Below are 144179 nucleotides of genomic sequence, written 5' to 3'. Positions count from 1 at the left end.
ACAACTAATATCACTGGGATCCAGAGCTAACAAGAATTATTTAATTTCTGATTGTATGTCACAGTTTTGGACCAATATTTCAATGCCAGTCCCCAGTTCAACCTCTGTGTGACAAATGGGACTGATAGCCCATCTGTATCATTTGGGTTCTGGCTAGAATTCTGAATGTTAAGTATATTGATGAACTACAACAAAAATTTGATGACATCAGTTAATTATCCTCATACCAGAAGATCATTTGAAGTTGAACATGAAGGAATTCCTCTTAACTGTGCCGCAGGGGAGGGGAAGAAGTCTTAGTTTTTTTGCTTGAATATACAGCTTTTTTGTAAAATTTCATTAGACACTTGCTTCCCATATGCACGTACTATTTGCCCTGCTCCCATCTCCACAGCTGACCTCAGTTCTGGTGTCCCATAACCAAATCAACCGCAGTGCAAAAGATTATATGGAATGGCACCTCACTTTAGTAATAACATTAGTAAACTAGAACATTTGGAGGAGGGTAACCAGGAAAGTGAGGCTATTGCCTTTAATCAATGTCATATGAAAAGCAATTGAAGGAATTTTGTATGTGACCAAGAAAAGAGATGCCTAAGGAAGGGTCATAGTAGCTGTCTTCAAGTGTAAATGACTGTCCCATGAATTAGAATTGTTCAACTTGGTGCCAGAGTATAGAACCAGGAGAAGTGGAAAGGAGACAAATTCAGGCTTGACATTAGGAATAAAAACCTCTATAATGTGATGAGCTACATATTGTTTATAATAAACCATGTAAGAGGAAGTAATCATCTTTCTAAAAGTATCTTCATTAAGCTGTTGCTCACTTGTTTTAGTCATATACAACTCATTGTTACGTCATTTGGGTTTTTCTTGGTACAGAAACTAAAGTGGTTTGCCATTTCTTTCTCTGACTCATTTTTACAAATGAGGAAACTGAGGTGCACAAGGTGAAGTTATTTTCCCAGGATCCCACAGTTAGTAAACCAGATTTAAACTTAGAAATATGAGTCTTCCTGATTTCAGACCTAGCATTCTATCCACAGAGCTACCTGACTGCCCTCATTATGGTAGAATACAATAATGTTTTCTTCAGCTATTATAGATTCCAGTTATCTCACCAGTTGAATCAGAGTTTCTCAGCTAAAGAATGTCACTTATATGTTAAAGTAATTAATTAACCAAATAAAGCTGGGAGAAAAAAAGACAAATTTATTGCTTCTTGGACTATTCAGAATCTGCCTTTAAGTAGAAGGTCTTAGTCTTTGAAAAATGATTTGATTTTATGATTCTAAAGTCATAATTTCTTCAAAGTTAGCACTACCTAGTCTTCATCCATCTTTCAAAAGAACTATCCTTTATGTCAGGAAATTTCTGACTGAAAAATGTTCCTCAAGAATTATGATCTATAAAACAACAAATACAAAAAGAAGGACTATATTAGAAGAAGGTTGGGTTTTAGAGGATAAATAACACCAGCTGAAGAGGGACAAAGAGCTATTATAGTAGAGGGAAAGAAGGGAGATTGTGAATACCTAGTAAGTCCTACTCAATAGATTCAGCCTAGAGAGATGACATAAGATACTTTCCAAATTGGGTTTAAAAATCTATTCTACCTTAAAGGGAAAAAAGGTGGTGAGGGGAGGAGGGGGAAGGGAAAGAAAAGGGAAGAAGGGACTGGTAAAAAGGTATATGCAAAGGTATATGTAAAAGTAAACAAAGTTAAAATTTAAAAGAAAAGTTAAAGGAGAAAAGGAGCAAAGGAGCAAAACATTGGTGAGGGAGAATGAGAGAAAAGTACAAACAGGGAAAGATAACAAGGAGGGAAATAAAGATTTAGTAATCTTATCTGTAAATGTGAATGGGATGAACTCTGCCATAAAATAGAAGCAAATGGATTAAAAACCATAAGCCTACAATATGTTATTTACAAGACACACATTTGAGGAAGAGCAATGCACAGAGGTTAAAGGAAGAGACCACTACTGTTCTATAAGAAACCATAAATGGTTGGCCCTTGAAAAGCATGAAGTCCTGCTGAGCGAAGGGAGCAGAACCAGAATAGAACCAGAAGCAGAACATTAAAAACAATATTGTGAGTTGATCAGTCTTGATGGATGCAGTTCTTCTCAGCACTTCAGGGAATTAAGACAACCCTAGGAGTCCTGTTATGGACAGTGCCATCCACATCCAGTTGAAGAAGAAAAAAAAAACAGCAACAACTAAAAAACCCTCCAGAATCTGAATGATACCGTGTTCTCTTTTTAAAAATTTCTCTAATGTTTTTCCTTCCTATGCCATGGTTTTCTTTCTTTTTCTCTAGTCCTACTTACTCATACAGAAAATGACTAATATATAAACATGCTAAACACAAATGTACATATACAATGTTCACCAGACCTATTGAGGGGAGGAGGGTGGGAAGGGAGAGTAGAAGGAAATTATGTAACTTACAAATATGCATGTGGATGAATGTTGAGAAACTTTCATAACATATAATTAGAAAAATAAAATAAAATATCCATTAGTTTAAACTCATAAAAAATTATGCTCTATCAGAATGGACTAACCTCCCCTCCTCCACTTAACCCCAAGATAACACCAAGACAGATGGTATAGAAAGTGAATATATAAGCATTGAATCAGAAGTCTAGGATGAGATGCTAACAATTAATAGTGGATTGTAAACTCCAGGAGATACAGGACCTTATCTTATTTAATCTTTTTTTTTTTTAGGTTTTTGTAAGGCAAATGGGGTTAAGTGGCTTGCCCAAGGCCACACAGCTAGGTAATTATCAAGTATCTGAGAGGTACTCCTGACTCCAAGGCCAGTGCTTTATCCACTACGCCACCTAGCCGCCCCTTATTTAATCTTCCAATCTATTCCAGCACCAAAGTCTGGGCTCTGAAGATAGTAGGCACTTAAAAATGTTTCATAAAGTATCTTTAATATACTTGCTGCTGTTCCAGCATGTCCAACTATTCATGACCACATTTAGAGTCTTCTTGGCAAAGATACTGGAGTGGTTTTCTATTTCTTTCTCCTGCTCATTTTACAAATGAGGAAGCTGAGACAAACAAGGTCAAGTGACTTGCCCAGGTCACAAAATTAAGTGTCTCAAGCAAGATTTGAACTCATGGAAATGAGTCTTCCTGACACCAGTCAAGGCACTCTATTCATTGTGCTACGTAATAATATTAAAATCTCAAATTTCATGACTGGCAAACTGGCTCCTGTTATTATGCTGAAGTGCACTGTGATACAGAATAAGGAAGAGGCAGCAGACTAGCCTAGAGGTCTCAGCCTCAAATAGAAGCTATCCCTGTGGGCTACATATTAACTTAGAAAACCATAAATTAATATTATCTATGTTGTATTGCATTTTTATTTTGTTAACTATTTCTCATCTGTATTTTAATCTGGCTCTAATAGTTTTACAGAATTCAAGTTTGTAGCAAGTTAACACCTTTGGAATAATACCTACAGTGTTGACTTTGAATTGAAGTCCTGGGTGCAAATCCTGATTCATGTTTTTATTAATTACCTGACTGTAGACAAAACATTTAATCCTCCTCAACCTTAGTTTCTCCGTATATAAATAGTGATGATAATAGCACTCTCACCCATATTTTTATAAGCCTTAAAGTGTTGAATAAATATTAACTTTTCTTATCATAATAGTTCAGAAATGATAAACTGAACCTTAAGTCATTGACTTGGGAAAATTTCCTTTGCCAGACTGGTAAGAGGAAATTAAATATTTTTTCCTGTTTCTTATCCAAACAGGGAGTCTTCCTTTGAGCTCTACCTGGTGTATAAAAGCAAAGATCTGCAGATTATCTTATTCCACATTTGTTTGCCTGATGGGGAAGTTGAGGCAAAGAGAAATGAAATAATTTCTCCAAACCCCAAAGCTAACAAGTGGCACTGAAATTGATCTTAAGCTTTCTGATTCTAACTCTAATGCTTGTTGAATTAATTATACTTTCTTCTGAGAACAGTTAGTTTGGTCCTGGATCCCTATAGTACTCCATTTTGTTCAAGAATATGGGCTTCAAGAATATATAGTTTCAGAATATATGCTGGTAGGGCAACAACCCATTTTATATTTTAAAAGAGACATACATAGCAGTAAAGTCCACCATCCTGATGAGAGTCAGGTTTTTTTATCAGACAAATTACATGCCCTAGATAGAGATTCTATTCTTTTATTGCTGTTTTCAAGCTTTTATCAAGACTTCAAAATGCCACTGCTAAAATCAAAGAAAGGAGGAAAGATCTCTAGAGAATTGTGATTGTTTACTCTGCCCTCTGAGATTGATATGACCCTTTTCGTTTTAAAGAGTGATCCTTCTTTTTGTGACTCTGGCTTCCCATTTCCTTCAAGAATTTGATCCCTCAATCATTTACTTTTTCTATCTCATCCTCATTCCTTCCTTATCTATTGACTCCTTCTCTATTGCTTACAAGCATGCTGATAACTTTCTACACCCCCCAAAAAAAATCCATTTAACTCTCTCATCTCTTCAGACTATTCTCTTATGTTTTCCCATGCACTGTTAAAATCCTTGAGCAAAAACTGCCTTAATTTCCTCAAAAACTCTCATGTTCTCAAATCATGCCAATCTGACCCCCTCCCCCAATCCCCCAGGCTTCAAATGTATGACCTCTTTCTAGGTTTTCCATGCTCTTTAACTTCTCTTCTTACTGGATTTTTATGGGAAGTACATAAAATTATAGTTATACTTTATAAATAAAATGTAATTATCATTATAATATATCTCAGTGTCATTCATTTTCATAAAAAGTATATTTTGGTAGTTTCCTATAAAATAAAACCTTTTAAAAATTAAAAAACTAAAAAATAGTATTCATCATTTGAAATTTTCAACAACTAAATTTAAATTTTTCTTGATGTGGCATTATCATCACTAGACTTGCAGACTACCAATTCATCCCTGACATCAATTTAAATTTAAATTTAACTATCTTACTTTTCTCTAATTGTTTAAATCATAGGCAACACACAGCAATTGGTAAGTATGGTTTGGGCTCACTGAGACCCTTTTGGGGGTGTCTATAAAATTAAAATTGCTTTCATTAAAATGTCAAAACATATTAACTTTAATATGAAAAATATGATAGATATAGCCCACAAAACAGCAAGAGTTTAAGGTCTTCAATATTTTCAAATGTGTAAAGGAGCCCTGAGACTATAAAGATATTGATGATGGTGATGATGATGACTAGGACATAGTGCTTTGTGTTTTACAATTATTATCTCAGTTGAGGTAGGTTCTATAATTCTCCTTATTTTAGCACTTGGGACAGAATAGACTTTTTATAAATACATTTTCTTACATTCTCCTCCCTCTGTATTTCTGACTCTAAGTCCAGTACAATTTGTTGAACTAACTGGCTACTGCTGCTGTAGTTGAATGATGAAGTTGGCAACCAGATTTTAAAGAACTAAAGTGAGTGAGTGAAAGGTAAAGGTAGTGGAATCACTTGGTATAAATGATTTTCTCCTGGAGCTTAACCAAGAAGAGAGGAGAATCATAGGACATCAGCCAACCTTGGATCAAAGGAGGATTCTTTTAAGGATGAGGTAGACATGGGTGTGTTTATAGGCAATAGGAAAGGAGCTGAAGGTAGGAGAAATAATGGGGATAGTAGAGGGAGGTAATATGATAGATAAAACAAGCAACATTAAGAGTTCATGTAGAGAGATTGATCATGCCAAGGAAATTGTCCATTTCTTCATAAAAGTTAGAGTCATATGAGATGAAAAGGAGGGGAGAAAGAGAGCACTGTTCAATGCCTTCAGTTTTTTTGGTATACCCTCTATAGACAGGATAGGGAGATCAATGCTATTGAAGACTGATGAAAATATTTGGAAGCAAACTCTATGGAGTGAGGAATAGTACATTGATTAAGTTGAAGTAAAATGACTACTTGGGGCTCACTTTCCTAGTCTGTTAAAAAAAATGGATTGGATTCAATAGCTCCTGAGGTCTCTTCCATCTCAGTAGCCATGATCTTAGAATCCTCCATGCACTCCCACATATGATGCTTAAAGCAGGTGAATTAGCAACCCCATTGCTTCTAGGGTATTTAAAATGAGCATCTGCAGCCACTCAGTCAGTAGAGTGACAGCTTGAACATATCCCAAGTTCCTTCTTAAAAATAAAGTCTTGTTTCTATATTTGGGTACTTCTGCTGGTCACACCCATGCTGAAGTGAGACAATCTTCTGTCTGAAGACCAAAAAAAAGTTCCTTTTTTAAATTTCCTTAAATGAATGTCAACTTCTCCTTTCTAGAACCAAATCCTATACTTAATTCTGTTAGGTATGCCAAGTACTAGAGTCTGGAAAACAACCCCTATTCCTATCCCTCCAGGGAGGGACCTGGTCCACCATTCAGTAACCTAAATGTATAGGAGGTAGGAAGGCAAAGACAAGGGTCCCCCACCAGATGTATTACACAGAGTATCAATTTGTGACATTATTTTATGGAAGTTGTTTATACACCATACTCCCTCCAACCTGAATTACCTTCTTAATACTGTCATCCTACAAACAATAATAAAACCTTTACTTAAGGAATAGAGAAAAGATCACAAGATCATAGAATCATTTACTTGTATCTGAAAGAGATCATTGAGTTCAGTCCCATTCATTATTTATTTTAAAGATAAAGAAAATGAAGTCCAGGGAGGATTAAATGATTTTCCTAGGTTCACAAGTTTGTTCAGTGGTCTTCCTAACTCAAAATCTGCTACCCTATGCGTCTTAGCAAACTGTATCTCAAGAAAAGGTCTATTCTTTGAAGGGCAGATTGAATGTCAAAAGGGACAAATACAGAAATAGAAAATCACTGAGGTTACTAATGAGATAAGTTTTGGGTTTGTGACTGTCCTTTTCACTCAAAGATTTGTACCTCCAAAGGACATCAAAATGTCAGAGTCAATGTACAGTGTAACCAGCTGTGGTGATCAAACTAGCTCCTATCACAGGTTGAGCCCAAGTATACCAAGTTCTCTAAACCAGAGTTTACTGGTAGAGGTGAATAAGGATGGGGGAAAGTGAACTTCTGGACCCATATATCATAGTCTCCATAAAGGAGGCTCTTGTGGCTCTTGTTTTAATAAAAACTTTTAAATAGAAACAGAAAAAAATTGGCACTTCAAATATTTGTGAATTGAGCATCCTCCAGAAACTGTGAAAAGTTGAAGACATATGATATTTGAAAGAGATTAGCTAATGGATGTATTAGTTATCCATTCATCTAGTTCCTCTCATGTCCATCCCTGTATTAAATTGGAGACTCAAAAGCCTAAAGATCTAGACAACATTACCATAGGCCCTCACAAAAATATCTTTGCTGAGTTAAGATTTAATGTCACATAATCAGCTTTTATAAGAAGTTTGGAAGGTTGATACAACTCTCTCATTGAGCTGTGAATCTGTCCTTCAGAAAAATGGTTGAGCACATTATCTGTTGTGTTATTCAAGATCCTCTAACAAGGACTTATGTGCTAAATTCCTGCTTGAGCAAAATTCTAAGAAATAATGTGATTGTGTAGATGAATTCCTTTGCCTTTTGTGGCCAGAAAATTCAGAAATACAAAAAGCTACATAATCTAGAACGCTGTCCATATCTGAGGCAATTTTTCCTCCAAGTTTATTGCTGGAGCACTACAGTCTAATCAGCTCTGCTTCCTAGAAGCCAAGTCTTCCTCCTCTTTTGGAGAGACACTAATGTTTTTTTAGCCCCAAGTAGGGATAAAATCTTCTTTTGTACCAGATTTGACCCTGCTACTAATCTCAAGTCCTTTTTGAGAGAAGCAAAGTATAAATCTTTTTAAAATGTTATTTCCTTCAACTACTCTGTACTAAGGCATGGAGAGAATGCTAAGCCTATAGTCAGGAAGACATGGTTCAAATTTGACAAATTACTGATAATATTCCAGATACTTACTAGTTAGACAATTCAGTTAACCCTCTTTGCCTCAGTTTCCTTATCTGTAAAAATGATTTAGAGAAGGAAATGGTAAACCACTCTATTATCTTTACTAAAGAAAACAGTCCAATTCAATCACAAAAGAATCAGGTAGGACTAAGCAACAACTCTACTATTGTCTTTTGAAAGGACATTATCCCTACTGTGATAATTTATGGGAGAGGATATAAGACACCAACTTTATATTCATGGAGTTGCCATAAATTCCTTCCCCTACCCCTAAAAAAGGAGAATATTCTCCATTTCAAAAAATAGCATCAATAGATTACCTAGTATTTGTTTGACCTGTGGCACAGGGAAACTTCAGTTTCCTCATTTGTAAAATGGGATCACAAAGAGTTGAATACAACTGAAATGAGTGAACAACATAAAATATAAATATTTCTATATATGCATATATATATATATGTACCATACATATATTATTTCATTTAAGCCTGTGACATAAGTGCTATCATCACCATTTTACACATAAGAAAACTAGGGCCTAGAGAGATCAAATAAATTGCCCAGTAAGTGTTTGAGTTAGGATTTGAATTCAGGTTTTCTTGAATTCAAGTCTAGTGCTCTATCCTCTCTGATATGGAGCTGCCTCTCTATGAATGTAGCTCTTTGTCATAGAGAGAAGAGGGATTATATTAAGGCATGAAGATGATATAAAAACAAAATACATCAATGATTTTTAAAAAGAACTCTTTAGGGGAATTTGTTAGTTTTTTCAACAAGGAAGATTAAAATTTCAACCATGGTGATTATTAATTAAAATAATTTAAATTAAAAATAATTTAAATTGAAATTTTAAAAAATTAAAATTATTAAAATAAAACTTTTTAATGGAAAGAAGGGAAAATTAAAAATCTTTATACCCTATTATATCTTATCCAATCTAGTATCCCAAGTACCTGGATGGAGTGGAGAAACATGCTACTGACTTCTGGTAAGTAAGTGGAGATTAGGCACTAGAGGAGCCTGTTTTTGGAGTACAAAAATAAACTCTTGAGAATGCCATTGTGGAAAACCTCTGAGGCAGCCAAATGTCCCGATGTTTTTGGCCTCTGTGGATTTCTGCCTACAGAGTGAGAATAGGCCATGATTTCTCCCTGCTCTCTCAGTGATCTCAAACCTCAATAAAAGCAGCGGGTTAAGTCACTGTCTGTTGTGAATCAGATTCATTGCTTCTTCAAACTCCAATGGTCTTTTTTCAGACCCTTCTACCTTCCCATAAAAATAAATTCTAAAAAACCTCTGGCATCCCAAGGGGACATGTGTTAAACGAGAAAAATTGTCAACTTCTCTTCAGAGATGTCCTTTTATTTTTACTTCCATGTCAATAATGGAAGAAAAATTCATACAGAAAAGTAGTGGCACCTGAAGAAGGAAAAGGAGTTCAAGAGCCAGGAATTTCTCTTTGTTCTAGTGTGTATTTAAATGCCCTAGATTTGTCTAAACATGACAAGAGAAAACTTAGTGAATTAAAGAGTTTTATTAAATTTGGGAATCACAGAGTGCTATGGATTTGGCTTTATGTAAGCCCACTTTGTTGATGAAATGAAAGATCAGGATATGATTCTTGAATCCCACTTCTTAAAAAATAATATAAACTGAGAAAATGAAATTAGATGTGGTTTGGCCAGGTACGAGGATGCAATCAAGAAAAAAACACACATCAAACCTTAAATTGCAAGCTTCTTATAAAAACAAATGAGTTTCCTTCATTTGAGTCATACATCCTGAAGTGAACTGAGTGAGATCTGTACTTAGAGCAAAGTTGTCTATTATATTTAGTTGACAGATTCTAAAAAAAAATGTACTTTCTGTTGCCTTGACCTCTCAGTTATTATGACTGATAGATTTATGCTACCAGAGCACTGAGGGATGTCAGGGATCTAAACAGACGCTTGTGCTATAATTTTATTTCATATAAATATATACATATACATATATATATATACATATGAAAACAAAATAGCTATAATGGTAGCTAACTTTAATCACTGGGTTAAATGTTCTATAAATATTTCTGAATAACAGCCATGCATGGTAATTGGGTACTAACCCCCATTTTATAAATGAGGATACTGGGGCAAACAAAAGGTAAATGATTTGCCCACGGTCACATAGCTAGTAAATGACTCAAATTTGGACTAAGCCCAATAAGCTATCCATTGCTCCACCTAGTGGCTGGGGTGGAAAGAGGGAGGGTAGCAAAAAACTTTGGGAGGGTGGAGAAAGACGTGGGGGAAGGGAGGCAAAAGGAAAGTGGAGGAGAGAGAGATATGTGTATTTGTGTGTATAAGAATATAGGCAAATATGATGTATATATACACACACATATATTCATATATATCTCTCATCTCCTATGAATACCATAATTCTCTCTCTTAGTGAAAGTTTAGAGAGGAATTAATCCATTCTTAAGGGGTGCATAACCAGAGAAAATATAGTTGGCAACAGAAGCAACCAGGGGGAGGGGTGGCTAGGTGACACAGTAGATAGAGTACCGGCCCTAGAGTCAGGAGTAACTGAGTTCAAATCCAGTCTCAGACACCTAATAATTACCTAGCTGTGTGGCCTTGGACAAGCCACTTGAACCCATTGCCTTGCAAAATACCTAGGAAAAAAAAGAAGCAACCAGGGCAAAACCCTAGAAATAGCAGTTCTGATCTTTCAAAGATGTATCCTTCATCCCTTATCTGAAGGAATTATGTCAATCTTCTACCCTTTTCTTTGATGATATTTACTCAAAATGTTCAGAATAATTTATTTTTTCCTCCCTTGTCCCAGTGGTGTGATCTGGGATTTTCCATTCTTGAAAAATCAGTAGTAGTCCCAGGTATCATTGGAGAAAATAGGAGTGGGGCATTCTCCCTGTTTCATCTCTCATCAGCTAAGGATGATTGCCTTCCTGGGCTCCAGCGAATAAAACATAATTTTCTTATATAGCATAATGGAAGACTGACCAATGAAAACTCATTATTGAGCATCGATAGATATGAAATTCCTGACTAGAGTCAAAAAAACCTGAACTTGAATCCTGCTTCAGACACTTATTAGCAGAGGGACTCTGTCTAGATCATTTCCCTCATCTTCAAATTCAAGAAAATACAGAAGACCTGTTAAAACTTTGTGTGATTCAGAGCATTCTCTGGTTTTTTTTGTTTGTTTGGTTGGTTTTTTTGGTTGGGTTGTTTTTGTTTTTTTTTTTGGTGAGGCAATGGGATTAAGTGACTAGCTCAAAGTCACATAGCTAATAAGTATCAAGTATCTGAGACCAGATTTGGATTCAGGTCCTCTTCACTCCAGGGCTACCCAATACAGAGCATTCTCTAAGGGTTAAGCCCTTATTGGCCAATTTCCTAATTACAATAAAAATATTTATTAAAAAGCCAATCATATTACCCAAAGTAGGTGACATTTTTAAATATATATATACAGCACAGCAATGGGCTTAAGTGCCTTGCCTGAGGTCACACAGCTAGGCAATTATCAAATGTCTGAGGTCAAATTTGAACTCAGGTCCTCCTGACTCCAGGGCCATTGCACCACCTATCCACTGCACCACCTAGTTCTCCCTAGGTGACATTTTTTAAAGTGAAGCAATATATATAAACAGTACACTCTTTTCTAGAAACATTCACCTGTGCCTGTAATAGCAAGGATTTCCCACCTCTGATATTACCTGCACTACTGTGAGCAAGTCAATTAACCTGTTTTGACTCATAGTTTGAGCTATAAAATGAGAATAATATCCAGAATTCCAAGTTCATTGAACTATTGTTAGATTGAAATTGTAATGTTATAATAAATCCATTTGCACACTATATAATTTCATCCAAACATTCATTGTTGTCATCATCATCATTATTAATTAATTTTTGTTAATTGTGTGTTAAATTTTAAAGTACACCAGAGACAATAGCTATAATGGTAGCTAACTATAGCTATTAATTATTATTAATTAATTATTATTTATTAATTATTAATTAATCCCTAAAATGTGAGTACTAAGATTGCTTCCAGTTCAGGCATCATAACAGAATTCTCACATGAGGAGGTTCCAAATGTAATAAAATGGGATGAAAAATGACAAGAGTTTTATCTTCAAAATCTGTTCCTCAAAATGATTTTTATTGACATTGCTTTATCTTTTCCATTAAAGAAGTTGTGAGTCACAAACCAAGGACTATGTATAGAATAATTACCTATCTTGCTAGCAAAATCTATTTCTATATTATCCTTGCAGCTCCATCAAATATATAAGCATAGAACAGGTCCCCTGAAAAAAAAACATGCATATTAAGTGGGGAATTAGTCAAGTTTGGAGAAACACCTTCCTAAAGGAGTGAACATTGGTTTTGTTGTTGAGTCATTCTTCAGGTGTGCTTGACTCTTTGAGACCCCATTTGAGGTTTTCTTAGCAAAGATACTGAAGTCATTTTCTTCTCCAGCTGATGTTTTTTTATATCTGAGGAAATTGAGGCAAACAGTATTAAGTGCCTTGTCCAAGGTCAATACAACTAATAAGTATCTGAGACCATATTTGAACTCAGGAAGATGAGTCTTCCTGACTTTAGGCAGTGCCCGACCTTTGGTAAGTGTACCTAGGAGTGTAAAATCAAAGAAGTTCCATTTTAGGCAGCCTTTCCATTGGTTTTCTTGAGATTTTTTTCCTGTTTTACTTTTTAATATCCTTAATTTTAAAAGAAACTATAACAATTAGGAACTTAAATAATAGATCCAGCAATTTGGGATCTCATGGATGTGAAAATTCCCTCTGATAACATAGATCACAACCCTCCTGTTATATCTCTTAATGTGGACCCAACTGCAATCCTTCCAGTTTCTCAGGCTTATAACCTAGGTGTCACCCTCAATTCCTCACTTTTTTTCACTTCTCAATTCCTATCTGTTACTAGTGTTGGACAATTTTACCTCATAACATCTCTCATATATGCTCCTTTCTCTTCTGTGATATCGGCACCCTTGGTTCTGGCTCTCATTATTTCATACTTGGGCAATTACAAAAACCTAATGGTGAGTCTCCTTATTTTAAGTGTCCTCCCACACCAGTTAAACTGTCACTCAGCCATTAAAGTGATTTTCCTAAAGCAGAGGTCTGAACATGTTACCTACCAACACATAAACTCCCACTCACATTCAGGATCAAATATTAAATCCTCACTTTGACTCAAAGCCCTTCCTAACCTATTCCCACCTTTACAATCTTCTTATACACTTTTCTCTGTATCTTCAGCACTTAGCACAATGCTTCACACCTAGCAGGTGCTTAATAGATTTTTTTATTGATTTACTACTTATATAATGTCACTATTAAAGCCCCCCACTATTGAGTGGTGGTAGTCTTTTTAATGTTCTTTTAACCCAGAAAAGATAGCAATGGAATAGTCAGACTGTCCATAACTACTACCACCACCACCACCACCACCACCACCACTACTACTATTACTACTAATAATAATATTATTGCTACTACTAAACTATTACTATAATTACTCAAAGTAACCACTATTACTACTACTACTATTAAATTAACTACTACTACTACTACTACTACTACTACTACTACTACTACTACTACTACTGCCACCACCACCACTAAACCATGGCACAGTGAGTACATTGACAACCTAAAGTCAGGAGAATCTGAGTTTGAATTTGGCCTCAAACATTTGACACTTACTAGCTGTGTGACTTTGAGTAAGACACTTAACCATAATTGCCTCATATTCAGGGTCATTTCCAGTCATCTTGATTCATATCTGGCCGTTGGATCTAGATGGCTCTAGAGAAAAAAATGAAGCTGGTGACTTAAGCACAGCACTCCCTCACTGAAATCCTTTTCATGTGCATCACCTCCCTGATGTCATGGTCTTCTTTGGAATTGAAGGACAAACAACATTATTACTATTACTTCTATTACCTCTCTTTCTACTGCTGCTAATGATAGTATTAATAATAGTAATAATAGTAATAATAGCAGTAATAATTAGCATTTGTAAACTTCTTTAAGATTGGAAAAATGCGGGGCGGCTAGGTGGCGTAGCGGATAAAGCACCGGCCCTGGAGTCAGGAGTACATGGGTTCAAATCTGGTCTCAGACACTTAATAATTACCTAGCTGTGTGGCCTTGGGCAAGTCACTTAACCTAGTTTGTGTTAGGGAAAAAAAAAACCTAAAAAAAAGATTGGAAAAATGCTTTAAAAATATTTTCTCATTTTAGGTAAGCAGACATATCTTTTTCTGTCATATATCTCTTTGATGACCTCCTTTATAAAATGTCTCTGACATAAGTAGTGACAGATTGTCATAGACAAACAATTATGTATTGTTCCATTATGTGTTGGCTCTTTGTATTATCCTCAGTTTCAAAGTTTTAGGTTTGCTCTCTGACTCTCTGTGACTTTATGACTTACATTCAAGATCAAGGATAATCAGTACTTAAAATATACTACTGAGGCACAGCAACATGTTGGAAGGCATATAATGTCCTTCATTTAGCATCTGTGCATTTCATTTCCTGTGTAATAGGTTTTTATTGTGTTTTTCAGACTGTATATTGATAAAATTATGGAAAATCTTAATTTAAAATCACAGTATCAAAATAGAAATGAACTCAAGTGAATTAAATTAATAATTACTTCTGTGTGTAGACAATGTTTAACTCATGAAAATAAGGTACAATAGCAAAAACATTCCACTTAAGACAAAGTCCTATTATTTTCCAAATCTGAATATGAAGGAAAAGTAAATTAAGAAATATCTCTAGTGTACTTTAACATTTAACATGCAAGGAACATTTTTTCAGTATGGTGTGATGTGAGATATGACTAGATTGGCACCATAATGGTATATTTTAATTCACTACTATAGTATGCAAATGTCACTTTTAATTGTATGTCATCCTTGATCACATTGCCATCCAGAGTTGGTTGGAAGTGAGAAAGATTCCAGGTGATTGATAAGGAAGGCAAAGAAACTCCTCTCTATACTTAGTAGTGCCATTATCTTCCTCCCCCTCATCCTCCTCATCATTCTCTTCTTCATCCTCATCCTCAAAATCATCCTCTCTAACATTTAGTTAGTTTTTAAGTTTTACAAAATGCTCTACACCAGATTATTTGCATTTGATCTTTGAAACAACTTTGTGAAGTCGGTAAGGTATTTATTATTATTATTATTATTATTATTATTATTATTATTATTATTATTATTATTATATCTCCAGTTCACAGATGAGGAAAATGAGCCTGGAATTCTAAGTGCTTTGTCTTGAACTTCACAGTTGTGATGTGTCTGAAGCAAGATTTTAACTCAGATTCTCCTGACATGAGTCCAATTATTCACTCATATCTAGTATCCTAAGTACAGAAAAATACTATTATTTGTTGTCATGTTACAGAATAAGGTCATACTTAAAAGTAATGAATTGGAGTTATTAATCTACATGAAGAGGGAAGAACTTAGAATTGTTTTGGAGCCAATTATAGGCATAGTGGACAATGGTGTCGTTGTTGGGGAAACAATACAACTGGGCAATGGCTCCTGCCAAAAATTAGATCTAGTCCTATAATGTGTCATTCTATTGTTATATTTTTATACCTTTATGTGTCCAGGGAAGGTTTTTGGTTTTCAAGAATCTCCTTTCAGTCAAGTCCAATTCTTCATAACATTTTTTGAAGTTTTCTTGGCAGAGATATAGAGTGGTTTGCCATTTCATTCTCCAGCTATTTTTTTACAGATGAGGAAACTGAGACAAACAGGGTTAAGTGACTTACCCAGGATCTTACAGATAGTAAGTGTCTGAGGTCAGATTTGAATTCAGGATGATGAGTCTTTCTGACTCCAGGACCTTCATTCTATCCACTGTGCCACCTAGATGCCCTTCAGGATTCTCCTACCAAAATACAAATATCCCTAATAGGTTATATAAGATATTAATGTCAGATCAAGTAGAAGATGATACTTCTAGAAGGTTGGAAAGGTCAAGGGGAGGATAAAGAAAGGGACAGTCACAGAGAGAATGGCAAGTTTGACTGCCAGACATACCCTTTTTTATTTTCATAATCCTTCCTAGCTTGAATTCTTTCACATTGAATTTATTTTATGAGTGTATGGAGTCCCCCCACCCACCCAATGGGAATATTGACTAAGCCTCTGCATAGTACATTCAACTCTGCAGCATTTATTTTGGAAAGATCTGTAGAACTTGGCCTGAACAAGTGTTCTTAGATCAGCCAGATGTGAAGTAGATGCCAGTAAAGCTTTTTCCAACTGTTCTCAAAATGGCACATAGACTGTCAACCTGCCATATTCTTGGTTGGTTCTGTCTGGCATGTGTTGAATGTCAAACTAAATGATGGTTCAGGCTGCCAAATTCTCCTTTACTCATGCTCTAGGTCAGCTTCAGGTAGTGAAAAATTAGAGTATTATTTTGATTGCTCACCTCTAACCCCAATGCCTATTCATTTAATAGTTAGAGTCCCTTCCAACTTTCCTTGTACCTATTCCCTCCACTGAATAGAAACCACAGAAATCAAGGTAACATACCTCCATTGCCCAAACAAAAAAATATTTCTCTGTCATTTCTTATCAACCTCTTCTCAGCTTTTGATAATATCAATCACCACTCATTAATTTTATTATTCTGGGTTTTGTGTCCCCCTGGGTGTTTCAACTAGTTCTGGGTATCCCTCTAATTCTTTCTGGGTTTTTTTTTGTTTGCTTCTTTTCGTGGGGGTAAGGAAGTGTGTGTATTGGGAGGGGCTTCTCTCATCTTTTTCCTCTGCTTCAGAATCTTAGGAAAATTTATTTGTTTCCATATGTTCAACTATCATTTGTTTGTAACTAATGCAAAAATTTCCCTATCCCTCAACATTCACCTCCCAGTCAATTAATTACTCAGAGAACTCTCATTTACAAAGGCATCTCAAACTATATATCTCATCATCCAAAAAATTAAAGGAGACAATATCAGGATTCACCTTTTATCAACTTCAGTTTAGTGAATCATAAGATCACAGGTTTAAGGTTAAAAGGAACTTTAGAGTTCCAGTTACTCCAATCCCCCTCCTTTCTTTCCTCATTATATGGAAGAACTGAACTCAGGCAAGAGAGATGAAGGGGGCTGAGCAAAAATCACATAGGAGGTACAACCAGGATTTGAACCCTTGGACCTCAAATCCAGTGCTTTTCAATATACCACAGATTACTTCAATGCATCATGAAACATACAATTGTCTCCCTATTAATATTAATATTTCTTAACCATATTTTGAAGTGCTCTGGCCAAACTGGGTGCCTCCCCCCAGAGGAGAAGGACATACAAAGAAAAAATCACAATGACTAATTAATCACAAGTGAAACTGAAGGATATCAAAATAACTGGGTTAACGGGCGTGTGTGTGTGTGTGTGTGTGTGTGTGTGTGTGTGTGTGTGCAAATCTTTATCTGCCTTGCTTCTTTCTGGTATATCAAAAATGTTTAGTGCTCTCCTCATCCACATAGGTGCTACTAAGGATGAAACAGCATATAGTCCACTGTTCAAAAGCCTCCAGGTCTTTCTTCAGTCCTGGCAGAACTGACAGACTCCTAATTGGATTGAATAAATGTGGTAAATTGTTCCAGATTAGTAAAATAAATTCTACTTAGGTGATCACATCTCAGTCTAGAACATCCTAGCTTCATCCTTTATTTTGTTAACAATCAATTACAACTAAGCTCTCTCCAAGTCTAATTATCATTCTTTTACTTTAGAATTAACCTAGTAGCTATTCCTTGGGATAAATTTTAACTTTATATTCACAAATTGTTTAAAAAAAAGTCAACCAATCAGATTTTAGTGGCATGTCAAATAATAGGTAGAGTTCATATCTCTTTATCAGAAATGTGGCTTATTGGATGAAGGGCTGATCTGGGAGTCAAGTCCTGACTCTAATACAAATTATGTGATGATGAACAAGTTCCATAATGTCTTACGGTCTCAGGAAACTCCATGAAACTATAAGATACAGAGATGTTGTTGATCTACATTGGTAGATCAGAGTTCTCTATATTGGTAAAATCATAGATATAAAGCATGTGTCTGTGTGTGTGTGTGTACATATATATATATACACAAAACAAACATATGTATTATGCATATATATGCATAAATGCATGTATAAATATATTTATACATGTTTCTATATATACATGATTGTAGGTGCACATGTATGCATTGTATATATACATATATATGTATCCATGTGCCTTTATATATACATATATAAATACATATATACAAATATCCATGTTCTTTCATTTGATTCTTGCTTCCTTCCTTTTAATGATCTAAAGTAAACTGTTTTATATACATCTATCCTTTCTCTGCTAAAAGGAAGAATAAATCATATATAATTTAACCATACATATGTAAACAGAATTTTCTGTTTTAAGGCAAAATATTCTTCAATTTGACAAATACATGATGTACCAAATACCTTTAATGCCATTTTAAGCTTTATTAGTTCAAAAATGCCCTAAGAACTAAACTTGTTCCTTAAAATACTTGTTTGAAATTATACTCAGATTTTTGGGACACCTAATATATTTAATTTCCACAAAAATTCTTAGGTGAGTATAAATATTATCTTCATTTTACAGAGAAGACTACCAAAACTATAGGCAATACATTGTTAGACTTGGAGTCTGGAAAAACTGAGTTTGAATCTTGATTCAGATATTTATTAGCATTGTGACCTAGGTAAGTCACTTAACATTTGTCTGATTCTTTGCCCTCATCTGCAAAATGAAGATAGCACCTACTTTCTAGGGCTGTTGTGAGGATCAAATGAGATATATGTAATGAACTTTGAAAATCTTAAAGAACTACATAATTCAAGATATTATATATGTATATGTATACTTCATATATATTTAAATATGTGGTTCAGATATAATTCTGGAAATATTTATATTTATTATACTTTTGTTATGGTAAAATTGGGAAATTGTTTTAGAGCAATAACAATAAAGAAAACTAGTTAAAACAACTCATGATTGTTTCTGAGTCAGACCACATCAATAAAAACTGACTGTTCCATCTGTTTGCTTGATCAATCCTCTTTTGTTTTCCCTTGCCTCAGAGATTTTCAAGATTAAATACTAAATAAATGAACTCACTCCTGATGAATAGTCCCTGCTGAATAGTCTCCCACCTGGTGAACAGAACATAGTTCCTGATGGTGAACAAGAAATTTGGCACTGGAACCTGCAACCAACATCAATAATGATCAACACAATAATAAAGATTGGTTGTTTATCTACAAACCCTTTCCTTGGGGTTAAAAGTATTTCAGAAAATATAGAACAGTGGAAATGAATCTTACTTTGATTTTATGGGATTGGTACCCAGAAAAAATAAGTCATTTTCTAAATTTTATAAGGAAACATAATAGAAAAATCAAATTAATTGTTGTGTCTAAAAACAGAGCAAATTATCCTTGCATATAAATAAGATGTTTCTGATCTATTCCTCTCTTTAGCAGAGAAAGGATAGATGCATATGAAAAACTATCATCAAAAATAATAAACATGAAACTAAAGATTTAAACAATTTTGAAAGCAGGATTATTATATCATGTTTACATGTACCAGGTCAGATTTTCCTATTGCAGGAGTATACATTAGAATTACATTAAAGGGAAAGAATGTGGCTTAATATAGGAGAAAACACCATGTGTACTCTCTCTCAACCACAACCATCATTTTTGCTATTTGTTTATTAAGCAAAGCATTTTAGTGGAACAAAATGTCAGTCATTTATTTACAAGGTCTCTAAAAGTTGTACACTAAAAATAATCAGAATTCCTTGAAATAAATAACAGAAATAACCCTATTGAACAACTCTGATAATAAAAAATGGATGGTTGAGGCTTAAGTTTGTACTGTTCATTATGTCCTTCATTCATTCATACACACTGTAACAGAGCAAATCCAGTACAAAATCTGATTTGAAAATGTATTCCTCAAGGATAGGAAGATCATACAGATAGTCCTATTTGTGGATTACATTGTGATGATTCCATCAATTCCCAGAACATTTCAAAACTTCAGATAGAGCTATGTAATAACTAAAAGATATTTGTCCTGTCTATCAACATAGAAGATACTAAGTGGACAAAGAATTTGGCTTGTGTCTGAATGGATACAAGATTGTCTAATAAACTGATTAATAAACATTTATTAAGCATCTACTATGAACCAGACATTATGCTAAGCACTGGGGAATTCAAAAGGAAGCAAAAGTCCTCAAGAAGCTAACAATCTAATTGAAGATGCAATGAACAAATATATACAAACAAGCAATGCACAGAATAAATATGAAATAGTTAACAGATGTAAGGGGTTGGTTGGAAAAGGCTTCCTCTAGAAGCAATACCAATACTGCCTTCTGGTAACTGCAAAATTACAAAGAAGAGTAGGAAGAAAGTTTCAGGCATGGGAGACAGATAGTAAAAATTCCCAGATTCAAGAGAGTGTCCTGTGATAAGTACATAAAGTAAGCAAATGTTGCTGGCTCCCAGAATCCAAGCAAGGAGCATAAGGAATTAAAATACTGGAAAGGTAGGAAGAGATGAGGTTATGAAGGATTTTAAAAGTCATATTGAGGATTTTCTCTTTGATCCTGGATGAATAAAGGAGCCACTGGATTTTATTGAATGGGGGGTTGACATATGCAGGCATGTGCTTTAGGAAGATCAATATGACAGAGTGGAGAATGGAGAAATTATGAGGCAGGGAGAGAAACCAACAGATAATTGCAATGAATCAAGGGGGAGGCAAATGTGTCGTCACTTCTGTCCCCTCTCATCTAATATGAGAAGGCATATTTAGTGAAATTCTACCTTTACTGAGAGACATGGAAATAGATTGGATCTGGAGGAAGAAAGAGAAAGAAGAAACAAAGATGACACTTGAATTGCAAGGTGTAATTTAGGGAGCAGTAAAGGGGTGGGGGGTGCGAACAATAAGTTCATTTTGCAGTATTTGAGTTTAAGATGTCTACAAAACACATAATTCGAGAGATATATTAAGAAGTTGGACACATAAACCTAGAGGTGAGGAGAGAAGTTAGAGCTAATAAAATGGATCTGTGAATTTACTGCAGATGATATTTGAATTCCTGAGCTGATAATATCACCAAGTAAAACAATATAGAGGGAGAAGAGAATATAGAGTTTTGGATGACAGCCACATTTTCCTCTAGTGAAACTAGGATAAAAATCCAGCAAAGGAGATTGAGGAAGTCAAACAGATAAAAGGAGAATCAGGATAGAGCAATGACTCAAAAACCCAGAGAGAAGAGGGTATCAAGCAGAAGAGGGTTTTGATGGTGTCAAAAGTCATGGAGAGATCAAGAAGGATGAAGAATGAGAATGGTCATCGAATTTGGTAATTAAGAGATTATTGGTAACCAGAGTTCCCACTGAATGATAAGGTTGGAATTCAGAGTACAAAGTGCTTAGAAGAACGAGGCAAGGAAAGAGAAGCATCTACTATAGATAGGTTATCAAGTTTAACCAAGAAAGATCGATGAGATATAGGATGATAATTAACAGGGGTGGACAAATCAAATGAGAACTTTTCTGATGATATGGGATATGTGGGCATATTTATAGTAGCTAATACACAAAGAGAGATTAAAGAGAAGTGAAACAGTAGAGGGACCTGCTTTAAGAGAAACCTCGGGTTCAAGAGTTCAGCGCTTCTTGGAGATAGACTTGTCCATATGAGCTCCACAGCAAGAAGACTCCTAAAGGATTGAAAATCATAATCTAGAGGAACAGAAAATGTGTGTTTTACTCCCCAAATTACATTGTTATTCTAATATCATGTGCAAAATTGATCACCCAGTAATCCCAAATTAGTCTGAAGTACATGGTAAGTTGTGAAGGTTTAAGTCCAACTCAGCTGGAAGTGCTACCTCAATGCAAACTCCAAATTCAGTCTCCTTTAAGGAAAACAATTGTAAGTACTTTATGTGTTATAAATAAGTTTGGATGAACCTATGATTCTTGATGCTTTTGTATTTTTTTCTGTGGGATAATAAGGGCTATTTTCTATTCAATATCTGTTTGATAATTTGGCTCCTTGTATAGAATTCAGAGTGGTTCAAAATGTAGTTTATCCTATATTTGTGGAAACTCAGACTTGAGTACATTTGGAGATTTGGGCATGTGAGGGAAAAAAAATCTAACCTCTTACAATTGACCCCCCCCAGAATTAAAACAAGGGCTTCTGAGTCCAGACTTGGAGGGTCCAGAAGCCATGGGGTTACAAATTTATTTTCCTTAAATTCAATGTTATTTTCTATCTCCATTTTTTCATTATTTTCTTCCTTTTTGTAAAACAGATATCCTCCTACTAGAGCCCTGCAGTCATAAGTCCTATCCCACAAAGTCTAAATGATGCCTGTGTTGTAAAGTACGTCTCCTTACATTAAAATCTCTATTTCATTTTTCCTGCTAGTCACACTTTGTGCATTTTTGTACAGAGACTACAGACTTCATTGCTGACTCCTTTATTTAATTTTGACTTCTAGGCATTTGGGGGCGTTTTTACTTCTGTATTCCCCCTATTATTATAGCTGTTCACTATGGATTATAGCTTAGAAAATGCACACACTTTTAATTCTCCATGCTCCTTTCTTTTCATTTTGAAGTGTTTTTATTACATTTTCAAAAATCTAGATAAGTTGTTGATAGATTGTCTATCCTGTCCCAGAGTCCAATATTACTATCATCTAACTGTGATCCAGAAATACAAACTCCAATCTTGGGAGACCATCTTTTTAAATAGCTGTTTACTACCCAAATCTGGCTTTCTCTTCTGAATCTCTTTTCTTCAATCAGCAGCAGTAATAAAAACACCACCTGTGCAGTTAAAGTGCTCAGGGTTTTTTTTTTCCATAATCCTCAGTATTGCTTTCTAGATTCATTGGGTCTGTATCATCTATGCCTTTGTGAATCATGGGATAGTAGAATCACTAGATTCAGAGTAGAAGGAACCTTAGGCAACGTCAAGTTGGATCTCTTTATTTGACATATGAGAAAATGAACCCAAAGAGATTTCAGATTTTCTTAATGTCTTTCAGGTAGTAAACAGTAGGGTTGGAATTCAAAGTCATAAATTGTGCTCCTCACAAGGTACCACACTACCTCACTGATCACTATAAACTCTTAAGATTCATTAGCTTTGAAAATTCTTTTTTTTTTAAAGTTTTTCCTCCACAACTTGAAATCCTCCCATTTTGGAGGCCCTAGAAGAAAAAAAAAAACTCTCTATTACCATTATCAGTCTGATAAATAATAGTCTCTGTGACCCCCCTACCCCCTGCAGCCACCACCATTCATCCTAGCTCTTTAAAGGATGATCTCTCCTGGTAGCAATTGGGGAGCTACATTATCATTCATTAGCTGATAAGGATCTCCCATTGCTTCAGCAGATCCAGCTCTCTGATCTTCAGGACAAGCCTCATACCTATATTGCCAAATTGTCAAATGGAACAACGAATAGAGCACTAGTTGTCAATTCATAAAAAACCTGAGTTCAAATCCAATCTTAAGCTTACTATTTATGTATCTTGGCCAAGTCAATTAACTTGCTTGCCTCAGTTTCCTCATCTATAAAATGTATATAACAATAGCACCTACCACTCAGAGTAAGGATCAAATGAGATAATAATCCTAATTCACTTAGGACAATGTCTGGCACATATTAGTACTATATAAATGTATGTTATTATTATTATTACTATTAGTATTAGTATTATTACTTAACTCCAAGTGATCAGTGGTCAGTCTTCCCTTTTTCCTCTGTGGAATATTTTTTTATAGTGGAATCTGCTGAGATGCAGCATAGGAGGAGTGAGTTCTGTCACATTTCTCTCAAGTTTTACCCAAAGGTAGAAATCTTTTAGAAGAGAAAGATATTTACAGACCTATAGAGATATCTTTTTCCTCCAAATTCTGCCAAAAAGGGGCATTTTCTACTCTAAAGGAGCTTCCTCAATCAAAACACCAAACTTCTCTAAATAGAGAGCATGCTTCAGTTGACTGGTGTTCTTAAGTTTAATTCTAATTTGTAAACATTTTCTAATCAATAAAGTCCATGTTTCTGTCCAAGGTCTCAATTTTTCTTAAGGACTTTCTTAATTCTCAGTCTTTCTTAAATTCCATGTAATTTCCTGATAATTTCCAGTGACTACTCTGCTCTCAGTCAAGATTCATTTAGTGGTTGCTGCTTTTCCATTGAACTTCCGCTGGTTCTCAGGATTCAGAAGAATGGGAAGTTTTCAACTTGAACTCTATTTGCTTTCCCCAGCAAGCTGATAGAAGAAAGAAAAAATGAAGGAACAAAAAGAAGCCCAGAGGTGAAAGTTGTTGAACCCCTTGGCTAGTTCTATTCTTGACCTTTCATATATGATCTGCAAATTTTTTTCCAGGCTTAAGTCCACTTTACAATCATATCCTAATGCACTCTTGAAACTAATTCTACATATTGCATAGGACAATTAATTCATTACTTGATAACTATCAACCAGCCAACTAGCATTTATTAAATATCTATTACATATCATATGTTATGCTAAGTACTGTTCCTTGAATACTTATAGGGCCATAAAATATCCGAGTTGGAAGAGGTTTTGGAATTCACCTTTTTGCAGATGAGGAGGCACTTCAAAGATAAGATGACTTGCCCAAGGCCACAAAATCAGTGAGTGGCAAAGTTGAGGTTTGAATCCAAGTCTTGTGATGCCAAATCCATTGCCCATTCCAATCTAATATAGTTATTATTTTTATTTTTTATTATTAATTATAAACTATAATTGTTGAAAGACAGTATATATTAGAGTAAATAAAGGGCTAGATTTGGAATCAAAAAGTTGTGGGCTCAAGTTCCAACTCTCATAGATATGGTCTATGTGACCATGGGCAAGTGTTCTACCAAGAAACTCTTTAAAAAGCTAAAATATAAATCAGTTGCTGAACTGCATTGTCGGAGGCACTCTCTATCCTGAAAATTTCCTAATCTGATTAGATCACGGGTCCTTACTCTGCTCTTTATTTCCCCCAAAAATTTATTCCCCAGGGAAGTTAAAACTAGTACTTTACTTAAAATAAATCTAATTATTTATAATGTATACATGTCCCACAATTTATTACATGCATACATGCATGTATATGGTACATGTGAACATATGTACATGCTTATGTGAAAATGTTATATAAATAAATATAAATTAACACAAAATAATTACTTTCATTATCTAAGAATATTCCTGAATACATATAAGAAAATTTATTTCTGACAATACTGGTTTTGCCAGTCTTTTCATTTTCATTCTTTGAAAAAAAAATGATGGAGCATCATTGAAGTCCCTTAGTTTTGCTAGTAGGACTCTTGAGCTATCTGTTTATCACTGAGTAGTATTCAGTTACTTGTAAGGTTTTTCTGCACATAATATTCAATGGAAAGGGGTCAAGGTATGGAGAGATTCATATAAAAAAGAATCTATTGGTTACTTGGAAAAAATAAGAAGTAAAAAAAGTTTGTCCTAAAAATGTCAATATTTTCTGAATAATTAGAAAGTAATTCTCATTGATTCAGAAATAATTATATTATGATGACTAAATTAGGTATGTTGTGTAATTTTATAAAGACTAAATTTAAGATAGTGCATATATAATAGCTTATATTTGTGAAATATTTTATCATTATAAACATTATATGTATATTATTATCTCAGTTGATCCTCACACAGGAAAAAAGCTGCTCTGTAAATTCCATAAGGAGGTGTTCAATTAAAATTGATCAAGATCTAAAAACAGAGCAAAAATATGTATATTTATGTATACTTAAGGTATGCCTGATTTATTTCTCCCCTTACAATGTAGATTAATAAAAATACTTCTTAAAGCTATCAATCTATTTGAAAACAAACTACTGAGAAAGTCAATTTACTATAAGATGTTTACAGATATTGGATCAAAATTCTCTTGTGGAAAAATCATCAACACTACATAAGATCAGGTTCACTTCTAGCCTGAAAAAAAATTTTAAAGTCTCTTTTTTTAAAGACATTTATTCATTTTCTAAATGAATTCATCTTTGTAATTTCACAGTCTGACATATCAAGGAAAAATATCATCTCCATTTCATAGGAAATTGGAATTGCTAGTATAGGAAACAAAGCTTGAATAATTAACTTTATTAGGGTAAAACCCTGTTTACGTGCAGAAGTCTCATAACGGTGTGACCTGGTGCCAGTCATAATGTTCAAACATCTCAATTCTATGGTATATTAATACTGAAGAAAATATGCATCCGCATAATAGGATATGACATTTCCAAACTATGAAATGCTTTCTGATGTTATAATCACATTTATTGCCCCTGGGGCACATACAAAAAGAAAATTTTCAATCTTTTAAATGCATTAAGCACTGAAGAATAAAGCTAGTACCCAAATGTGAAATTTGACTTTAAAATTGTTTCCAAAAGCAAACTGATGTTCACATAATTCTTCATTATAGTCTTGCACTTGGCACTAAATGACTATGACATATACATATGTGTGTGTATATATATAAATATATATATATATAATTGCATTTATGTATATATGTATGTGTGTACAAATATATGTATGCAAGTATACATTTATCTGTATGTATATCTTCAGAAAGTCATTCTATGAGAGAGAATATTTTTCCTTTTTTATTTATTCTTTTTGCAAGTCAATGGGTTTAAGTGACTTGCCCAAAGTCACACAGCTAAGTAATTATTAAGTGTCTGAGGATTTGAGCTCAAGTTCTCTTGACTCCAGGGTCAGTGCTCTATCCACTGCACCACCTAGCTGCCCCTGAGAATATTTTTCTTGTGCAAAAATGTTTAATATTTTCTGAATAATAAAAAGTGAAATGAAATAATGAATAAATATATATGTGTGTGTTTCATTTTTATAACATGACTCTGAACAATTGCTAATGAGATTATTATGTAATATTTTCTTGGAATTCAGTTCAGAGAAATGCGTGATGCAATCTTTCAAATATTTTATTCTATGTCACATAGAATTTTATCCCAAATTAAGCTACCCCTTTATTTAAGAGTGCCAAAGGAATATAGGTATGTTATTTAAAAAGTAATAAAAGGATTGAAAGATTGAAGGAAAAAGGAAAAGAGGACAACAGAGAGTGAGATGGATATTATCACGGAAACAACAAACAAAAATCTGGGCAGACTTTGAGAGATAATTAGGTCTGGCAATTTATCATGAGGCCAAGAAAAGTCAGACACACCTGAACAACTGAACTACAATAACAAATTAATTTAACTGAAAAAGTAGACTAATAATATCTTCACTGGTATTAATCTGACTTTGCAACTAAACCCAAAGGAAGTGAATTCTGGTACTGGGGTCACTGACATATCCTCCATAGGTTTTGTGGAGGGAGAAACCTTGATGGCACACATTTACAAAAAGGCATTGTTTGCCAAACTGTAAGTTCTTTTCAAAATAAAACCAGTCTGGTGTGTCTCCTGAGGATATATGGACAACCCTGCAGAGTAATTTTTCCTATCATGGGAGCAAAGGTGAAATAGCAATGTGTGTTGCTGAAATCAAATCTTATCTTTTCCATATTCTTTTCTGCACATGTATTTCCCTATTCTTTCCATTGTGTTTTGAATAAAATATTCTGCACATTCAATTTGCCCATCTCCTGTGATCTACTTGTAAAGCCTAAAGAGATTACATACTTTAAAAGCAAAAATTCTTCTTTTTCATTGGCAAAAATGGCAAGCAATTACTCTCTGGCACTCATAATATTCATCTCAGGACCCCAATTTTTTACCAAGATCAAAGCCTTATGTTGGATATAGAAAATATAAGTAATTATCTTTAGCCCCTCCCTAAATTCAGTGCAATCAAAAAAAAATGTAAACCTATGAGTTAATCCTAAAAATGACCACTTAATCCGCCTGCATTTACCTCTGATCCAGGTAAAAGGTGTCACAGGACTGTGTCCTCTATCTTTCCACACAAAACTGTCACTGGTATTCAAGTCTGTCTTTTCTTTTAGGTGCAACTTAATTTCAGTTGTATAAAATTGCTATGGCCAACTGAGTAATGAATATGTTTTGATAACTGAATGTGAAGAAGATTATTTCCCAATAAAAAGGCATAGATAAAGAATGCAAAGAAATATGGGAAGTAATTACTATATCCAGCATAAGTACTAAGTATTAATACTTAATATGCTTATTACTTTCCTTTCTGCTTCTTCTTATTCATATTTTAGTTTTCTTCATTCTTTACTTTTTTCTTATATATAATAACCACAATTATCATTATCTTAATCTTAATCCTTTTCCTCATCACAACAACTGCAAGGAAAAATGTGCCAGAGAAAAGCAGTTGAGAAAGGGACATGGAAACAAACAGGATATTTTTCTCAATATATTAACCATGTTAATATTTGTATTTTTTAAAGTGCTAAATAATTTCATGCAAAATAATTTTTGTTTTTCTGTATTGAATATTTATTTTCTCAATGGCCAAACAATGAATGTCTTTTAAAATTGAGGGAGTCTGGAACTTGGATCTCAAAGTGTATTCAAAACTTCCAGCAGGTGGAAATTCCCTCTTTGGATACATATTGATGATTTCTTTATATAATTTTAGTGAGTTTCTAAAGACACTGGAGTTTGGTCATTTGATTGTGATCACACAGCTACCATTTGTCAGAGGCAAGACCCAAACCAGGCCATCCTGATTGGAAGACTGTTGCTATGTTCTATGTCATTCTGCCTCTCCTGCATGGATGGATGAATGAAAGAATGAATAATAGATAAATAAAATTAAGCCTTCAAGTTGTTGAAGAATGACATCCTACATAACATAGTTTCACCGAGCCAAGGATCTACAAAATGATAGACTTGATCATTGAAATACTTCATCATTTTATTTTTAATTTGAAAGTTAACTATTTTGCAATAAATTAGTTCTCCTCTCTACAGCATTATTATTTGACCAACGCTATTTGCAACACCATTCAAGAGATTACTATGTTTGCATTGAGTCAATGGAACATCGATCATTTAGGAACAACAACAAGAAAGTTTCCAAGTTCAGAATATTCATTGTATCCTTGAAAAAAAAACAGAAACCAAACACTGCACTATAATTAGTGTTATATCTTATGCAATTAAAATTAAAATTAAAATCCAATTTGAATGACCACAAAATCTAATTTTTGACTTAAATGCATTAGAACTCCTTCTAGAAAATTGTTTTTCATCATGGATGGGAAGGAATGTTCTGGGTAGATTAAATAATATTTGAAATGAAGATTGTGAAGTACTGAACAAAGTAGCAGCCTAGCATGCAATAGGTGCTTTCCCTTAAAGGAGCATTGTCATACACAGGAAATGCATTGTCAAATTCCAAAAGATCCATGATGTTGCTATCTAACTACAAAGAGAAAACGGATAAGCTCTGACTGAAGATTAAAGTATACTTTTTAAAATTTTATTTTGGAGGTATTTTTGGTATGTTTTCCTTTGCAACATAGCTAATATAGAAATATATATTTTGTATGATTTCCCAATTTTAATTATATCTATTGTTTTTTTAATGAGTGGAAGGGGAATAGAAGGGAAGGAAAGAAATTGGAAATCACTTTTTTAAAATGAATGGTGAAATATTTTATATACAACTGGGAAATACTGAACAAAAAACATGAAACTATCTTGTAATTTAAAAATAAAACAAATAAGAAATATATTATCAGATTCCAAATAATTGAAGTACAAGAATAACCTACATAATTAACTAAAAAAGTTCTGTTCAAAAAGATCTGGGACTTGGTTGTTTGGCACATTTTCCCTTAAGAAAAAAATCAAATATAAATTGTTGTTAGGTTCCTAGACTTATTAAACTGATAATGAAACTAAATATAATTTTAGACTACTAAAACTTAACTATGCTGAGGAATAAAAGATCTTTTAGGCTTCCTCTCTCTTTTTCTGATAACAATAGGAAATAAATAAATAAGGGGTTTAAAAGTTTCTGCCAGGGGTGACTAAGTGCGTAGTGGATAAAGCACCAGTCCTGGAGTCAGGAATACCTGGGTTAGAATCTGGTCTCAGACACTTAATAATTACCTAGCTGTGTGGCCTTGGGCAAGCCACTTAACCCCGTTTGCCTTGCAAAAATCTAAAAAAGAAAAAAAAAGTTTCTGCCTATGGTTCCTTCTATTACCACCTCTCTTTCTTACTTTAGATGGAGAGAAGATTCATAATCTTCAGTAGGGTCTTTTAGGAATAGAGAGGATCAAATTATCATTTCTATTTCAGTAAGGAAAAATAAGATTCCCAGATTACATGAGCATTTTATCACAATTCAATTCAACCAATTTTTATAGTTCTAGCACTTTTCTAGTCACTAAAAATACAAAAATGATATAAGATACAAGATGTTCTCAAAGAGAAGGTTTAATGGTAAGAAAAGATGGAATATGGCAAGTCACTTCAACTACCTAAGCCTCAGATTTCTCATTTATAAAATGTAGTAATTGAAATAGATTTCCTATAAAATTGATTCTTATTTAATTCTAAAACTCTGACAAGTATGCAAGTAATTGATGAAAGAAAGCATGAAATACATATAAAGGAAAGTTCTATAGTACAAGGAGAAATTTAAGGAATGAAAGTTCACTTTTACTTGACATAAGTTGGGGAGAAGTCAATGATGATTCCAAGAATACTGCTTCTGAGTTGGAACTAGAAGAAAGAGATTTCAATAGGAGAAGAGGAAGGGAATAATTATTTACTAAGTACCTATGACATGCCAGCACTGCCAAGGAACTGAATTGCTTACATTTGAATTGTCTTGGGAAGATTCTGAAGATCACCTGTCAAGAAAAGGTACTAGACTTTGAGGTCCCTTCTAGATCTAGACTAAGTATTCATACTCTGCTGCAAAGAGTGCAGTTCCAATGGGCTGGTCACATTGTTTGAATATCAATATATGCTTACCTAAAAGACTATTTTACAGAGAACTCACATGATTACATGAAGACTCAAAGAAGAGATACAAAGACACTCTCAATGTCTCTCTGAAAAACTTTGGAATCACTTGCACAACATGGGAGACTGGCAAAGGACTACCTAGCATGGCAGACCAGGCACTGTGTTCTCTGAGTTAATCAAAATTACAGTAATTCAAAAAGAAACATGAAATGCAAAATTTAAAGATACCTCTACTCCAACTGTTCATATGGACTATTTGTGCATGACTTGTGGTAGGTTGTTTCAAGCTCATATTGATCTGATCAACTACAGTGAGCCACACTCTACCTAGTCTCCAACATGGTGATGTCATTTTGGTCCTCTTCAAAAACAAAAGGCAACGACCAACCAATTGACCAATCTGCACTGTGCTAAGCACTTTACAGATATTCTCTCATTTAATTCTTGAATCAAGCTTAAGACATAAATGCTATTATTATTTCATTACTACTATTAATATTATCATATAGTGTATTGATTATGTTATTGTTATGATATATTATTATAATAGGTTACATTATATCATTAACTCATTTTGTGGTTGAACAAACTGTGGTACATAAAGTTTATAATTGACTTGCTTAGATTCAAACAGCTAACAAGTGTCTAATATCAAATTTGAACCCAGGTCTTCCTGGCCCCAGGACCAGAATTACAAACACTGTCATCTAGTTGCTTTATTAATGATAACTAATATTTATATAACATCTGATTTATATTGGGCATTGAACGAAGTGTTTTAATAATATTTCATTTAATCCTCACAATAACCTGACATGCTGGTGCTATAAAATCATCCTCATTTTAAGGATTAGTAAATTGAAACAAACAGATTAAATGATTAAGTCAAAGTCACACAGCTTGTAAGTGGATCTGGATTTAAAGACTCTGATTCCAGTGCTCTGCCTTCATCATTAGAAAAAGATGGAAGTTAAGTTCATTTCAAGTACCAGAGTTGGCATATGCAAAGGGTCAGAGACGTGAAAGGTCAAGATGAAAAGGAAGAAGAGAAGTATAGATTAAGTAAGAGTACATGAATCATAAATGGAAGAGTATGAAATATGAAAATACCAAATAGGCAAAGAACTAAAGAGATTTTTCCCCAGTTGGAGAATGATATGACCCATTCTAATGGTGGATATGCCCCTCCCCAAAATGGTAGATATTGGAGAGCTTTTGAGTAAATAGACATATTGATGAACCATTAGTGAAACTGTCACTTGAAAAGCAATTTGGAATTAAGAATCAAAAAGCTATTAAACAATAATGTGTGTACTTTTATCCTTCATTGTCAGGCCATATTCAAAAGAGATAAAAAAAAAACAAGAAAAAAATCCTTATTTTGTGGAATTTCACCAAAAAAGGAAACTAAGAAGATTTTCAGGAATTGAGGAATTATCAAATCAGTTGTGGTTTATGAATGTGATACAGTAGTATTGTGCTCTAGGAAATGGATGTATTCAAAAAGACATAGAATAATTTTATAAACTGATGATGAGTAAGGTGAGCAGACCAGAAGCCCATTTTTACTGTAACACCAATAAAATAAAAATGAACAGTTTTGATGATTTTTATATACTGGTAATGAAATTAACAAAAAAAGGAGAATAACTTATACATTAACCTCATGGTCTCTGTCCTTCATTCTCAAAGACGACCAAAATGTCAGTACTATGCTAAATTCAAGTTCCAAAGTGTCTGACTGGTTGATCAGACTAATACAATTTTGGAATGCTCTACCACAAGTTGGTTACAAATAGACCATGTGATCATTTGAGGTAGATTCTCTGATTTGTGCATCTCTCCTTTCTTTTGAGTTCACAGTACCAACTCTGATGAGGGCACACTGGGCTGGGCAGTCCTGTTTGCAAGTCTCCAATGTCACCCAATCAACTCCAAAGTTCTTGAGAGGCCTTAAGAGTATCTTTGTATCACTTTTTCTTCTGAGCAGCATGGGAGTACTTGCCCTGTATGAGCTCTTCATAAAATAGCATTTTGGCATTCAAACAATGCAGTCAGCCTATAAGACTTGTTCTCTCTGTAGTAGAGTTTGAATGATTGACAGTTCGAGGCAGGACCTCAATGTCTGGTATCTCCTCCTGCCAGGTGATCTACAGAATTTTCCTAAGACAATTCAAATATAATCAATTCAGTTACTTGGAATGGTGCTGGTAGACTGTCCAAAATTCACAGGTAAACAACATTGAGGTCAGCACAACAGCTCTGTAGATCCTCAGCTTGATAGTGTCTCTTCTCTTCCAAACATACTGGGCTAGCTCTGGTTGTGGTGTGTGTGTGTGTGTGTGTGTGTGTGTGTGTGTGTGTGTGTGTGTGTATGTGTGTGTGTACCTCATTGTCAATTTGTGTATCCCCCTGAAAGAATACTGCCAAGGTAAGTAAACTTATCTACAGTATTCAGATCTCCATTTGCTATAAATAATAGTTTCATATATGAAAGGTGTGGTACTAACTGATGAGCACCTGTGTTTACTTGGTGTTAATTGTTGTCAAAATTAGTACAAATAACAGAATTGATTCATACTTTGTTGCAACTCAGTTTCAGAGGTGTCATTGAGAGCAAATAGAAAATCATATACCAACACTCTCCCCAACTTTTATCTTGACTTGTAAAGTTGAAGAATTAACCTTCAATGTGATAACTGACCGTGATGCCATGTCCTTCCTCATTAAAGATATTTGACAGCATAGTTGAAAATATCATGCTAAAAAGGAGAGCAAAACAGATATCTGATGGTATAGTTGAAAATATCATTCTAAAAAGAATGAGGGCAAACAAATAGCCTTCCTTTACTCCTTTGGTGACTGAAAAAGTATGAGAGTACCTTTCATTATCCATGGGCAAACATGACATTATAAAATTGATGCATACTGATGAATTTATCCAGGCAACCAATTTTTGACATAATTTTCAATAAATCTTACAACCAATAACATCAAAGGCCTTGGTCAGATAGGCAAATGTTGAGTACAGACCTCTGTTCTTCTCCTGTCATTTCACCTGGAGTTTTCAGGGAGCTAAAACCATACCAACCATCACTCAGCCCTTTCTAAAACCACACTGACTCTCAGGCAGATGACCCATTTTCCAGAAGAGGGATTAGCTTATTAAGGAGGAATCTTGCCAGTAATGCCAGAAACAGAGAGAGGAGAGAGAGAGAGAGAGAGAGAGAGAGAGAGAGAGAGAGAGAGAGAGAGAGAGAGAGAGAGACCTCCTCACCCAATTCACAGGACAATCTATTCCCTTTTCCTCTATAGAGATGGGCAAAGGAAGTAGATTTTCATTGCTGGAGGATAACCTCCTCTTGCCTTATAACCAATGAGCAATAGACCCTCCACTCTGTAATTCTCAACTGAAATAGAATCAGCACTAGGTGCTTTATCATGTGAAAGGATCCTAAAGCCATTCAAAAATCTCTTCTTCAGTTGGTACTACAACTAAGGAGGGAGTGACTTAAACCTAAGGTTGGTTTTTTTGGCTTGTTTTTGTTTTTATTTTTGTTTTTTTGTTTTTTGCAAGGCAATGGGGTTAACTGACTTGCCCACAGTCACACAGTTAGGTAATTATTAAGTGTCAGAGGTCAGAGGTCAGATTTGAACTGAGGTCCTCCTGACTCCAGGGTCAGAACTCTAACCACTATGCCACTTAGCTGTGCGCCTCCCTTTTTTTATGAGCACTGATTGATCATAATCTGTTGAGAACACTATGCAAGTGGTCACTCCACCTCTCCAGGATTATGCCTTTATAACTAATCAGTGTGACTCCATCAATACTGAGTGTTGAGAAGCACAAAAGGTCTTTGACCCATATATAGGCCTTCAGGGTATCAAAAAATCACTTTGGATTGTTACTATTATTATAAAACTGAATTTCATTTGTTTTGTTTCTGAGCCAAGAATTTCGTATCTCTCTAAGTTTTGCTTATACTTTACTTTTTTAAAAAAAATAATTCTTATTTTCACATTACTACAATAGTTTTGTTGTAAAAGCAAGTATAATCCCCATCTCCCCCTCAAAGATACCACAAAAAATGAAGTGAGAGAGAAAAAAATTATGCTTAAGTCTGTGTTCAGACACCATCACTGGATTTGGATGGATCGAATTTTTTATCGTAAATCCATTAGAGAATTTGCTTCAATATGTTTTTTCCCAGTTGCTATTGCTAACTGTATTTCCCTCCATCCTATTTCTCACCATCCTAATGTATTCTATTTTCTCTCTCCTTTCACCCTGACCCCCCCAAAAGTGTGCTGTAACTTGACTATGCTCTCCCATGATCTTCCCTCTTCACCTAGAACCCCCTCCCCCCCCCATCCCTTTCTCCCATCCCTTTCTTCTCCTTTTTTTTTCTCTAGGGCAAGATAGATTTCTATACCCTATCAAGTGTGTATACTGACCCACTTCTGATGAGGATGAAGGCTCACTCATTCCCCTTCATCTTCCCCCCCTTCCATTTCATTGCAAAAGCTTTTTCTTGATTCTTTTATGTAAGGTATCTTAAGCCCATTCTACCTCTCCTTTCACTTTCTCCCAGTACATTCCTTTCTTACACATTAACACCATCTTTATAATATTTTATACCTTCATATTCAGTTGCCTCTTGAGCTTTGTCTATATAAACTACTTCTAACTGCTCTAATAAATGAAAAGATTCATATGGGTTATCAGTACCATCTTCCCATACCAGAATATAAGCAGTTCAACAATTATTAAAACTCTCATAATTTGCCCTTCCCATCCACCTTCTCTATGCTTCACCTGAATCCTGTGAAGGGCAAACTTTCTCTTCAGTTCTGGTCATCTCAACAGGAAAGTCTGAAAGTCCCCATTTCATTGAATATCATCTTTTCCCCTAAAGGAGTAGGCTCAGTTTTTCTGGGTAGTTGATTCTCAGTTGTAATCCAAGCTCTTTTGCCCTCTTGAATATTATGTTCCAAGTCCTACAAACCCTTAATGTAGATGCTGCTAAATCTTGTGTAATTCTCAGTGTAGCTACACAGTATTTGAATTGTTTCTTTCTGACTGCTTGTAATATTTTCTCCTTAACTTGAGAGTTCTGGAATTTGGCCATAATATTCCAGGGAGTTTTTATTTAGGGAGCTCTTTCAGGAGATAATCAATGAATTCCCTCAGTTTCTATTTTACCCTCTGCTTTTAAGATATCAGAGTAATTTTCCTGGAGAATTTCTTGAAAAGTGAAGGTTAGGCTCTTTTCCTGGTCATGACTTTCAGGTATCCAAATAATTTTTTAAATTATCTCTCATGTATCTGTTTTCCAGGTCAGTCATTATTCCAATGAGATATTTCACATTTTCTTCTATTTTTTCATTCTTTTGGTTTTGTTTTATTGTTTCTTGATTTCCTCACAAAGTCATCAACTTCCCTTATCTCCATTCTACATTTTAAGGAATTATTTTCTTCAGAGAAATTTTTATCTCCTTTTCCATTCCAATTCTATTTTAAGGTATTCTTCTCATTATTGAGTTTTGGACTGCTTTTTCTATTTTTTTCCATATTTCAATTGTTCTTTTACCTCCCTTACTTAGTTTTCAAAATATTTTTGAGCCCTTCCATAGCCTGAGACCAATTCATATTTCTCTTGAAGACTTTGGATACAGACTCTTTGACTTTGTCATCTTCTGAGAAAGAATATTTTGATCCTTCATGGGACCAAACCTGTCTATGGTCAGGTTCATTTTCTTCTATTGTTTGCTCATTTCCCCAGTCTATGACTTGATTTTTTAACTCTTCATTAAGGTATGGCTCTGCTTCCAAGGTAGAGGATGCACTTTCCTAAGCTTATGAGGGTTTTTGCAGTTGTTCTCAGTTCCTCCCCCCACCCCTAGGGACTTCAATTCCTTCATGGACTTATGAGAGGCTCTGACTGCTTTCCTGGCTTGTGCACGGATCTTTGGATGATCACAAGTACTCCCTTCTGCCATGGAATTGCTCTGCTATGGCAGTAGGGTCCCAGACTGCAACCAGGGTCTGTGTATGGGCAAAACAATGGATTCCTACCCCCAGGGAAAGTAGAAAGACCTCTTCAGTCTTCCCTGATCCCCTTATGGTCCATGGGTTGAGCACTCTAGAAGCAGCTGAGGGGTGACTACACAGGTTCCCGGGACTGAGCTGCACTGAAGTCTACATTTTCCTGGGCCCCAGGCTTACTCTGGTGAGGCAGAGTTTTCCTGCTCATCTTCCAAGCTGTCCTTGGCAATCCCTGTACCCCAGGGACCTAGGTGCCCAATGAGCTATTCCTGTATGATTGGAGCTGGTTTGCTCTTGAATGGCCAGGGCTGCTTTCTAACCCCAATGGAACAGACCCTTCCCACAGGTCTTCCAAAGTTGTCTTGGGTCAGAAAATTGTTTCACTCAGTCTTTCTATAGGTTTTGTCTCTCTAGAATTTGGTTAAAGTCATAATTTTTAGGTATTTGGAGTTTTCTTGGGGAGAGCTCCTGGGATTTCCTGCCTTCATTCCACTATCTTGGCTCCTCCCCTTATAACTTTACTTTTGATGGAATTAAATGCTGTCTTCTTAGAGATAGATGAATTATCCTACTGGTAAACCCTGTGGAGTTCTCATTTTTATTTAGCAGCTTCTGATTATTGTGATTATTCTGACCCAGATGAGTAAAATGCAGTGCTGTGCAACAAAACTCTGAATACCATCCTTCCCTTTCTGCTCCACTATTGCCAACCATGCTCACCTTTTTCTTCCAGTTAGAAACAAACTTTTCCTGCTCAGAGAAGCATTCTAATTTTTTGACATTGTCTTATAGCCATTGTCTTGCATTTTGTTGAATGTAAAAATTTAACTTGGAGCATCTAAGTCTATGTTCAGTCCAGCACTCTGTGCCACATATTACTGTCACTCTCATATCCTTTTTCTTCTTCTGATAATGGCATAGCCTATTAAATACCAATCAGTGTTTGTTGTAAGGGTGCATCCACAAAGTTTTCCTGTATTTAGGTAAATGGAAGGTAATGTTGGTGATGAGAGGGTCATGAGATGGACAAATCTTCAGTAACTATTGCTATTACTATATCCAATTCCATTCCTCAAAAGGACTCCCTTCCATTCTGATAGTCTGTGCCTACTCTAACATCAATGTCAACCAGAGTATAAACTTTTCCTTTTTTGCCACATTGATGATGAGAGTCTCCAGGTCTTCATAAAACTTTTCTTTGACTTCATCAGCATTCATTATGGTGGAACATAGGCTTTCATGATGTTGATATGGTACTTTCCTACAAGTAGCGATCCCATTGTCACACGTTTGCCATTTACTGCTTTTGTTAGACATGCAGGATTGTTGATTAAATTAGTTTTGATTACAAAACCTATGTCAGCTTCTCAATACTCCCCTTCATGGTGACCACTCTGGGAAAAAAGGTGTATCCAGCTCTGACTTCAGTTAGCTGGCCTTCACTTGCCAGCCTTGTTTCACTCAGGGCTTCTATTTGGATGTGACACCTGCTGAGTTCTCTCATAAGAGCTGTTCAACAACTCTATTCCAAGAACTGTTCTTGTTCTCACAATAAAGCAGCTCTTACAAGAGCTGTTTCTAATACACTAGTGCTATACTTTGTATCAGTGGTAAGTAGAATCATTTTTGCAGACAGTTTTTTACATTTTTGTGTTCCTGCCACAGACTAGATACCCCCTGCTTGCCATGATAAACAGGACAGAGTTGGGTAAGCAGAAAATTTTAAGACAACTTTTTTCCTAGGCCCTTCCTCACACCAGAAGTTGAACATTATGATCCTTAAAGGATTGCTCAGACCACTGAGGAGGGTGCTGAATCTCACTGCTGCTTCAAGTGAGAAGATGACCTGGGTCACCTGTGTGTAGTGTTATTACTTCAACTCCTCAGTGTATCCAAAGCTACTGCTTCATTACTTGCTTGTCACCATAGGACTTTGAGAAAACTCTGTCTCACCAGAGTAAGCCTGGAGTCCAGAACAACGTAATCCTCAGTGCAGCCCCAGTCCCATATCTTCAGAGTCACCCAGCAGCTGCTTCTAGATGGGTGGTGTCTTTTGATTCATACATAAGTTGGGTTTAAATGAAGCAGAGTTGCACAAAATCTTTAACCTCACTCTTCCAGAGTCATCACAGTCCAGTGGCAGGACAGAGTCAAGAGGGTTGGAAATGACTCAAGATCTAGTAGATTATCTTGGCATCACTGATGTCTAGCCAAGTACTAAGTGTTCCACAATGCAGGCCACAGTTGCCTTAATGACTGTTGGAACAAATTGTTCTCATCTATCCATTCTATCAAGGGAAGTCTTCATATGTTTAGACTAGATACCTCCCTAACTCACTGACAGGTTTGAGACCCATTAGTTATTCTCAACCTGGCCTAGACCATCACTAATATCGTTTTCTGGAGTTAATATGGTATTCCACTGTGCATACTGTAGCTTCTTGGAGCCATAGAGGTGCAAGTTAAGTGGATCAGGTAGACATCATGTCCATTATGGACTATATAATAGAGCTAGGAACATCGGTGATGAGAATCTTCTTTTCTGGGACTTTAATAGTTCTGTCTGCTGAGGAGGCAGGGAATGAAGTACCTTCAGAAATAGTTGCCCAGTCTCATTTCTATATGGGTTGCTTCCTTGGATGATGACAGTTAAGGGTAGACTGGAAGCAGTACTCCAATCCAGTCAACAATTGCTCATTGTAGTAGTCAAGAAGATAAGCCTCTTTTACAAAGAGATTGTTTACTTCATGTTGGCTTCTGTGTTTTGAACTGGAAGTAGGGCTAGTGGTCTGAAAGGTACTACTCTTCTCAAAGCTCTTCAGCTTATAATGATGGGCTTCTCCATTAGGTTTTAAGGGGAGATGAGGGAAAGGAAGTAGCTTGACTCACCTGGCACATACTGTGTCATGTCTTTCAGAAGAGCCTACTCTTTCAGACTTTTTAATCTCAGGTAATAAAAAAATTCTATTTTACCTTTTTTATTATCTACAATATTTCTTTTACTTTTAAAAATTGATTCTTATCTCAATCAGGTTGGAATAATAGTGTTGTCCCAGGATTATTTCCATTGATGATCAACTTAGATGCTTTAACCTGTTGCATTTACAATCTGAGTTGCCTACCAATGTAGCCTGGGACCATCCTTCTTCCTGGGGCTTTGCCATATATGTGCTGTGCTCAATGTGTATTTTTAATCTCCATTTTACTTTCTTGCAAGTCAGAATTCCTGGGCTCAAATGATTCTCCATCCTCAGTAAAGGGATTATAGATATGAACCACTATACTCTACGTGTCCTTCCTTTCCTTAAGAATGCTTTCCCCTAGCCATAACTTTCAAAAGTACTTTCATTTTTCCCTTCTTTTTTTCTTCCATGTTGTGACATTTTAAATTTTGGTTATGTGGCTATTTAAACTTCATTGTGTTAGATGGTAGAAGAAATAGAATGCTAAACTTAATTTCTGCCCTATGGATTTCTAATTTTCTAAGCAATTTCAATTAAAAAAAATATAATGCTTACCCCAGTAAGTGGTCTTCTTGTTTTTCTCTGCCATTAGGTTACTAGGCTTATTGATTCTGGTTCTTATTACTTTGTTTACTTTTTCTATTGATCAACTTTTCTAGTTTTTTACAGATACTAAATAGTTTTGATGATTACTGCTTTTGAAAATGCATTAAAGTCAAGTGATTCTATATTCCCTTTAATTTTTTATGATTTATCTTAAGATTATTGATTCTTTGTTTCTTTGGTAAATTTTTCTATTATTAATAATTTAGTATATTGTTATAACAACCATAAACATTGAATCTCTCTCCAATTATTGGTATTTTAATTTCTGTTAAAATTGCTTTATACTTACATAAAATTTGCATTTATATAATTCATTGGCTTAATAGGATGATTCTCAAATATTTTATGCATTTTGCAGTTATTTTGAATGAAAATTATTTTTTAATTCTTCCTATTTATTGTCTAGGGGTTTGGGAGGGGTTCTTCAAAATTTTATTGCAGTTTCTATTAAAGAGGTAGTCAAATATTCCAATATAAATGTATTTTCCTTGGGTGAAATGAAATGCTTTTACATGCAATAGTTATGTATATATCTCTACTAATAGATGTATGTATTTCTACTTATAGTTGTATACATCTCTACTTTTTAAGGGCAAAAGTTCCATGAAATAACCATTTTAGTCTATGTTTGATCTTCAGTTTCATTCATTTTGTAAATATTCAAATGAAATTTATTTTTTCTCTTTCCTCCAAATTTTTGTAATATATAGAAAGTTTAGGTATCTTTGTGGGTCTATTTTAAAGTCTGGTCCTGGGGTGGCTAGGTGGTGCAGTGGATAGAGCACCGGCCCTGGAATCAGGAGTACCTGAGTTCAAATGTGGCCTCAGACACTTAATAATTACCTAGCCATGTGGCCTTGGGCAAGCCACTTAACCCCACTGCCTTGAAAAATCTAAAAAAAAAAGTCTGGTACTTTACTAGTTATTGTTTTGTTTAATTTTTTTCATGAATCTCAGGAATTCTCTAAATAAACCATTATATCTCTACAAAAATATAATCTAGCCTCCTATTTATCAATGTTTATTTCCTCAATTTCTTTTTTATATCTTACTGATATAGCTAGAATTTCTAGAATAAAAATGACAGGGACAATGGAATTCTTCCTTTAATCCTGATCTCCTAGCAAAGGCTTCTAGTGTTTCTTCATTATAAAAGGAATCAAAACAGACTGAGAACTCATAGATCTTTTCCAAAGCAGATAACATCAAACTAGTGACTCAAAGAAACGCTATTCACATGTTTAGATTCAACATTCCCCCTCCTGCTGCAACAGGGTGGACGACTCTCACAGAGTCCCACAATTTGGTAAGTGCTAAAGATCTTAGTTGTATTCTATCATACTAATGTTCTTCCTCATTACCTGCCATTCAGCCCATTCTTCTCACTGTCATGTCAGTAAGCTCTTACATGCTGACCATGACTCTAATTCTTCCTATACTCTATTTTCATTTTCCATTGCATTGCCCCTGAATCTGGCTTATGAACAAGAATATGTGACTTTACAACTGAAATTTTCTCTCAGGAAAGTAGATGGAGGACAAATGAAGGCTGCACCCATGCTGATTGCCATTTTGCTTCTGACCCCATTCTACTTTCAAAAAGTCTTAAACACCTTGCCAATTTGACTACCTCCTACCTCCTTGACTACCTCCTGCTGCCCTGACCATATGGGCTTCCTGCGGGCTGTGTATCTCCTCATTTCCAGTTCATAGTCCACTTTTCCAGCGATATGATCATGTATAAAACACTCTTCAAGCTACTCTCTTTTACACACACACTCACACACACACACACACACACACACACACAAGTATATACAAATATATGACAACTAGGTGGTACAGTAAATAGAATAATGGACCTACATTCAAGAAGATTCCTCTCTGTGAGTTCAAATTTGATTCAGAGTCTTACCACCTTTGTGATCCTGGGTAAGTCACTGAAATGCTATTTGCGTCAGTTTCCTCATATGTAAAATGAGCTGAGGAAGGAAATGGCAAACCACTCCAGTATCTTTGCCAAGAAAATTCCAAATTAGGTCATTTAGAGAATGTGTGTCTAAAATCCAACTGAAACAACACACATATATACATATGATATCATATACAGAAATATATTTTTTCAATTTATGTGTGTGTGTTTGTGTGTAAACTCTTTGAACTACTCCATGTAAAGTACAGCTGGAGCTCCTAATAGGCAAGCTAATGACTTTTGGAATATAAACCAACTACAAGGTGAGGACTATTTGCAGCTCTAGATTTCAACTATATGATCATGTCACTCAGAAAATGCACAAGCTATTCTACATACTAAAACAGGAATGTTTTTCTCCGTACAACATAATGTCTAATTTGAGCACTATTACAATTTATATGCAATCTGAGCACAAAAAAAGTTACCTCAGCAGAATCCTGAAATAGCTAGCTCATCAGTGAATAAACCAGCAGAGTGGTAATGATCTGATTCAGAGTAATAAAGAAAAAGGAACTCTAGAAGAAAGAAAAATAAATGAGAAATAAGAAAACGGATTCTTTTTCAAAGCAAATTAAACAGAGAACTTTTCCTCTGGGTTTTTCCATATGGGACAGAAATCATTCCTTTCAATCTATAAGGTCCACTGAAAGTTTTCAATCCTGATACCATGAAGTTTATGAAGTTTACAGCAAGAACATGTGCAAATTCAGATCCAAATACAGGAAATATTTTTCCTTAGCATAAAAATGGGGAAAAAACAGAATGAAGGAATTAGAATGAAGATGGCTTTTTTCTTTTTATGTGAACTATATTTAATTCCTTTCTTACTCTTTTGGCACTGTTGTCCCCAAAGCTAGTAGTCATTTATGCCTATGCTTAATGTTCTATTTTCATTTATCTCATGCATTTCCATTTTCTAATTGTATTATAATTATTTTGTACCTCTCTTTTTTTCCAATTCAATCATAGACTCTGGACTTCAATTTCTCATCTGCATAATGATAGTATTGAACTTGGGTCTCTTCTACCTCTACATCTTGTGACCCTGTGATTCTTGAGGGAAGGGATTATGCCTCAATTATCTTTATATTCCTGTGGTAAGAAATGGTAAACCACTCAAGTATTTTTGCCAAGAAAACCTCAAATGGGGTCACAAAGAGTCAGACACAATTGAATTAATTTAGCAACAGCAACAAATCTATTACCTAATGCTGTCTTATCCATGGGAGGTAATTAAGCAACGTTTCTGGAACTGAATTTGTTAAAACTGAAATGAATTGAACCAAACTGAACAGAACAAACTGAATCAGAGCTCTCTCAAAGCCAACTCCCCTGACTTCATTGGCCGTTCTTCAAGTTATCTCTAATATTTGCTTTTTCCTGCAGTGCTCTAGTTCAGCTGCATTAGCCAGTATCTTGTTTTTTGCTGTATCAGACTCTTCCTTATCACTTTGCATTTCCCTCAAACCACTTTCAAACTGTCTCATGGGTAAACCTATACTTATCCTGGATTGGCTATCAGTGTAATCAAGTCAAGTCCCATCATTTCTTCTTTCCACTCATGGCAGGGTTTAAGGAATTCATTCCTTCCTACTTTTGCACAGAGCACAAAGAATACAAGAACTTTGTGGGTTTGTTTTATCATCAAAGCTGCTAATCATCTCATGGGCAAGTTAAATGACTCATGGTGATTTTTTTTTAAAAGAGACAAAGCTCTGTCTCCTAAAATCAGACAGGTCATTAGTTTAAGAATGAAAGAGGGATGCAGCATGCCAAAGAACTCAGAAATCTTGGAAAATTAAATTGGAAATTAAATTGGAAAAAAATTGGCCTCGATGAGTGGGCATACTTAAGCATTTTCTCTCCTTCCATAGTTTCTAGATTACAGGACATGAATTCTAACTGGTTTCTTAAAACTTCAGTGCTGTAATTAGAAGTAAAAGTTTATTTTTGTGTTAAAATTTCTAATTGAGCACTATTTTGTAGACTTTTTCAGAAAGAAGATGAATAATACATTGTAATAGTACTTTGAGGGTTGTAATTCATACTCTTTACATCAATCCTATGAGATAGGTAATATAAGGATTATCAGCCTTATTTTACAGAAAAGGAAACTGAGTTCCTAAAAAGGTTAAAGGACTTGTAATGGACCAAACAGCTAATAAGTAACCATTCAGGAATACAACACAAGCCCTTTCTGATTTCTGCATGAAGGTCCTATTCACTATGCCATGATACATCTCTTTTTTAAAATATAAATATTTGTTTTCCAATTACATACAATGGTAGTTTCTACAAATCTTTCATTGCAGGGTTTTGAATTTTATAACTTTCCTCCCTTCCTCACTTTCCTCCCCCCTCCCCCCAACAGAAGGAAATCCAATATAATCTTTCCATTTGTTTCCATGATATACTTAGATCAAAATTGAATATATTGAGGGAAAAAGAAAAGAACCATAAGGAAGAAGAAAACATCAGAGATAGCAAAATTATGCAATATATATAAGACAACTTTTTAAAAATTGAAGATAATAAGCTTTAGTCTTCGTTTAAACTCCACAATTCCTTCTCTGAGTACAGAAGGTACTCTTCTTCACAGATTCCCTAAAACTGTCGCTGATTGTTGCAGTGATGGAATGAGCAAATCCATCATGGTTGACTATCACCCCATGTTGCTATTAGTGTGTATAATATTTTTCTGGTTCTGTTCATCTCACTCAGCATTAATTCATACAAGTCTTTCCAGGCTTTTCTGAAATCCCATCCCTCGTGATTTCTTATAGCCCGATAGTGCTCCATAACATATATCATATATAATATATATGTGTAAATATATATGAATATATATACACCACAAACATATATATATATATATATATTTACACACACACACAAACACACACACACACACACCACAATTTGTTCAGTCATTACCCAATTGATAAACATCCCTTTAATTTCCAATTCTTTCCTAATACAAAGAGAGCTACTATGCAAATTTTGGGACATATGGAGTTTTTACTCTTTTTTGTGATCTCTTCAGGATCCATACCCAGTAGTGGTGTTACTTGGCCAAAGGGCAATAAAAATGTTCATGGTACATCTGTGAACAAGTGTTACTTTAAGATAATGAAGTGATTTGTTGATATATCTTATTGTATCTGAACTGAAAGTGTTGTACATCAGGAGAAGCTTTAGAAAAGGTGAAATATAGCATCATACCTTTTGTTGCCAATGCACACTAAGAGAACTTTGCTTAACTGTAATTTTTTGCTACCAATAAAATTATTGATCCAGTTCCTATCTTTCTCTCCAATTCTTCTGTCACTTGCCGGACCTCTTACAGAATGAAGTAAGCAGAATCAGAAGAACAACAGATAATGTAAAGTAGATGAACTGAGCATTTAAAAAAAACTCAGTAATTATAATGACCAAGAATGATCTCAGAGTACAGATGATGAAACATAGCATCTGCTTTCCTCTTTCCTTAGTATGATTACTAATCTAAAGTCCTTTATATTACAAATCTAAAGTCCTTTTCTCAAGTCTCACCCATCTTCACTTCGGTGAGATAGTTTGACCCAGTTCATTGACTTCTGCTAAACATTATCTACAAGCTATTGGGTTGCGTAGTGGATAGAGCACCAGACTTAAATTCAAGAAGATCTGAGTTCAAATCTGACTCCAGATATTTACTTGTTATGTGACCCTGGGCAAGTCACATTATCATTTTTACCTCAATTCCTTATATATATATAAAAATGAGCTAGAGAAATAAATGGCAAACTACACTATCTGCCTAGAAAACTCAAATGGGTCACAAAGAATAAAACATTATTGGAACAAGAACTTTAAGTTTTTTATAATAGTAATGGTGATGATAGGGTTAATTAACAATTATATAGACATATGCCAGACACTATTCTAAGTGTTTTACAATTATTAGTTCATTAAGTCTTCATAACTACCCTTGGAGGTATTATTAATATTAATATGTCCATTTTATAGATAAGAAAACTGGTGGACAGAGGTTAAGCGACTTGCCCAGGATCACACAGTCAAATGTCTGAGGACAGATTTGGACTCAGAATTTCCTGAAACTAGGTCACTATATTATTTAAATGTGTTTTCTCATTTGATTCTCTACACTAGTGGTGTCATCTAAGGATCCTGTGAGCCCATATGCATTTAGGAAACCACATAGTAACATTATCTTTGTTCTACTGTATTTTGATAGGCCATACTAGGGTGTATTAGCAGCTTCCACAAGACCTTTGCTCTATATTACTCTCTCTAATGCTTCTTCTATCATCATGCATCATTTTCCTCTGTTGATTCATACATGCTAACAAGGATTTGTCCAAGGTCACCTTCTTTTTTCATGTTCTTATATTAATTATCATCATACTTGACCCCATCAGCTCTCATGGGTCCCAATGTGATCTGTATACAGATGTTTCTCAGATTTCTATTATTAGCACTAGCCTTTCTTGCTACATCACCAATTACTTTTTTCACACCTCAAAATAAAATGCTATAAAAATCTCAAATTCAATGTGTCCAAAACTACATTTATTATCTTTCCCCATAAAAGCCAATTCTATCCCAACTTCCCTGTCCTGGTCAAGATTAACACCATCCACTAGTCTTCCAGGCTCACAACCCATTGTCATCCTCAACTCCACAATCTCACCTGCCTCCATATATCTGCTATGTTGCCCAAACTTATTATTTTAACATCTCTACTATAGTACTCTCTGTATTTTATATAATCACTGCCCTAATCCAAGCAATTATCTTATCCAGTATTGTTGCAATAGTCCCCTTAACTGGTTTCTCTGCCACAAATCTGTTTCTATTCTAGTCCTTTTTCTACTCAACAATTTTCTAAAAGTCAGTCAGATCATATCAAACCCTCATTCAATGATTTCTCATTACCATTGTCTTCATATCAAATATGAATTTCTCTGTTTGATATTTAAAACTCTATAAACTATTTCCTTCCTATATTTCCATTCTTCTTGTACTTCATTCTCAATACACTTTACACTCATTTATTTAGTTCCTTGAGCACAACACCCATTTCCATGGCTTTATACTAATCATCTTTATAGAATCCTCTCCAAAACTGAGCTTTTACTTTCCTTAATTCATAAACACTAAGGTTTTTACTTTGTTTAAGTTTTTTGTGACTAACTTTTTTGATTATGTCACTTTACAAATAAAGAATCTGCCATGACGTCATTGTCTAAATATAAATTTCTGATTCTGATACTCTATTCTTTTTAGTTTATTTCTAACTTTTAATTTTCTCAAGGCTATCTCATATCTTAACTATTTGGAAACTTATCATTTCCCATTTTAAAAGAAAATCTCTTTGAAAACAGTCTTGTACCATCTTTGTATTCGCTGCACCTATAAAAGTGCTTCAAATACAGTAGATACAATAGATGTTTGTTGATTTGAGTTTAATTAAATTTCAGTAAATTCATTCTGTTTTCATTTCATCTTCAATTGTTTCTACACTGATGAGATCACAGATCTAAACCCCAAAGCCCCAAAATGCTAATGGACTCTCCTATGATCAGAAGTCAAGCAAACCTATAATGGTTCTAGTCACAATTAGGCCATTCCCAATCTGTCCCCAATTATCCAGGGCATCTGCAATGAAAACACTTTATATTTCTGTTTTGTAAGGTTGGTGAGATCTAATTAAAGGCATTTAAATGTGAGGTTTTTCCTAAAGCTAGAATTATGATTCCAAGTAATTACAGAAAACCACTTTCTATCCAAATGTTATATCTATGTGGTGGTTTCTAGGGAACTCTTCTATTGAATTTTGGAATAATACAATATGCATTGATAACCACATTGTAATGTGGAAGTGATCCTAGATAAAGCCATGCCTATTGAGAATAAGTATTGGAAAGTTATACCAACTTGGGAAGGGTTCAAATATAAGCTCACCAAGAAACTTTCATGCTCATTTGCTGACTGTTCAGAAAAGTTGTCCAATAGGTCATTATTATTTAGGCCACAGCAACTCAAGAAGAAGAGACTGTTGTTACCATCTCTCTCTTTCATCACAAAGGTGTGGAGAGGTTGTGATTTATATTGAAAGAGACACTTTATTTAAAGGTTGAAACCATAGATCTTTTGAAGTATTGCAACTTGGTATTGAATGAGTCAAGAATTAAGTTTAAGAGATAGAAAAATATTGTTTTCTGATTGGAAAATAACAACTCCAGTAATTCAAAATAACAAATAAAGATGCATGTAGCTTGCATTTATAATTTCTCTCTTCTGGTCAATCTACATAGAAGGGAAAAGATGAATTCTAAATTACGGTAAACTAAAAGTTGGAAAAGATGGTAGAGACTACCAAATTGAACACAAAATGAAATGAGTTAAATCGCATGGGAAATTGTTCCAATAATAGTCTGAGGAAAAGGATTGATACTAAAATGTTACTATAAACTAAAGTCACACCAGAGAGCAGTCAACAAGTATTTAATTATTTCCTAAAGTGCCAGACCAGAGTTAAATAGTAAGGATATAAAGAAATATAAAAACACAGTTTCCACTATCAAGGAGTTCACATTCTATATTTGAGGGTGGGGGACACAAAATGAAAATAACTTGTATTATTTTTCAGTCATGTCTAACTCTTTCTGACCCCATGGAGAATACTGTCCATGGGGCCTTCTTGGCAAAATTACCAGAGTGGCTTGCTGTTTCCTTATCCAGTCAATTAAGGCAAACAGAAGTTAAGTGACTTGCCCAGGGTCATATAGCCAGTAAGTATTTAAAGTTAAATACAGATGTAAACTCAAATATTCCTAACTCTAGGACCAATATCCTATCCACTGAACCATCTCACTGTCCCATAAATATGACTAGTACCATACAAAATAAATGCAGAAAAAATGAAAAGTATTTTCAGAGGGAAGGTACAAGAAAGCAAAGAAGGCAAGAAAATCAAGAAAACATTTCACAAAACATAGGAGTTGAGCTGAGTTTTGAAGGAATCTAGGAAAGCTAAGAAATAGAAGTTAGAAGGGAGAATCAGTATGAAGAGCTGGGAAATAGTGTTATATTAATGAAATAGCAGAAGTCAAGGATTGGAAGGGAGCAAGAAAGTAAGATGTAATGTAATAAAGGGACATGTAAAAATACACCAAAAATTAATTGGAAACTAAAATAACCTAATTTTAACGAATGAGTATATCAAATGACAAATCATAGAAATAACAGCCATTTCATTCAAGAAAATGAAACCAATGAGACATAATACCAAAATTTAGGAGATGCATCCAAATCAGTTTTGGGGGAAATTTTATATCTCTAAATGCTTATATGAAAAAAAGATTGATCAATGAATTGGGTACACAACTTAAAAAGCTAGAAGCAGAACTAATTAAAGATCCCCAATTAAATGTCAAGTTAGAAAATCTGAAAAACAAAGGAGAGACTAATAAAATTAAAAACAAGAAAACCATTGATCTAATAAATAAAACTAAGAACTGTGTTTTATCCAAAAAAAGCAATAAAATAGACAAATCTTTGGTTAATCTGATTTAAAAAAGAAAGAATATCAAATTACCAATACAAAAAAAATCAAAAGAATTAACTCACTACCAATGAGAAGAAGTTTAAAGAGATAATTTGGAGCTATTTTGCTCAACTATATGCCAATAAATTTGGCAACCCAAGTGAAATAGATGAATATTTACAATACAAACTACCTAGGTCAACAGAAGAGGAAATAAAACACTTAAATAAACCTGTTTCAGAAAAAAGAAATTGAATAAACCATAAACAAACTCCCTAATAGAAAAATCTCCAGATCCAGATAGATTTACAAGTGAATTCTACCAAACATTTAAGAAACAATTAATTGCAATTCTACATAAACTACTTTGAAAAAACAGGAGTTGTACTGATTAGAAAAATGCAAATTAAAACAACCCTGATGTATCACCTCACACCTATCAGATTAGCTAAGATGACTATATGGGAAAATGATTAATGTTGAAGAGGTTATGGGAAGTTTCAGACATTAGTTGCATTGTTGATGGAGTTGTGAATGCATCTAACCTCCCTGGAGAGCAATATGGAAATATGCTCAAAGAGCAATAAAACTGATCATATTGGGGCAGGTAGGTTGTGCAGTGGATAGAGCACCAGCCCTGGAGTCAGGAGTACCTGAGTTCAAATCCAGCCTCAGACACTTAATAATTACCTAGCTGTAGCTTTGGGCAAGCCACTTAATCCCATTGCCTTGCAAAAAAAAACAAAAAACAAAAAAAAAACCTGATCATATCCTTTGCTCCAGTAATGCTAATACTAGGCCTATATCCAAAAGAATTGATGAAAAAAAATTAATGTTTATAGCAGTTCTTTTTGTAGTGGCAAAGAATTGGAAATTGAAGGTATATCCATCAATTGGGGAATGGTTGAACATTATGGTATATGAATATTATGGATTATACAATTGTTCTATTAGAAACCATGGATTTTAGAGAAGCATAGAAAGAATTATACGAATTGATACTGAGTGAAAGATACACATTGCACAAACATCTGTTTGTGAGATGATCAACTATGATACATGCAGGTCCTCTCAGCAGTTCAGAGAGCTAGGACAACCATGGGAGTTTTGTTATGGACAACATCATTCACCTCCAGAGGGGGAAAAAAAAAACAAAAAACAAAAAAACTTACTGAAACTTGAGTGGATATTATTGTTCACTTTTCTACTTTTTCTAACTTCTTTTACCTTTTTCCTTCCTATTCCATGGTTTTCTTTCTTTTCCCTTCATCCTAATTTCTCATTCACAAAATTACTAATATATAAACATGTGAAACACAGATGAACATGTACAATTTTTACCAGGCTGTTTGGCTGGTGGGGGGAGGGGTAGGAAGGGAGGGTGGTAGAAAAATTAGAAAAATGTGCTACTTATAAATTATGTAATGTAAGTGGATAAAAGTTGAAAATTTTCCATAATATATCATTGGAAAAAATAAAATAAAATATCAATCAAAAAATAAAATAAAGGAATTTGGTTTTTAAAAAAGTAAGATTAAAGGGGCGGCTAGTTGGCGCAGTGGATAGAGCACCAGCCCTGGAGTCAGGAGTACCTGAGTTCAAATCCAGCCTCAGACATTTAATAATTGCCTAGCTGTGTGGCCTTGGGCAAGCCACTTAACCCCATTGCCTTGTATATATTTTCATATATATTAAAAAAAAAAAGAAAAGCAAGATTAAGAAACCTAGAAAAGGGGGTGGAGTTTGGTTCTAAAGTGCTTTAAATGCCAAAAAAAAGTATCTTATTTATGATATTGGAGGTAATAGAATTTATTGAGAAGGGGATTAACATGATCAGACTAACAGAAAAATAGTGAATTGGATTAGAGGAAAATGTTGGTCAGGAGTAAAACCAGCATACTCTAACAATAGTCCAAGTTACAGACTATTGCACCAGGGGGTAAACTGGCAGATATTTTTGAATGAAGAGAAAGGAATAAGATATATATTTAGGAAATGTAATGAAGGTAAAAGTAACAAACTAAGCAATTGAATGAATATGTAAAGTGAATAAGGATATTAAGTCAAAGATTATATGAGTTTATACCCCTGGATGAATGAGATACTGGTGATACCCTTGACAGAAACTGGAAAGTAAGGAAGAATTGAGAGTTTGGAGGGGAAAAAATGAATTCTGTTTAGGAGTTGAGTTTGAGATTCATACAGAACATTCAATTTGACATTAGTACCAAAGAACAGAGTAAAGGAAGCTCACAGCTGATGTGCGTCAGAGGTGAGACTTGATCTCAGGTTCTCTGATTGTATGCCTGTCCTCTATTCACTACATCACATTGCCTCTCTGTATTAATTGAAACTCTATCTCAGTAGCATCAAAAAGTAAAAATCTTTTTTGCCTTTATATTCTGAAAGAGATTTATTTCCATTTTGAACTTTGATATTAAAATTTATAAATTTTAAGCAAAATTTAAAAAAGCAAAAAGAATGATTTTTTTATTAAAAGGACATGTGACTGTGTGTAACACAGAATTTCTGTACTATAATGCAGTCAAAGAAGAAACAATATGGTCAATTGTATATTCAAAAATATTTCTTATAAAATACATCACATAATAGTGTTTTTTTAGTCTATAATATATTGATTACAATAAAAAACTTTTTTAAAAAAATGATATATACAAAATAAAGTTGAGGGAATGGACAAAACTGACTGTGTGTCACATGGATCCAAAAAAGCAGAAGTTGTCATTATACTATCAGACAAAGCAAAAACACTTAAAAATAAAAAAGGTTAACAAGGAAACTATATTATGCTGAAAGAAACCATGGACCACAAATTTTATTAATAAACTTAAATTGTCAAATGCCTTAGTTTCCAATTTCATAAATTATTTGCTATTTGAGCTTCAAAAATATAGTGTACCAAAATAGTGATAGAACACTTCACTAACCTCCTTAGTTTTGGAAGTCTAACAGATAAGTAAACAAAAGGAAAACTATAGAACTGAACAAATTTCTGGTGAAATGAGATTTAAATGATTTATGGAATTATTTAATTATAAATTACAGTTTCTTTATATCACCATTTCTTTTGATTTCTCTTTTCTTATTTTTGAGTTTCATTATTTAATAATTTTCTTTTTTTCAAAAATACTATTTTATTTATTAGAGTTTTAAAATTTTTAATGCTATTTCTAATTTTTCAATTTCAAAATTAATGTTTTTGTAATGTTTTATTGATTTTATTAGTTTTTAATTACATAATTTATTAGACCTCTATCTTAATGTTAATAGAAGTATTAAGTAATATACATTTTTAAGAACTATTTTAACTTCATAAGAAAAATTTTAATATAAATAATAAAAAACAAAATGATAAAATAATAAAAAATTAATATAATTATTGTTTTTATAGTTTAATATAAACAATAATTTTAATATAAATGATAAAAATAATAAAATGATGAAATAATACATTTTAATATAATTATTGTTTTTATAATTTTTCTTGTGACCACTATCTCTTTAGAATATCATTATTGAGTCTCCATTTGAAGTAATCAGAACACTGATCTTGGAGTCAGTAGGATGGAAGTTCAAATCCAACCTCAGACACTTGACTTATTATTAGCTAATGTGACCCTGGGTAAGTCACTTAACCATGATTGCCTCGTATCCTGGGCCATCCCCAGTCGTCCTTATTCATATCTGGTCACTGGATCCAGGTGGCTCTAGAGGAGAAAATGAGGCTAGTGATTTAGCACAGAACTCCCTCACTTACTCAAAACCATTTCATGTGCTTGTCATGATACCACCTCCCTGATATCATGGTCTTCTTCAAACATGAAGGACAAACATTTTTCAACTTCTGTTCATATTTCTCTTACTAATTATTTTTTTCATTGTTATGATCTGTAAAGGATGTGTCTATATATATATGCCTTTCTGATCTTAGACAAGTCAATTAACTTCACCTTTAAAATGAAAGACTAGAATAGATGACTGAAGTACATTTGAATTCTACATCATTTGAATACAGATTAAAAATGTATAAGATAATTTTAGGAGAGGGAAATAAGAAACATCTGGTAAAATCAAGATAGGTTTTGAGCCTTGGTGAAAGTTAAGGATTCCAAGAGGCAGAAGTTAGGAGAGAATGCATTCCAGGTATAAAACAGGAGATAAAATGAAGGTTCAGAGAATAGAAAGCAGTCTTGTTTTGTTGGAATGTACAGTACATAAAGGGGCATAATAATGTGAAACAAATCCATCTTTAGACCCCAGTTCTTAAACATGCTACTGTGTACAAGTTAAACATTACACATTGATAATGGACTTTTCCACTAGGTAAATGATACAGACACTGTCTAGAGAGTAGGATACTCTACTAGATTAAATGAGGCTTATCTTCCCACCTCTTGCTCTTTGAAGACTTTTCAAAGTTTGAATGACCCTCAAGTTCTATGGGGGTCATCTTCACCTGACTTACTGTGTATCTTTATATTGCTACTTAAATTTAATAGGGCTAATTAGGGAGTTTTCTTCTGCCCCAAGATTTGGAATACTTTCTATGAAGCTGAACTGAATTTATCCAATTTACCATGTTATGACTCAGTGCCTAAAATACTTCCAATTTGAGATAGCCAATTTTTTATTGATATCTAGGGATTTTCACTATGAAACAACAAAGGAATTCTCTGAGTTTTCCTTTGATTCCAAACTTGATTAATTAGAAGAATGAGGGCTGAGTTTTATACATCTATGTATCATTGTGTGGGAAATGTTAAATAGATAATTAATGATGTGATACTAGAATTTTGTAGAGAGCTAAATAAAGAGAACCCATAGTAGTTGATGAAAACATTGAAAGTGTGTCTGTAAGTACATTCACAGTAAGTACAATATGGTTGAATATCAGACCCCACCAGCAGAGAAACAGAAAATATATGCCCTTTTTAACAAATAAGTCATAGAGGTGCATATAAGTTCAAACTTAGAGTGTCCATTTTAACATGACTATATGCTAGGTGAGAATGACTCAGTTATCCAACAGTCACTTTTTTTTTTATTTTATGATGACTGCATAGTCTCCAGACTAGGACAACATAATACCTGCTCAGTGTATTGGAAAAAACTTAAGTGGAAAGAACACTGCCACAGATCATCTGGAACTAAATGGAATGAGTTTTTTTTCCCTTTTTCTCTTCCAGTTCACTAAAGAAAAAAAATCAGCAAAACCTTCAAGGATCTCACCACCCAGTCTAAGAACACCCTTCTATTACCTGAAGTCAGGTAAAGGAGTGGTAGAGGAGGTCATAGATAGGTAAGTCAGCGAATAGAGTACTCAGCCTATAGAGTACTCATCCTAGAGGCAGCAAGAACTGAGTTGAAATTTGGTTTCAGACACTTATTAATCATTGTTTGCTTCATTTTCCTTAATTATAAAATTTGGGTAATAATATCTCTCGAAGAGCTGTGACAATCAAATGAGAAAATATATGTAAAGTAATTAGCACAGTGATTGACATATAATAGGGTTTTCAGAAGCAGCTGTTCATGCAGTGGCTAGAGTACTAGATTTGGAGTTAGAGAAAGACTTGAGATCCAATCTGACCTCAAGCTGTGCCACCCTGGGCAAATCACTTTACATATTTGCTTCAGTTTCCTCAAATGTAGAAATGGAGAACCTAATTATAGTTACTTTGCAGGCTTGTTGTGAAGATCAAATGAGAGAGTATTTATATTAAAAACACAATACAATACAATACCTTGTACATAGTCACTACTATATAAATGTTATTCCATTCTCAAGATTCCAGCATTTTTAAAACAACTTTTGAAAGCACCAAAGAGACTTGAGACTTCGTTTCCTCATTTTCCAGGCTCTAATTCATTCAATAATTCCAGGGAAGCTCTGACTCCTCTGCCATTTGATAGTTAACACTGTGGTTTATAAAACTCCTATTAATTGTCTTTCAAATAGTTTGGACCCTAGCAAATACCATGATGTTTGAAATAAAGAATGAATGTGTCCAAATCATCTCAACAGTTGTGGATTAAAGATCCTTTTCATTTTCCCCTATCAGATCCCCCTTTCTATTCTTAGCCTTCTCAGAGAGAACATATAGAAGATGTTCTATTTTGCTTCCAGGTGGGGAAACCAGTGCAATGAAGCTGCTTCGTTTCCATCTAATATGAATTCTTTCTACTCCCTCTTAATTGCCACCTTTAACCTGCCTATATTTATATCACCCATAAGATTTAAGGGATTTTTAATCATTTTAATCTATTCCTGCTATTGACTAAATGCATGTTTTGGATCAACAAGAAGTGATGAATGATTTGTGGAAAATAAAGTAAATTTCTCCTAGGTCAAATGCAAATCAATTGCCAGGTTGCTAACCCAAGAGACTATCAGCCCTCAACCTCCACTATGCCTAGCAACTGAAAACAAAATCAAGCATCTATTTGAAACTGGCATTTAATGTCCTTATAATATCCTCTCCCATGGTTCACCATTCCAATTCCAATACCATCATACTTACTCGTGGAAATGAGCTCAGCATTACCTAGGTCTGATAACTGAGAGTAGGACCACAACACGGATCAGCAAAAAGAAACTACTCTATTAGTTCATACAGATTTTTTTGGTTTAAAAAGTATATTCTTGAAAATTATTCTGAAATTCTTGTACTTCAAAATGAGAATAAAAAAATTAAAAGTAAGCAAAAGAAGTAAAAGCAAAAAGTAGGCAGTTTTTTTTCTGTTAAACGAAGGGGATATAGAATAATAGCTTGAGAGGATAGTAAGTTTTCTTAAGAATGGAGAAATCTGAGAATATTTTCAATAAGTAGTAAAACTCAGCAAATTGGAAACGATTGGAGATTACAGAAAGCATAATGGAAGAGGTCAGAGAACATGAGACAAGATGATTCCAAGAGTACATTTGGAGGAGTTGGCATTGGAAAAGAGAAGTGCCTCTTTAACAGAGACTCCTCAAAAGAGGAGAAATGGTAATGATGTCAAAAATCTTAATAGGGTAGGGGAAATGAATGCTCTCAGAGTTCTTCCAACATCTCTGCTAAAATGGAAAGAGGAATGGAATGATGAGGGAGGCCAAGGAGAAAAGAAAAGATTTAGAACAGTTTCTGGGCAGTGTAAAAATAGTCATTTAAAAAAGGACTTGAGAGTAATGAGGTCTTAAATAGAAATTAGAAAGTGTATATTTGTAGTGAACTTAGTATAGTTGCCTTACTTCACCCAAAACCATTTAATAGCAAATAAGAGGAGGTAGAATGTTTGGGGTATTTTAGGATTAGGATTGTACAAGGCATTAGCAAAGGAAGGACAAGGACATAAGAGAGTCAAGAAGAAGGGATTATTTTAATTTGAACTTGTTAAACTCTAACACCAGGATTGAGAGCTAAGTGAAACCAGAGTAATAATGATGGCCTAGAAGAGCAAGGTCCAGAGAACTGGAATTCAAAGTATAGATAATAGATTTAGGAGCAAACAGGCATAGGTAGATAGGAGGTTAAAGTCGGACGAAGGAATTTCTGTATTCTGGGTCATGCATGGAAAGGGAATGATGGACAATGAGTGATGGTGAAATCATAAGAATTTGACCGACCCTATGAGTGACTGAGATGGAGTCAAACTGTAGGTCTTGTTTGCTGAAGTGAATGATGATCTGGGAGACCTGTAAATTCAAGGGAACTTAGCAACAATATTGAAGCTCTCTAACATAAGGCCAAGGGTTGAGGTGGACAGGAAGAATATAAGGTGAGTATTGAATTCCTTAATACATAAGGGAAATAAAGTGAAAAATGGCACATTACTGCTCCCAGGATCTGGGGAAAGTGATAAATATGAATAGAGGAAAATTCAAAGGAAGAGTATTATGAGTGATGACGGTAAATTAAAACTCTGCATATAGTGAGATACAGAAATGAGTATGCCCTTATTTGCTCTAGTCAATTCTTTTTGGGTATTTGAGGGAAGGAGGGATATGAGAGAAATGTTATAAGTTTCATACACTGGGGGGGGTGGTCTCAATGAGTGCTAGAAGATGACAACACAAGGAAAAAAATCAGAACTTTCTAAAAGTGAAATAGACTTTCTGATTAGGTTGAGCATTCATTGTGACTGGAGATCATCAGGCAAGAGGGTGAATGACCTCCTGGCAAGGATATAATAGAAGAGTTTCATATTTCTGATAAAAGTGTATATAAGATAAACTTTCATAGTTCGAATACTGTGATTTTAGCCATTTTCAACATTCATCTATAGGTAATCAAAATGTTAAAAATAGGAAAAGAAGTTATTTGAGGAAAATTCAACCTTGCCCAAATCCTCTTGAGATTGTTGGCAAATAAAAGTATAAGCTTGAGGAAGGTATGAAAGACTGAATTGAAAACAACAGAAGTAAATTAATCATTTTTCATATTCTTGAGAAAGAATTTCTCTTCACATGATCAGTTTTTATTATCAAGAATAAACATTAACAGTTCATTGAGCATGACTGGTCAAAGTTTATACATGACTTTGAAGTTTACAGTAAGAAGGGAAACAACCAATTGTCACCATGATAAAAATATTTATATTTCTTAGAAAGAACTATAATTAAATAGCTCTCATGTATCAGATATGATACACCTGAAATGGCAACTCATATATTTCGAACTCGAGCCCAGGAAAGAAATAGATAATAAAATGAAATATGAAATATAATGTAAATAAGCATGTTTCATATTTTTCATAGGCCTTTGAATTAGCTTTTTAAAAATATATTATTAAATCCTGAGGTTTTTTCCCCCTCCTTCCTTACATTAAGTTGTCTACAAAGTCTTAGTGCATCTTGTATAGAAAAGGAATCTAAATAATGTTTAATAATAATACCTTAGAAAATCTCAAAAGTTGCCTGTTTGGGGAGGAGCCAAGATGGCGACAAGAAAGGATCGAGTCTTAGGTGCTCTCTGATAAAACTTATAAACTAAGGATTCTAGCTAAACTTTCGAAAGACAGAACCCACAGAGGGACCCAGAGAGGTAGTTCTCCTACTCAAGATAACCTGGAAAAGAGCAGAAAGGCTCTGCTCCCTGGGGTTGGAGGGGCAGCCCACCAGAGGGGTGGCCCACTAGAGCGAAAGAGCTTCAGCCTCCCGGAGGCAGCCCCAGGGTGCTGGGAGCCACGGCTCACAGCAGCAGGGGGAGTCTCCTGAGCTGCACCCTGGGGAGCACCAGGCACAAAGTGGGGGAACAGCGGGGGACCTCTGCCAAAGCAAGCACATGGAGCCCAGCCCTCAGGGCACACAGCAAGCAGCTTGGCCAGCACAGCCCAGATCCAGGAACAGAAGCAGGTGAGCCAGTAAGCAGGAGCCCCCAGGGCATGAGCCCATTGAGCTAAGGGAGGGGAGTGAAGAGAAACTTCTAAGCTCTGTCCTCTACACCTGGAAAAGGACTCTGGGTCTCTGAACACCTTCAGATCCTGATTACAGTCTACCCCCCCCAATAGAATAGCAGGACCACCCCCCACCTCAGCCCTGTGGCACAGGGGGGTGCATAGGGTCATTCACAGACCAGGAGGGAGGACAGAGCCTCACACACTGAGACCCTTGTGGGAGTGTCCCAAAAGCTCAGGAAGCACCCCAAAACCAGGCCCAGGCTGGGAAAATGAGCAAGCAGAGAAATAAGAGGAAGACCATTGAGAAATATTTTGCAAACGAGCCCAAGAAGGATTAAAATACTCAGTCTGAAGATGAGGAAGCACGAGCTCCTGCATCTAAAGACTCCAAGAAAAACAGAAATTGGGATCAGGCTATGACAGAGCTCAAAAAAGACTGAAAAGCAAATGAGGGAGTTAGAAGGAAAACCTGGGGAAAGAAAGGAGAGGGCTGCAGGAAAAACATGAAAATGAAGTCATCAGCTTAGTCAAGGAAATCAAAAAAAAAATGCTGAAGAAAATAGCATGCTTAGGTCAAATGGATAAAACAGGTCAAAAAAGTTATTGAGGAGAAGAATGCTTTAAAAAGCAAAATTGGGACTTCCGGCCAAGATGGTGGAGAGAAGACAGGCACAGTTCTAAAGTCTCCTGATCTCTTCCCTATCTATCACATGAAACAAACCTCTTAAAAGAATTCCAAACCAGGAAACCCAGAAAGAAAAGCCAGGAGAGGAAAATCTACCTCAGGATTTGTCTCCTGCAGCAGCCTTGGCTGAGTACCGGCAGGTGAGTCTGGGCTCTGAGGGAAGATCATCCCGGGATCAGCCAGATTGACAGCTGAATTGGAACCAGGAGTCTGAGGGCCCGAGAGCCAGACCTGCTGGATCAACAGTGGGGCTGTACGAGGGGGGCTTGGGTCCGCGGGGAAGCAGAGGTGCTGGTGGTGGTGCTGTCCCCCTGGAGCTTGGGGAAGGGGCTGCAGGGAGAGGTCTGGTGCAGGAGAGCTGCTTACGCCATCCCTGGGCTCCTCAGATCTGAGAAACTCTGAGCCCACGCCTCCATTGCACAGAGGCCTCCTCCCAAACAAATGCAAACTATTTCTGCCTCAGGCCCAGGTGTGTGAGCAGAAGAACCAGCCAAGCTGAGGAATGACCTCAGGCCAGGATAAAGCCTACCATTGATTGAAGGCAAAAGAATTCAATAGTAACAAATCCTCCCTTTGGGCAAAGGGAGAAGGCCTCCCAACCAAGGTCACAGACACTCCAGAGAGGGCAACCAGCACCTCCTACTGGCTAGCCAGAGAAACTGCACTCAGTAAAGCCTTTAGTGATCATCACCAAGCTCAGGGGAACCAGCCCCCCCCACTCAAGGTCTTAGCATAATGAAGAAGGGTCAGCGGAAAAGGTGGATCCATAGAAAAATTCCTGGAAGGGAAAGACCCCAACTCAGAGAGACCTGGAACCTCTGAGGAGAATACAATCTGGTCTCCAGCACAGAAAGACTTCCTTGAAGAAATAAGGAAGGAGCTTAAAAATTTGGGAGAGACAATTAATACCTTACAAAAAGAAAAAAAAAACCTTAGAAAGTAAAATTGGACAAACACAAAAGGAGAATAAATCTCTCAGATCCTCAAATGAGCAAATGCAAAAAGAAATTAATTCTCTCAAAACCTCAATTGGTCACATGGAAAGCTCTTTCAAAAGTAGAATTGACCAATTGGAAAAGGAGTTGCAAAAGGTTAATGAAGAAAACTCCTCCCCCAAAAAAAGAACAGAGTCTACAGAAACTAATGACTCCATGAGACAGCAAGAGTCAGTTAAATAAAATCAAAAAATAGAAAAAATAGAAGCAAATGTAAAATACCTCATCAACAAAACTACTGACCTTGAGAATAGATCGAGGAGGGACAACCTGAAAATTATAGGACTTCCTGAAAACATTGAAGAGAAAAAAAAAGCCTAGACTTAATATTACGGGATCTAGTGATGGAAAACTGCCCTGATATCATGGAATCAGAGGGCAAAGTAGTTATTGAAAGAGTACATCGATCCCCACAAGAAAAAGATCCTAAAATGAAAACACAAGGAATGTTGTGGCCAAACTGCAGAACTATCAGATAAAAGAGAAAATCCTGCAAACAGCCAGAAAGAAGCAATTTAAATATCAAGGAGCCACAGTAAGGATCACGCAGGACCTGGCTGCATCAACTTTAAGGGATCGAAGGGCCTGGAATGAGATATTTCAAAGCGCATGGGAGCTTGGAATGCAGCCAAGAATCTACTTTCCTGCAAAGCTGAGCCTTCTCTTCCAGGGAAAAAGATGGACATTTAACGAAATGGAAGAGTTCCAAAAATTTCTGATGAAAAGACCAGAGCTAAAAAAGAAAATCTGGATATCAAACAGGAGGTTCAAGAGACACATGAAAAGGTAAAAAAAAAGGGGGGGGTGGTAAAAGGAAAAAATTGCAATCCAGTAATTTGGAACTGGCTATATTCCAGCATGGGGTGGGTGGGGGGGAAGAAACTCTCATAAATCCTGAGAAATGTAACTCTAACAGAGAGAATACACCTAGCCACAAATGATGGACATCCATGACCTATCCATGAGACTGCTCTCTAATGGGATGTAACTGGCTTTAACCCCACTTGGGAGAAAGACTCTAATAACTCTCAAGAATTTTGACTCTATCCAATAGAATATACTGAACTAGAAGGGACAGACACTCAGAATTTTCTATGACCTAGATAGAATGATCTAAAAAAATACACTACCTCCCTAAAAAGGGGGACAGGAAAGAGACGGGAGGAGGAAGGAGATTGAATGGGACAAATCTCATTACACTAAGAGGTACAAAAAAACCTATGGTAATAGAGGGGAAGAAGGGAGCAGAGGAGAAACACCTGAATCTTCTTCTCATCAGACTTGGCTTAAAGTCAACCTACACATACTCAGTTAACTTATAAAACATCTAACCTTTCAAGTTTTAAAAGGGGAAAAGGGGAGGGAGGATGGAGAAAGAGAAGGGGAGTGGGGGAAATAAGGGGAAATAACAAAAGGAAGGGAAGGGAAAAGGGGAAAAGGGAAAGGGGAAAGAAAGGGGAGGGTGTGATATAGGACGGCAAACACACTGAAGGGGCTGGTATTCAAAAACAAAATACTGGGGAATATGGATAAAAGGGGGGAAGGGGAAAATATACAAACAGAGGGAAGATAGCACAGAGGGCAATAAACAATTACTAATCATAACCTTGAATGTGAATGGGATGAACTCTCCCATAAAACGTAAGCAAATAGCAGAGTGGATTAAAAACCAGAATCCTACAATATGCTGCTTACAAGAAACTCATTTGAAGCAGAGAGATACATATAGAGTAAAGGTAAAAGGTTGGAGCAAAATATATTTTGCTTCAGCTGAAGTAAAAAAAGCAGGGGTAGCAATCCTTATCTCAGACAAAGCAGCAGCAAAAATAGATAGCGTTAAAAGAGATAAGGAAGGAAACTTTATCCTCCTAAAAGTTACCATAGACAATAAAGTCATTTCAATATTGAATATATATGCACCCAGTGGGACAGCACCCAAATTCTTAGAGGAGAAGCTGAAAGAACTACAGGAAGACATAGATTGCAAAACTGTACTAGTAGGAAACCTCAACCTCCCACTATCAGATCTAGATAAATCAAATCATAAAACAAACAAGAAAGAAATTATGGAGGTAAATAGATTGTTAGAAAAATTAGATATCGTAGACTTATGGAGGAAACTGAATGGGGATAGAAAGGAATATACTTTTTCTCTGCAGTACATGGAACTTATACAAAAATTGACCATGTACTAGGACATAAAAACCTAATGATCAATTGCAGAAAGGCAGAAATAGTGAATACATCTTTCTCAGATCACAATGCAATAAAAGTCATATGCAATACTGGGCCAAGGATATATAGACCCAGAGCAAATTGGAAACTGAATAAACTCATTTTAAAAATGAGTGGGCCAAAAAACAAATTATAGAAAGAATTAACCATTTTATCCTAGATAATGATAATAATGAAACAACATTCCAAAACTTATGGGATTCATTCAAAGCAACTCTCAGGGGATATATTATAACTCTAAATGCTTATATGAATAAATTGGAGAAAGAGGAAATGAATGAACTAAACATGCAACTAAAAAAATTAGAGAAAGAACAAATCAAAAATCCCCAATCAAATACCAAATTAGAAATTTTAAAAATTAAAGGAGAAATTAATAAAATTGAAAGCAAAAAAAACTATTGAATTAATAAATATAACCAAAAGTTGGTATTATGAAAAACCAATAAAATTCATAAACTTCTCGTCAATTTGATTTAAAAAAAAGAAAGAAGAAAACCAAATTGCTAGCATTATAAATAAAAAAAGGTGAACTCACCACCAATGAGGAGGAAATTAAAGGAATAATCTAAAATTATTTTGCCCAACTCTAGGCCAATAAATTTAATCTAAGTGAAATGGATTAATATTTACAAAAATATAAGTTGCCCAGGTTAAATGAAGAAGAGCTTAAATACCTAAACAACCCTATCTCAGAAAATTAAATTCAACAAGCCATTGTTGAACTCCCTAAAAAAAATCTCCAGGGCCTGATGGATTCACAAGTGAATTCTACCAAACATTTAAGGAACAATTGGTTCCAATTCTATATAAACTCTTTGGAAAAATAGGGAAAGATGGAACTCTGCCTAACTCTTTCTATGAAACCAATATGGTACTGCTACCTAAACCAGGAAGAGTTAAAACAGAGAAAGAAAATTATAGACCTATTTCCCTGATGAATATAGATGCAAAAATCCTAAATAAAATCTTAGCAAAACGACTACAACAAGTCATCACTAGGATAATACATTATGATCAAGTAGGATTTATTCCAGGAATGCAGGGTTGGTTCAATATTAGGAAAACTGTTAGTATACTCAATTATATCAATAACAAACCCATCAGAAATCATATGATGATATCAGTAGATGCTGAAAAAGCTTTTGACAAAACGCAGCATCCATTCCTATTAAAAACACTAGAGAGTGTAGGAAGAAATGGACTGTTCCTTAAAATAATTAGCAGTATCTATCTGAAACCACCAACAAGCATTATATTCAATGGGGAGAGGCTAGAGGTATTCCCAATAAGAACAGGGGTCAAACAAGGGTGCCCATTATCACCACTACTATTCAATATTGTGTTAGAAATGTTAGCATCAGCAATTAGAGAAGAAAAAGAAATTGAAGGAATTAGAATTGGGAAGGAAGAGACAAAACTCTAAAACTCTCACTCTTTTGCAGATGACATGATGGTCTACCTAGAGAATCCCAAGAAATCATCTAAAAAACTACTGGAAACAATTAGCAATTTTAGCAAAGTGGCAGGTTATAAAATAAACCCCCATAAATCCTCAACTTTTCTATATATGTCTAGCAAGAAACAGCAGGAAGAGCTAGAAAGAGAAATCCCATTCAAAGTAACCTCAGACAGTGTAAAATATTTGGGAGTCTATTTGCCAAGACAGACTCAGAATCTTTTTGAAAACAATTCTAAAACACTTCTCACACAAATTAAATCAGATTTAAATAACTGGGCAAATATCAACTGCTCATGGATAGGGAGAGCTAACATAATAAAAATGACAATTCTACCAAAACTAAACTATCTGTTTAGTGCCCTACCAATCAAAATTCCAAAAAATTATTTTAATGAGTTAGAAAAAATTGTAAGTAAATTCATATGGAGAAATAAAAAGTCAAGAATTGCCAGGAGCTTAATGAAAAAAAATGCCAATGAAGGTGGCTTAGCACTACCTGACCTAAAATTATATTATAAAGCATCAGTCATCAAAGCTGTTTGGTATTGGCTAAGAAATAGAGTGGTGGACCAGTGGAATAGACTAGGTGTAAAAGCAGGAGAGGAGTATAGTAATCTGCTGTTCGATAAACCCAAAGAGTCTGGCCACTGGGATAAAAACTCCCTCTTTGATAAAAACTGCTGGGATAATTGGAAGTTAGTATGGAAGAAACTTAGATTAGACCATCACCTCACACCCTTTACTAAGATAAGATCCAAATGGTTACAGGACATAGACATAAAAAACAATACTATAAGCAAATGAGAAGATCAAGGACTACTCTACCTGTCAGATCTATGGAAAGGGGAACAGTTTATGACTAAGGAAGAGTTGGAGAACATCACTAAAAACCAATTAGAGGATTTCAATTACATTAAATTAAAAAGCTTTTGCACAGATAAAACCAATGTAATCAAGATCAAAAGAAAAGTAGTAAATTGGGAAACAATCTTTACAATTAATGATTCTGACAAAGGACTCATTTCTAAAATATACAGGAACTGAGTCATATTTTTAAAACAAAAAGCCATTCCCCAATTGACAAATGGTCAAAGGATATACAAAGGCAATTCACAGATGAGGAGATCAAAGCAATCCATAACTATATGAAAAAATGCTCTAAATCATTAATTATTAGAGAAATGTAAATTAAAGCTTCTCTGAGGTACCACCTCACACCTCTCAGATTGGCCAGTATGACCAGGAAGGATAATGATCATTGTTGGAAGACATGTGGGAAATCTGGGACACTATTACACTGTTGATGGAGCTGTGAACTCATCCAACCCTTCTGGAGAGCTATTTGGAACTATGCCCAAAGGGCAACAAAAATGTGCATACCCTTTGACCTAGCAATATCACTACTGGGTCTATACCCTGAAGAGATGAGGAAAAAGGGTAAAAACATTACTTGTACAAAGATATTTATAGCAGCCCTGTTTGTGGTGGCAAAGAATTGGAAATCCAATAAATGTCCGTCATTTGAGGAATGGCTTAGCAAACTGTGGTATATGTAGGTCATGGAACACTATTGTTCTATTAGAAACCAAGAGGGACAGGATTTCAGGGAAACCTGGAGGGATTTGCATGAAGTGATGCTGAGTGAGATGAGCAGAACCAGAAAAACACTGTACACCCTAACAGCAACATGGGAGTGATGTTCAACCTTGAAGGACTTGCTCATTCCATCAGTGCAACAATTGGGAACAATTTTGGGCTGTCTGCAAAGGAGAGTACCATCTGTATCCAGATAAGGAGCTGTGGAGTTTGAACAAAGTACAAGGACTATTCCCTTTAATTTGGAAAAAAACAGATATCTTATTGTCTGACAGATATCTTATTGTCTGATCTGGTTACCTCTGAGAATTCTGTTCTCTTTAAGGATATGATTTCTCTTTCATCACACCCAATTTGGAGCAAGGTACAACATGGAAACAAAGTAAAGACTGACGGAGTGCTATCTGTGGGGTGGGGGTGGGGGAGGGAAGCAAGATTGGGAGAAAATTGTAAAACTCAAATAATATCTTTAATAAAAAAAAGTGAAAAAAAAGCAAAATTGGCCAGATGGAAAAAGAGATAAGAAAACTATGAGGAGAACAAATTCTTCAGACAAAGAATAGAATTCAGGAATATTGATGAATTTACCAGAAATCAGGAATCAATACTTCAAAACCAAAAAGATGAAAAACTAGAAGAAAATGTGAAATATCTCATTGAAAAAACAACTGATATGGAAAACAGACTTTGTAAAGATAATTTAAAAATTATTGGAATACCTGAAAGTCATGACCAGGAAAAGAGCCTTGACATCATTTTCAAAGAATTGCTACAGGAAAATTTCCCTGATATTCTAGAAGCAGAGGGCAAAATAGAAATGGAGAGAATCCACCCTTCCCCCTGAGAAAGAGTTCCCAAAAAACCACCCCCCAGGAATATTATAGCCAAGTTCCAGAACTCCCAAGTGAAAGAGAAAATATTACAAGCAACCAGAAGGATACAGTTCAAATGTCATGGAGCTGAAGTCAGGATCACACAGGACTTAGCAGCAACTACATTGGAAGCTCATAGGGCTTGGAATACAATATACCGGAAGGCAAAAGAGCTTAGAATGCAGCCAAGAATGAACTACCCAGCAAGGCTGAATGTCCTCTTCCAGGGAAAAAGATGGGCTTTCAAATTACCAGGGGAATTTCAAATGTTCCTGTTGGAATGGCCATAGCTGAACAGAAGGTTTGATCTTCAGATACAGGACTCAGGTGAAACATAGAGAGTGGAAGAGAAGGGGAAAATATGAGGGACTTAATGATGATGAACTGCATGTATTCCTGCATAGAAAAATGGCACTGACAATACTCATATGAACCTTCTCAGTTAATAGAGCAGGTAGAGGGAGCTTTTATAGTTGAAGCACAGGAGAAAGCTGAATTCGAAGATAAAATATGGTGTAAAAATGGAGTCAATAAGAAAAAAAGGGAAATGGAATGGGAGAAAGAAAAAGGAGAGGGGGAATAGTCCAAGCTATTTCACATAATAAGATTTTTTTATTACAATGAGCTATTGCAATGATATGGAAGCGGGGAGGCAAGGGGGAATGAGGGAAACTTTGCTCTCATCAGAGATGTCTAGGAGAGGAAACAGCATATATACTCAATGGGGTATAGACATCTGGAGTAAGAAGGAGGGGGGAGCAGGGGGAAGGGGTGGGGATGTGAATAAAGGAGGAGAGGATGAACCATGGGGGGGGGGAGAGTGGTCAGATATAATGCATTTTCTTTTTTACTTCTTGCAAGGGGCTGGGATTGGATGGCCTGTCCAGGACCATAGAGCCAGGTGGATGCTAGTCCTAAGGGGTGGTATGGGCACTCAGGGCCTCTTGGCCCCAGGACCAGAGATCTGTCTGCTGCGCCACTCAGCTACCCTACAACAGAGTTGGAGTGAAAGGAGAGATAAAATATAGTGCATGGTAGTAGAGAAATAAGAAAGGAGGGAGTTGCAATCAGCAATGGCAACGCTGGAAAAATATGGAAGTAACTTTTGCGATGGACTTACCATAAAGAATGTGATCCACCCATGACAGAGTTGTTGGTGTTGGAACAAAGACTGAAGCACATTTTTATTATTATTTGGGGGAGGGTGCAGGGCAAGTGGGGCTGGGTGGCCTGCCTGGGGCTGCATAGCAGGGTGATTATTGGTTGTCTGAGGCCAGATTTGGACCCAGGTGCTCCTGGCTCAAGGGCCAATGCTCTGTCCACCACCCACCCACCCCTACTATTATTTTTTGCAGAGCAGTGGGGATCGGGTGGCTTGCATGTCACATGGCTGGGTGATTGTTGGGTCTACGGGGCTAGATGTGGGCTCAGGTGCTCGTGGCTCCAGGGCTGGTGCTTCATCCATTGTACCACCTGGTCATACCTACAATTATTACTATTATTTTTTTAATTTTAATTTTTTTCTCTCCCCTTTATTTTATCACTCAAGCAAGTCTATATTTATGGGGGAGGGGTATTTCATTTACTCTTAAACAAGAATATTTTATTAATGTAAAAAAATTTGTACAAAATGAGTATAAAAAATAAATTTTAAAAAAAGTTGCCTGTTCCATATTTCCACAGAACTTAATGTTGAGGGTGATGTCATAGAAAAAATTTGGGAAGGGGGTAGAAGGGAAAGAGAAAAAGGAGTAATTTAAAAAAAAAAACATTGTCTAGAATAGCATATGTTAGGTAAGTTAGTTACACTGCCTGTCTCCAAGATATTTTTTCTAGATTTTCTTCTCTTTAAACAGAAGACAACTCTTTTTAAAAATTTCATTTATTTATTTATTTGTTTAAGGCAATGAGTGACTTGCCCAATGTGACACAGCTAGGCAATTATTAAGTGTCTGAGACCTGATTTGAATTCAAATACTCTTGACTGCAGGGCCAGTGCTCTGCCACCTAGCTGTCTCAGAAGACAATTCTGAAAAGAAAAAAGAAATCCCCTCATTTTTAACTTTAAAAATCAGCTTACAAATTTTATATTCTTATTACCTAATTTCCCTCCCCCCAATATCTGAATTCTTCCAGTGTAAGATAGCTTTGATACTTCTTATTCCTCCATAGAAATATAGCAGAATGAAATCTTTATGGAGAATCTTTAGTAAAATGCCTTTCTCTTTAACAGTGGGTACATAATAATAAAGCAGTAAATTCTATGGAAAATAATATAAAGAAACATCATTGTAATTTAATGGTTGTACTTTTATAAGACAGATGTAATTGAAGAGGCATTTATGAGAGACAATGTTGAAACTTTCAATGCCTCATTAAAAAATTGATATTTGAGTCTAAATGAGTTCATATTTTGTAGGTGCTATCTAATTCAAACAAAATCTTTTTTCCAACTTCAGGTCAATGGAAAGTGTCTTCTGGAATCATAAAGATCAGTTATTGTCATTGCTGTTGAATATGATGAATTAAGAATGTCAAGGCAGGAAGTAATTAATTCTTTTGGGCTTTAATGAATTGAGACATAAAAACTAAGCAGAGATTTTTTTAGATAGTTTTTCAGTTAAAATGAAGGTAACTGTGTAGTAGGGGTTGGATTTGAGTACTTGCTATGGAATTGAGCACTTTGGTTTCTTGAGAGGGAATTATGAGGAGTGTCTGAACATAATAACCTCCATCATGGACACTCAAGAGAAACAACCAAGAGACCAAGGAACCACATATGCATCAGGCAGGCAGAAGTCAGAGCATGTCTTTCCCCTTAGAATGAACAGTGACATGCTCAGCTATTTGGGAAGTTTTCAGTTCTAATTCAAGACCAACAAATGAATGAGTAGTTTAGCAGCTCAGTAATAATTAAGAGAAAAATTAGACTGTTGAAAATTCTTTAGTTTGGCCTCTTTCTTTCTTTCTTTCTTTCTTTCTTTCTTTTTTTCTTTCTTTCTTTCTTTTTTGCAATAAAGATAGAATTGTGCTACTGTGACCAAGATTATATGATATTAATTTCTCAGTCTGCTTTATTCAGTCTCAGACACTTTATTAATGCTCCTGGTTCCCCTACAAAACAAGTGAAAATATGATATCTGACTCAAATTCATGATTCCTACATTTTTGTAAAATCTATAAGGGATTCCACAATGTTAATGATACTTATTGTCAAAAAACTTGATTTTATTTTTAGCTTTTAGCTCAGCAATTTGATTGAATAGGTATTTAGTTGCTTTAATTTTTTGAAACAATTCTTAAAATATACATTGTTGGAAAACTGTATATCTCGAGAAAATTCCACATTCAGAAGTTTGTTCAAGGTGAGAGGAATGTTATATTCAATATTTATTTTTAAATGAAATAAGTTCCTGTCTTTTCTCAAAAAAAAAAAACCCAAAACTTCCTCTCCTCTCTTTCTACAGTCAGGCTTCCAATCTTAATATTCAACCAAAATTTCTCTATCCTAAGTTATCAATGATCTCTTAATTGCCTAATCCCATAGTGACAAAGTCAATCACACCTTCTTCTTGATATTATCTTTTTTCTAGATTTTTGGGAAACTACTCTCTCCTGGTTCTCTTCCTACCTGACTGCTCCTTCTTAGTATGTCTTAGTATGTCTATTTGAATGTGTCCGCCCCGGCTCTGTCCTTCACTTCTTTCCTTCTTACTTTGCATTATTCAACTGGCTGATCTCATCAGCTCCCATGGATTCAATTATCATCTCTCTGCTGATGATTCTCAAATCTACTTATCCAGCCCTGATCCCTCTCTGAAGACTTTCAGTATCTCTCCAAATGGCTATTTTGAATTGGATTTTGAACTCATAAACTCTTCCCCCAAATCCTCCTCCTTTCCAAATTTCCTTATTACTGCTGAGGGTGCCAACCATCTTCAGCAGTTACCTAGGCTTATACTAGATGTCATTTTCAACTCTTCACTCTCTCTAATAGCCAACCTATGTGCAATGTCTGTCAATTTGCAAGGGCTTTCAAATTGCCCTTTTCTCACTCTGATAATGCCACTGCTCTGAGGTAGGTTCTCATACCTGGACCATTGCAATAACCTGACTGACTGACTAACTGACAGGTGTGCCTGCCCCAAGTCTCTCCCCCACTGTAGACCACCCTCCTATTAGTCGTCAAAGTGACTGTCCTAAATCAAGTGCAAATCTGACCATGTCCCTGTCTTATTCAGTAAACTCGAGTGTCTTCCTAAAACCTCCAGGATCAAATACAAAATCCTCTGTTTGGCACACAATTTTTTTCATAGACCTTCCCCCTTTCCTACTTTTTCAGTATTCCTATATTTTATACCTTTTGCTCTCCATATATTTTGCAACACCACAACTTTGACTTTCTTGCTATTCCTCACCACCTAGCTGCTACATGACTTATTGAGCATATATGTAGTTCATTAACAATTGCAGTACTTCTTTGAGATGAATTCACTAGCTATGTCCTTCCTATTTTGGACTTTTAAAGTTTCAAATGTGAGTGTAAAATTTTGCATTTACTCACTCCAAATGCTTAAAAGGGACTGTGATATCATCAAATTGGATCTGATTCCAATTTCATACCACAGTCCATGTGTAATTATCCATCCTATTTGACCTTTTACCAATTTTGTCCTCCAATAATATCACCCAGAAGATTCATTCACCCACAAGGAAGACCTTCTTTTCATTGTTTCGACATCACAAGGATACTAGTGAAATGCTGGTGCTGTTTCTCATCCCTTGCCCTCATCATGTATCAGCCTCATTTCTTACTTTCTCATATTTTCCTGATAATATCTTTTCTTACTGTTCTTCTTTTAAGCTCCTCTTTGGTTACTCATTGTAACCACTGTTCCTTACCACTGTCTTCTGTATAGTATTTATTTTCAGTTTTTTGAACTTTATATTTTTCTCTACTCAATTTATTTTTTCAGTATTTTCAATGTTCTACCTTGTTAAGATCTACCCCTCCCCTCATTTTGTGACATTTCCATTGACTGTGTTAACACTATTTTTCAGTTCTTTCTCATTTTATTTGGGCCTTTTATATATTTGGGAATGATTTTTTAAAAACAGTAAACTTATTGAGCTACTTCAGAAATTTAATTCTAAGTTACCTGGGTTCATTTAAAATTTCCTTTTAATTCAGTTTAATAGTTTAAAATTTGAATTTCTTATAAGCACTTAAGAAGTTTGAATTCTAAAAATCTAAAAAGATCCCATATATTAGAATCTAAAACAAATGTTTGGTAAGAATGCTTGATTTCAACCTTTATTACTATATTATTAAGGAAGAGAATAGTGCTTTCTTTTGGGATTCTGAGAAAAGACCTTATTTCATCAATGAATATCATAGTAGTTACCATTTACAACTTCCTAAATCATAAATGTCTTTGGGGTGATTATCACATAGGGAGCCGAGAATTAATGATGGAGATCACTGATTTTTGACATTATTCTTGTCAATATACCTAATCCTGAGTCAATGATCTAAATTCTATACCTGTGTTTTTTTACTTTCAAGTTCTTCTCTCTTTTCTTTTCTTCAAATAGAGGTGATTGAACTAAGAACTAGCTCTCTGTTATCCAAAGCAAAGAAAATCCTTGACTACATACATTTTTTTGTCCAGTTGCCAAAATATTATTTATTACTTTTAACTTCTCTTTGCCTTAGTTTTCATATCTTACATGGAATAATGAACTTTCTAATAATTTTAATACTTTTTCACTTTTTCCACCTACATTTAAAATGTGAGCTTTATCATTTGTAGCCTTTTTAAAGTTACAGGCTATTCCTGGAAATAGAGAAAGAAGAGTAGGATGAGGAAGAAAGATAATGAAGATATGACGATAGATGAAATGACAAAAATTACTTCAAAGAGTCCTTGATATCAGGATATTAAAGATTAGAATTTCAGGGTCATGTTTGTTGAGGATAACTATAAATATCTCCTAGATGCCTAGGTCAGATTTTCCCAACTCTACAGTCTTCTCCAAAAATATAGTATTCCCTGAAATTTGCTCATTTTATGTCAATCCAATCAATGCTTTTTGTTTTCTGCTATGTGCAAAATATTTTACTAGGCACTGAGAAATAGTCAGTAAACATTTATTATGCTTCTTCTTTGTGCTGGCATTGTGCTAAACACTGTAAATACATGAGAGAGGCAAAACCCTGTTCCTGCCTTTGAGGAGATCACAGTATAATGAGATGGGACAGCATGTGAATAGCACTGTATAAACAAACTCCAAAAAGGACAATAGAAAATAATCAGTGATAAAAAGGCAATGATTTAAGAATGATTGTGAAAGGCGATTTGTAGAGGATGGGATTTTGAATGGAACTTGAAGAAAGCCAGGGAAACCAGGAGGCAGAGATAAGGAAGAAGAATATTTCAGGTAACTGGGACAATCAATGAAAATAGTTGAGAGATAGAATATCTTGTTTGAGGAATAGCAAGGGATTCAAAGTTGTGGTGTTGCAAAATATGTGGAGAGCATAAGGTATAAAATATAGGAAGATTGGAAAACTAGGAAAGGGAGAAGGTTTATGAAAAAATTTGTGTACCAAACAGAGGATTTTATATTTAATCCTGGAGGCTTTAGGATGACACTGGAGTTTACTGAATAGTACAGGGACATGGTTAGATTTGCACTTGATTTAGGACAGTCACTTTGCTGACTAATAGGGTGGTCTACAGTGGGGAGAGACTTCGGGCAGGGACACCTGTCAGTTAGTCAGTCAGTCAGAAGGTTATTGCAATGGTCCAGGTATGAGAACCTATCTCAAAGCAGCAGCATTATCAGAATGAGAAAAAGGCAATTTGAAAGCCCTTGTAAATTGACAGACTTTGCAGATAGGTTGACTATAAGAGAGAGTGAAGAGGTGAGTATGACATCTAGTATAAGCCTAGGTAACTGCTGAAGATGGTGGCGCCCTCAAGTACTAAAAGGAAATTTGGAAAGGAGGAGAATTTGGGGGAAGAGTTAATGAGTTCAAAATCCAATTCAAAATATACATTTGAGGGAAGCTAGGTGGCACAGTGGATAGACTGCTGGCCCAGGAGTCAGGAGGACCTGAGTTCAAATGTGACCTCAGACACTCAATAATTACCTAGCTGTGTGGCCTTGGGCAAGTCACTTAACCCTATTGCCTTTCAAAAGAAACTAAAAAAAAATAGCCATTTGGAAAGATACTGAAAGTCATCAGAGAAAGATGAGGGAACCTTCAAGAAGTCAGGAGGACTTGAGTTCAAATCTTCAGTTTGTTGAAGTTGGACTTCTTGTTCAGATGTGTGCTGTTCAGATTGTGGTACCATCCAAATATGAGGCTCTGAGATTCTATCAGATACTTATATGAATGGATATATATTTATTTTGTCTACCATTCTCATCAAGTACACACAGTTCAGGGTCTGCTGTCCTAAGCCATCCCAGTTAAAATTTCCAGGATATTTTGACAATTTCAAAAATTGGGTTTTGGACCAGAATTGTCAATGACTAGATCATCTTTTATTTGTAAGTAGTTTCTTTCTAAGCACCTTAATATTACTCCTTGAGATCAATTTTTGAGGCAAGTATCAAATCTAGATTAACACACACAGTTTAGAAATGCAATTAAGTGGTTGTTTTACTGGGATACAAAAGATTATATGGTGGTGGCACATGACTACATTGTAAATACGATTTCCAAAGATCTTCATCCTTCCTACTCAGTTGAAGCAACTACAAGAAGGGAAAGATTCTATCAGATTTTGGAGATGCTAACAAAAAGTAGATAGGGTTGTTCTTTTATACTTCTTGAAGGTTTCCTGCTATCCAGTAAAATGACCCTGGTATGTATCTTAGATTATTTCCCTGGAAGACATGACTGGATGCATTATGTTTATTGCTTAATCTCCCTAACCAGTCAGTGATTGGATTCTGTGGTGAGCCAGAGGGGGAATTTTTTATTTAATTTACCTTTCAGTGGCTTTGTTGAAAATCCAGTTCTTAAAATGATAGTATAACATAAAGCTAAGGAGCTAGAAGACCCAGGTTATAGCTTCAGTTCTACCATGCACTACCTTTTTGCCATTTAGTGAATATTTAGTATAAATTTAGCATCAACACTTTTAGGTGCTTGAGGTTGCAAAGCTGAATAAGATATAGTTCCTGCCCTTCCTGAGTATATAATCTAACAATCATATAATTTATCTGAACCTCAATGTCTTCATCTTTAAATTGGGAATAGTACTAACTTTCCCTACCTTATAGAGTCTGCATAAAGATTATTAAAATAATATAGGAAAGCTTTTTGAAAATTAAAAAGTACTAGATAAATATAAAGGATTGTTATTATTTATAGGTCTATGAATCCTGTCCTTATTATGAGATCTAACACTTTCCTCAAAAAAAATCCAAGAAGAAAAAAAATTAAAAAAATAAAAAAATCCAAGAAGACATGTGAATTATGATTCCACAAGCCAAATAAACACTAGATGTTCACTATACTATTCAATTATGCCTTTGTAGGAGTGAGGGAATAGGGAAAGATTTGTAATTCTTTGAACATGACCTTCATTCCCCCTGACAGCTTGGACTGTCACATTTCATAATCATCTAGATGAAATCAAAATACAGATCATGATGGGATGCCATGACTTACTCCCAGTGCAACTTGGCTATACCTAAGATTCACCTGTCTTAGACTCACTGATGGGTTTTCATCAAATGATAAATAACAAAAAATAGACAAATGGCATTGAAGTCTTCCTGAGTAACTAAGAAAAGGAAATGTCTTGAAGAGTCAAGGTTTCCCTTGAAGCATAAAAAGAGATTGCCAGGCTCTAGAGAGAATAAATAAAATGGAATGATATTCATTTTTCATTCATAGTAAAATATTGATGAAGTACCCCTGTCAAAATCTATTTGGCCAACAGCACAATGCACCTTGAATTATTGTCTTTTATGTTTCTGGACACAAAGAACATCATCTTTCAAGATGCTCCTAAATAATAGGTGTAGTGAAACAAGAATATTGAATTTTGGTTTATTACAATACACTTGGTAATAAAACTGTCATTCTAGCATTTAGATAATTTTATGGAATGATACAAAGGTCAATGTATTTTCATATCCATTTTTACATATTTAGTGACCATTTATTCTCATTTTTACTTAGTTTTATAAATATCTTATTGTCAACAATGCATAGTTTTGTTTTGTTTTGCTTTGTTTTCAGAATTCTTTAACTCCATCATGGTTGAGTTTGGACTCGGGTTTTTATATTCCCCAAAAATTATTAAAATTCATACTAAAAGCATTGATTTACTGAAAGTGAAAGTGGGGGTTATTTGATTTAATGGTCATATAAATGTGAATATTATTCAATTGCTTTTAAAGTGAATAAAAAAACTTTGTATCCAAAAAAGTATTTTTCCACTGATGATTTAAAAAAAAACTAATTAGCATCCTGACTTTTTTTCCTTTAGAGATAACTTTACACAAATAATTCCCATGAAGCTTTACAGAGAGCACAAGAAGGCAGCCAAAACAACAATTCAAGAGATTAGCAGTAGCTCTAAATGCCTTCAAATTTCTGAATTTTGTCAATTACACTTATGAAAGTATATGAAGAAGAGGCAGAAAGGGACCATATACCCAAGGTTAAATCCAATATGTCAACCATTCTTATAGGATGTAACTAGTTTGAAGAAGGAAAGGGAGAAAGGTTAATTGGTGAGCTGGCAAACTTTAACACTTTAGTATTAATACTGAAAAATCAGAAGAAGAAACAAAGAGTCATGTCTTAATGCTGAATTAAATCATAATCTAGAACTGGAAAGAACCTTAGAAGTCATCTATTTGTAAGTAGTTTCTTTCTAAGCACCTTAATTGAGATCCCCTAAATGTTATGACTTGCTCAAGTCACAGAGATAGTAGTATGAGGCAATACTTGAATCTAGGCTTTCTGACCTCAAACCCAGTGTTCTTTTCATTGTAGCATTCTATCCCAATAAGGTAAGAGCCAAGGAGGTTCTATTCAGTTGATAAGCTGTTTTGCAGGTAAATCATGTGACTCAGACTGCCACACTGGCTTGAAAAGTTAAATAATATTAAAATTAAAATTATCCAAATGGAAAAAGAAAACAACTTCCTTAAAAGTAAAACTAGAACTAGAAAAAGGAAAACAATTTATCTAAAGGTAAAATTGTCCAACTGGAAAAGAAAACACAAAAGCTAACTGAAAAAAATAAAAACCTAAAAATTAGAATTAGACAAATAAAACTAATGACTATATAAGACACAAAGATTCCATAAAACAAAACCAAAAGGCTGAAAAATTAAAAGAAAATGTAAAGTAATCCTTTGGGGAAATGACTGACCTAGAAAAAAAAAGAACCAGGAAAGATAAATCATGAATTGTTGGTCTACCAAAAATCCATGATCAAAAAAAAAAATCCTGAACAAAATATTTCTTTTTTTTATTTTTAGGTTTTTGAAAGGCAATGAGGTTAAGTGGCTTGCCCAAGGCCACACAGCTAGGCAATTATTAAGTGTCAGAGGCCGGATTTGAATTCAGGTCCTCCTGACTCCAGGGCCAGTACTCTGTCCACTGCACAACCTAGCCACCCCCTGAATAATATATTTCAAGAAATTGACATGGAAAATTGTCCTTATATTGTAGAACAAGGAGTTAAAATAGACATTTTAAAAAACATATCAATCAGCCCAGAAAGAGATCCCAAAACATAAACTCCAAGGAAAATTATAACCAAATTTCAGAATTCTCAACTAAAAGAGAAAATACTGCAAGCAGCCAAAAAAGAAGCAATTTAAATAAAAGAGAGCCCGAGTAAGGATTATGCAGGACTTGTCAGTTTCAATATTAAAGGATCTGAGGGCTTGAAATAAAATATTCTGAAGAGCAAAGGAGTCTGGATCACAACCAAGAATCAACTAACCTTCAAAATTCAGGGGAAAATGAATTTCTAATGAAATAGAGGATTTTCAAACTTACTGATTAAAAAGATCAGAACTGAACAGAAAATTTCTTCTTCAAATACAAGACTCAAAAGTTGTGAAAAAAAAGTTTAACATAAGAAAAAAAATTAGTCAGTAAGATAAAACTGTCTACATCCCTTCTTGGGAAGACAATATTTATCATTTTTGAGAATTGTATTTTCTATTAAGATAGCAGAAAGGAGCATACTTAGATAGAAAGTATGCATATAAATTTATTTCAATGTGATAATATTTATAATTCTTGAGACTTTCATTTCTATTGGAAGATTTTAAGGTAGTACTCTTAGACAAAGTATGTGGGCATAAATTGACTCTGATGTGATGATACTTTTAACTAATGAGGGTTGTATTTCTATTGAGACAGTTGGAGCAAGTATATTTGTAAAGAGGGTATGGGTATAAATTGATTAGGATGTAATGATGTTTTTGCTCTTGAGAATTGTATTTCTTTTTTGTTTTTTGGTTGGGTTTTTTTTTTTTTGAGGCAATGAGTTTAAATGACTTGCCCAAGGTTGCAGAGTTGGTAAGTGTTAAGTGCCTAAACTCATATTTGAACACAGGTTCTCCTGACTTCAGGGTTGGTGCTTTATCCATTGGGCCATCTAACTGCCACCAGAATTGCATGTCTAATGTGACAGAGGAGGGAAGCATATATGGACTGAGGGTGTGATTAAAAAATGATTATAATACAATGATACTTAGAATCCTTATGTCAGAACAACAGATACAAAATTACTTTAAAAGAAGGTGTACATTCCAGGCAGGAATAAAACAATTAAGATTATACTAGGAGAAGAATGAAGAGGCACTATAAAATCAATAATACCATATGAAGTGGAACAAATGATCAATTGTAATAGAAGAGAAAAAAGGGAGAATATGAGCAATGAGTAAATCTGGATCTCATAATATTTGGCTCAAAGAAGAAATAATATACTTTCGCAATTGATTTTAGAAGTTTATCTACCCTACAGGGAAGTAGGAATGGAAAGTGGAAAGAAAGGGGAAGGAAGGGCTGATTAAAAGTTGGGGAAAGTAAGAAAATAAAATTAAAAAAGAAAAGGGAGAAGGAAATGGAAGGGACTGATAGAAGGCAGGGCAGATTGAAGGAGGCAGAAGTCAGAAACGAAATACTAGTGAGGAAGGATAAGGAGAAAGGAAAAAAGAAAGGTACAAATGGGGAAGATAAAAAGGGGGGGCAGCTATGTGGTGGAATGGATAGAGCGCTGACCTTGAATTCAGGAGGACCTGAGTTCAAATCTAGATTCAGACACTTAATAATTGACTAGCAATGTGACCTTGGGCAAGTCACTCTTAACCCCCTTAAATAAATAAATAGAAAATAGAGGGAAATACAGACTTAGTAATCATAACTGTGAATGTGAATTGGATGAACTCTCCCATAATAGAGAAGCAGATAGCAGAGTGGATTAAAAACCAGAACCAAACTACATATTGTTTACAAGAAACACATTTGAAGCAGAAAAATTAACACAGTATAAAAGTAAAAGGCTGGAGCAGAATGTATTATGCTTAATCTGAAGTAAAAAAAAAACCAAAAAAACAAGGATTAGCAATCCTGATCTCAAAGCAAAAGCAAAATAGATATCAATAAAAGGAATACAGAAGGAAATTATATCTTCTTATAATGCCAATTAATACCAATATTAAACATACATACAAATGTATAGAATCAAATTTTTTTAATTAATTTATTTATTTTCACTGTTATGGACATGTATATTTTTAAGTTACAAAAGTACTTTCCACCCTCTCTTCCCACTCCCCTTCCCTCAGCAGTAAACAGTCAGGTCAGCAGTGAACACTCAGGTCAGCATTGTACATACAAATTTTGATAAGCATGTTTACAACCTAGTAATTTTCATTATGAAGAATCAGGATTAAGGGAAAGAAATACAAAAGAGATAATTTTTTAAAGTGTTCATCAGATTCTAAAGGGGGTTTTTTGTGAATTTTGTTTTGTTTTGTTTATTCTTCCTCTGGATAGAATCCAAATTCTTTTTTTTTTAGTTGGTTTTTTTTTTTGCAAGGCAAATGGGGTTAAGTGACTTGCCCAAGACCACACAACTAGGTAATTATTAAGAGTCTGAGGCCCCATTTGAACTCAGGTACTCCTGACTCCAGGACCAGTGCTATATCCACTGCGCCACCTAGCTGCCCCTAGAATCCAAATTCTTAAAAGAGAAGCTATATGAGTCAGAGGGAGACATAGACAACAAAACTATATTATTGGGGGCTCTCGACCTCCCTCTCTCAGAATTAAATAAATATCACCCCAAAATAAATAAGAAGGAAATTAAGAGGGTGAATAAAATCTTAGAAAACTTAGAGCTCTGAAGAAAATTGAATGGGGCTAGAAAAGAATATAACATTTTCTCTGCAGTATATGGCACCTATACAAAAATTGACCATGTTTTAGAGCACAAAAACTGCACCACTTCAGAAAAGCAGAAATATTAAATGCATCCTTTTCATATCATGATGTAATAAAATTACATTTAATAAAGGGTCTTGGAAAAATAAACTAAAAATTAAATGAAAACTAAATGACAGAATTTTAAAGAATGAATGGATGGATCAAACATTAAATCATAGAAATCGGCAACAATTTTATCCAAGACACTCACAATGATGAGACGTCATCTTTTTAATCTGGGGGATTATGCTAAAACAGTCATAAGGGGAAATTTTATTTCTCTAAATGCTTACATGAATAAAATAGAAAAAGAAGAGAACAATGAATTGGATATGCAACTAAACAAAATATTAAAAAAAGAACTAATTAAAAATTCTTGTGGGTGGCTAGGTGTCACAGTGGATAGAGCACCGACCCTGGAGTCAGGAGTACCTGAGTCCAAATCCGGCCTCAGACACTTAATAATTACCTAGCTGTGTGGTCATGGGCAAACCACTTAACTCCATTGCCTTGCAAAAAAACCTAAAAAAAATTCTTAATTAATGCCAAATTAGAAATTCTGAAAATCAAAGGATAAATTAAGAAAATGTAAATTAAGAAAATTATTGAATTAATAAGTAAAAATGAATAGGTTTTATGAAAATAAAAAATTTTAAAACCTTTAATTAATCTTATTTTAAAAAGAAAGCAGAAAACCCAATTACTAAAATCAAAATTAAAAAGAGTAAATTCACCACCAATGAAGAGGAGATTAAGTAGCAATTTGAATGTATTTTGTCCAATTGTGTGTTAAAATATCTGACAATATAAATGAAATGGATAAATAGTTACAAAAATATAAACTATCCATGTTAACAACAGGAAATAAAATATTTAAATAATCTCATTTCTAAAATTCAATATCATCAATAATCACAAACATCAATAAGCTCCTTAAAACAAATCTCCAGAACCAGATGAATTTACAAGTGAATTCTGCCAAACATTTAAAGAAATAATTCTAATTCTACACAAACTATTTGAAAAAAAAGGTGAAGTTCTGTCAGATTCCTTATATAATACCAATATGTTGATGATACATAAACCAAGAAGAGCCAAAATAAAGAAAATAATAGATCAATCTCTGTAATGACTATTGATGCAAAAATTTTAAATAAGATATTAGCAAAGAGATTATAGCTAACACCCTAGGTTAATATAAGATACATCAGATAGGATGTGTACCAGATGTGCAAGAATGGTTCATTATTTGAAAAAAATTAGTATAATTGAAAATATCAACAGCAAAACTGAGAGAAATCATATGATCATCTCAATCAATGCTGAAAAAGCCTTGTCAAAAATGCAGTATTCATTTCTGCTAAAAACACTAGAGAGAATAGAAATAAGTGGAGTTTTCCTTAAAATGATAAGCAATGTCTATCTAAAACCATCACCAAGCATTATATGTAATGAAGATAAAATAAAAGCATTCCCAATAAGGTCAAGGATGAAACAAGAATGCTCATTTTCACAACTATTAATCAATACTCTTTCAAAGTTTAACTTTAGCAGTAAAATAAGAAAAAAGTTAACAAATTAGAATAGGAAACAAAACTTTCACTCTTTGCAGATGATATAATAGTATATTTAGAAAAACCTTAGACAATCATTGACAATAGTAGCAAAGTTGAAGGACATAAAATAAGCCCACATAAATCATCAGTGTTTCTATGTTACAACAGAGTTCAACAGGAAGAGATAGAAAAAGAAATTCCATTTAAAGTAATTTGAAAAATCATATAAAATACTTGGGAATCTACCTCCCATGACAAACCAAGAAACTATATGAACACAATTACAAAACATTTTTTTCACATAACAAGTCAGATCTAAACAACTGGAAAAATGTCTATTATTCATGATAGGCAGAGCAAACATAATAATTTTACCTAAATTGAATTACTTATTCATCACCATGCCAATTAGATTACCAAAAATTTGTTTTTAGAGATAAAATACAAATATAATTCATGTGGAAAAATGAAAAGTCAAGAATATTAAAGAATTAATGAAAAAAAACTCAGAAGGAAGGTGGCCTTGTCTTACCAGTTGTAGAACTATATTATAAAGTAATAATCATCAAAAATGACTGAGAATTAGAAAAGTGGATCAGTGGAATAGTTTACAGTAGTAAGCGATCATAATATACCATTGTCTGACAAACTCAAATATTATAGCTTCTGCAGTAAGAACTCACTATTTGAAAAAAAACATCCCTGGAAAACTAGAAAATAGTATAGCAAAACTAGACATAGACCAGCAGCTCACACTCTAAAACAAGATATGGTCAATATGGGTACAGGACTTGGGCATAAAGGGTGATAACATAAGCCAATTAGGAGAACAAGGAATAATCTACCAGATTTATGAAGAAGAAAGAAGTTTATGACCAAATAAGAGATAGGGAATATTAGAAATGACAAGATAGATAATTTCAGTTACATTAAATTTTTTTATTGTGCAAATCAATGCAAGGAGGAATACAAAAAGCTGGAAATCATTTTTCAAAGTTAGTGTTTCTGATAAAGGACTTATTTCTAAATATATAAAGATTGCATAAAATTTATAAAAATTCAAGTCATTCTCCATCTAAATGGTCACAGGATATGAACAGGCAGTTTTCAGATAAATTAAATTTATCTATAGTCATTTGAAAAAATGCTTCAAATCATTATTGATTAGGTAAATATAAATTAAAACAACTCTGAGGTCCCATCTCACATCTATCAGATTGGCTAAAATGACAGTAAAGGAAAATTATCAGTGTTGGAGAGGATGTGGAAAAACTGGGACACTAACGAACTGTTGGTGAACTGATCCAACCATTCTAGAGAACAATTTGGAACTATGCCAAAGTACAACAAAACTAGGCAAACCCTTTGATCCAGCAATATCACTACTAAATCTAAATCCCAAAGAGATCATAAAAAAGGGGGAAAAGACCTTCATGTACAAAAATATTTTAGCAGCTCTTTTAGTAGTGGCAAGGATTTGGAAATTGAAGTGATGCCCATCATTTCAGGAAAGACTAATTAAGTTAGGGCATATGCATGTAATGGAGTTCTATTGTTCTGTAAGAAACCATGATCAGGTGAACTTCAGAAAAGCACTGAAAGACTTGCACAAACTGAAGCTGAGTGAGGTGAGCAGGACCAGGAGAACAATGTACAAATTAATATCAGCATTGTGAGATGATCAACTGTGATGGAAAAACTCCTCTCAGCTGATCAAGGATAGTCCTTAAAGACCTGTAATGGAAAAATGCCATTCACATCCAGAGCAAACAACTGTGGAATCTGAATACCAAGCATAGAATATTGTGTTTACTTTTTGAAACTTCTCTTATGAATGTAAACAAATTACCAGTATCAAAAATGAAAAGGGTAAACTAACTGCCAAGAGGAGAAAATTAAAGAGATAACTCACTCTGCCTGTTTGCCAATAAATTAGATAACCTGAGTGAAATAGATGAATATTCACAAAAAATACAAACTGCCCAGGTTAACAAAAAAGGAAATAAATTACTTAACCCCATTTCAGAAACAGAAATTGAAAATTTCAATCAATTAACTCTAAGAAAAAGTCTCCAGATCTGGATAGATTTACAAGTGAATTCTACAAAACATTTAAAGAACTATTAATTCCTATTCTACATAAACTATTGTTATATCTTACAGTATCTATCTAAAACCATCAATAAATATTATATATAATGAGAATAAACTTGGACCATTTCCAATAAAATCAGGGGCAAAACAAGGATGCCCATTATGACCATTACTATTCAATATAATTTTAGAAATGCTAGCTGTAGCAAGAAAAGATGAAAAAGGAACTGAAGAAATCAGAATTGGCATTGAGGAAGCAAAGCTTTCATTCTTTGCAGATGATATGATGGCATAATTAGAGAACCCAAGAAAATCATCTAAAAATCTCCTTGAAACAATTAACAAATTCAGCAAAGTAGCAGGTTATAAAATAAACCCACATCAATCGTCATCATTTCCATAAATAAACAACACATTCCAAGAGTAAGAGACAGAAAAAGAAATTCCATTTAAAATAACTATAGACAACATTAAATACTTGGGAATCTACCTCCCAAGACAAACCCAGAAAATGTATGAACACAATTATAAAGCACTTCTTATCCAAATAAAATCAGATCTAAATAATTGGGAAAATGTCAAATGCCCATGGTTAGGTCAAGCTAATATAATAAAAAATAACAATTTTACCCAAATTAAAATACTTTTTCAGTGCCATACTAATCAAACTACCAAATAACTACTTTACCAAGCTAGGAAAAACAGTAACAAAATTCATCTGGGGCAACAAAAGGTCAAGAATAGCAAGGGAATTGATGAAAAAATGTAAAGGAAGGTGGCCTAGCTCTACTAGATCTAAAACTATACTATAAATCTGCAGTTATCAAAACTGCCTGGTCCTGGTTAAGAAATAGAGAAATGGATCAATGGATTAAGATAGGATTGAAAGAAACCACAGTAAATTACTACAGCAATCTACAATTTGACAAACCCAAAGACATCAACTTCTGGGATAAGAACTCACTATTTGACAAAAAATAGTTGGGAAAACTGGAAAATATATTTCAAAAACTAGGCATAGATTCACATCTCTCACCCTATACCAAAATAAGATTAAAATGAGTATAGGATTTAGACATTAAGAGCAACACTATGGATAAATTATTAGACCAAGAAATACTCTATCAGATCCATGGAAAGGGAATAACTTTATAACCAAACAAGTATTAGAGTACATTATAAACTGCAAATGAATGATTTTGACTATATTAATTTAAAAAGTTTTTGCCAAAATAAAATCTTTTCTGCTAAAATTAGAAGAAAAGCAGAAAGCTGGGAAACTATCCTCACATCTAGGAGTTCTGATAAAGGTCTCATTCTAAAATATATAGAGAATTGCATCACATTTATAAGGTTACAAGTCATTCCCCAATTGATAAATGGTCAAAGGATATGAACAGATGGTTTTCAAATGAGGAAATTAAATCTATAAATAATCATATGAAAAATGTTCCAAATTATTATTCATTAGAGAAATGCGATTTAAAACAGCAATGAAATATCACCTCACACCTATCAGACTGCCCAAGATGAGAAAAAGAGAAATGATCAATGTTGGAGAGGTTGTGGGATCATTGAGACACTGTTGTATTGCTGATGGAGTTGTAAATGCATTCAACCATTCAGGTGAACAATGTGGAACTATGCCCAAAGATCTTCATACCCTTTGACCCAGCAATTCCAATTCTAGGTCTATATCCAGAAGAAATCATAGAAAAGGGAAAAGTCCTACATATTTCATTCATAGCAGCTTTTTTGTAGTGGCAAAAAATTGGAAATTGAGGGGATGTCTATCAATTGGAGTATGGCTAAACAAGTTATGGCACATGAATACTATGGAATATTATTGTGGTCTAAGAAACCATGAATGGTCAAACTCTAGAGAAGCATGGAATGAATTACAGGATCTGATGCTGAGCAAAGGGAGTAGAACCAAGAGAACAATGTACACATTAACAACAACATCATGAAATGAACAACCTTGATGGAAGCAACTCCTCTCAGCAAGAGTTGGAACTCAAAAGCTTGCAAAAGGACAAATGCTTAATATTATCTTGCATGTAAATGGAAAAAATTAAATTAAAAACAATTGACAATTGTCTCTCAAGAGCCTTTTATTGAAAACTCCTGGAGAAAACATCTTATTAATCTTTACAATGTATTTAGAAGAGGTCAATACTATTATCCCCAATTTTTATATCCTATTTGATTCAATAAATTTTTCTTAAATACCTACTATGTATAAAGCCCAGGTAATAGATTTAAAAAAAAAAGAAATAGTCCTTGCCCTCAAGGAGCTTACTTTCTCCTGGGCAGTCTCAGCATGTTCCCTTTTAATAATGCAAAGCATATGCAAAGTAAATATAAGATTACTTTATGAGGTGGAAGGAGTGCACTGATATCTGGGGGATTTAGGAAAGTACCTGGGTTAAGAGGTAACACCTGAGATGAGCCTTAAAAAAGTTGTGAATCCCAAAAAGTAGAAGAGAGGAGAAACAAGAATCCAGACCTTTACAAAAACATGGAAGTAGGAGGCAGATTGTCATAACTAATGAAGATCAAGTAGACCAATTTGGCAAAATGGGGGATGCTAGGGACTTGTTGTTTGTGGGAGCACTGTAAACTATCTTTACCTGGTGTCCTTGAGTACAAGAGTCTTGTTTTACTAAGTGCCACAGGAGTGGGAATAGATTAGAGTCTGGGAAGATATTTAAGCACTTGTGTTCTGGTGAATAAATGTAGTACTTGGAGATCTTGATGAAGTACTTGTCTCCCTTGTTATCATTGTTTCCTACCCCTCCAATGCTCACCTGAGGAAGAATAAGGGAGTCCAGAGTGGAACTCAACATAAGAGTACAGGAAAGGGACTGAACAGGGGGACAAAATAATTAAAACAAATCTAGAAAGAGCAACTTAAATCAGCTTGTGAAGGGCTATAAGTGCAAAACAAAAAGGTTGCATTTTCTTATAGAGATAATGAAGGTGAAGTCAGGTAACATAATGGATAGAACACCAGCTCTGGAGTCAGGAGGACATGAGTTCAAAACCAGTTTCAAACACTTGAATGTATGATTCTTCATTCACTTAACATTGATTGGGGGCAGCTAGGTGGAGTAGTGGATAAAGCACCGGCCCTGGAGTCAGGAGTACCTGGGTTCAAATCCGGTCTCAGACACTTAATAATTACCTAGCCATGTGGTCTTGGGCAAGCCACTTAACCCCATTGCCTAGCAAAAACCTTAAAAAGGGGGGGGGACACAACATTGATTGTCTTCAAAAATAATAAATAATAATATAGATAACAAGGAGTCACTGAAGCTTCTTGTGGAGGGGGGCATTCAGAAGAATCAGTGAAATAACCAGACATGCTTTAGGAATATCGATTTGACAGATGTATATGAAAGGATGAGAGAGAGACTTGAGACAAGGAGCTTGACAAGCAGGCTACTATAATAGTCCAGGTAGAAGGGGAATGAAGTCGATTGGCTATGTGAATGCAAAGAAGATAGATGTGAGAAGGTATATGGAGGTAGAATTTTTATGATTTGACCAATGGTGAAATATGAGAAGAGGGAGGATGAAGGGTCAAGGGTATCTATCAAGGATAACAAACATGGATAACTAAAAGGATGATGGTCTCCTCAACAATAATAGAGACATTCAGAGTGGTAGACTTGAGGGTTGTTGTTTTTGTTCAGTCATGTGCAATTCTTCATGACCCCATGGATCATATTATATCAGACCCTTCCATTTTCCATGTTCTCTCAAAGTCTGTCAAGGTTCATGTTCATTGTTTCCATGACACTATCTAATCATCTTCTGCCATATCCTTTTCATTTCCTCTTTTCTTCAGTTTTTCTCAACATCAGAGTTTTTTTCTGTTGAGCTCTGTCTTCTCATTATTAGTATTTAATCTACCATTTCAGAATTTGATCTTCCAGATAATAACCTAATTTGATCTCCTGGCTGTCCAAAGGATTTTCAAAAGTCTTCTCCAGCAGAACAATTCAAAATCATTGAATATGCAGCAGTCAACTTTCCTTATAGTTCAACTCTCACAGCCATTGCTACTGAAAAAGCCACAACTTTGTTTGGAACTTCATCAGCAAAGTGATGTTGACTCTGAATTTCAGTGTGCTGATCAGATTTGCTATAGTCTTCCTTCTAAGGAATGAGCATCTTTTAATTTCATGGCTGCAGTTATCATCTACTTGGACTTTAAGTCCAAGAATATAAACTCTGACATTGCTTCCATTTCTTCTTCCTCTACTTTCCAGTAAGAGAAGGGACCAATTGCCAAGATCTTAGCTTTTGTTGTTGTTGTTTGTTAAGTTTCAAGAAAACCATCTGAAGTTTTCTTGAAAAAATTCTAGATTTATTTGCCATTTTCTTCTTTAGATCATTTTACAAATAAGGAAACTGAGGCAAATAAGACATAGTGATTTATACAGTATCACACAACAAATGTCTGATTTGATCTCAGGGAAATGAGTCTTCCTAATCCCAAGTTCAACCCTCTATCTATTGAAGCACTTAACTGTCCTATGTTTTAAAAAGAGGATTATAATTTCATCTTTGGATAAATTAAGTTTGAGTTGCCTATAAGATTACAATTAGAAATGAACCAGTGGGCAGTGTTGAGATTACTGAGTTTTGAAAAAAAAGAAGAGGCTCAGTATAGATTCCTGAATTATGTCAATGAATAAGGCTGAGATATGAATGATAAGGAAAAAAGGAAAGTGAGAAGTAGGAATCACACAGACTGGAAGAGCATCAGGAGAGAACAGTTCCCCAGAAACATGGGTATGAACAAAGTATTTATAAGAAAGTAAACAGAAAGTAGTTTTGGCTGAGTGGTGGGTCAGAAACCAACTTGCAAAGGGATGAGAAATGAAATAGAGAGGAAATTGAGTCAATGAATATGACAAACTATTTTCTAGGAGACTCACTATGAAAAAGAAGAGAAATATAAGACAATGATTGTGAGATCAATAAATATATTTTTAAGAATAAGGAGGACTGTCTATGTTTGTTGGCAACACAGAGGCATTCAATGGATAAAGAAAGATTGAAGTTGCAGAGAGGAAATGATCAAAGGAAAAAAACTCCAGGAAGATTTATGAGGTGAGGGACCTCTACACAAGAGTTAAATATATTTATGCTGATTTGTAACATTTTATTTTCCTAAAAATTGATCTAAAATTCACAATAATTTTCTTTTTTTTATAATTAACAAAAGTTCCAATTTCATTTTATCTACTAAGTCCTTCTGTTGACCTAAATGGAAACTCCCACACTTGGAAGCAAAAGGATTGACCTTTGTAAGGAAAAGGACAACCTCTTCTTCAGAAAATGGTGTCAAAGAAAAGAAAATGGGGATGATGTTGAGAAGATTGACAATATAGAATTGGAATTAAGAAGAATGCACAATGGATAGCTTTTATTTTCTTGGTACAGTAAAAGAGAGGTTTGCTGCTGAAAGAGGGGAGAAGAGAAGGTTTAGAGCGATCATCTAGAGCAATAGAATTGCATTGATATCTGACATCAAAGAGCATACATGTTTTTAAACAATGGCCAACCCCTAGGTTATCCTTTTTACCTTTCAGAAACCCTTTACCTTCACCTAAGGAGAGACTTTATTTTTCCTTACCTAGTTAAAGTTCCTGGGAGAACTTGGTATTGAGTAGCCATAAGCATTGGCTTTTTGGATCTCCTCCTCCTCCTCCTCCTCCTCCTCCTCCTCCTCCTAATTCTCAGCTATCTTTACAATCCATAAAATCAAAAAGAATGGGCAAAGCCAGGTACCTGCTACCAAGAATATAATAAATTACAAAAGACTTCCTTGACTTTTCCTCTCCCTGTCGTATTCCAAGTTTTTCTCTTTTGCATAAGCATCCATGGAATGCATTCTTCCAAACTCCTCAAGAAATTAAAATACTCTCCAAATATTACAAGTTAATGATGAACTGGGTCCACAAGTCAACTGATTTGGAGAGAGAAACTAAGTTGAATCACCTTTGGGAAATTATGCAGTTCTTTCAGTGAGGATAGGCTCATAGATTAGAGCTGGAAGGGACTATTTAGCATATCTAAATTACTTTCTGAATTTCTGAATAAGTTCAAATGAGCAAATTTAGCTCCAGAAAGGTAATTTCCCCAAGATCATACAGGTGGTGAGAGAAGCAGAATTTGAAACCAGATTCTCTAACCACAAATCCAGTATTCCTGTCACTGATTCTAAGCTTAGCTTGCTGGGGCAAAAGGCCACCTCTGCAACACTAATAATATACAGTTGTGAATGACTCTGCAGGTGTCCCAAAAAGCAAAAACATGATAAATATAAGCAGGTTATAGCACATTACTTCATTAGGTAACCATGGTACATCAGCAAAATTCTGGAATCACACAAACCTCTGTTCTTGCCTTTCATAGTGAATGACTATCTCAAATTAATATAATATTTCCCCTTGCTAACTTAGAGAAGCAGTCAACAAACATTTGTTAAGTGGTTACTATCTGCCTTTGACTTATCATCCCATTCTGAGGTTTCCATGAAAAAATCACTTTGACTCATATTTAGGTCTCCCTTTAAAAGGAAAACTCCAGCTGTGTGGCCTTGGGCAAGCCACTTAACCCCATTTGCCTTGCAAAAAAAAAAAAAAACAACCTAAAAAAACCCAAAAAAAATAAAAAAGAAAGCTCCAATGAAAATATTAGAACATATAAGACATGGAATATAAGACAGAATTTATTAACACAATCAAAAGGGAAAATGCAAAAAATTAATATCCAAAGCCATAATTAGTCAAGACAACATTCCTCTGGGGGGGGGGGGCATCCAGCATCATAGAGATCTATTTGGTCCTTCAGATCAATTAAAATAGGTATGTCACCAATCCCACCCCACACCCTCCACTCTCCACCCTGCAAGGGGAAAGAAATTGGAATTGTCAATTGGCCAATAGCCTCCCCTGCATCAAATACAGTAAGAACTACCTTCCCTTGATGTCCCTTAAATTTATAGTTCTACCCTAGTAGTAGTAGTTGTCCTTTGATATCAAAAGAGTGATGCATATCAGATTGATTAAAGTGAAGAGGTGTTGTTAAAAGACACCATTCTCACTATCCGATGTAATCCCAGGGACTTGACATAGTAAAATCAGAATGTTTGGGAATCAGTGAGAGATTGTGACCTTTTAGAGTTAGGTCTTTCCCATATCACCAAGGCTCTTCAGCAGTATGACATTATCAAGCAACAAACTTCCAACAATAGGGTAAAACTGATCTGTTCCTTAATGGTCTGATTTTATGGTGACAAACTTTCAACAAAAGGATGAACTAAATCAATCTTCAGAGTCTAGCATATTTTGAAAGCTTCCATTTTCAACAATTGTCATAGTATTTATAGAATGTGCTTATATTAATGTGATCATAGCTATTGCCACTAATAATTGCATCTGGTCTAAATTTATTTTCACTTGAGAGAGGAATAATTTACCCTTAATAAGGTCTGAGGGTATAATTGATATGGAGCACTTCATATTAGCAATGTCTAAATATTCATGATAATGTTATACTCTTTTTCAACTCAGAATAAATCATCATTAATTAAATTTTACATTCTGAAAGTAACTCAAAAAATGCATTTGAAAAGATGGGGGGGCGGCTAGGTTGCTCAGTGGATAGAGCACTGGCCCTGGAGTCAGGAGTACCTGAGTTCAAATCCGACCTCAGACACTTAATAATGACCTAACTGTGTGGCTTTGGGCAAGCCACTTAACCCCATTTGACTGGCCAAAACAAAAAAAAAAAAAGCCTAAAAAAAAATGTGGGCACTAGCTGATGGCTTAAGAACAAAAATCAATGTATTTTTCTGATAGCTTCAGTTGAAGAGCTGATCTGCTGAAATCTCTCCCCTCACCTTTCAGTCTCTCTGTCTCTCTGTCTCTCTGTCTCTGTCTCTCTGTCTCTCTGTCTCTCTCTCTCTCTCTCTCTCTCTCTCTCTCTCTCTCTCTCTCATGTTAAGGAATACTTTGCTGGTTTTGTGAACCCTTATTCTCAAAATAAACTTTTTAAATGAATATAATAAAATGCAAATGATTTAAAAGGGAACCAATTACATTGAAATAAAGCTAGCAAAATCTTTTTTAAAAAAAAATAAAAATTAATTTATAGTCCCCAGGATAAGAATACTTGTTAGACCTACAAAGAGATTTTTTTTCCTATAGAAAAGTCAGTCACAAACAACTATTATGTAATACACTTACCTTAGAAGGAATTACTATATTGACATCATTTGGAAAATCATGAGAGAGTTATGGAGGTACAAAGAACTCATTTCTTAAAAGTCTAACCCCAGAACAGCTCTGGGTATGTAGTGCCAAAAAAATTTGTCTAGTTCAGTGATTCTATCCTAGCAGCTACCAGTTGAATCAAGTGCCCCAAGGTTTATAAATGACAGAAAGACTCCATTTCTCAATGTGTTCATATTTCAGCTTTCTAGAAAAACAAAAACTATGGGTAACTAGACAATATAATCATCTTGAAGTCTTTGTCACACATTTATTTATTACCTACAAAGTCCAAGTTAATGCATGGATGGGTAGAAGCATTTTCCTTTTCCTGCTTATTCCTGTAGCAGTTTAGTAACTACAAAGAAATAATCTTTCAATACCACAGGCTTCCCTGATGACAACAAAGCAATTCTGTTCCTAGATGATTTTAGATTTCATCCCAATGGAACAAAATTAGTTTCTGGTTTATATTGTTTTAGGGTTTTGGTTTTTTTTGCAAGGCAAATGGGGTTAAGTGGTTTGCCCAAGGCCACACAGCTAGGTAATTATTAAGTGTCTGAGGTCGGATTTGAACTCAGGTACTCCTGACTCCAGGGCCAGTGTTCTACCCACTGCGCCACCTAGCTGCCCCCGTTTGGTTTATATTTTGGCCATCTTTTTGCCTGCTAGCATTACATCACTAATTCAGCTTTTAGATCATGGAAATACTATGAATATGAAATATTATAAAAAGGATTTCATGAGAAAGGCTATCCATTATGAAAACTGGGCAGTTTCAATCTTCTTATGGCATTAGAGATTTAATAGTTAATGTTTGTTTTTACCTGAAACTCTTTTAAATTCAACAATTTGAAAGAGCTCAGAGAAAACTGTGATCTGTTTACTGTGATAGAGGAAAATTTATAGGCTTTCAAGGAAACTCTCCTTCCTCAAAGTATCATAGCAGTAATGCTTCGTATTTTGTTTTTTTAAAAAAAGGAATAGAAAGGCAATAGAAGGGCAGATCAAAACTGAAAAAATCCTTGGTCTCAAAGAGTGTACCTTTCATCTAGGGAAGATGAGATAGATATACAGATAACTATAACATGAGATAGGTTTTAGATATGCTATGTTTGTTTTGTAGTTACAAAGATACTTGGTAAACCTCTGGGTTAGTTAATACCCCCAAGAGAAGGATTTTAGAAAAATAGCACCCCCAAGGTTGAACTTAGAACCTCTGTTACCTCTGTCACAGGTGACAGAGGTAACAGAGCCCTGGTTAATCTTTCTGAAGGTAGGAATGGATCCCTACTACCTCAGTAGATGTGGTCTGAATATAATTTGCATTCCCCTCAAACTCTAATAATAACCATGATTAAATAAATGATATACTTCATAAAACTTGTGATAAAATAACAAAATTAGTGATAACATTTGTATATTTCCAGTTCATATCTGATTGGATGTAGCATAAAAATTATACCATTCCACAAATCTTGGAATCTTTCTATTCCTAAATATCTGGGGTAAGCAGATGTTCATAACTCTATGAACACCAGCAGCAGTTCTGGGAATTCTCAATTTCCCTCTTTCCTAGGACAACAGGAAATCTGCCCTTCTATTGCCTTTCTTGAGATCATGCAAGGGGTGGTTTCAACTTCCCTTTATCTTGATCTTGCTCTCTGATTTCCTCCTTCATTTTCCTTCCATCCCTTTCCCAACAGAACTGACTTGAGACTTTGAAAATACATAGGTGGCATAATTGATTTCCTTCAATATTTTAATGTTTCTTTTATTATGCTGTTAATTGTCTTTTCATAATTTTCTTCCTTTGTTTTCATTTCCTTTTCTAATTTTCCCTCTACCACTCTTATTTGACGTCGAAAATAATTTTTAAACTTCCAGGAATTCTTGTTGGATTTCTATCCAATCTGCATTTTCCTTTGATGCTTTTAATGTAGATGTATCATCGTGTGCAAAACATTTAATTTCTTTTATCCAAATATAAAATGCAAAAACCTCATAGAGTTATGATGAGGAGTAAATGAGCACATATGTATAGTATGTATAGTTTCGCAAACTTTAAAGCTTTAGATAGATATGTTATCTGTTATATATGTTCTGCAATCTATTTCAGCTTGACTGTACATTTTCCCTGACAGATCTATTACTGTTTGGGTGCTTCCAAGATGGTGTGATCTGGGAAAAGGTGTGGTCCCTTGTTAGCTCTCTAATATACATGCCAAAGAAAAATGGAGCACAAACTAGAAAGGAAGGTAAGAAAGACACATAATGGACACATAATTTAAGGATTAATATCCTAAATATTGTTGAGGAAATAGGGTACAGATACAGCAGTACAGATGAATGAGTACCCTGATAGAAGAGGATGTTTTCCCTTCAGATAAGAAGGAAGAAAGGCCACTAAAATATAGGAATAAACTTTGAAATGACAAATTAATTCCCCTTGGATGGTCTCAATTGTCCTAGGAAAGAAAATGAAGTTATCTATACAAAGTGAAAGATTGGTGACTTGAAAATAATTTAAAAATAAGAAATAAATAAATGGATTACTAAGTAGCAGTGAGAGACCATTTGATTTTAGAAAATACGTATTTGAAGTAAATCTAATCAGCATGATCTCCAAACTTTCTCCACTTATGTTCAATATTATGAGAATGGGAACAGAAAAAGCAGACTGTGTGAACAGGATGGTGGTGGAGTGGAGGGTTGCAGGGTTGGGGATTGGCAACACAAGTATGCAAGAGGTCCATGGTGCATATGAGAGAGACTTCCTGAAATGGCTCATCATAGGATACAGAAGACAATAATAAAGTCTTAAGAATACTAATGAAAGAGCAAAGGAGGGAAGAGTTAAGTGATAGAGGTCAGGATGAAGGCATAGAACAGATTTAATAGCATTAAGTGAGTTATAGAAGTGAAACACACAGAGATTGGGGACAGAGAAGGAATGGTCATGGCTTTAGGAATAGGAGGAAGAAAAGTTATTAGTGATGCTAAATTCTGAGTATAAATGTATTTAATGATGCCAGACATTAAAAAAATAAGGGAAGGTAAAATATATGGATATTGAGCAGATAAAAATATAAAGTTGAGGTGCTTAGGTCACATTTTGAGTTAGTGACATGACTAAAATTTCTTCACTGGAAATTTTGCAGCTTCAGATCCTTAAATCTACTTTTAAGAGGCAAAATAGATAGGTAGATAGATAGATAGATAGATAACAGATAATAAATAAATCTAACTGATTTCTAATTCTGATCACCAGGTTAAGATGGTCACTGAACAAAAGATTCATTCAAAGGTTATAACATATAATATACACTTCACAATTTACAACTAAGGATATTTACTAAGATGATAGAAATATTATATCAGATTCATCAATTCATATGCAATTATTTTTATTATCTAATCAACAATACAAACATCAATCTCTCCATTTCTCCACTTGCCAGCAGGAACAAATCACCAAGTAGTTTCCTAAAGTTTTGGCTAGCCATGTTTCATAATAGTTCTCAGGACAAAGTTCTTTCTTTACTTTTTATTCTGAAAATTGCTTGTCAATCAGCAAACTCTAAAGCAAACACAAAGGAAAGACTAAATGCTTATTTTTTATGTGTAAGGGAACACATGAGTCTTTCTTAGTTTTGACTAAGGAGCAAACTGAGTCAGGCCAGGGCTTCTGGTATGTTACTAACTAAGAATGTTTTATGGAAATTCCCAAGTTCTGATTTGTGGTTTATTACCTGATTAACTTAACTCAAAATTGATTTGAAATTTATTACACAATGTGATAAGAGGGAACAACCATTTTTTTCCTTGATGTTCTCAACTTTCTGGAGGCCCACATATGTTATCAATTATTAAAAACTACATACGTGTTATTTACCAAACTAGACGAAAAGAATCCTAATATTATTGAGAAAAAATGACATAGTAAGGAAATAACCAAATCACAAAATGAATACTTAAAATAGAGTCATTTATTCTAAGTCAACATGCTTATTTCCAATACAAAGGGGTATGTAGGAAATAGATTTAGGCAAGATGACAATCAACCAGATCTTCATGATAAAAGCATAGATTCCTGATAGAATGGACTCTGAATATCACTTCATTCTATTCTCTCATTTTGCAATTGATGAAATTGAGCTTAAAAAGGGTTAATTTGACCAAGGCCATACAAATAGTAATTGCATACCAAGGATTCTCACCAAAGTCTTATAACTCCAAATTCAACAGCTTAAATGATTTCCACTAAGCAACTAGAATTGGTATAATTCAGTAATTAAAAATATTTGAAAGGGAAACCAGAAGAATGGTCCCTAGTCAGTGATGCATACATAGGAAAGATACTAAAAAAATTTTCTAAGGTTTTTTAAAGGACACTTAAAAACTAAGACAATTGAAGAAGCCAGGTATCCATCCAAGATCAAATAACTCAATCAACTCCACAATGACAGTATATCTGAAACTGATGTTGAACTGTTTATTTGATTAACCTTGAACTCTCAATTATGAGTCATACAATTCCACTCCTTTTGCAAAAGCATGGACATGCAGTTATGCATACATCTGATTCATGGAGTTCTTTCAAAAAAATTAAGTAGCAAAGTACATCCTGGTTAGAAAATTTCATGTCCCTAATCCAACCCACTGATAAAGATATATTGACACACACAAAACTAATATTCAAAATAATGACCATGAGTTGTCAATAAAACTTTCAATTATAATATGTTATATATTATTCAATGTATTAAGATGAGAAATACATAACAAATTTTAGAAAGACATAGCAAATATTTTTAAGTAAAATATTTCATCACTTAGTTGATCAAATGCTTGATATGTTGCTTGATTCTTTCCCTCCTATCCCCAACTCCACTTCCTTCACCAGACCCCAACCTTAGAGCCAAACTAAATTTAGATTCTACAAAGATTTTCTGGCAAAGGTCAAGGCAGCAACAAAGTGCATCTAATCTGCCTCCAGAACCATTTTGGGCAGGTCTCCTCCTGTTGTCCACACTCTGTTTCCGGGATAAGAATAGAAGGGAATGAGCCTTAGTCCAAGGTTAGTATGAGAAATGTATTCCATTTTGAGAATAAGATCCAGGTTGCAATTGATAGGTTTTACTTATTTTCCCTCAAGCATTACTTACCCTTCTACCCATTACGTAGAAGAGGACACTGAATATATGAAATGAAGATGAGATATTGAGAAGGAGGAAATGCAGGATTGCTCCAAGCCTGACCTAAACTAAAAGAGATGGTGATCCCAGTTATTGACTTGACTTTGTGGATTGAGAAACCAGACATAGAATTGGAAAACTCGCAGTTCACCTCTTACGTTATCTGTATGATTGTGTGCAAGTCACTTAATATTTCTCAAATTTATTTTCCTTTTCTGTAAAATGAGGATGATAACATCTAACTCAAAGGATCATTGTAAGGATCAAATGAAGAGATAAATAAATAGATAAATTAGATAAATAGATAAATATATATATTGTTGTCATTCAGGCATTTTTATAGTCATGTCTGACTTTTCATGATCCCATAAGGTTCTTCTTGGCAAAGATCCTGAAGTAGTTTGCCATCCTTCTCCAACTCATTTTTTTAAGATGAGGAAACTGAGCAAATAGTATTGTGACTTGTCCAAGGTCACAACTGGCCTGAGGCCAGATTTGAGCTCAAGAAGATGAATCTTTCTGACTCCAGGCACAGTTGTCTATCCACTGTGCCCCCTAACTGTGGGTATGTATGTGTGTATGAGTGTGAATATGAGAAAGAGAGTCCTTTTAAAATCTTAACTGTTATTGAGGGAGTGAAATGGAATTGAAGGCTAGGGCTTAGTCTGCGCTGGGTGGAAGGATGAATGAAGTCTAGGACTCAGGTTTAAGCAAAACTTTGCTTGATAAATTCTTTTTTTCAAAATGATGAAATTCCTGGTGATATAAGACTAAATACCACTTGCTTGATCTATGGAAGAATAATAGACAGCATCCTTTGTCATGTCAGGAGTGATGACTATGATATCACCAATATGGCATAGGTCATAACATCAGAACCAGAGCCAGCTGCCTGCTGAAAGAACGAATTTAGGAGAATCTCTAATATAAAGTGAGTCCACAGGAAGTAGTGCTTCATCAATTTGGATGCTTCCATATGGAACTACTTGTTTGGTTTGGAGCTTTCCAGAAGACCATATGAAACCCTGGGAAGTATCTGCTTTGGACACTGACAATCTCTAGGGGATTTATGGATTCAGCTCTCAGCCATGAAAAAAAAAGAAACTCTGGATTTAGCCTGGGAATTTTGCTTGCTGGGATACAAGCCAAACTCAAGACTGACGTGATTTGTAATAACCTAGTTAATCAACCATAAAAAAGCAGGGCTTTATCATTTCTTAAAGATAATCACACACTGTAATTTTGAATAGTATGACTTACTGTTGGAAAATCATGAAATGTGGCTAAGGTATACATTTTTTTCAGGCTTCCACACAGAAGTGATCTCAGCCAAGAGTTTTTCCTTGGACATAAATAACTAAATATAAAGATGTAAATAAGATGCCACTTGCCCATATTGTGAAAAGAATTATTTCAGTGTCTTTTATGACTTACACTTAGCTTTTGTCATTATAGAATCATTCAAAGGGGAAAAGACTGACTAATTTTAACAAAGGTCAGGAAGAAAGTTGTCACCTCCTCTCCAACTTGAGTCTAAGGAAGTTTTATAGACATTTTGATTTAAAAACAGAAACCCAGACAGACTCATTTTTACTGGCAGAAATAGGCCCTGTGGCCAGCACTTCTGTTTCTTTGATCCATATTTTGCTTTGTCCTTTCTTGTCCTGACTGCCTCTTTCAAAGGCAGCCCCATGCCTAGTGGAGGGCCAGACAGAGGTATTATAAAGAAGCTAACCATATAGCTGTGAAAGAGGGAATGGGGAAAGGATAAGAAATGGCAAATAAGTCAGTGACAGGGGACTTAGGAAAGATTATGCAATGAATAAAGTTGGGTTTTGGTGCACTTCCCCCTTTCTGTGCCCCTTCCCTACCAGACCCTCAGTACTTTCCTGATCATCAAAGATTGACATAAGTCCCATATTGAGTGCCCCATTCATTCCTATTCCCCATGACAGAGGTTCCAGTTACAGTCCTCTAATCTGATAAATAATTTCAGCCAAAGATAATAATAGTTTAATATATTATACTCCCTCCAATATAAAACTTGCTTTTTAACACAGATTATAAGTACATGAATAATGTGGGAATGTTAAGTCTTTTAGAAAAGGTCAGTGGAGGAAGTTTTTAAATCCTCACATAAGCCTAATTATTTTGCCTATGTGCAAGTTCAGCCTTGAGATCAAATGTGATATGGTGCCTTGCTGTACTCAGTCCCTTAATACAGAAAAACTATTAATAGCTCAAATATTATTATATCCACATTGGAAATAAGAAAACTAAGACTCAAAATAATTAATCCTAGTATGGTTTAGTGGCTAATGATGGACTTGAAATCATCTACTATGGACAAATCATTTATGCTCTTTGATCCTCAGTTTCCCCTATATTTAAAATAAGTATAATAATAGTCTTTCTCAGAATTGTGAAGCTCAAATGAGATCATGCATGTAAAATGCTTTGCCAACCTTAGAGAACTGTATAAATATCAAATCTTGCTATTTCTCATAATAATAGTATTCTACAATCATAGAGAACTTTTAATTTTACAAAGCATTTTACTCACAAAAATTCTGCGAGGTAGGGAGTATAAGTATCTCTAATCCCCTCTTACAAATGAGAAAGCTTATCTAACAACAAAATCAGTGCCAGCCCCAAATATCTTTCTTCTAAGTAGGAAGCACTCTCTCCACAATGAAGTCTCTCACAGAGAAATTCAGAATGGAGCCCAAATCCTGAAGACATCCCCTGCTGAAGCCTCAAAGCCAATTACTATGCCTGTGAATGACTATGGAAGAAGTGTACAAGGATACTTGGGTCTTAAACCTCAGCCATATGATGCTGTTGTTCAGTCATTTTTTCAGTCACATCCAACTCTTCATGGTTCCAGTTGGTCTTTTCTTGGCAAAGATACTGGAGTCTTCCTAAATCAAGGTCAGACACACTTTCCACTGGACCTCCTATCAGTCTAAGCTCTATAAGAATCTTTGAAAAAAGTGAGGATGTTCAACAGAAAGAAAAAAATGATAGGAGCAGGAGAGAGGAGTATTTATCAAAACTGCAAATGAAATAACTCTGAGAGATAATTAATACACTGACAAAATTAGGATCCATAAAGAGAAGTAAAACATTAGTATGGATCTAATAAGATATATTTAATATGGATAAATGTAGTCAATTTCTCAAAAAGAAGTTAACAGGGAAAAAAAAGCTCTGAGGGGTTTTAATGGTTTGCAAACTCAAGATGAGTCACCGGAGTAATATGGTAGTCAAAAAAACTAATTTGTTCTTGGACTGATTTAAGAGAAGCATAGATTAAAAGAATTAAGAGGTGATCATCCTGCCATACTCTGCTGTAGACAGACTACATCTGAAGTATTGTGATTTGTTCTGGGTCCTTTGGTTTGGGAAAGACACGGTAAAACTAAAAAAACAACCAAAGTTGAGCACCCAATATGGCTAAGGGTATTGTTTCTATGCCCTGGGAGTATAGTTTGAAGGAAGTGGTCAGACTACAATAAAGAAAGCATGGATAGGACATGATAGCTCTCTTCAAGAATTTGAAGGACTGTCATCTGTAAGAGTGATTAGGTGGGAGGAAGGGGGGGAGGGTCCAGAGTCCAGAAACTAAAGCAATGATCAGAAGTTTCAAAGAAGCATATTTAAGCTACATAAAAATGTAAACTTCCTAACAAGTTAAGTGTATTCAAAAATTGAATGGGTGTATCATGGTTTCAGAAGGTGCTTCTATACTGGGGGTATTTTGGCAAGGGAATTCTTGTTTAGGTATGCATTAGAAGAGATAGCCCTGGGGCAGCTTAGTGGCACAGTGAATAGAGCACTGGCCCTGGAGTCAGAAGGACTTGAGTTCAAATGCAGCCTCAGATACTTAATAGTTGCCTTGAGCAAGCCACTTAACCCCATTGCCTGGCAAAAAAAAAAAAAAGAGAGAGAGAGATAGCCCTGAAGTCCCTTGCAACTCTGAGGGTTTGTAATTCAGTAGATTGGTTTCAAATCTCAGGTGCTTATTGCCATGTTTCCTCATCTATAAATTTAGTAGGTTGAACTAAATAACTGCTAATTACTCTTCCAGTTCTAAATCATCTTATATAAACAATTGTATTTCCCAATCTACCTCTAAACTTATATAATCGAAGAATATTATTGCTAGAAAGGACCTAAGTGATCATCCTGCATTTCCCAAACTGATGTGACCATGTAACACCTTAGTATTTAAATTTATATTGGCAGGACTCATTAATGACAATCCTGTCTTTAAGAAACAAATTCGGGGGTGGCTAGGTGGCGTAGTGGATAAAGCACCAGCCTTGGAGTCAGGTGTACCTGGGTTCAAATCCAGTCTCAGACACTTAATAATTACCTAGCTGTGTGGCCTTGGGCAAGCCACTTAACCCCATTTGCCTTGCAAAAATCCAAAAAAAAAAAAAAAAAAAAAAGAAACAAATCCCATAAAAAAGGAGAGTTCAGGACATTTTGGAGCAAAAAGAATGAAAAAAAGTTATGTTTTATTCTAAGATACTCTTTCATGTAATTTATTTTAAACATTCCACAAATATCAGAAGAAAAACATTGCTAATATCAAAATGTTCCCATAGATTGACCCACCCTTCTCCCCATACACTCACACATACACATCATGCATGATGCCATGGAACACAACTTGAAAAATGCTAATTTGGTCCAACAATATCATTTAAAAAGATGAAAAAACCCAGAGATTCAAAGAAATTTGCTAAAGAACTATATGTATCTAATATGTGTTTTTATATCTGCATATATATTTTATACCTAATATATTTGTATATTATATATATATTGCATACATAAAAATATATGCCTATATATGTGTTTGCATATAAAATCTCACTTCAAAGTTTGGAAAAAATGAATAGTGTTTTACATCTTTTAATAACCAAAACCCTCAACAAGTCAAGAAATTAGCAAGCATTCATTAAGGCTTACTATGAGCTAGTTATAGAGCAGCTAGGTGACAAGCCTGGAATCAGGAAGATCAAAAACAAGCCTCAAACACTTACAGTGTGACCCTCAGCAAATTAGTTAAGCCTGTTTGTTTCAGTTTCTGGAGAAGGAAATGGTAAACCTTTCCAGTGTCTTAGGGCAAAGATAGCCAAAGGGGTCATAAAGCATCAGACCCAATTAAGAAGATGGAACATCAAACACAATGTTCCAGGTGCCTTGCCAAACTCTAGGGCTACAAAATATAAATAAAAAAGGAAAGATAGCACTTATCCTGAAGTTTGAATTCTAATAATAGACAACATATAAAAGGAAACCAAAAGTGAGGAGGAGATGGGGATACAATGGAGACATGATAGAGGGGACATGCTAGAGAAGTTCAAGAAATAAATGAATGCTTGACCCAGACAACCCCCTTAAATGGAAGTTTCATTAGGAGCCATCATATCAGAGAGAGAGACCCAGAAGGACTGCAGTGATTTTCCAGAATGAAGAGATTTCTGAAGTATGACAAAGAAGTCTTAAGTGTAGTTTGATCCTTGTGAGTTGGGCACATCATTATTTAAATTTTATAACTTGTCTAGGAGCAGATTTTAAACTCAGGTCTAATTTCAATACTAACTCTTGAGCTGCTAAGATTATGCTGACTTCCCCAGACTAATTGATCTACTATCTATTCTATAGTTCAGGACATAATAGTGACTGCTAAACTTCAACTACTTTATATCCTCCATTGTGAATTTTTACACTCAAGAACACAAAAATTATCTATCTCTTCCTACAAAATCTCATTAATTTTTACATTATGGCATATAAAATGCCATTTTAAAAAAAATGAAAATTGTCTGTGTTTGATATGAACCATGAATGGGCTTTGGCTGGGATCTCCTTTCATCAAAACATGTTCTATCTTGAATTTGTTTAGAATGAGCAAGATGTTTCAGTTTGAGTTTCTTGATGAATTATTTCCCCCAATGATTTTTCCCTTAACAATATTAAATTATATTTAATATGATCACTTTCTCTAGTCCCACATTTCCCTGTAGCAATTACTGAAGTCTTCCCTGCTCTAGACATACCTGGTCTCTTCAAATAAAAATTCATTAGAAAATTCCCTACATCTATTTCAAATTTGGATAAGTCTGCCAAATCCAGTGTTTGAAATAAATTTGTTCAATTTCTGTATGTATATAAAATGAGAGAATTAGAGGGCAACCCCCTTTATTAACTAGCAAATAAATCTTTTAAACACATAGCATATGCTTCACACTTCTTTTTAAATTTTGAATTGAATTCAGAACAAAAAAAAAAACCTTTCTAAATGTTATGCTGAAGTAGCCCACATCCCATCAACTTGCACCTTGGATACCTGCAACAACCTTCTATTTTCTCCCCTCAAATGTCTCCAGTCTCTATATGAATTTATACGTAAAAATGCCTTTTATCATTTCACTCCTCTGCTCAAAACTCTTCCTTAGCTCTCTATTTCTAGCATATTAGATTTAAACTTTTCAACTACACTATCCACTGTCTAGACCCACCTTCCTTATTTAATTGGCTTCCTACTATTCCCTAAAATGCACATGAAGACTTGTTCCACACAAGTCTCCTTGAAACACTTGTCTACAATGTCATCTCACTCCCCCTTCAGCTAAATAAATACCATTCATCTTTTAAGATCCATATCAACCCGTTCCTTCTTCAGAAAATTTTCCCAAATACTACAGTCTTTTGGTCCATGTCCCCTCTTCTAAACTCCTTCCCACTGTGCAGTATCTAATTTCTTTTGTGTCTAGCTTTTTTGTATATATTTCCCCCATTATACTGTGAGCTCCTTGAAAAAATACAGTCTTTTTTCCTTTTTTTGTATTCACAGTTCTTAGAATAAAATCTGGGAAACAGAAGACATTAAATGTTTACTTGATTATTGGACATCAACAATGCATCATAGCTACATAATTCAAGATTGGTTATAGACTCATTCTGTCCCCTATTATTTTTTAATTTTTATTTTTTAATCTTTTCACAGGCATTATTTTTGCCTTCCCAATTACATTGTAAGTTTCTTGAGGCCAGGGATAGCTTTCTTTTGTAGAACTCTTTTAATATTAAAGAGGCTCTTTTGAAAGTTAGACAGACAGACCCAAATACATACTTAATAAATTCTTATTGAGATTTAAATTTCAAACAGTAATCAACATAGACTGTTGTGTAACTAAGTTGATTGAAGTATATAACCTTTCCTAGAGTCCAGAAGAACTTCAGAATATATATAAATGTTCATAGATTCTAACTTAATTATATGATGTCCTTTCCAGATGTACAGGTTCTTCTCTAAAGTCCAAGAAGTTTAATTCTTTTCCAAAGAGTATAATTTAGAGCTATTAATAAGTTGTTCTGTGTCTATGTGCCTGTCTCTGTGTGCGTCTCTGTGGCTCTGTATGTCTCTGTATGTCTCTGTATGTCTCTTCTATGTCTTCTGCTCTAAGTCTGTTTCTCTCCCTGAGTCCATTTCTGTCTCTGTGTCTCCATGTATGTGTATCTCTGTGTTTCTCTATCTCTGTCTCTTTCTTTTTCTTCACAATTCTAATATTAAAAAGAACCTCCTCAAGTCTTAAAAGTAGGTAATTTCCCTCCCAAAATTATGCCAGGAATAATATGGAAGAATATGTGGTTGCAAATGTCATTCTTCATATTCAGTGAACTTGTGAAAACCAAATGTCAGTAGAGAATGCTAGTGCAGCAACTGGAATGGATGGATAAGGATGTTGGCCAGCTGACAATAAACACTTGGGCTCTTCTCCCATAACTCTTTAATGTTCAACTAAATCTTTGAAAGTTTTTAAGCTCTCAGAAAAAGTGGTGGGGTTTTTTCCATTTCCATAAACCTCTGCATACTTTGCTCCATTCAAAACCTGAAATGGAAAAGGCAAAATCTCACAAGACCAGGTATTCCAACCTGACAGGAAATCTCAATAGAATTGACTCATGTAACTTTTAAGCTAGTTTTGCAGATTCAAGTAGTTCAAGGACCTGGATGCTTGCTTCCCTGATTACATTGAAGATTTTTTCATTCCTGAGTGAGGCAAGCATGTGAAACTGGGAGTCAGGAGAGACAGAGGTTCAAAATTGGCCTCTGCCATTTTACTATCTGTATGAATGTAGGCAAGTTACTTAACCTCCTTTGGCCTCAGTTTTTTCATCTGCAAAATACAGATGATAACATTTGAAGTCTTTACCAACAAAGTTGTTGTGAGAATTAACAGATAATAAAGATGTTATATAAATTATAACCACTGCATTTTAAATGCACCCTAGCAATAACCTTAAAGAATTTGTTGCAAAGTTAAGAATTATAATCCAGTCTATCTGAAGTATTTATTCAGAAGGGAAGAAAGAATACAATATTCTACTGTTTTGAAACAAATAATTAGCTTTTACAGAAACCTTTTTTACTTTTTTAATGATTTCTTTGACAGTATTAGAGGTCAAGGCTCATGAGTCACCTTGCATCTACTCTTAGAGTAATATCAGGGTTATGCATAAAATAGGTGAGTGACCCTTTGCCTATGCTAGAGGCTGAAGGATGCCCCAGTCTTTACTAACCTTCACTTGACTTTACAGATCCTTTGAGCTAACATCCTATATCTCTTTTCTTTCACTGAAAAATTCCCAGAATCATCTTCCTTGAATTATTATTTTCACTCCCTCACTTCCCCTTCACTTTTTGTTGTCTTGCCATCTGACTTCTGACCCCACTGCCAACTTGAAACTGTTCTCTACATTGCTAGCAATAATTCCTTTAATTGTAAATCTGATGGTTTCCCCCCATCTTCCTTGACTTCCTTATTGCATTGGTTCACTTGCCTAAATACTTTCTGTTCACTGTTTTTTTGGGGGGGCCCTTTCCTCCTGCTTTACTTTCTGGCTTCCTGACTGCTACTTTTCAGTCTGTTTAAATGAATAATAATCCATATGCTTCCCCTTACTCAAGGATATAACTCCATAACCACATTCTCTCTAGGTTATCTCATCAACTCCCAGGAATACAATTATATCTATGCAAATAATTCCTAAATATACATCTTTTATTCTTCTTTAATTCAGCAAATTCCTGCTGGATATCTATAAAGATTTACCATAAGTATTTACAAATCAACATGTCTAAAAGAGAAATCATAATTTTCTCTCCTAAATTTAACTATCCCCCTGACTTACCTATTCTCTTAAAGGTATCACTTCCAGTCATGCAGGACTATAAACTGAGAGACATTCTCAAATCTTCATTCTCATTTATGCTACATATCCAATTAGTTGCTAGGGTCCTGTAGATTCTACTTATAAGATATCTTTTGCATCCATCTTCTTCTCTCCATTCAGATGGCTACCACTCGTGGAGTTCATTTCATTATTACCCTTATCTGTTCTATTGTACTATTTGACTAATGAAATTTGTCAAAGGATTATAGAGGTAGAGCTGGAAGAAACTTCAGAGGCTATTGTCTAATTTCACAAATTGTCCACTTTACAAATGAGTCAACTGAGACCAAGAGGAGAGCTTTGCCTTGAGGCTAAAAAGTAACTATTAGAAGTGGGATTCCAACTCAGGTTCTCTAGTTAAGATGTCAGTACTCTTTCCATCATATTTTAAAGCATTTATATGTTAAGTAACTTACCAAGCATAAATGTACTTAGAAAAGAAACTATTATTAATATGAAAGATAACAACTTAAGTGCTTGCTTGGTATTGCTGAAATATTGAATTAACACAATAAGGATCCTAGCATAATAAGAAGATCTTCTAAGAATTTACACCAAGTATCTGGATAAGAAGCATACAAAATGAGAAAATTAGAAGTTCTTTCAGTATGCTCCAAAGGAAGAAATATCCAAATGAATTAAATCGTGGATGAATCTAAGTATTTTAAAAATCACTGCATACCTAACAGGTTGGGAGAGGAGACAAAAAATGTGAGAAGCTAGAAACTAACATAGTAAAAGACATATTTGTCTCTTTTTAAAAAATTCTTTTTAATGTTTCAAAGATCAGTGATTCCTTGACCCACAATAGTGGAATACAACCAGAAACAGACTAAAATTTTTAAAATAAAAAAAAATCAATAAAACTTAAATAACATGAATATATATAATCCAAATTAATATATGCTCACACAAATCCATATGATTTAGTGGCCTCCATTTCTGTTTGAGTTTGACACCACTAATACAAATCACTACCTCTCTCTATATATATCTTTTAGGATGCTGTGATCCAAAAATATCATCACCCTGGCCTCAAGTGATAAAGTTTAGCTGGTTGTTGGATCAAACCGTATGCAGAATAAAGATGATTACTACACACATGCTAGTTTCTTAATTATGTTTAATTCAAAATTCAATGTTAAAAATACCTTAACTAGCAAGTAGCTAAATATGTATTTCTTTCCATGAAAACATTCCCAGTGTTGTATAGTGTTTCTAATGATTGACACCTTTGGGTAACACTAATATGTGTCCTTAATGTATATGTGTATGAGAATCAATCAACAAATTGGAAAAACATTAACTGATTCCCAATAGATGGATGTGTTGCTCTTGCATTGAAAAACTTTGACTTTCTTCTTCCAAACAGCCTCATTATCAGTGGTACTACTTAAGTTTAATCTTTCCTAATTAATTATTTGTATCCAGTTGTAAACATTTGAGCTGAGAATAGGCCATCACTCTAGTCTGTTTTCATTATTAAAATGGAATCCATTGCAAAAAAAAAATGTCTAGTCTATTCTGAGGACTTTGGTCCTAGACATCCATGGAGCCATAGATGTGCACAGAATTGCAAAATGGTGGACATGGTAGGAACCACATAGATAATCATCTACTCTAAAACTTTCACTTTACAAATAAAGAAAAATAAACTAGAATGATCTAATATTGTGTTACTAAAGAATGATTTAGGAATTACCAATAATCCTATAACTTCTTAACACAGATGATTAATTCATCTTTCCTGTTCTCAAAAGAACAAAAAATTAAGTTATTTATTACCATATAGTATTAGAAGTAACTCAAATGTGGCTTCCATGGTGCAGGATTTTAGACTAAATATAGCTTGTTCATGAAGTATTTTGAATATTGTATCCCTCATTAGAATGTGAATTCCTTGAAGGCAGAGATCATGTTTTTTAGCTTTCTTTGTATCCCACCCCCCCACCCCCCCAGGACTTAGTACTGGCTTGTGTGTGGGGAGATATTAATGGGACAACTTGGTGGTGCAGTTTATAAAGCATCAGATCTTTAAATCAAGACATATCTGAGTTCAAACCTTACCAGCTGTGATCCTAGGCAAGTCACTTAACCCTGCTTGCCTTAGTTTTCTCATCTGTAAAATGACCTGGAGAAGAAAATAGCAAACCATTTTAGTATCTTTGCCAAAGAAAACCCCAAAGAGAGTGACAAAGAGCAGGACACAACTAAAAATGTCTAAACAACAAAAGTAAGAGCTTCATAAATATTCATTGAGTAATAGACTATTGGCATTGGCCACATGTTCTAAGCTTTAACAGGGACAAGGGAAGTATGAGGGGATACAAATGAAAATGATTGATAGAGATCTTTGTCCCTGAGAATTTTTTAAAAAGATCCCTTATAACAGGAAGAATCTGTGGTATGATCTAGAACAGTGGCATCAAACTCATTTAGAAATTGGGACCATTAAATGTACATAGGGATTCCTGCAGAACATATATTGACTTAGTTTTAAAATGTAAAATTATCTATGTTTTATTGTACTTTTATTTATTTTGTTAAATATTTTCCAGTTTCAATTTAATGAAATTTGGGCTTCATTCCAGTGTGTGGTAGAGTGAAAGAGATCTGCAAGATGTCTGTTTTAGAGCTCTGATCTAGAACAATCTATTTATTCCCCAAGACTATCACTTAGTTCCTCCTATCATATCCTAAAACATATTATTAATAAAAATTAGACTAAAACTTCTAGCAGATAGAAGACAATTGTTTTTTGGAGAAGTAAAAATTTACTTATGTTCTATAACAGTCTTGCAATCAAATGAATTGAAAGAAGTTAATCTACCACATTTGATGATCAGCATAAGAATTATTATGCTTCATGATAAGTGGGCATAATTGGTAACAGCAAAGAAAAATGCCACAAAATTCCAGTTTTAGTTCAACTGACAACTCATCTAGCTAATGTGATTCCAGATTATTTTTCAAGAGGTGAATGCCCAATCTTGACAAAATCAAGGCCAAAAAATATTAAATTCCCAAAGATATGAATTGACTCTTCTTTGCATCTCCTTGTACCCATCTTCTCCTAATTTCTACAATAGATTGTTCTCACTATTATCCACTCTTTCTAACCTTCAGTATCTCCCCACTGGATCATTCTCTGCCAATTACAAACATTTTCAGAGGGGATAAAAGCAGGACAAAACCAATCAAGACTAAGTTGATTTGTTGAAGGAGTGAATCTTCAAAATATGGTTGAACATAATAATCTCTATGATCACATCTATCATATAGTTGTGTTTTTTTTAACATGACTAAGGTGAACCTTGAAAGCCACATTTTGTTCCTCTGTCATTTTTTAACCAACAACCAACAAGAAATTTATTTAAAATGCAATAATTATCTATTGTTCACTTACTAAGTGGAAGATCTTGTATTATATTTACATCTTTTGGTCAGTTATATGACAAATTTAGCAGTGCTGCCTTCTACTGAAATTGTTTACAAAACCCTGATTATTCCCTTTATATGTTTACATGCAGGGTATCATCATTGTAAGTATGAACTATTTTCATACTGTTTTTGTAGAGAAGTGAAAGTGGGCTACATGGGTTAATATTTACTCTTTCCTTTTCAATTAGCAAAATCTAAGTTAATAATAAATTAGAATTTTATTGTTGTCCAGTTGTTTCAATCATATCTGACCCTTGGAGACTCTAGGGGTCTTTTGGCAAAAGTACTGGAGTGTTTTGCTATTTTCTTACAGATGAGGAACGGATGCAAATAGGATTGAGTTATTTGTCCAGTGTATCATCATGTTTTATTATACTTTTACTTATTTTGTTATTTCCTAGTTTCATTTTAATTGAGCAGAGCATATGAGACTTGAGAGATGTCTATAAGTGTCTGAAGCTATATTTGTACTCAGGTCTTTCCTAGCTGCCCACTGGATTGTTATTTTTTTAATCATTTTTCAGTTGTGTCTAATTCTGTGACCCAATTTGCGTTTTTCTCAGCAAAGATACTAGAGAAATTTACAATTTCCTTCTCCAGCTCATTTTATAGATGAGGAAAAATAAGGCAAAGGTTAAGTGACTTGCTCAAATTCACTAAACTAAGAAGGGTCTGAGGAGTTGAACTCAGGAAGATGAGTCTTCCTGACCCAGTACTCAATCCACTATATCACCTACGTTCTTCATAGAGTTAGAACTAAAGACATATAAAACAACACAAAGTAACCCAGATGTGAAATAATGGGAAAAATTAGAAGCTAGGTATCAGGAGACCTTGTTCCAGTCCTGAGTGATCTTGTATATCATTCCAGTTCTCTGTATTTCATGGGACAGTTAGACAAGATAACCCCTAAAGACCTTTGTAATTAAGTCCTAGAATTCTATACATGTGTGTTTTAATTAAGTGAAGTAGTATGCCAAAATCAAAAGAATTAATTCTCTTGGTTGCAATTCAGTCTCAAAAAAATCATAAAAGGAAAAAAAAATAATTCAGGCGAAAGAAACCACAAATGATTAACAAATTTTGGAATGCTGCTTAAAAAGGGTCCTTTGTTTATAGTATTTCTGTTTCAAAAATTGGTGGTTTCAAGCCTCATACCAGCCTATAATCCCCCCTTTAACACATTTTGATGAAGAGAAAATTGAAAGCAGTACTCAATCAATTGAGCTGTAATGATTTACTCATGGTCCCAAGAGCACATCTTTGGTTAGTCTGATTGTTATTAACACTTGATTTACAAACCACACTCTGAAACTTAGAATTTGGATTGTCAAGAGAGTAATTTAATAAGAGCAGAATCATCTTAGTAATAATGCTTCAGAACTTAACTCATGGTTCTCTTACACATTTCATTGTTACAAAGAAAATGAACATTCAAATTCTGGCTTATGAGCATGGTCTAGCAAATACTTGAGAAATCTGAACCATCAAGCTAACATGCATCAATTTCTTAAGAGTTTTCCTAGCTACAAAATGTTTTATCTCTCTGATCTCACAAGACTACTGAGGTTTGATGATTTAAAGAATAATGTGCTTTGAAACTGGGACCATAATACAAAATGTTAAAGTTAAAACAAGAACTTGTCATTATATCAAGTCTTGATAATGGATAAACAGCAGTGGTCTAGTGAGGAAGGAGCAGGCCTTGGAAGCAGGAGGCTGTGTATTGAAATTTCACCTCCCTTGTTTATTGGGGTTAGAATCTTGGAAGGATCACTTAACTTATCAATGATCCAAGCAATTCTCCTTAATTATAGATCAGGCAATGAATTACACTAGTTGAAGTTGTTTTTCCCAGGAATTTCTTACACAAATCATACATCTAGTTCAAAAATAAACAAATAAGAAAAAAATACCAAATCAATTAATCATGAAGATGGCAGGAAATATTACCCTGCCAAAATTGTTTATAATTTATTAACAACTGACATTTATTTAACACTTGAAAACCACTTTTACATTGAATTTCACACCATCCTCCAGTTCTGTTATTATTATTATTATTATTATTATTATTATTATTATTATTATTATTATTATTATCCCCATTTTATAGAGGAGGAAATAGAATCATAGATTGCACTTCATCATGACCTGGCTATAGCATAGTACAAAGCAGAGAGAAATTTCAAAAAAAGCTTCTGTCCAAAGAGGTGAATAAATAAATCACTATGAGGAGGAAGAGGCAAGAGGAAATATGGGATCATTTAAAAACAACAACCCCACACATGTTTTCCAAATAGACTTCATAGTACTACTACACACACAAAATAGCCAGTATATTTTAAAAATAAATATAATCTTATATTTTATTCTGAGTAAGATTAGGATGGATAAAAAAGTAAATTTGGCTGGTGTAACAGGTGCAAGTAATTCCCTACGCTAATAAAGAAGTCATTTGCCAAGACTACTGAAGGTGTTTAATGAGCTCTTACAGCTCTCCTATTGCTATTTAGTAATAATAATGTTTTAATTAATCCAAATTAGGGTTCCCTGCCTGACTTACCTTCATGAAAAGGCATGCTTTGTTTTCAAACCCTAGTTCAAAATTCAGGGAAATTGGAATTTATCTGGCTTTTATCCAAATTCTAGGAGGCTAGAAGCCAAGAGCTGTGTATTTTTTCCCACCTGCCTGATGGAGAAAGTGCCTGTTATTCCTAATAACTCTTGAGGTTTATATAATACCTCTGTTTCCTCCAAAGGGCCAGATTATTGCCAAATACTGAAAGTTTAGGAGCTCTTAGGGAAAGTCTATGAATTCCAGGTGTTTTATTTTTAAAATGAAGATCACATCTCCTGTTTAAGTATATTAGTGAAATCACTCATCTTGAATAGAAATAAAGTATACTCACCTAACTCAAAAAGTGATAATTAATGGTTCTAAACATCTGAAATGGAAAGATTGACTAATTAATGGTTTGAAGCATCTAAAAATAGAGAATTATACAACTGAGATTATCTTAAATTAATGAAATAATCTAATTTTCTTTCATATAAGTTGTATCTCTATAAAAAGGTTAAAAAATCTGGTTTCATAGCAAATTTAAGTTCAGATCATTCCTAAATTTGTAACTATCTAAGATAAGGGTTTCCAAATTGCTCTGTATTATTTGCTCTAAAATAGTTCCTTGTTAATCACCAAAAGTTGAAAACTTGGGGAGACATTGGATGTCAATCTAATTTATGTCTCAGACCCAGTCAAGGGGACTCAAGGCTGTGGAAGTTAAATGATTTATTTGCTCAAGGTCAAGTAGCTTTAATGATTATTCACACATGTAATAAGTTGGCAAAGTCAGAATTTTAATCCAGGTCTACTACCTGGAAGTTCAGCATACTTTCCACTGGATCATATTTTATTTTATATCTAAGGTATTATTTAGAGAGAATTTAAGATATTGAGATATGTAAGGATATGAATCTGACTAAGAATTACTCATTAATAACCCACAAATATCTTTGGTCTGAAAAATTCTCTTTATTCTAGAGCATAAGAAGCAGAATTTGAAAAGTAGAAACAGTTCCTCCTTTTAAAAACTGTTAGTAATAAAATAATCTAATTTAATTTTACAGTAATTCAAGGGAAAAGATTCCACAAATCCCTTGTTGCCACCAACTTTCCTTTCTAGAATTACTTTCAATAAAGACATACACTTCACTTAAAATGTTTCTGCTGTAGTATCATCCTATTTCCTCTTATTTTGATGTGTGCAGGACAAGTTAGTGAATCCTTGAACACAATCATCAAGTTACATTTTACTCTATTCTCTGAGTTAAACTAGTTTTGTTCTTCAAAGAATTTTCTCAAAGCTGACCAAATCATTCAACCAACAAATACAATGTCCCCTACTCATCACTATAATGATTAAGTGCCTATCAATGTGCTTTCCATTCATATAAAATCAGTCCATTACAATGATGATTCTATTGATTATTAAAAATAAAATATTTGCTGAATGCTAAAGTAAAAAGCAATAGTAATCTATCACACTAACTCAACATAAAGCAGTGCAGAAATAACCAATTCATCGTAGTTAACACATAAGCTTCCCATCACAGACTCTTATAGTTATAGAAACCTAGCAAGAGACACAACTCATATGCTCATGAAAAGTTCACAGCTCTAGCTGCAGACCATGATGTCCTTGGTCTCTTACACTGTTCTCCCTCTGGTCTTCACTGATTTCTTGATGAACAAAAACTTTACCCTCTACTATAGAATCATTAAAGCAGTAAAACGTATCTAACTCACAATGACTTTTACTGAGCATTACACTATTATTAGGATAAATAGTTCATTGTAAAGCTTCTCAGACTGTTCTCTGGATAATGTAGTTACATCTTACCTCAATTGGATGCTGTATTATCTATTCAGTGCCTTCTAATAGCAAAATAGAACTCACAGCAAAACTCTTCACTTTCATTTTATGGGCTATGCAATCTCCAGATCTTCACTCAAAAGAACTCTTGTCATTGAATAGACTTCAACTTATATTTTTTAATGAAACAACTGAGTGGTGGTCTACTGGTGTACTCTGCATCCTTTGATTAAGCAGTCGTGATTTTGGCACTTAATGGCAAGAAATACAAAGCATGCTCTCAAATTAACTGAGGTTCATGATATGAAAAAAATGGAAGTAATCAAGGCAATTTCTGTTGGAGAGAAGGGATTAATGATATCTGATTGCTTCCTATTATACTATTATCTTTGCAAACAAGGTGCAAGGTCCAGTTCTTTATGAAGAGCACACATTTTAAATTTGGGACTCTCTAAGTTTTAGTTCTCTTAGGACACACCTTTGTTTGTCCATAGTTAAAGTCAATTCTGAAGGGTTCATTTGTATGTATTAGGCACTTGTGATTAATAAAGCAATGTGCTAAGCCTAAAGCTATCAAAAAAGGTATACACATACAAAAAGACATTAATGTTTTTTTCTTCTCTCTCTCATCTATTGAGTCATATCCATCCTTACCACTCAACTGAAATTTCTCTCTAAGATCCTTCTGATGGCTTTGCTGATAAATACAATGGTCCTGTTTCATTTCCTTCTTGTTGACTTCTCTGCAGCATCTGACACTGTTGATCATCACCCTCTCCTGACTAAATTCAAGTCCCTGAATTTCTGAGTTACTAACCTGTTGCTGTTCTGGGTTTAAACTAGGACTCTATGAGACCCTTTTCATTACTACTTTTTATCCCTTTTCAATTTTGATTGCAATAGGCAAACATGAATTTAATTAACTTCATGGAGATAACTCTCAAAACTAGATATCCAGCCTTCATCTATGTCCTGAGCTATATATAGCCTTACATGGCCAGTTGTCTGCATGATATTTCTATCTGGATAGGCATCTCACATTCAACATGTTCAAAATGATTTCATTTTCTTGTTCCTTTTACCTATCCCTCCTCCTAACTTGCATATTTTCAACAAGGGTATCACCATTCTTTCAATCATCTAGTTTATAGTCAATCATTCCCAGCCTTTCACCACACATCTTATACAAAGGTCTTGAAAACGTATATCTTCAACATCTCTTGAATCTATCCTTCCTCATCATTGATCCCCAAAATACCTGATTTAAGGACTTTATGACCTCACACACATATTTGGTTGTAGCAATTCCTAATTTGTCTGCCAGTGTCTCACTTCTCCAATCCTTCTACAACCCATCCGAGATTCCTAAAATTCAGGTATAACCTGCATTTCCTGTCCACAAAATTACAATACTTGCAGGATATGTAAATATATGTATATATACAATATAATATATATATAAATATAAACATATATGTGTAAATATATAAATGCAATGTGATTCTAGTTTCTAGTGTGATTTGAACCTAGAGTCAGAAAGACCTGATTTAAATATGATTTCAGACACATTAGCTATGTGGCCCTGGGCAAGTCACTTAACCTCTTCCTTCCTCTGTTTCCCTATACAACTGGGATATTGGTAGTACCCACCTCTCAGAGCCATTGTGAGGATAAAATGTAATAATGTTTGTAAATTTCTTTTCAAACCTTTACTTCATATATATTTTCACAGAGGTTGTCCCTTATGTCCAAAATGCTCATCTCTGCCTCTTATGATCCCTGGATCCCTTCAAGGACCAATTACCACCTCCTACATGAGGCCCTTCTTCATCTCTTTAATTATCAATACACACACACACACACACACACACACACACACACCCTGCAATTTCTCTATATTTATTTTATATTTAATTTGCATTTTGATATTTGTAAACATTCTATATAACTCAGGGAGAATGTATGTTCCTTGAGAATTACAATTGCCTCATATTGTATTTTATAACTTCAGAGCCAAGTATACTATTGCTTGATTTTTTGAATAGGTACTTATAAGACTCATCTAGCAAGCTGGAGAATTGTTTGTAACAATAAGATATTTACTAAAGAAATAGCAGTTCATTCCAATTCTGGCAAGAAATGGCAAAAAAAAGTTTTCACTTTAAATCTCTTTGAATTTTTATTGTCAGAAAAATTACTTTTAGTTTCTTATGCAATTCAGTCATCTATTTTTTCATGAAAATAATGTTCCTTCCATTAATACCAAAGCAAAATTTATCTATTACAGTAGGTCCTAAACCAAAAGATTAAAATATTTTGCATTTTCAATTCTGACAGTGTCCAAATATTAGTCCAGGAAGCATTAAAAAAGTGACTTCTGTGAGATCTGAGAGTGAAAAGCAATGACTGTTATTTTATGACAACCTTTTATGATTATGTGAAGATATTAATTCAATTGGAAGACAGAGAATATATTTCTCTGTTATATTGTATTAACATTCTCAAAGGTTTATGAGAATCTAACAATTATGGCTAGTACTATTCTTTTAAATGATGTGTTTGAAAATGGAAAAATTAAGGAAGTCATTGAGAAAATATTATTGGTTCCTTTGCCGACGCATTTTTCTTTGATTAATGTGCATTGAATCAATAAAGTTGAAAAATAAAAGTAATAATTTCAATATTAAAGTAAGTTTTGTTGTAGAATACATGTAGCATAATGAGTACAGTTTGCCTAGACAGTGGGTAAAATTTTACATTCTAATGATAAGTTAAATCAAATAAATTTTCTAATTAGCTACTGTTATATAACTAGAGCTTTGTATGAGTAGCTTAAAGCATCATTGAGTATTTCAGATTCTTCTTCACACTGATGCCAAGTTAATCTTCCTAGTGAATAAATCTTATATTATTATATCACATCTCTCATTAAAGGACTTTAATAGTGCCCTCTATTTCCTAATAAATAAAATTCAACCTCCTCATGGGAGCATACAAGATAATTCATAATCTAGCACAAAAAAAGATATTTTTACAATTTAATTCCAGGATTGCTCAACCCCACTCCATAAGCTATTCTTGTCTCTATCTCTTGCAAAATTGCCACATGTTCCATTTCTGCACCTTTCCTATACTGTATCTAGAATCATCTAGTAGCTCCCTTCTCTACCAGTAAAATTCCTACCCATACTTTAGTCCCTGATTCTTCCAGTAACTCTACATTGATCTCTGAGTTAGAAATGATCTTTACTTCTTTAGACCCTCAAGAACCATGTTGCATATTTTTCTTATGCACGTATCATCTGAATTTTGGTCTTTTTTGTATATGTGCCATCTCTTCTAGGGAAATTAGATAATACAGATGATTGAGTGCCTAGCCTGAAGTCATTCAAATTTTTCTTCAGATCTGAACCAATTGTGTGAACCTGAAGAAGTCACTTAACCCCATTTGCCTCAGTTTCCTCATCTATAAAATGAGCTGGACAAGAAAATACAAACCACTCTATTTTTTGCCAAGAAAACCCCCAAATGGGGTGATGAAGAGTAGAACATGACTGAACTATAACTCAGTAACAACAATAATAACATCTTCTCTAGGAGAATCATAGGGCCTTGAGAACATGGACAATCTATTCCTTTGAATATCTCCACATATTTCCCATAGCAACTTCTATGTACTCCATGAATTGCTGTAGCCCAACTTCTTTATCATCTGATAGTCAACTTGCTAGTTCTGAATCTCCCTGAATTCAACTTAGGAAGAAAAAATTGTAAACCAAACTTGTTCAGCTTGATCAATCAGATCTTCTAATATTTTGCATAGCCCCAGAATAAAGGATGGACCATCAGTGTCAGAATTTGGTAGAAATCTTCAACATATTAAATATTTAATATGAGGTAGCTAGGTGGCACAGTAGATAGAGCATTGGACCTAGAGTCAGGAAGACTTCATTCAATTAGTAACTGAGTGATCCTGGACAAGGTACTTAACCTATTTCTTCATTTGCAAAATGGGGATAATAATAGAAACTCTCTCCCAGAATTGTTGTGAATATCAAATGATATATTTATAAAGCACTTAACACAGTAGCTACTATAAAATAAGCTAATTTTCTTCTTTACATTTAATAGATATGCCATTGAGTTTGAAGTTGAAGAAAGTATGTATCCAAAAATAATTTATGTTGGTATAAATTTTCCCAGAATCATAATTCAGTTCATTGATTATTCTCACTGAATTTCTTTCCATTATTCAGAATGTTTATTTCAAAATAAAAATGTAACTAGCAGTGTTTCCTAAGTAAACTATGCAAAACTAAAGCTGATTTCCATGGATTTTTATCAATATGAGGAATAACTTCATTTGCATATTTTGTCATAATCAGCTGGAAAAGATGTTTTCATTCTTAAGGAGCAATACCAGTCCTCTCACCTGAATAAGGACCAAGCTTGGAGCTAGTCCCATTTCTTCCATTATCTAGTTTTGGGGGCAAGTCATTTACTTTTTCTGTATCTATGTCCTCATCTGTAAGATGAAAGGGTTAGACATAGACAATTTTATTTCCAAGGGACCTTCTTCCTCTAACATTCTGAAATACTAAATCTTCAAACTTTCTGTCAGGAAATTGTAGAAAATTTGTAGGAAATCGTTTATGACTTTAATAAACAAAGAAATGTCCACATCAATAGATGTCTTAACTGAGCCAAGACCCACTAATACAGAAACACTGTTGGGAGTGGTACTGTGGTCATTGTGGAATGTTTCTGAAATTTTTTGAAAAAACAAGGCATAGAAAATTGAAAATTAATTCTATTTAGTGACTATGAAGTACATAACACCATGCCAAGTGCTTGACCTATATCATTCCAGAATGTGGTATATCATCTTTTTGTAAAAGTATTTCCAGCCACAATATCTCAAATTCTCATAATTAAAAAGCATTTCCTTTAGTCTGACTTTCCTTTGAGTGCAATTCAAAGCTTCTTCCTCTTTAATCATCAGTGAAAATAAAGCTCACAATCTACCTTTTTGTATAGTAACTTCTCTGCATTATATGCCCATATTTCTTCATTTTGAGGTCAGGTCATCATTCATACCATAAAAGTCATAAAACATAGAATATAAGAGCAGAAAGGAATTATAGAGCACAGCAACCCCTGTTATTACATTTATGACATAAAGAACTAGCTTCTTCTTAAAGAGTTCAAATGACAGGAAGCCTATTACTTTATGTGATGGGTTGATCCCTTTGGAGAAACATAGAAATATATTTCTCTTTATTATTAATCAAAACCTGAATTCTTGTGACTTTTTATATTAGTACTACTTCTTTTCTTTTATGCCGATAGGACAAGTTGAATCATTATTCCCCCAAATAGCCCTAGAAATATTTAAAGTGAATTATGATGTTTCCCTCCAGTTTGAAGATTTTTTTTCCCTTTAATTTTTCCTACCTGTTTCCTAGCCTTTTTATTTTGCTGGTCACCATCACCTGGATATTATCATACTTGTCAATAAGTAAGGCACAGAGAAGTAAACTAAATATTCCACACATAGTCACACCAATAGAGAAGGATTATAATATTTATCAGCACACTAAATTTTTAATGCAACATAAGTTTAACATGGAGATATATATTTCTCTAAGGTGTTCATCAGTGTCAGGAAAGTTGTCCCACACAGAATTCAAATGAAAAGATTTACTTTTGATGATAATGGTCTATAACATTATCATCATGTTTGTAAAATGAGCAGTGTGCAACGTGTACCAAACAAGGAAAGAGAACCAGAGTAAAGGAGGGCATTCAATAAATAAATGAGTGAAAATAAAAATGTATCAATAAAAAGATGAAGTAATGGATTACCTAATCTTGCTGTATCTACTGCATTGGGGTCTCCTGGCAGAGCACATAATGGACTAGCATGTGTGGGTTGCAATTGCTTCATGGAAGGAAGTACCCTCATTGATGAGGCTATATACACCTTTATGTATGTGAGTACATAGAGACACTTGAAATACATTTTATATTTGCCAAGAATAGTGACTAAGCTTGACATTTCATTGGTATAGGAAATGCCCAGTGAGGAAAGACTCTATATCAATATAGATAATCATGTTCTCTGTAACTTATAATCTTTAAAAATTACATAGGGCACTGAGAATTTAACTCACATGTCCTATGTCCTACAACCAAGACTGAGAAAGACCTTAACTATACATCTTCCTGATTTTGAGGCCAACTCTCTATCTATTATGCTGGTCTGTCTTTCATTATCTATGCATATATATGTATGCAAAATAAGAATAGCTAATTTACATATGCTTACTTTGTGCTAGATACTGTCCTAGTCACTTTACAATTATTATTATCTCAGTTGATCATCACAATAACCCTGGGAGCTAGATGCTGTTATTATTCCCAATTTACAGATGAGGAAACTGAGACAGCAGGTAATTTTTTTTGTCCATGGTGACATAACTAGAGAGTACCTGAAGTTAGAATATACATGTTTATGAAGCCATACATATAGATATAGGCTTGTGTGCATTATACACGATGTTGCTTGTATGTGTCTAATATGGACATCTATTTTGCCTGTGAACATATGTTTACGTACACATGTGAATGTTTGTAGGGGCTTATTTTTCATGTGTGTGTGTGAATGATGCCAGAAACCCAGAAGTCCCTCCCAGGGTTGTTATGAGGATCCAATGAGATAATAATCCTAAAGTGTCTGTACAATGATTGGCATTTAATTGGCATCATGTAAATAACAGTTATACTTCTTTATAAGAACATATACATTATATATAAACAAATATGTACAATCATCCCTAAATACTTTTTTTTTAGGTTTTTTGCAAGGCAAACGGGGTTAAGTGGCTTGCCCAAGGCCACACGGCTAGGTAATTATTAAGAGTCTGAGACCGGATTTGAACCCAGGTACTCCTGACTCCAGGGCCGGTGCTTTATCCATTGCGCCACCTAGCCGCCCCCTAAATACTTTAATACAATAATCTAATACATCTTAAATATTTCAGAAAGGCAAGGAGGTAGGCCTAGAATTAAGTAGGATGACATAACTAACTTAGCTAGCATTTAGAAAAATGAATGGTAGTTCCAATAATTACAATTTTTTCATTTCCACAAAACTCTCTTTCTTTAAAACTAATACTTTTCTAGAGAAGGCAGGAGCCAAAGAGGAAGGAATAAGGGAACTGAGGCAAGGTGGTGAAGTCTGGAGAAATAGGCATGAAATAGGCACAGAACATTTCCAACAATTTATGACTTGCTGGCAAAAAAAGTAACATATAAGACAACTTCAAGGATAAATATGACTAGAAAAGGATGTGGACCAGCAAAAATAATATGTAGAAGATAGTTCAAGAGTGACATTGATACACTAAAATATTAAAAGAACCAGAGGGGGGCGGCCAGGTGGCGTAGTTGGGGCGGCTAGGTGGCGTAGTGGATAAAGCACCGGCCCTGGAGTCAGGAGTACCTGGGTTCAAATCCGGTCTCAGACACTTAATAATTACCTAGCCGTGTGGCCTTGGGCAAGCCACTTAACCCTGTTTGCCTTGCAAAAACCTAAAAAAAAAAAAAAAAAAAAGAACCAGAGGTAGAACTTGAGCACTTTGGATAAATCTTCTATGGAGTAGTTATGGTAAAAAGGAGATGAAAACTGCCCAGGCAAAGCAAGAATACAATCTGCACTAGGGGAAAATGGGTTACCCATACTGATAAGATAATAGAGGTAAGGAGTATCATATTAGTTTTGTTTAACAGTTCTATCATAACCTCAACTCAATTTGAGATTGTGAGCAACTAAAACCAATAACTTTTGTTTCATAAAAACTACTTTCAAGTAATATCTCATCCTATAGGGAGGGGAGGGATTATATATAGATAATATAATATATATTATCTATATATATATATATATACATATATCATTTTATCTCACCTTTAAAGTCTAGGGAAGTAAATTTTCATATTTGTTCTATTATCTTATAGCACGGTAAAAATATAACCTCTATCTCTCAGTTTTTTGTCATCCACTAATTTGCTTTTTATATCTTCAGTCAAATTGTCAGTAAATACTATGAACAGTAACAGGGCCAAAAAAGGCATTAGGACATTCTCAGCTTAGTTCAACTTAACAACTGTAGGACTCCATCCAGGTGGGCATATGTTCATTAATTAATGCCCTCTGGGTATGGATGTTCAGGTATGCATCTCCTAGAATTATTATCCCCATCTCAATTTTTTTCCATCTTGTTGTTAAGGACATTGTCAAAAACCAATGCATTATGAAAAGATATTCAGTCCCAAAAGCTCTGTGTTCTTGTTCTTCCAGTCTAGTAAAACTTTTAAGAACTAAGATCCCTTTGACATGTTTGTAATCCTAATTATAACCTTATTTTCATCCAAATGCTCACAAACTATATAATTAATGCAACATCCTTGAATACAAGTTTGATATGGGATAAGTGTAAAAACTATATTTTTTAAATGGGCCTCCTTTTACAGTCCAAATCAGAAATGCAATGGCCACTCATGGACCCAGTCCCATCACTGCTCTACAGGAAAGCTTGCCCTGCTCCCTTTCCTATTTGATCCAATCCATGCCTCCTCAGGCAATCTGATTAGCCCCATCCACAGGAACTCATTGTGCTGATGCCAGATTTAATATGGATGTCCAAAAGGTTTTATCTCTATTTCATCTTAGAATCATTAAGTCCAAGTGATACCCTAGTCTGTCTTCCTAATAACAGAGAGTGTACCATCATACCTGGCATTCTATACATTCCAGAAACCACCTTTTTCAAAAATTGGAAGATGTGGCCACTTTCATTCTTTTGGTCTTCTTTAAGTAATCTAGTGGAAATGGCACTGAAAATGAGAATCAGGAACTAGAGGTTCAAATACTAGTTTGGGGTATTTAAATGACAATGGGCAGATTACTTACCCACTCCATGCCATTAGTTTTCTAGTCTTGTGGTCTTGTAGTATACTCTCCTTTCAGAATCACATCTCTTTTCTGGTTACCATATTGGATCTGTTAGTGTTATCATTAATAATCTGCCTTTTGCTAGCTCTTGCTGGGCTTGTTTTCTGGGCCATTTGTTGTTCTTCATTTCAATACACTTGAGTTTAACTTTTGTCTAACTAAGATAGGGAGATGTGCTTTTAGTGTATAGCCAAAGCTCTGAACCACCACTAGGTCAGAGAGCCAAAAAAAAGGCAGCTCCAGGCTGAATTCTCCTTGATGTTATCTGAGTTGGAGTTGATAAATTCCTTGTTAAATTCCCAATTGCAAACCTGTGTCTCTCTGAAATCCATTTCTGGAATTCTAATCCTCACCTAAAAGGAAAAAAAATTGATTCAGGAGTTATTATCACTCACAAGATCTTCTGAGATTGTCAATAGTCAATTAGCATTTATTAAACAGTCATGTGCCAGACTCTCTGCTAAGCCCTGGGGATATAAATAAGAAAAAGATAGACAGTTCTTGCCTTCAAGGAGCTTACAATATAATAGGGAAAGGCAAAACACAAAAGAAGCTGAAAAGCAGGAGTTGGGGCCTGATTGAAGAAGGGACTAGGTAGAGTCTGTTAGATAAATCAGAGATGTCCCAGAGTAATTAGTGAAAAATGAGTTCTGAGCAACTCCTTGAATTGAGGTTTTGGAGTTCAAATGGAGATTTTGGCTCTGTGTCTCAAGGTAGAGGGTATAATGAAGTTCAGAACAAAAACTGGCAGAATCCTACAGAATTTTAAGATTTTCCTTAATAAGTTTGCTAGGGTCTCAGTGATTTGATCTGCAGATGAAGCTGGGAGCAAGAAGGAATGCTAAGGAAAGCAAGTGGCATTCTATACATTCCAGAAACCACTTTTTTTAATTGGAAGATGCCATTTCTTCTAGGAATTCTAGAAGAGTTTGAACCAAGTCATGTTTTCCTGCCATTGTTAAGACAGCTGTCAGCAACAAAATCAATGAGCCTTTTTGAACTGCATTCTGACCAGTCCAAGCCTTCTTGCTCTCCCTAAAATCTATAAATCTGATAATACTATACAACTGTGAACTATCATTAGAAATCTATTCCAGATTTTTTTTCTGATAGTGCCATTCATTTACAAGAGGATCAAAAGAAGTAAGGAAGAATGAGTGTATATAAATAAGCCTTGGTAGGTTTTCCAAGTTGCATGCTCCTGTTGGACAGAACCTCTAAATTTCTCTCAATAGAAAGGCATCAGAGGAGGGGTAGCCAAGATTGTGGAGTAGTAGGAAGCAATGGAGTTGAGCCTCCAACTAAAAAACTGCTCCAAACAGAATAAAGAAATCTATACCCTGAAAAAGTCACAGCTGAATCCTTTGGCTGATTTGGCACAGGAAGACAGAAGGGTCTGTTGACATTGGGGACTATGTGGATTGGTGTTCCCATGGGGCACTGTAGTTTCCAATGTGTGTACCAGAAGGGACTATGAACCAGGAAAAGAGGAGTTCTCAGACACATTCTGGGAAATAGCTTTGTCAATACCAGGAGTACTACAATATCAAATGCCAGATGACAGCTCCCATTATCCAGCTCTTGGTCAGAGATCCAAAGTGGACTTAGAAGGGCACATATGTCTAGAATTGCCTTTCTTGGGCAAGGAGGCCCTGGGCAGTGTATCAAGAAAGGAGCAAGTCTGGAAATAAATAGCAAGACTGACTCAGACTCTAAGAGCAAAGAAGGATGTCATTTCTAGTTTCTAGCCTAGTCTGCTGAGGAATAATCAGGTCAGCAGTCCCAGCCCAAAGAGGAGCCTGCTATTCTGTCACTGTGAACCAGTAGAACTTCAAAGTTGGCTGGAAGGGACTGAGTTCAGCATCATTCTTCTATTACTCAGACCAAAATCCAGGTCAAGAACTTGTAGAGTTTAAAGCTGAAGGGCAGCAAGCAGACTTTACCTTGGATCAGACCACTCAGGGAACACTGAAACCATGCAGATTCACAGACTGCCTGAGACCCTAGAATAGCACAACACTCAATACCTCAAAAAAAAAAGCAATAGGACCAGTCCAGATCTTCCTCCCAGAAGCATGCCAGAGCCAAATATAATATGAAATCTAGAGTTGAAAAAGAGACTGGAAACACGGGAAACAAACACAAAAGAATGCTACCATGAAGACCTAGTATGGTAGCTGATATGCTCAAGGCATAAACACAGAAGAATAGATTGACTCCAAAGCATCTCCAAGCATTGCCTCAGAGTAAAACATGGCTTGAGCACACTCTTCCAGAATTCCTAAAAGAAATGAAGCAAGAGTTTTCAAAAAAAGAGTCTAAAGTACTTTCATAAATGAAAGCAGAACAAAGAGGAAAATTAGAAAGGAAATGAGAGGTGTGGAAGAAAGAATTGGAAAAGAAATTAACAAATTAAGATAAAAGGTATAAAACCTTGCTCAAGGAACAAACACCCAAATTATAATGGATCAAATAGAAGTCAAAGACTCCATGAAACAAGAAATACAGAAAAAAGACTTAAAAATATCATTGAACTATCTGAAAGTCATGATCAAAAACTAAGAAATCTTTTTTCTTGTTGTTTTTGTAAGGTAATGGTGCTAAGTGTCTTGCCCAAGGTCACACAGCTAAATAATTATTAAGATTTGAACTCAGGAACTCTTGACTCCAGGGCTGGTGCTTTATCCACTGCTACCCCTATCCAATAGCTACCCCATTTCAAGAAATCTTAAAAGTAGTTTATCCAGATCACTTCCAACCAGAGGATAAAATAGAAATAGAAAGAATCCACAGATCACTTTCTGACTCTAACCCCCAAAAAGAAACTCCTAGAACATCATTGCACAGAGAATTTTTAAACATTTCTGATAAAAAGACAGCATAGAAATTTTGAAGTTCAGTCATTAAGAGAAACATTAAGGGAAGACATTAACAATGATAATTGATTAAACAAGGATAAACTGCATATCTTCTAATATAGGAAGATGAAACATGTTAACCCTCTGAGCCCTATCAGCATCAAGGAATATAAATTAGACAAAAATCTAATTTTAAGAGAAGAATGGGAAGAGAGGCACACAAGTGGATAACTATTTGAGTAAGTGGGAAGGGTTGCAGGGAGAAGTTGATACTCTCTCTCATTTGAACATTAAAGGAAGAACAAACCAGAGTTGAATACAGAAATACTAAGTAGCTAGGGGGAATCAGAGAAAGGTTAGATTAAGGAGGGATTGGTCCTAGGTAAAACAGACTCCAAGAATGTACAAAACTATAGCTCTTTTGAATTGTGAAACAACGAGAATCTGGGTGAACGTCCATAAATTAAGGAATAGACAAATTATGATCTATCAATATCATGGTATATTATTGTGCTGCAAGATAAGAAAAAGGGAATGTTTTCAGGGAAACATGGGAAAACTTGTAAGAATTGATACAGAAAACAGTGAATAGAAGTTGAATTGTTTGTATAATGAAAGTAATATGGTAAAAGCAAACAACTAGCATATTGACCAACCATGATTTCAGAGTAGTAGTGAAAAAACATGCTATTCACCTCATGAGAGACAGGCAAAATTAGTACAGAATGAGACAAATTTAATTTTTGGATATGGCCAATGTGGAATGTTTTTTTGATTGACTATACATATTTTTTTTAACAGGGTTTGATTTTCTTTAGTTCTCAAGTTGGAGGCAATGAGGTGGAAATGTTAGAAGGAAGATTTTTGCTGATTGAAAAAAAATTAAAGATAATTTTATCACACAGACATAATAGTTCATCCCTTCTTTCCATGACTAGCAACAAAATTCTGGTAATATTTCAATACTTATGATTGATTTTTGTTGTTGCCTTGAGTATCAGATGTTTGCACTTTTTCAGAATGTACCAATTTACCTTCCACAGACAGAGCCTTATACATAATATATAAGTACAGGAAGGCAGTTTCTTCTCTTTCTCTTTTGCATTTTCCCTCTATTCCTATGAAAGCTTGTTTTTTTATATCTACTTAATTCTTCAATCTCTAGCATACTAACCTGCCTACCTGCTGTGGGTTCTTAGTAATTAACAAGGTGTCAATTAGTCTACTAAAATAGAATCTTATGCAACAACTAATAGAATTGGCACCCAAACTACACAGTAATGTGCTTGCTAGGTTGATCACATGCCCTATTGCCAGTTCTCACAGCTTCTAAGATGCATCTGCTCCTAGGCACAATTCTGGAAGCAGTAATTAAAACCTAGTTCATCTACTTCCTTATTCAACATTCTTTCCACTGTATCATGACAGTCTATTTTTTAATAAATGTTTTTATGCTATTTTTTCCAATTACATGTAAAGATAGTTTTCATCATTCATCTTTTTGTAAGATTTTAAGTACCATGTTTTTCTACTTCCTTTAATCCCCTTCCCCCTCCTCACAATAGCAAGTAATCTGATATAGGTAATACATGTACAATCATTATCATGATACTCTCTTAGCTACAAATGCTTATTCAGACCAAAAGAATATGACAAGTATACTAGGTAACCTCTTCAATATTTTTTAGTTCTATAATTCTATAAAACATGATAAACATTTAAGGAATTGATAATATATTTTATTAAAAGGGAAGGTTCTATAGAGTATAAAAAAGTTCAATTCAAGTCATTCAATATTTAAGAAGAACTGTTATAAATGATTACATAAGTTTAGAATGGGAGTGGGGGGTAGAGAAAAACTCTTTAGTCCTTTACTGTGCATTATGCATGACTGAATAATGAGTATCTTCAACAGCAGAATTAACAGAAGGATGCTACACAATTGATCCATTATACTATATCTAAGCCTAACATCTGTGGATAATAATACAACAACTTCCCCACAACTCTACTGCCTTTTAATTTTCATATTTTCTCTTTTATAAAATTTCTTCTTTTATATCTACAGAGAAAACGATTAATATGTTTCTACTATCTCAGGAAAATATAAGAACAATTCAAATTAAATAAGTGATAAATGGGGAAGTCTGAGCTTTCTGCTCTGTGATTCTCTTTATGGATATATATTTTATTCGTAAAAGGGAAAGTATGGGTATATTAAACAAGTGATCCCATGAGTTTACTCTTTGTAAATTATTAAATTAAAATAATTGAAGAATCCACTCAGTTGCATTCAAACCACTTTTTACCTAGGAATTTATATATTAATCTCATTTAGGACATGGAAATGGACCTCTGTTTTTCACTTGCATAAGGTGATTCTAGTGAGAAAACACTTTCCCAATTCTGTATCTTAGAATTTTAGTGAGAGCATTGAGAAATTAAATAACTTGTCTAGGCTCATATAGTCAAAATATATCAGAGATAGGGTTTAAATTCAGTTCTATCTAGCTTTGAGGCAAGATTTTTGTCCTCTCAATCCTGAATGTCAATAACTCATTGTTGAAATTAAATATACTTTAAGATTAGAATTTGATGCAAATTGAAGCTTCTCTGAGGTACCACCTCACACCTCTCAGACTGGCCAAAATGACCAGAAAGAATAATGATCATTGTTGGAAGGTTTGTGGGAAATCTGGAACACTCTTACATTATTGGTGGAGCTGTGAACTCATCCAACCTTTCTGGAGAGCAATTTGGAATTATGCCCAAAGGGCAACAAAAATGTGCATACCCTTTGATCCAGCAACACCATTACTGGGTCTATACCCTGAAGAAATGATGAAAAAGGGTAAAAACATCACTTGTATAAAATTATTCATAGCAGCCCTGTTTGTGGTGGCAAAAAGTTGGAAATCAAGTAAATGTCCTTCAAATGGAGGATGGCTTAGCAAATTGTGGTATTTGTATGTCATGGAACACTATTGTTCTATTGGAAACCAGGAGGGATGAGAATTCAGGGAAGCCTAAAGGGATTTGTATGAACTGATGATGAGTGAGATGAGCAGAACCAGAAAAACACTGTTCACCCTAACAGCAACATGGGGGCAATGACCATCAGTGCAACAATCAGGAACAATTTGGGGCTGTCTGCAATGGAGAATACCATCTGTATCCAGATAAAGAACTGTGGAGTTTGAACAAAGACAAAGGACTATTACCTTTAATTTAGGGAAAAAAAAACTGATATCTTATTGTCTGATCTTACAATCTCTTATACTTTATGTTTCTTCCTTAAGGATATGATTTCTCTCTCATCACATTCAATTTGTATCAATGTATACCATGGAAGCAATGTAAAGACCAGCAGATTGCCTTCTGTAGGGTGTGGTGGGGGAGGAAAGTAAGATTAGGGGGGAAATTGTAAAACTCAAAATAAATAAAATCTTTATAATTAAAAAAAAATTATTAGAATTGATTTGATTATTTATTTGATTGAATGGTTTCCTTGAATTATAAGAGGGAAGTTCTAGTCCAGACCTGTGATGGTAGAGAACTGCTTTTAGCAACATAGATCTATAAATTATCTACAATTTGTAATCCTTAAAAACTATTTGGGACCCTGAGAGGTTACCTGATTGTCTCTGGTCACACAGCTAGAACTTGAACCCAGGTTTTTCTGACTCTACCGTCAGCCTTACCTTCTACCACATTGTACTGCTCCTCTACATGGGAATAGAAAGAGAAATTATTTTAAAAGGGAAGAATATGCCACACATTTTAGAAATGAAACAATTGAGAAAGTTTAGAACATTGATCAATAAGTTAGCTTCTATAATTATGTTAGTACTTGTAAATAATTTTCTCTGTGATTCAGCTTGTAGTTACATGAGGAGTTTAGTTTTTAAGACAGGAAACCTGTCATTGACTGTCAGTCTAAACTATTAATCCAGATCAAAAAAAAGAAGACTTACTTAGGCAAAGGCAAAAAAAATTGAAAATTGATTAATTTTGTCATAATATGCTTATTTGAAGAAGATATAAGGAGATTATGACAAGGTCTCCCTTAGTACCCTTCCCAAAGAATTAAAGTCAAAAATTTTTTTCCTGAAATCATGTTTAATGCATATTTCATTTAAATTACTGGAAGAATATTTTAATTTGATCATTAAACTAACAAGATAAATTGGTTTGATGCGATGACAAGTTCAGTGAGTAATTTTCATTTTCGTCAAATTTGTGAGCATTCAGTGAATATAATAAGTACCTATTCTTGGAGTGATTGGCACTGGGGGTACAGTAAAGAAACAAGACTGGAGAGTCTTTGGATTAAATAGACAAATTCCAATCTGATCTGGGAACTATATTTTGAGGAAGGGGGTAGATAGAAAATGGCATCAGAAATTCTAAGGAGTTCAATTCAACAAATATTTACTATGTACTTAAAGACAGCAGTCTCTGCCTTCTCTGAGTTTACATTCTAGTTTAAATTTCTTTTGCATATGCTCCATAGGCAGTGTTTTATAAACAATATTGTCTTAAAGGTTCCTCTTAGTTGTAAAGTTCTAGGATTCTTGATAATTTCAATTAGCATAAGCCTCTCATTTTGTTTGTTGGAGTAACAAGAAAAGTCTTCTGTGCAAGATAGCATTCAGCCTCTTCCCTGTTCAGAGAAAACTCTACTATGTGACATCAGAGTCAAGTTCTCTGTTAACACCCTTTCTCAATCTCCATTATGAAATACACAGACAGGCAAAAAAAAAAAAATTCAAAATAATTCACCTTCAGCCTAATTGAAATCAGTGTGATTCAGTACAATAGTTTTTTACTATTTGGGAAAACAGATTCAAAATACTGAGGAAACTTCTCCTTTGAATTATATCAGTAATATTCCTTTACAAATATTAGGCCATAACTGACCAGACCAGTTTCTGCAATGTACTTGGCTAAAACATCTCTCCTGTCCAGACTGGTTTCTCCATGACTGCCCTTAATCAGATCCATTAATCTTTCGCTTAGAGTATTGCTATCATAAAGACACCGCTAGTGAGTAGTATGACTATAAATCTGGGGCCCTCGAGCATTAATCCCTAAGATATCATCCCTGGCTGAAGCAGGAACAGAAAGATCTTTAATTTGAGTTATTTGGGAGGTATCAGACCCTGTGGACTTGATCAGTTGGTGTTTTACAAAGTCAAATGCTCAGCTGGGCAGTCAAGCAATCAAAATGCAGCAATTAAGAACTAAGCCCTGGAGAAGCACAGAAGGTAACAGATCCCACTCCACTTTTGCCCCCAAAAAGGGTGGGAAAGTTCTTGCTTTGAAGAAACTCAAAGTCTAATGAAGGAGACAAGATAAAAATAACTATGAACAAACCAGATATATTCAGGATAAACCAAAGATAATCAGTAGAGACAAGGCACTATTATTAAATGAAATCAGGAAAGGCTCTCTGTAGAAAGTGGAATTTTAAGTAATGTTTGAAGGAAAAACAGGGAGGGAAGAAGTTAGAAATGGAGAGGAAGTAATTCTAGACATGGAATTGTAATGTAATGTCTTCTGTGAGAAATAAAGATTGTGAGTGGAGAGTGTCAGTGTGTCAGTGAATTGAAGATTCTGTGGTGGGGAGTAAGAAGTAAAAAGATATACAAAGTAGAAAGGAGCCAAATTATGAAGAACTTTAGAGGCCAAATAGAGTATTTTATATTTCATCCTAGAAGTAATCAGGAGTCAGTGAAGTTTATTGAATAGGGAAGTTATATATGGTCAGATCATTGTTTTAGGAAGTTCAATTTGAAAGCTGAGGATGGAATGAAATAGGAAGAAGTTTGAGGCAGGCAAACAAACCAGAAGACTAATGTCCTTGTTGGTTTGACCCCCTTCTTTTCCCTCTGTCACCACAGTATCTTTAAAGGTTAAATCTCAATTAATTGATCATTCATTCCTCCACTATATAATTTGCAAAATCCCATTTCCAACTGCCCTATTTCCTGAGATTCAATGCTGTTACATTCAAAGGTGAAAACACCTCCCTATTCTTTCATACCCATCTACTTAATTCATTTCCTTATAGAGTCCTCATTATGCCTTCCTTCCACCTCCATCTGCCATCATTTCATGGTTAACACAGTTCACTTAATTCTAGACTTCTTTCCTTCATACCTTTCCATCTCCTAGCATCCAAGAAACCTGGCTTCTTCTTGAAGACATTGCATCATGAATCCTCTGCAATAACCAGTATTCCTGAGATACTGTTAATAGACTAGACAGGGAGAAGGAGTATGACCTGTGTTTTCTCTCATCTATCATTGCCTTTGACATATCTATCTCTTTGCATGGACTATCTCTATGCCTAGATTTTCTTTGCCTTCTGACTTCTACTTTTTTAGAATCCTTAGTTCTTTTCAAAGTGTTTCCTTTTTATATTTGGGACCCTTCTGGACTCCTAAACTGAAAAATTGCTTTGTACTTAATAGTTATAAGGAAGTTTTAAAAAAAGAATATAAGCTCCTCAAGGGCAAGAAATTTAACTTTTCATTTCTTTTACTTGCTAATTTTTTGCCATTATATCAGCCTGAGCAGTGCCTGGTAAATAGGTAAGTTTTAAATAAACGTTCATTAATTGACTGATAAGTAACTGATTATTCTTCACTGCCACATCCAGGCTCTACTTCTACCACCCTAACTCAATAACATTTCCTTACCTGAGACACTCTCTTAAAGGCCCATGAAAGGCCTTTCCCTACCACCCTCCCAACCCTAACCTTTATCCTTTTCTGTACATCCTCAAAGGTTTTCACCTTTGAATATAACAGCATTGACTTTCAGGAATTAAATTACATTTAATCATCTGTGTACAGGTTGTATCTCATAGTATAAGTTCTTTGAGAGCAGTGACATTTATCATTTTGATCTTTGCATACATGTAGTTCAGTAGAATGCCTTTGCACAGTAGGTATTTAGTATATTTTTTTAAATTAAATTACGTACAATTGGGTGTTTCTCTGGAACCACTAAGAAACCCTGCCCTCCACTGGACCCTACTAATACTCTGCCTCAGAAAACTTTCATCATCATCACCATTGCTGCAGCCCATTAAACCTTGACCTATGCAAACCTAACCTTTTGGGTATAGCCAATGACTAATCAGAAGTTTTAGAAAATACATTTTCTTATTCTAGTCATAATCAGCTCCTAGATCCCTTTTACAAGAGAACTTTTTTTTTCTATAAAGAACTGAGTGTATTTAGGTTCTATTGGGAACAGCCTTCTTGGATTAGTGATTACTTCTATTTGGTACCTTGTAATCTATGAAAGCATCTGTGACTTTGAAGCAGCTGGTGGCATAGTGAATAGAGTATGGGGCCTAGCCATGACCAGACCTGATGTCTGGCCTCAGTTACTGATTACTGTGTGAACCTGAACAAGTCATTTACCTCAAATATAATATGGCTATAATAATATTCACCTCATAGGGCTGGTCAAATAAGATATTTGTTATTTATTAAGGTGTCTGGTACTCATTACGTACTATATAAAAATTTAGTCCCTTCCCTTTCCATGATAGATGCGATTTCAAGGTAAAGAGTCATCTTGAAAGTCAGAACTTTCTAACCCTCCAGCACAGGAGCTGTAGGAGGGATACTTCAAGTTAAAAATAGACTAAGGATCTGTTATCTCAGAATAAATAAAAGAACAATTTTGACACTGTGAAAAAATATAACTGCTATTGAATGAAAGTAGATACTGGAATACAACCCACTTAATCTAGTGCCATCAGTACTGGACCATTGTCTCTAAAAATCCTTCATGAAATGGATGATCTAAGAGACAGTAGCTAAGCTTACAGACAGAGTCTGAGGGCAAAGTCCTTTCAAATAAAGTTTCTAATATTTGCTATTTCCTGTTGGTCTTTAGAGGTTACTGGAAAAACTGTTCCTGTAATTTATATGCACTTCACTTCCTTGTGTATGCTCAGCTGAAAAAAAAGGGAAGTGAAGAAGTCTGTCAAAAGTTGAAAAAACAAGAGAATGTTCCAACACCCACATTCTTAAACTTCTGGAGGCAACCTTCTAGTGATTTTCTGTCTTTACCCTACCCTTTTAAATCCTTAGTTCCCAAATAATGTCTTATAAAATTCAAAAATTCAATTTGACTCTAATAGATACATAAAGGGGGAAAAAAATTACATGCTGTTAGTTGTGCAAATTTTCAACCTGATATGAATTAGTATACCATACACTTACATAATCATGTGCCTAAATTTGTTTTTTATTAATCCAGTTCATAGAATCATATATTATTATCACTAGAAAGGAACTTTGAAGCCATCTTATCTGGCCCCCTCTTTTTATACATTAGGAAACTGAGTCCCAAGAGATTAAGTGATTTGCTCAAGATCACCCAGACAAAACATGGGAAATTCAAGATTTGGAACCAAGTTCTCTGACCCCAAATGTAGTACTCTTGTCATTGGATGACTGATTGCCATTAAACAAAAATGCTATTATTAACATAGGATTTAAGAATGCCAACTATAAGAATTTTAGAGAGCCTTGACCATAACTATAAATAATAACATAACTAATAAGCCTAATTAAATAATTAACTAATGATACATTTATTAAGATCTTACTAAGTATAAAACATTGCCTTAAGCGTTATATATGTGAATACATATATATATGACACATATTAATTTAGAAGTACCATTTTTATCAGTATATTTGATCTTCAATGATGGAACAAAGCATCCTGAGATTCTTCTCAGTGATGTTTAGCTGGCTGACTGCCTAGTAAATTTTTGTTTTTACATACACTAAGAGTCAAACCATTTAATTACATTCTATATAAGTGAATTAATGTTATTATCATCATCAGTACTCCAAAGCCTAATTCTCAGATTAACCCCAGTGGCTTCCTGAAGTTTCTGCCATTGCATGTTGGAAGGGAAATCACTCACAACCCCATGCCTGACAGCACAGCTATTAGGTAGTAGCCGAACACCTATGTATAATAACTGAGTGGGAAGGGAATATATTTGTTAGGAGTTAAGAAAAGAAAAAAAATTTGCAAAATCAACTAGCCTGTGTAGCCTTTCAAGTAGCAATGCAACTAGATGGTTAAATGAGGACAGAAAGATTACATTCCCTTCAAAATCAAATGTATCCTTTTTGTTATCTAGACTCACATTTCAGTATAAAAAAATAAGTACTTGTTTAAAATTTACCAAATTCAACTGAATAAATTAGACATAGTTTCCCTGCCTTTAAGAGACTTACAATATGGTTGGAAAATAGGAAAATGCTTAAATAATAATGCATTTATAATATAATAGATAAAGTCATAACATAGGTACAAAAGTGCTGCAAAGTTGACAGCTCTGAGGAAGGAAAGTTCCAGAAGCCAACATTTTCCCATATCTAAAATTTCTTCTGCTCATCAAACATTTCTTGAACTTCCTGACTTCAAATCCTAGCTAAAAACCCGACCTGTTACTTTCTTGTATCTCTGGAACTTAAACAGTGCTTAGCACAGACTAGGCATTTTTGTATATACTTTTTTAGACTGACTGACTAGAGTAGGCAGAATCCCGAGAAAAAGAGAAGGCTTTGGTGGGAAGTTTATGCAAGCAAAAAGTAGGTAACTGAATCTCTTTAGCATTGATCTTTTCCTCCTGTTATCCACATTGTCCAAATTTCTGAACTGTTTGCAGCTACTTCCATAGATAAGTAATAGTTCCCTAACCATACAGTCATAACACTCACTCACAGAACACCTACATGGGAATCTTCTCTAGCCAACAGATGCTGCAGTGAGTCACAGGGAACTTCTGCATAAGGAATGGAGAAATCTAGGAGAGTCAAAAGCAACAAAGACCATATTGACTAGCTGATGTCTGGAACTCCTTTCATATCTCTTCTTCACCATTCCAATATTATTACTATCACCACTGAAAAGTAATGTCAATTAGTTTGCCGAATACCTGTTCTTTTTGCCAAAGCTCTTACTCGAATTTGCCAATATTCCAATAGATTTGTAAACTCATCAATGTGGGTTTCTCTCCAATATTTCAGGTAAAAACCATCTTAAACAAGTTATAGTTAATCATTCATTCCCTTCCCAGCTTTGCACAGGATACAGCAACAAATGATGTTTTCTGAACCACTGCCTATGTGCTTTTCGCTCTTCTAAATCCAGGAGAGTAGACTGACTGGCCTCTTCTCCCTATTGTTAGTAAATGAATTTCATCTGGATGGAGCATGGAGAAGAGTGGAAAAATTCAGCCTTCTCAAGAAGACAGGTAGTTCAGTCATATCCAAATCCTTATGACCCCAGTTGGGGTCTTCTTTGCAAAGATACTGAAAAGGTTTGCCATTTTCTGCTTTAACTTATTTTCTAGATGAGAAAACTGAGACAAACAAGGTTAAGAGACTTGCCCAGACCCACATAGCTAGTCAGTGTCAGGGGTCAGATTTGAACTAAGGAAGGTGAGTCTTCCTGACTTCTAGACCAGCACCTATCCACTGCATCATTTACCTGCTGTAAAATTTGAACTTTGGAAGCTTAGATTCAAAACTCACCTCTGACATAATTTATATGACCAAGGACAATCTGAACATAATTTCTTTATCAATAATGTAGAGACAATTATACTCCCACTTCTTACCTCAGAGGACTATTATGAAGATCAAATAAGGTGACATAAAAAGTGCTACAAAGCACTATGTTTAACTGTTTTAAAAGTTATCTATTAGTAACTTCATGATTATTGACATAATGAGAAGAGAATACACTTTCTTTATAAATAAAAAATAGCATCTGAATCCTGATATCTAGTAATCATTATTATTACTGGACTAGACCTTCATTATCTAATTCATTAAAACATACCAGCCTAGAGAATAAAGATGTCCTTGTCAAGTACCATTATAGAAATATCAATTATGGTGAATTGAGTGTATCAGCCTGTCCTCATTCTGCTGCTACAGAAGCAGAAGGGAAGAAAGGAACTAGTCTCCAGGCTCAGACTGTTCTTGCCTGAAAAAAGTGAAGCAGTATGAAAATAGCCAATAGTGGCCCAGAAAGGAAGTGACCTAGGAACTGACAATATGTTGAACTTGAGAATGAGCAATGACAGAAAGAGAACACAGGGTAATGTCAAATTCAGGATTTCAAGCTCCAGTATACATGTAAATTATACCCTTCATAGACAACAGCAAAGACTTGTGAGAAATGAGAAGACAGAGTTAATGTTGAGTTCCTTTTCAGACTCCTTTATCTTTTCCCCAGGTGAGCTTGGAGGGGCCAGAGACAAAATCTCCCTCTGTACTCCAAGGTCTCCAGTGCTTAAGTATCCCTCCTAGTCTTTAATCCACTCCCACTTAATAAGGCTCTGGTGCTCAAGGGCACCAGGTGATGAAAGTTCACAGCACTCCCACACACAACAATCCCTAACAAGGTAATCATGCATAAAGACACTTGTCATTCTTTCAAACATTCAAACTCAAAGTCAGCAAGGTTGAGAGTCATTGAGGATGTAGAGCACCTAGCCAACAAAACCAGACATTGGTATCCAAGAAAGCAAAGGAGAGTCACCTTCGGAGGTGAAGACCCTCAAGTCAAATAGCTAATTGGATTCTGTGTGCTGATAGGTAATCTTTCCTCCTATTTACTCTAGAAGAAATTGAGAAATTTGAATGCAAGAATATGAATTGTGTTTTTGAAACTCCTGGATTTGGTCTCTGTAAAAAGACCTATATATTTTGAGCTACCTGGTTTTAGGGCTTGGTTTTAGGCATTTTGATAACAATTTCAATACATTTCAATACAATTAGCTTTCTGTGTAAAAGTATGTGCTTTATTTTATTCATTCAAAAACATTTTTTCAGAGAAGACCATCATAAATTATACTGGCTTCTCAAGACCTGACAAAGGGGTCCTTGAGGAAGGGGAAGAATAAGCATTTATATAGTTCCTACTATTGGATTCCCTGAAAGCCATAATAGAGCCAGGAGATAAAATGGAAATTGAAAGAAATGATAAGGGTTTTGACAGGAAATTACTTCCTGAGCAAGAAACTTCCAGAGCAGATCCAAAATGGTGGCACGAAACCTGCATATTCCTAGAACTTTTCCCTACCCAACATTAAAAGAAATCTCTACATAGACATTTAAGCTACAGATCCCACCAATAAAAGACAAACTCAAACAAGTTCTAAACTTTAGTCATCGTGGAGGATCTTCAGAGAAGATTTGTCTCTTCAGGGTAAATGGGGAATTAAAGCCCAGCTTGGTTAAGCCACAGTGGAGCCCAGACCCTGGCAGCTAGACAACAGCAGAGGTCCTGGTAGCTAGAAAGCAAACCAGCAGAGAGGATTCTGACTCTGAAAACAAAATATGAACCCTGGAAACACGGGGGCAAAGATAGAATTAAGTCGGGAACAACCACTGCAACTCCTGGGTTGCATAGGCAACATCTTGGCCAGTGATGATCCAGGGATCAGATCCTAACCCAGGACAAAAAATTAACATATATACTGCCTATACCCCAGGAGCATAGTTGAAACAATCAAAATAGGCAAAGGAACTAAAATAGCAGTAACCATAGAAAGCTACTCTAAAAATATAGATGATAAAAATGCCACCTCAGAAGAAGAAAGCATGAAAAATTTCTTACATGGAAAATCTCAAAAGAATCTCTGAATTGGACTCAAATCCAAAACCTCATGGAAGAACTTAAAAAAGAATTTAAAAAACCAAAGATGAGAGGAAGACAAAAAATGAAAAGAAGAAATAAGATCCATGCATGAAAATTATGAAAAATTGACTAAAGAAAACAACTCATTTAAAAGTAATAATAACCAACTGGAAAAAGAATGTAACACTTCCAAAAATAAAATCAACCAACTGGAAGAGGAATGTAGCTCATCTAAAAATCAACCAATTAGAAAGGGAATGCAACTCAGCAAAAAAAAAAAAAAAAGCATAATTAACCACCTGGAAAAGAAAAAAACAAAAGCTAACTGAAGAAAATAAAACCCTAGGGCGGCTAGGTGGTGCAGTGGATAAAGCACCAGCCCTGGAGTCAGGAGTACCTGGGTTCAAATCCGGTCTCATACACTTAATAATTACCTAGCTGTGTGGCCTTGGGCAAGCCACTTAACCCCATTTGCGTTACAAAAACCTTAAAAATAAATAAATAAAAATAAAACCCTAAAAATTAGAACTGAATAAATAGAAACCATTGAATCTATGAGACCAAGATTCCATAAAACAAGGTAAAAAGGTAAAAAAATTGAAGAAAACATAAAATACCTTTTAGGAAAAATAATCATCCTGGAAAATAGATCCAGGAGAGATAATTTATGAATTACTACCAGAAAGCCTAGTTCAAAAAAAGAACCTAGAAAATATATTTCAGGAAATTATCAGGGAAAACTCTCCAAATCTCCTAGATCAGGAAGACGAAATAGCCATTGAAAGAACACACACAGAACTCCTCCAGAAAGAGACCCCAGGATAAAAACTCCAAGAACATCATAGTCAAATTCCAGAATTCTCAAATAAAGGAGAAAGGACTGCAAGCAGCCAAAAAAAAAAAAGCAATTTAAAAATCAAAGGAAGAACAATCAGACTTATACAGGACTTATTAGTTTCAACATTGAAGGATCAAAGAGTCTGTAATATGGTATGTTATAGGACAAAAGACTTTGGATTACAACCAAGAATTTACTACCTGCATAATTCAACATACTCTTTTGGGGAAAAAGATGGATGTTCAACAAAATAGAGGACTTTCAAAATTACCTGATAAAAAGACCAGAATTGAACAGAGAATTCAATCACCAAATATATAACTCAAGAGATGCATAAAAAGGTAAATGGAAAGAGGAAAAACAAAACAAAACAAATGTTAGTCAAGAACATTAAACTGTATACAACTCTACAAGGGAAGACAACACTTGTAACTCTTGAGAAGTTAAACAGCTTATAGTTCTTTATAAAAGTTAAACATAATATAATTGAAGAGACTGACCTTAGAGAGTATGGATATGATTTATTTTTGTCCTTTTACTGAAGAAGACCAAAATGATGTTTGGATAAATTACAGGGTGTGCCTAATCAGAATAACAGGAGCCCAGAATACTCTACTACCTGTCATATACAAATAGTCCAGATGAAAAGCTGAGGTGTTTATTCTAATGCATCTCATGTTTCCTTTACCTAATTTAATTCTGTCTTGCTCATAGAGCTTAGCACTTTCTGTGATGAGGGCATCCTATGCTGGTGATCCTGTGCCAGTGTCTCCCATACCTTACAATCAATTGTAAAATTCTTAAGAGAGACTTTCTGAATGTCCCAATGCATGGAGTATTGAGAGGCTTTTTATTTAATTAAAACAGAAGTGATTTTTTTTTTACTAAAGAGGTTTGTAGTACTATGGGGTTGGATATAAAGAGATTGGAAAGTGAGTTTATCTTAAATCCATACTTTAGTTAAGAGGGTTTAAGCACCATGGTTGATAAGCTTAAGTTGGGGGTGGTAGGTAGGAGAGAGCATGCTTGGGGTGGGGTGGATACAAATGGCTCATGAAATGATTTGGTTTTGCATGATGCTTTTGAAGCCTAAGGGAAAGAAGGAAGGGTATGAACACTGAAATGGTTCTTGACCTTCCTAATTGAAGAGCAAAATAACATCACTTAGCTCAAGAAAGGACCTCACCATCTGGTATCTTTTCCTCCCAGGTGATCTTCAGAATCTTCCTAAGACAATTCAAATGGAAGCAATTCAATTTCTTAACATGAGACTGGTAGACTGTCACAGCCTTCTAGCAATGAGGTCAGCACAAGTGCTCTGTAAACTTTCAGTGTAGTAGCCAGTTTAATACCTTTTCCTCTCCCATACTTTCTTTTGGAGCCTCTCAAATACTGAGCTAGCTCTGCCAATCTGAGTGTCAACCTCATTGTCAATGTGTAACTCCTTGGAAAGGATGCTGCCAAGGTAAGTGAACTTGTCCACAGTACAGAAGACTTCTTCATTTTCTGTAATCAATGGTTCCACATATGGATGGTGTGGTGCTGTCTGATGGAGCACCTGTGTTTTCTTAGTGTTAATTGTTAGACCAAAATTAGCACAAGGAGCAGAGAATCAATCCGTACTTTGTTGCATCTCAGCTTCAGACACTGCATTGACTGTACAATCATTAACCAACACTTCCTCCACTTTGGTCATGGCTTTCAGCCTTTTCAAGTTGAAGAATTTACCATCAGTTCAGTAGTTGACCTTGAGGCCATGTTCATCTTCATTGAAGGTGTTTGATAACATGGCTGAAAACACCATCCTAAAAAGTATAGGAACAAGGATACATCTTTGTTTTCCTCAATTTGTGACTGGGAAATCCTGAGAGTGTCATCCATCAAGAACCTGAGCATACATGCCGTCATGGAACTGATATACAATACTGATAAACTTCTCCAGACAACCAAATTTTGGCATAATTTTCCATAAATACTCATGATTAATGATATCAAAGGCTTTGGTCAAGTCTACAAATGTTGTAAACAGACCTCTGTTCTAGTCCTGGCATTTTTCCTGGAGCCACACTGGTTCTCAGGGAGGTGAACACCTTCAAGGTGAAGGATCAGCCTACTGAGAAGGACTCTGGCAATCATACCAACAATGACCAAAAGAGAAATATCCCTGTGATTGTCATAGGACTGAGTAAATCCTATTCAAGAGCTTTGACCCAGAGAGGGAATAAGATACATTCACAACTGGGTTTAAAAATCCATCCTATTCTGCAAGGAAGTGTGTACAGGGGGAGGGGGGAGGGAGAGAAGGGTGAGGAGGAATAAGAGGAAAGATAAAAGAAAAGTACAAATGGGGAAAGATAACATGAAAGGAAATAAAGAATTAGTAATCTTAACTGTAAATGTGAATGGGATAAACTCTCCCATAAAATGAAAGTAGATAGCAGAATGGATTAAAAAACCAGAATCCCAAGATATGTTGTTTACAAGAAACACATTTGAAGTAGAGAGAAACACAGGAAGATAGAGCAAAATATATTATGCTTCAGCTGATCTCAGACAAAGCACAAGCAAAAAATAGATCTCATTAAAAGGGATAAGGAAGGAAATTACATCTTCTTAAAAGGCCCCATAGACAATGAAGTTATGTTATTATTAAACATATATGTTCTTAGTGGTATAGCATGCAAATTCTTTTTTTTAATTTAAATTTATTTTTATTAAAGATATTATTTGAGTTTTACATTTTTTCCCCAATCTTGCTTCCCTCCCCCTTCCCCCCACAGAAAGCACTCTGTCAGTCTTTACTTTGTTTCCATGTTGTACCTTGATCCAAATTGGGTGTGATGAGAGAGAAATCATATCCTTAAAGAGAAGAGAAGTCTAAGAGGTAACAAGATCAGACAATAAGCTATCTGTTTTTTTTTCTAAATTAAAGGGAATAGTCCTTGCACTTTGTTCAAACTCCACAGCTCCTTATCTGGATACAGATGGTACTCTCCTTTGCAGACAGCCCAAAATTGTTCCCAATTGTTGCACTGATGGAATGAGCAAGTCCTTCAAGGTTGAACATCACTCCCATGTTGCTGTTAGGGTGTACTGTGTTTTTCTGGTTCTGCTCATCTCACTCAGCATCAATTCATACAGATCCCTCCAGGTTTCCCTGAAATCCCATCCCTCCTGGTTTCTAATAGAATAATAGTGTTCCATGACATACATCTACCACAGTTTGCTAAGCCATTCCCCAGTTGAAGGACATTTACTGGATTTCCAATTCTTTGCCACCACAAACAGGGCTGCTATAAATATCTTGTACAAGTGATGTTTTTACCCTTTTTCCTCATCTCTTCAGGGTATAGACCCAATAGTGGTATTGCTAGGTCAAAGGGTATGCACATTTTTGTTGCCCTTTGGGCATAGTTCCAAATAGCTCTCCAAAAGGGTTGGATGAGTTCACAGCTCCACCAACAGTGTATTAGTGTCCCAGATTTCCCACATCCCTTCCAACAATGATCATTATCCTTCTTGGTCATACTGGCCAATCTGAGAGGTGTGAGGTGGTACCACAGA

Source organism: Macrotis lagotis, chromosome X (assembly GCF_037893015.1).
Source record: "Macrotis lagotis isolate mMagLag1 chromosome X, bilby.v1.9.chrom.fasta, whole genome shotgun sequence".
NCBI classification, from domain to species: domain Eukaryota; kingdom Metazoa; phylum Chordata; class Mammalia; order Peramelemorphia; family Peramelidae; genus Macrotis; species Macrotis lagotis.
Note: the sequence above shows the minus strand (reverse complement) of the source record.